At 48.0% G+C, this 127,923-nt stretch overlaps 4 protein-coding genes across 6 annotated transcripts; 3 read left to right on the top strand and 1 right to left on the bottom strand.

Annotated features, from left to right (window-relative positions):
• The first annotated feature begins 546 nt into the window (after positions 1 to 546).
• Positions 547 to 8,669, top strand: PRDM12 (PR/SET domain 12). Its single transcript, XM_030461391.1, has 5 exons — positions 547 to 760; positions 1,619 to 1,809; positions 2,754 to 2,909; positions 6,871 to 6,982; positions 8,287 to 8,669. Exons 1-5 carry the CDS (start codon positions 547 to 549, stop codon positions 8,667 to 8,669), a joined length of 1,056 nt encoding a protein of 351 aa, XP_030317251.1.
• Positions 8,670 to 11,826: 3,157 nt separating this feature from the next.
• On the top strand, positions 11,827 to 19,764 carry EXOSC2 (exosome component 2). 2 transcript variants are annotated; one of them, XR_003988265.1, is made up of 10 exons: positions 11,827 to 12,118; positions 12,202 to 12,303; positions 12,423 to 12,468; positions 12,888 to 12,977; positions 13,286 to 13,351; positions 13,508 to 13,576; positions 14,332 to 14,508; positions 14,676 to 14,804; positions 15,619 to 15,800; positions 19,574 to 19,764. XR_003988265.1 is itself a non-coding variant. In XM_030461404.1 (9 exons), the coding sequence occupies exons 1-9, from the start codon at positions 11,994 to 11,996 to the stop codon at positions 15,697 to 15,699; spliced, it is 885 nt and encodes a 294-aa protein (XP_030317264.1). In that variant the 5' UTR covers positions 11,827 to 11,993; the 3' UTR covers positions 15,700 to 16,691. The 2 variants fall into 2 exon arrangements, 1 of the variants encoding a protein (XP_030317264.1); XM_030461404.1 differs by lacking the exon at positions 19,574 to 19,764 and having other exon boundaries at positions 15,619 to 16,691.
• A 1,950-nt stretch (positions 19,765 to 21,714) lies between these two features.
• On the top strand, positions 21,715 to 97,508 carry ABL1 (ABL proto-oncogene 1, non-receptor tyrosine kinase). 2 transcript variants are annotated; one of them, XM_008491457.2, is made up of 11 exons: positions 21,715 to 23,087; positions 73,888 to 74,061; positions 74,795 to 75,090; positions 80,439 to 80,711; positions 85,158 to 85,242; positions 85,589 to 85,766; positions 87,919 to 88,103; positions 90,178 to 90,330; positions 90,972 to 91,061; positions 91,396 to 91,560; positions 93,979 to 97,508. In XM_008491457.2, exons 1-11 carry the CDS (start codon positions 22,952 to 22,954, stop codon positions 95,670 to 95,672), a joined length of 3,429 nt encoding a protein of 1,142 aa, XP_008489679.1. In that variant the 5' UTR covers positions 21,715 to 22,951; the 3' UTR covers positions 95,673 to 97,508. The 2 variants fall into 2 exon arrangements, with proteins under 2 accessions (XP_008489679.1, XP_008489680.1); XM_008491458.2 differs by lacking the exon at positions 21,715 to 23,087 and adding an exon at positions 64,989 to 65,101.
• Positions 97,509 to 105,460: 7,952 nt separating this feature from the next.
• On the bottom strand, positions 105,461 to 118,363 carry FIBCD1 (fibrinogen C domain containing 1). Its single transcript, XM_030461321.1, has 7 exons — positions 118,292 to 118,363; positions 113,211 to 113,687; positions 112,119 to 112,278; positions 111,270 to 111,406; positions 106,550 to 106,646; positions 106,003 to 106,182; positions 105,461 to 105,720 (listed from the first exon to the last, which is right to left on the bottom strand). The coding sequence occupies exons 1-7, from the start codon at positions 118,361 to 118,363 to the stop codon at positions 105,461 to 105,463; spliced, it is 1,383 nt and encodes a 460-aa protein (XP_030317181.1).
• Between the last annotated feature and the right edge of the window lie 9,560 nt (positions 118,364 to 127,923).

Below are 127,923 nucleotides of genomic sequence, written 5' to 3' on the forward strand. Positions count from 1 at the left end.
CCGAATTTTGCCCCCAAAACGAGTATAGGAGCCCGATAGGGGCTCGGGCCGGGCGGAACTGTCCCTGAGGATGCTCCCCTTTCCCAGGGCACAGGTGAGGCCATTTTGTTGGGTTTTTTGGGTTTTTTTCGCCCTACCCGGCTGCTGGCTGGGGGCAGGTGCCCGAGTCCGGGTTTGGGTTTCCTTGGGCAGGAGGTTGCGACGGGCTGAGCCCGTATGTGTGTGTGTGTATGTTTGTATGTATATGTATATGTGCGTGTGTGTGCTCGCCGTGTCCCTCCCTCCAGCCACCCCACCCCCGGGGAGGGGAGGGAAGGAGGGAAGAAAGCGGAGGGAAGGAGGGAGGGGTGAGGAGGAGGGGGGGCTCCGACGGCTCGCCTCGCTCCGGCAGCCCCAGTCTCTCTGCCAACGTCAGGGAGGTCATTAATAACCAATTAGGAGGGTCAATGAAGCTCATATATAGCCGGGCGGGAGCCGCCGAGCCGCACGGAGCCCGGCCCGCTGCCCGCGCCCCGCCGAGCCCGGCCCGCCCGCCACCTCGCCCCCATGATGGGCTCGGTGCTGCCCGCCGAGGCCCTGGTGCTCAAGCCCGGGCTGAAGCCCCAGGGGCTCTCGCTGGCCGAGGTGATCACCTCCGACATCCTGCACAGCTTCCTCTATGGCCGCTGGAGAAACGTCCTGGGCGAGCAGCTCTTCGAAGAGAAGAGCAGCCCCAAAACGGCTTTCACGGCCGAGGTCTTGGCTCAGTCCTTCTCTGGAGGTGAGTGGAGGCACCGAACCCCTACCCCTTTCCAGAACCACCCCCTTCCAAACCCTCATATGGGTCCCGGTACCGGCCCGAGGTGCCCGGCGGCGGGATGCGGTTCCCGGCGCCCCGCTCTCCCCAGGCGTGTAATAGCAGTTGACTGGGGAAGAAGGGCTTTAAATTCATTTGGTTAACTTGGGCTTGACCTGAGAAAGTTCCCACTTAAACCGTGGGCTGAGGAGGGGGGCTGGGGGGTATTCCTGGGGCCGGCCCGCATTCAGCCGCCCGGGACAATATCTTTTCTCTCGCCCCGGCATCGCTGGGGCGTCCCGGCTCCCTTTTCCCCCTTTCGGATTTCTGTTCCTCTCTTAATTTACCATGAAGGCTAATTCCATTTCCATTCACGATATGTCAACCATCTCATCTCCCCATTTTGTAAGAGGAATTCCTGGGCCTTTTTAAACAAGCCCTTGCGCCATTCAGGCACAATGTACCGCTACAGCATTCCTAAAGGACTAATGAATTTAGAATTAGCAATTTCTTTCTAGTTGAGTTTAATGAATGCAGATCACTTTAACAGCATGACAAATTGCTGGATGGGCCGAAATAGACACCATTTAACCTCTTTTCTCAGCCCCGCTCCCTCGCTCAGCCTGGGCTGCTTTTCCCAGGTATCTCCTCAATGCCCCGGGGGGAACCTTGTACCGCTTTGTAGGAGCCCGGTTGGGCGTTTTAAAAGGCTCAGACCCGGGATTTGGGCTGGAGTCGGGGAGGGGTGCCCGTTGCCCCCCCTGTCCGGTCCCCTCCTGGCCCTTATCCCCGGGGGTGGGAGCCGGTGGGTCCGTGTTCTGAGCTGTGTCCCACCTCCCGCAGAGGTGCAGAAGCTCTCCAGCCTGGTGCTGCCGTCGGAAGTCATCATTGCCCAGAGCTCCATCCCCGGCGAAGGGCTCGGCATCTTCTCCAAGACCTGGATCAAGGCTGGCACTGAGATGGGACCGTTCACGGGTCGGGTCATCTCGCCGGAGCATGTGGATCTGTGCAAGAACAACAACCTCATGTGGGAGGTAACGACCCCCCCGTCTCTGTATCAGCAGCCCGGGGAAAGGCAAGGAAGAGGTGCAGGAGTCCCGGGGGCTTTGTCTTGTGTTTGTGCCTTCTCCCCGTGCCTCAGTTTCCCTGATCGTGCAAAAATCTGGCTTCCTCCGGAGCCGGAGCAGGGCATGGCTTTCCCAGCTCTCGGAGGAGCCCCGAAATGCTTTTGCTCGTGTCCCACACCGCAGGATCACTCCCTGCCTGATCCTGTCACAGCGAAACCCTTGCCCGCAGCTGCTGCACCGGGCACGGGTACGAAACCACCTCTGCCCCGTCCTGCTTTGTCCCAGGCCTGATGTGGTTAATCCTGAGGGAAGCTGCGGGGTTTGGGGGGGATCTGAGCTGCCAGGACATCAGGCAGTAATGGTCGGCTGGTGGAGGTTTTTTTTTCCCTGAAATTTATTTTTTGTTTGTTTCGGTGTTAGACTCGTATTTAAAACCTATTATTGATCATTATTATTTTATGCCTAATTAGAAACGTGCCCCGCCCTTCCTGCCGCCTTGCAAAGCATCTTTCCCCTGGCAGGCACCATCCATCTCCACCCAAGGATGCTCCCGCGGGCATCTGCAGGGTGCTGAGCAGCCCCTTCGAGGCTGAGCTGCTGGTGGGACTCTGCCAGGAAGGGATATAGAAGCGGGGACCTGGGTTATCCGTGTGGGCATGGGCTGATGGGGCCATCTGTGCCCACCCAGGAGAGCAGGGGACCCTTCCCAGCCCCACAGCACCTCGGCGGGCAGGAAGGATTTGGTCACCTCCCACCTGCAGGCAGCAGCTCCCGGTTGTGTCAGCCCCAAAGCTGTGCTGGTTTTGAATTTGTCCTTCTGGCAGGGTCTTGATCCCCGGGGCTGGATGTGGACGGGTTTGGTCCCTCGGGGGCAGCATCGCCACCAACCCATCGCTCCCTCCCTCTCCCAGGTCTTCAACGAAGACGGCACCGTGCGGTATTTCATCGATGCCAGCCAGGAGGATCACCGCAGCTGGATGACCTACATCAAATGTGCCCGGAATGAGCAGGAGCAGAACTTAGAGGTGGTCCAGATCGGGAACAGCATCTTCTACAAGGCCATCGAGGTAAGCAGGGCTGGGAGACAGTCAGGAAGCTGCAGGATGGGAGCAGGGGTGCTCCCACCCCACAGGTGGGAGCTGTTCTTTGGGCTGTTGCTGAGGTATCGGGAGCACAGGGTGGCTTTGCTGTCCCTGATCCCCTGGGAAAGGCCATTGCAAGCGGTTCAGGGAGACCTCAAGGAGCACTGAGTGGTCTTTTCCCTCTTTGTCCTCTTCTAGAGAGCTCACGATGTGAGATGTGCTGAGCAGAGGGAGAGCGAATGCTGCCCAAACTTGTTTTGGGGTGGAAAGCATGAAAATCGTTGCAATCCTGGCTCAGCTGGGGCTTTGGGCAGGAGCAAGGTGTTGCTGCTCTCTTGAAAAATGGGATTTTGTGCTTTCCTGTAGGTGGGGAGAAGTCTGGGGGTTTTCTGTGCCATGCAGGTGGTGAGGACAGGCTGTGCCTGGCTCTGCACCGCTCTTGCCCAGGGAGTCACAAGTGGGTCCAGGTGTAAAAAGAGTAAGAGTGGGACTGCAGGACCCAGGCAGGGTGTGGGGCTGTCACAGCCATGCCCCAGGTTTACAGCAGCAGGGCCATGGGGGTGGGACTCATCCTGCCCAGCTCATCCATCTGCTCCTGTATGAAGTGCTGGTGGGTCCTGACCCAGTAGGAACTGGTGCTGGCTCCCAGTGATGTCCCAGGGCACAGGCTGCTGTGCCATGGGGGGGACTGGGGTTCATCTTACAGGGGAGATGCTGGGGTGGAGGTTGGTGTCCATCTCCCTGGTGTTATCAATGCCACACGCATCCAAGTCACACAGTGACAGCGGCGTGGTGGTAGGGACCATCCCTGCTCGGGTACAGTGTCCCCAAACCCCAGTGCTGTTGCAGGTGGGGGTAGCTTGGGGAGGTGTCTCTGTGTAGCTGCTTCAGCTTAGAGTCATGAGAAGCCATCTGCCATTCCACCCCAGCCCAGCATCCCGGGACTGTCCTTCTCCTCTATTGGGTCCAGAGGCTTGGAGCTCCAGAGTGTGCAGCTGGGAGAGGATTTTAGCTGGGAAGGAGGCTAAATAATGCCTGCTGGTTCCATGGGCAAGGGCGGATCCTGTGCTGGCTTACAGAGGGGCAGATGCTCAAATGCTCTGGGGTACAGGACCACGGCTCAACCCTGCACTGAGCCAGGGGCAGGGCTGGGTTTGGAATTGTCCCAGTGGAATGGGAAAGGTGGGTGGGTGGGAACAGGGATGTTCTGCTGCTGCAGGAGCATCCCGTGTGCTTCCCCAGGGCTTTCCCCTGCAGCTCTGCAAGAGCCCCAAGTGCTTCTGTGCTGCTCTGCCCACATCAGACACCCCTCTGTAGGCTTCAGCTCTACTCAGTTTTAAGACCTGATATTCTTATCTGCAGCAGTGCCCAGAGTGGCAGCAGCTTAATGGCTTTTTGTTACAGTTCTTAAATGAGGTAAAGAAGTGTAATCATTCCAGGTAGCTGTGGTGTAATGAGGAATTCAGCTGTGCTTCTCACACCTTGTGTGCACAGATGATGGGGTGAGTGATTAAGGTGGTGTTTGGGGAGGTGAGTTACAGCAGTGGTCAACTTGCAGGCTTGTTCTGAGGGTTGAAGCAGCAGCTTTCAGAGCAGGGATGAGTTTAATTCTCTCCCTTTAAATATGGAGAGTCCCAGAGGTGGAAGTGGGGATGCAGGGTGCTGGCTGTCACACTGCAGTGTGCTCCCTGGGCTCAGCAGGTACCTGTTGGAGCTTCTGCTCCCACTGCCTCCAGGCTGGGATGGGCCTTTCCATACTGGGAGAGGCAGAAAGGGTCAGGGCTTTCCATGGGAGAGAGCAAGCAAGGGAAGCATGGAGTCTGTGAGGAGCTGGGTCACAACTAGGAATAGCATCTTGAGGATCTGCATCTTCCAGGGACTCCTGGTTCCCATCCTTGCAGATGGGTGCACACACACACAGCTCTAACCCGATGGCCTCTGCAGGCTCACTGGGGTTTGTGTACCAAAAAAAAAAAAAAAAAAAAAACCAAGAGGGGATTTTCTTTCTGGGTTCTTCCTGCTTATTAATCCACATAAATGCAGCACCTTAGACCTGAGTGAGCTCCTTGCTTGTCACCCACCTCTCCCGCATTGTCATCTCCCTTGCCACAAACACTGGATAGAGAGGGGCTTGGAACAGCTCAGTCTGTGGCAGGATACATGAACTGACTGCAGCAGTGCCCTCTCTCACCAGCATGACCTGGTGCCCAGGCACTGTCACCCCCCAGTCCTGTGCCTGTCCCCTCCCTGCTGGGCACAGCGAGCTGCTGGTCCCTGTCACTCTGCACCCCCCTCTGCTGCACCATGGCTCCAGCACATCTTCTTAGGATATCATTCTCACCTACCCACTGCAAAATCATATTTATTGGTTTTGGTTTTTTCCCCCCCCCACTCTTCACCTTTTCTATATTTATTGTGTTTTGCCCATTTCAGCCTTTTCCTCCTCATTTGTTTTTCCCATCCTCATGGATTTCGAGTTGCTGGTGTGGGAAAACACAAGTGAGGGCAGGGATCTGAGGGCCACGAGATTTCTAGGTGGCAATTTAAATCGCTTTAATTTTTGCATGCATTGCTTTAATAATTGCATGCCCATGGGTACTCACCTGCTGCTGGTACAGGTGATCCAGCAGAATAAAACATACACGCACACACGTGTGCACATGTGCAATGTGTTTTATCCTTTCAGCAATATTTTATTCTATTTGCTTGTATTAACAAGTACTTGCTTTTTATTAAGAGAAAACGACACCAAGAAACAGCACCAATTTGGGATGCAAAATGATTTTTGGCTTCCCCTGCCTCCCAAATTCTTACTCCACAGACCTTACTCTGTCTCCATGCAGATGGATGCCTTAAACAAATGAAGTCAAATTCCCACTGCTGTCGGGTGCTTAAGATTAGGCACATTTTCAGCACTCAGCTGATCTAACTTGTGATCTGTGTTTCATGTGGCTGATGCTTTTCTTGCACTACTCTGTGTCTGGAAAGCTGTCCTCTGAAACAGGGCTCTTTCCCATTTCTAAAGCAAGTTCTTAATACTAGGGGGAAAAAAAAATAATCTGCATATATTTTTATAAAAAGTTGTTATTGTTGCCTGAAGCATCTGCTGTGAGAGCATCCATCTTCCCAGACACAGCATCCATGCTCAGGAAGGCTGGGAATTCCCTGGCTGCCTGCTCCAGCAGTGTGGGAATGTAATGGGAATGGCAGGAAGGAGAAGTGGCATCGTTTCAGGGAAATGGGAGTGTAGATGGTGGAAAAGCCTTTCCCTGCAGGTCTCCTTGGGCTGTTGCTGGCACTGGGGCTTTGGTGTGGGATGTAAGCAGCATCTGGAACCCAAGCCACGCTCCTATAGCAGCCTCTGTGCCCGTGGATGCCCGGGCTGATACGCCCTTTGCTGGCACATCTCTATTTCCAACTGATAAAATAATTCCCAGTGGGATCAGGTGGGAGATGCTGCCTGTGTCCCACAGCAGGAGGATGCTAATGGTTCCATCCAGAGCTGAAATGCTCTGCAGGGGCATGGAGTTCTGGCTCTGGGTCACAGGTTCCTGTGTTGGGCTCTGTCACTTGTGCCTCGCTGCAGTTCCTGGGTCCACAAATGGGTTATTTCCCTGTGTCTCTGTGTGCCACCGTGTCCTTGTCTCCCTGAGCAGTGAAGGGCCTCTGGGTCCTTTATTTCAGAGACCCCAGCTCTTATCTGTGTGCTTTATAGCTGCTTTATTTTTATTTTTCTTTTTGTCTGTGGCCCAACCCTGGGGCAGGTTTGTGCAGCTGGATGGTGCTGAGCTGTGCCATGGCCTCTGGTGCTGGGGACTGCTGGCAGGTCCAGCTGGCTGCAGGGGATGGGGTAGGAGCAGAGGTTCAAAGTGATCAGCTGAGGATGCCCCGGGAGTTGTTCATCACCCCTCCCAACACCCCCATCTGTATCTTTTTCTCTTTCTAGATGATTCCTCCAGACCAAGAGCTGCTGGTCTGGTATGGGAACTCCCACAACACCTTCCTGGGCATCCCAGGAGTGCCAGGGCTGGAAGAGGAGCAGAAGAAGAACAAACATGGTAGGTAGCACTGGAAAAAAACAACCAGAGGTGCAGCATTCCCATTCTCCTTTCACCCTGTCCCTTCCTCTGAGGTCGTGGGGGATGTCGGGTGCTCTCTGGGGACAAACATGGGAACAATGAGACAGATTCCTACAGCTTGAGCAGCTTCCCAGTAATTTGAGGGATTGTCTCCAGGCCAGTTTGCCCATGGCTGTTGCTGGTGGCCAGCAGCTGCTTCCCAACCCAGCCAGGCAGGGTAAGAAGGAGAAAGGCAGCCCTGAAACCTGGTGAAATGCTGTGGATGCAGATGCCTATGTCCCCACTCCACATTTATCCCAAAATCACCATCACGAGAGGCTTTTTCTCTCCCTGGGCTTTCACTCACTGCTTGTCATGGTCATTCCTCTGCAGGCAGGCAGCAGAGTTCTTGACCACTTTTGAGGGTGCTGTGTTTGGAGCCAGACCCCATCTGTGCTCCTCAGCCCTGCTCCTTGCTCTGAGCCAGGTCAGAGCCCCGCAGGGCTGGGGGAGAAGCTGGGACCAGTGCAGGGATGATGTGGTGCTGCCAGAGAGCCCAGGAATGGGGCCAGGGCTGTAGGATGGGGCTTCCTGCTTGTTCCTTCCAGCTCTGCTGGAAAAGCAGAAAAGCACTTTTTGTGCTTGTTTATAGGGGAAACGGGTTGGTTTGGGTCTTTTCCCTCACCTAAAACGGGATGAGCCCATTCCCAGCCCTGGGCCCGTCCCAAAGCACCAACCTGTGACTGGGCTCTGCTCGTGTCATTGCCAGCAAGGGGACACAGGGTGTGTGTATGAGGAGGATGAGGAGTGACCTCACCAATTTCTATAAATATAGAAGGGGTGAGTGCCAGGAGGATGGAGTCAAGCTTGTCTTGGGGGTGACTAACACAGAACAAGGGGCAACGGTTATAAACTTGGAGTTTATAGGTGCTAGTGGATTAAAGGTTGGACATGGTGATCTCAGAGGTCCTTTCCAACCCAGATGAGTCTGTATAAATACAAGATTTTTTTTCACTGTGAGGGTGACACCACCAACCCAGGCTGCTCAGAGAGGTTGGGGAGTCTCCTATCCTGGAGACCTGGATGTGTTCCTCTGTGACCTGCTCTAGGTCACCCTGCTCTGTCAGGGGGGGAATTGCACTCAACGATCTTCCAAGCTCCCTTCTAACACCTCCCTTTCCATAATTTTATATTTCGGGCACTCAGCACCTCAGAGATTTGGGGATGGGGGTGTGTGTGCGAGCTGCCACTCCAGACAGCAAACCCCTGACCTATCCCTCGTTGTTCCCCCCTTGTTATTCCAGAGGATTTCCACTCGGTGGAGCCCGGGGCCAGCACCACGGGGCGGATGCGCTGCGTTATCTGCCACCGGGGCTTTAACTCCCGCAGCAATCTGCGCTCCCACATGCGGATCCACACCCTGGACAAACCTTTCGTCTGCCGCTTCTGCAACCGCCGCTTCAGCCAGTCCTCCACCCTCCGCAACCACGTCCGCTTGCACACCGGCGAGCGGCCCTACAAGTGCCAGGTTTGCCAAAGTGCCTACTCCCAGCTCGCCGGGCTCCGAGCCCACCAGAAGAGCGCTCGGCACCGGCCGCCCAACGCCTCCCTGCAGGCTCATTCACCAGCCCTGCCCGTGCCCCATCCCGCAGCCCTGGCACATCACATCCCCACCATGGTGCTGTGAGCGTGCGGGGGGATGGCTGGGATGGGTTGTTTGGGGTTTGTTGGTTGTTTCTTTCTTCAATTTTTTTAATATATTTTTAATTTTATTTTTAAATTTTATTTTTTTTATTTTTTATTTTTAAATTTTTAAAATATTTTTTAATATTTTATTTTTATTTTATTTTTATTTTATTTTATTTTATTTTTATTTTATTTTTATTTTATTTTTATTTTATTTTTATTTTATTTTTATTTTATGGGGTTTTTTTCGTTTGGGTTTTTTTGGGTTTTTTTTTTGGGGGGGTGGCTTGGGGTTTTATGGGCATTTTTGGGGGTTTTTTTTTGCTTTTTAGAGGGGGCTGGGGTTTTCTTTTGGTTGTTTTGTTTGCTTTTTTGGGGGGTGGTTTTTGGTGGGTTTTTTTATTGGGGGGTTTGAGGGGTTTTTTTGAGGTTTATTTTTTGAGGGGATTTTTGAGTTTTAAGGGTTTTTTGAGGAGTTTTTTTTGGGAGGGGGTTGAGGGTTTTTTTGTTTTAAGGTTTTTTGGGGAGCTTTCTTGAGGGGGTTTTGAGTTGGGTTTTTTTGTTTTCTTGTGGGGCTTACGTTCTTTTGGGGGAGGGTTGGGGACATTTTGTTGTTTATTTTGTTTGTTTTATTTTGTTTTGGTTTTGTTCGTTGTTTTGTTTTGGGTTTGTTTTTTTTTTTCGGACAGCAAAGACTGACACCCAGACATCCAACAAAGTCTGTGGGGTGGGTGGGGCTGCTTTGGGAGGTTTATTTCTGCAGCAGCAGCGTTTGGGAGGGGTCTGGCAGGCTAGGGTGGGGATTTCCCACCCCCAAACTCTGCACGGGTGTGACCCTGGGCGTATGGGTGTAGGGTGGGCTGGGGTTGGGAGGCGGGAAGAAGGGATGCAGGGACACATCGGGATGTCCTGGTGCATGGCAGAGGGGGGGAGATAAAAACTCACGCCCGGGTTTTAGGGATAATTTGCAGAGAAAAATTGCTTTTCTCCCTACTCCTTTGCTCCACTGAGTGCACAGACAGACACGTGCTCTGCTAAAAGGCTGGCACAGCCACTCCGTGCCCATTTCCCCACCTCTGGCCCTGGTGGCTCTTTCCCAGGGACACATTCCCCTCCTGGGAAGCCCAGCTTTAGCAAGTGGTTCCATTTTCCCACCCCCAAGCCCTTTACTTGCTCTCCCCCAGCCCTGGGCTGGAGTTTGCCAGCAGCAGAGGGGACACCCCAGCTGGAAACACCCTTGGTTTTGTGGCAGACCCTATGCCAGCTCCCAAAGCCATGCAGGAATATCTTGGTTGTCACTTCTGCTGCCCTCTGGGGACAGAGGAAACCCAGCTGTGTCCCCAAGGACAATTCTAAGCGCCCTCTGGAGTCCTGCCACACGTGAGGGCTGTGTATCATAAAGCTTAAAAGAAGGTATTCCAATATTAATTATAAGTCTGAGATTGTATAAAGTTCTCACAAACTGTGTTTTACTTCCAGAAGAAAGAAAAGAAAAAAGTCACTTTAACTTTGTAAATATTTATGTAAACATTATTTACAAAACTTTGATATTATATATTATTTGATTGTATACGTACACAGTGTAAATACATTTGTACCTCTCGTATTCTAAATAAAAATTACTTGGAGCATTTATCATTTAGAAGATGGGCAGGATGGAGACCTTTATTTTGCCGTGTGCCAGGGGAAGGATGGATGGTTGGGAGGAGTGGATTTTCAGGCTGGCACAAGGTGAGTTAAAGAGATGTAGCCTTGTCTGTTTGACTAAATGGTGCATCTGGGAAGAGGAACAATCAGCTTTGGGAAAAACAAAGGTTTTCCAGGTCTGAGAGAGATGAGGTGGGTGAAGGAGCTGGTGGTATTCTTTGGGCTGTTACCTGCCTGTCTCCACATGTGCAGTCTGTATTTGAAGCAGGAGCTGCTGATACCCTTTGCCTTCCATGAAATTGTGGCTGTATTTCAGCGGTGATGGGCTACAGGCACCAACTCTTCCCTGAAAAAACATTATACTTTTGGAAGCAGCAATGCATTCCCTGAAGGTCATCACTGGCTTCTTCCCCCTTCTCCTTTCCTCCTTTTCCCCCTTCTCCTTTCCTCCTTTTCCCCCTTCTCCTTTCCTCCTTTTCCCCCTTCTCCTTTCCTCCTTTTCCCCCTTCTCCTTTCCTCCTTTTCCCCCTTCTCCTTTCCTCCTTTTCCCTCTCTTCTCTTCCTTTTCCCTTTCTTTCTCTTCCTTTTCCCTGGGTATTTCCTCAGCAGCTCTGACCTCTTAGAAATTAATTTTTAATTAAAGGCAGAAAACCTCCACGCATCTTACTGCTGGGACAGCTTTACCAGGGAAAGGGGGGGAATTCCTCATCCCTCGGAGATCTCTGCCCCAAGCCCGACACACCCCTACCTGCAATCCTTGGATGGGGACTTGCGGCAGGAACCACCCCTGGGCCCACCAAAGGTGGGAGGAGAGAGCCGGGGGTCACCGCACCCCTCGGAGAGGGGACAGGGAGCTGGGGCAGCCCCCTCACCCCCTGCCTGCCCTCACTAACCATGGCCCCTCCTGCCCTTTCCTTCCTCCCTCAGTGCCAGGAACCAAAATGGCCGCTTAGGAACCACCCCCGCCCTCACTCAAGATGGCGGCAGCTGCGCCTCAGGCGCCTTCTCGCCAGCAGTTAAGATGGCGGACGGAAAACGCACCTGAATGGCGCCGCTGGTATCGCACCGCCCGCTCCCAAGATGATCGCGATCACCATGCGGCCGCCGATGGCCGCAAACCCGTGGGGCCGGGGCGGCGAGAAGCACCTGGTGTCACCGGAGGACATCAGCAGCAGGGACATGGGATACATGGGGTCGGGAAAGCGGCGGAGGAATGGCTGCGGGAGAAGGGGAAAAGGGGCGGTGCGGGCCGGCCTCGGGCTCTCCATCCCTCCTCCCGTCCTCCCTCACACACTCCTTCACACCCATTCTCCTCACACTCCCTGCTCTGCTCCCCCCTCTCCTCAGAGCTTTCCCCTCCATCTCCACAGGAGCCTCCTCCTCACCGACCCCATCGTCCCGGTTGCCCCACACCGCCCCATTTCCCCCGGGGCAGGCTCCCATCACGGTGCCGGGATCGAGGCAGCCGCCGGGCCAGGCGGGAGGCGGGGGCGGTGGAGTAGGAGGGGCCGGAAAGGGATGTGCCCGCCCGATCGGGAATTCCGGGAGCTCCCTGGCCGCCTGCAGCCGCCCTCCCTCCAGTCTCTTTTCGGTGCCCCCTCCGGCAGCCTCCAGGGTACCCCTTGCCCTGCTGCTCTTCGTCCCCTCATCCTCTTCCTCTGGGCCGCCCGCTCCCAAGATGTCCGCGATCACCATGCGGCTGCCGGTGGCTCGCAAACCGGTGGGGCCGAGCGCTCCCCGGGGCGGCGAGAAGCACCTGGTGGCGCCGGGGGACACCATCACCACGGACACGGGATACATGAGGTGGGGACAGCGGCGGAGAACGGGAAAAAGGGGAGGTGTGAGGCCCGTCTCGGGCTCTCTTGAGGCCGCCGCTCTCTCCGCAGGGGCCACGGCACTTACGTGGAGGAGGAGAAGCTGATCGCCTCGGTGGCCGGCGTGGTGGAGAGGGTGAACAAGTTGGTGTGTGTCAAGGCGCTGAAGACCCGGTGAGCGCGGCCCCCGGCTCCTTGTGGGAGGCGTGAAGGGTGGCGGGGGCTTGGCGGGCGGTGTGCGGGGCACGGTGAGGCTGTAACGGGCTGCTCTGCTCTCTCTGTCCCGCTCCCAGGTACAACGGGGAAGTTGGTGACATCGTGGTCGGGAGGATCACGGAGGTAAAGTTGGGGGTTTGGAGGAGTGGGGCCCGCGGGTCAGCTGCTGTGACCCGGTTCGAGCTGGAACTGTTCGGAGGTTCCTAAAAGTGCCTCGGTGTCTGTGCATGGCAGCAGTGCGAGCAGGGGCGGGTTAAATGGATGAGGATGGAAGAGGTCAGCAGAGTTGTGTCCTCCTGCAGACTCATCTGGCTGCAGCATCTCCAGACCACTAGCACAGGCTGCCCAGGGAGGTTGTTGGGGTCTCCTTCTCTGGAGACATTAAAAACCCACCTGTTCCTATGTGACCTCCTGTAGGTGACCCTGCTCTGGTCGATGATCTTTTTGAGGTCCCTTCTGACCTTTCCTGTGACTCCCACTCTGTAGAAAAGCTTCTGTATATTTTTTTGAGTGTACATCAACAGATTATTTTTCTTCTCCAGGTTCAGCAGAAGCGATGGAAAGTGGAAACAAATTCCAGGCTGGACTCAGTCCTGTTGCTGTCATCTATGAATTTACCTGGTGGGGAACTGGTGAGTTGTTGCTCAGTGCCAGGACAGTGTCATCTGTATCCATGGCAGAAGCTGAGGACCTCTGGAGCCCTTTCCCCAGTTAGCAAAACGGCAGTGCTGGGTTTTGTGGGTGGGATGTTTCACTCCCACTGTTACTTGGACATAAACAGGGTTTATGGGTTATAAAGGGATGTGAATCTGTCTGAATTTCCTTTGGTGACCAGATTGCATTTTGCATGGCATCCTAAGGTCCCTGTACAATGTTGTTATTAACAGATGTTTTTGCATTCTGAGCTGTGTGTAACTTTTTCTTTCATTCTGCATTTCAGAGAAGGAGATCAGCAGAAGATGAGCTTGCCATGAGGGACTATCTGCAGGAAGGGGACCTCATCAGTGTATCCTTCTATTGCTTGCACTCAGGCAGGAGCACTAAGGGGAACAGGGAGAACATCCAGACCTCTGCCAGCCTGGCTGGTCCTGAGAGCTCTCAGCTAGCAGCTGGTGGCACTGGGCAGCATCAGGAATGTTGTTTCCTTAAGTGGCACTGACAGGCAGAGGTCCAGTCTGTATTTTCTGATGGAGCTGTGTCACTGCACACCCGGAGTCTGAAATACGGGAAGGTAAGTTGTTCAAAAGCACTTAGTTTCTGCCTAATTCTGCTCCAGTTGACTTCTATAAGGCTTTTTAGGAGCATTTTTAAGAAGGAAGCTCTGGAGTAGAGCAGGATGTTGTTACAACCCATTTCTGCAGGTTAGGAAGAGTCTTAGCTCCTGTGTGGGAGCACCAGTTTCCCTAAAGCAGAAGACATGCCCTTGAGTTGTTCTTTGGACTGCTGCTCTCCCTGTCCACAGGCCCATTGCCCCTGTGACTTGTGTCTCTCTCCAGGGCTCTGCTTTTACACAGTTGGCATTTATCTCTGGTTTTGTGCATTGAAATAAGCCAAGAGGCTGCTGGACTGTAGGCTGCAGTTTGGGATTACCAGACCAAGGGTATTGGCACTTAAAAGATGAAAGTAAAATGTGCTTCCTGCAAAAAAGGCTGAAAGATTGGATCCAAAGTGATTGGATTAAGAGGGAAAATGGTCTGTTAAATTGGGCCCCTAGCTTCTCCCTTTTCTGCAGGGATGGGTAGTTATGATCAAGATATTAACATTTGTGCTAGGCACTTGGACTATTCATCTCTAAAGCACTGCTGCACAGGCACTAAAGAATCCTCACAGCACTCCCAGAGGCTGCTGGGTTTTATATTCACTGTTCCACAGGAAATGGTGTTAAAATGGACTGGTTTCTAGATGAGGAGTGGCGTGCATGTTGGTGACTTAAGGTTATCTATGGTGGCTCATAACTCATGCTGAGTCTTGTGGTTTTCTCTTCAGCTTGGCCAGGGTGTGCTTGTTCAGGTCTCTCCCTCCCTTGTGAAACGTCAGAAGACACATTTCCATGATTTGCCCTGTGGTGCATCTGTGATCCTTGGCAACAATGGTTTCATCTGGATCTACCCAACTCCAGAGCAGAAAGATGAAGAGGCAGGAGGCTTCACCACCAACTTGGAGGTAAAGTTTCAGGGGAGGTGAACCATTCCCTCCAACATATTGTTAGTGTAACATAGAGATACATGAAGGCTTTCAAGATTTAGTACTGGGTTCATGGCAAAGCTTTTTTTATGGTAGGTTTGCATTTTTTTCTCTGTCTGTTCATCTCTTCCTCTCTCCTTCCTCAGCCTGTTCCCTTGTCTGACCGAGAGGTGATCTCACGGCTCCGAAACTGCATTGTGGCTCTGGTTACCCACAAACTGATGCTCTTTGACACCAGCATCCTGTATTGCTATGAAGCATCCCTTCCTCATCAGGTACACAAAGCAGTGTTGTTTATTTTACTCCACACTATGGAGAGGGGATGGAGAGGCCACGTCAGTTGCTGCTGAGGACAGGAAGGTGGCAGGGCTTCCTTTTGGCTTTCCAAAGTGTCCTCTAGTGACAATGTGACCTTCTCCCCTTCTGAAGAACATAAATTGCCTTGCATGTTTTCAGAGATAGTTTGAAGGGTTCTGACTTGGGCCAAGTCCAGCTACTCCTACAGAGAAATTGTTCAGCTTCTTGATAGAGGTGTATCCCTTGCTGGGATTATGGACCCTCTGTAATCCCTGTTGAATTTTGGGGATTGTGTGAGGTTAAGATGCAGTTCAAGAGGAAATGAGTGTCTTTGAATCCACACCCTGCATTGCTAGAAAGCTGCCTCAGTTTGATCTCCTGCTGTACAGCTTTTCTGGTGATTCCTGCCAGCACAACCCCTAGAAGTTCTCTTCTCAAAAATGGATAAAATCTGAATTGTCCTCTGCTTTAATTCACACTGGCAGCCTACTCAGTTAGATGGGATGTTGTTTTGAACTATGCTTCTGATTAAGCCATCTCTCCCTTTCCCAAATACTGGTGTCTATCCTTCAGGAATTATCAGTAGCAATTCCTTTGATTTCTGATGGTCTCTGTAAGAATTTCTAACTCTGGCAAAAGACTTTGCCTTGGCCCCTCTGCTGTGATAGCCTTGTTTGACCACAACCCTGTAAACTCACTGCTCATTGCTGTGCTGGGGGCCCTTGTCTCTACAGAGTGTGCTGTAGTAGTAGTTGATTTTTGGTGCCAATATTCCTCTTCTTTCCACTCCAGATCAAGGATGTTCTGAAACCAGAGGTGATGGAGCAGATCATTCTGGAAACCCGACAGAGGTTGCTGGAGCTGGAGGGATAAGGCATTGGGAGCTTCCAATCAGTGGAGTTTTCTTTGCCTCAAAAGACAATTTTAAAGTGAATCAGGTTGGTTGGAGCACCAGGTGGAGAGATCTCCTTCAGGTGGGTCTTCAGTGGGAGTGCTGTGAGGATTCTTTAATGCCTGTGCAGTCATCTGCATGCCATGCTTGCACCTGACCCTTGGTGATTGGACTTTGTTCTCACAGATCCAAAAATTTACCTCAAACCCTAACATTTGGCATGGTCAGCAGGATAAGAACCTGCAGACTGTAACAGGCATGTGCTAGAAGGAGTCATTTGAAGTCCCAGCATAGCAGCTTTTGATTCTCAGTATTATTTTCTGGTGTTCTAGGCCCCAACATTCATTCCACACTTCAGAAACCACCCAAATTCTTTATTTTAACTCCTAGGATAACTCCTGAGCCCTTTTGGTACAGGAGTACTAAATAGTACTTCAGTACAACAGCCTTTTAGTGCAGCAGCCTGAAAAATTGATACCTGACTTTTATGAAGATGCAGATGCAACTGGAATGTATCTCATAGCACTTGTTGCTGTGTCTGGTGCCCCTGAACTTTGTGCAGAATGATAGAGAGGAAGGGATGAATTTTGTCATGTTTCTCTCTCCCCAAAAGCTTTCTAAATTGTCTTAATTTTTCCTTTACTGTGATGTAAATCTCCCAGTCTGTCCTCTGACTCGGAGCTCTATTTTTCTGTTTAAGACTGCAAATCACAAATACAGTTTTTTAGAGGACAGGAATATCCACACCCTTGCTAACCACATTTTGGGACTGGTTGTTCATTGCTTCTGTGTCTTGAGGGTATGAGATGAGATATGGCATCTGGCCAGGAGCCATGGGCAAGCAGAGCCTTCTCTGTGCATCTTACTTGTTCCTTTTATATGCCTGATGTGGTGAGCTCCTCCTCTGAGGAGGCTCCAATATTGTTTTCTATTAAATATTTTACATCTCAATAAATTTTTTTGAAACAGATCAGTCACTCAGGATTCTGTGCAGTGCTTGTCTTTCTCCAGAATGAACTTGGTCTAGCTAGAGAGCTGTAGTTGGCTCAAGTTTTCTTGGGTCAGGACACTTGGAATGGTTTGCAGTGTCTTGTTATCTCCTCTTCAGCTGTTGCTCCTCATGCCATTCAAGCAGGACTTAACCTTCCTGTTCAGAGTATATTCTGTTCAGACTTCTGTAAGTATATCTGCTGCCATTGTTCACAGAGATTATGGGGAGCCCAGTGGTGAAGATCCTCAGGTTGTGGTTAGAACCTCAGGACAGTGGTTAGAGCCCCAGGCAAAAGGAAAAATTGATTCTATCTTTTTCCTGGGTACTGGGATTACCCTTTCAGATCTAGCCCAGCCTGCTCTGCCTGGTGTAAGCACTAGGTGGCAGCTTAGGATCGCGTTTGTAGTGTTTTATTTTCCTCAGCAGCTCTGCCAAAGAGTAAAGCTGGATGTCTGCCACCAGTGCTGCTGCCTAAAGACTCCAACATCATGGAGCTCAGTGGCTAAGGACAAGCAAGGACATGGGTAATCCATTCTGCTGCTGCACAGCTCCAACTTCTGTTGCTGCCTCTGTAAAACAGTACTTAACTTCTTGGGGATGTGGGTGAAATGCTCAACACAAGACCTGGGAATTGTTTTTTATGAGGATTATCTAGTAAGGTTTGCAGCAATCATATCAGGATGATGTGGGGAAGTTTGTAAAACTAAAGTTGGGTGGTGGCATTGATGGTGACACTTCCAGGCTGGTAGCAGCATTATTCACATCTGCCTGCACAGGCAAAAAGGATAAAAGCTTTAGCAGCCTCTGCATTTTTTAATTAGATTTTTTTTCCCCCTACCCAGTTGCTGTAGTTCAGCAGCTGTTTATCTTATTACCATATGGGGAGGGAGGTTCAGGGATTTCTGCTGTGAGGCTTCTAGGTATAAGCAGATTGGGGGATATAGAAGCAATGAGAGAAAGTATCTGATGTCCTCTCTTTTTGAAGCATTTTTGAAGGCTGATGGGGAGGTCTGTATTTAATCCAATAGATCTCTCTGAGTCTCTGCCACTTAAATACCTCTGTGTCAGTTAAAGGACAAAAGAGTGAAGAGACTGCAGCACCACCAGAGAGATCTGAGATCTGGAAATGGTTCTGCTAAATGAATGCAAAATGCTGCTCTGTCCTCAGCCAGCCTCTCTGCAGCCATCTAACAGGTCAGAAAGGGGCTGGGGGCATTAGGAAGCTCTTGAAAGTGTTGTAGGTAATGTGGTGGAAAGATACTGAGGAGGTGTGCTCTGGAGGTGGCTCATTTAGAGCTGGATCATGCTCGTGGGTACCAAGCATGAGCTGACAGACCTGCAAGGTGAGACAGTGCCAGGTTTTAATAACACAGATCTTAGGGAAAGAGTGCTGGAGTCTCTGCAGCAGGCTGTGTGGGCTGCATGGCTGAGTTGTTATATATTTGTATTTTTTCCCTTTTTTTTTACCCTTTTTTTCCTCTGCATAGCAGTCTTTACTGTGCCTTGTTTCCCAGCTTCTTATAATAGCCCTCTCCTGATTATGTACCTTTTTTTTTTGTTACTTATGTTCAATAAATGAGAATATAAACAGTGAGCCTGAGATCTGCACTGCTTGAGCTCTGAGCTTTCTGATTCCTCCTGCTCACTGTAGCATTCTCATATTTTGGCCTTGGGGATGTATTAAATGGGGGGATACCTGGCATTTTGTTTTTTAAGCCTGAGAATAAGAGCACCAGCTGCTCAGGTTTGGTTATGGATCTTTTCTGCCGTGTGAGGGGAACTGAAGGTCTCGGTATTTTCCTTCCTGGCCACGAGGGGTCATTGATGTTCACTTCAAATTCATCCAAGCCCAGACCTCAATTCTGTAAGAAGGCTTCAGCCAGGGCATTGCTGGCAGTTCCTACAATCCCATCCAGCACAGCTTTGCGAAGCAGAAGGTAACAAGAGCTGAGTGAGAAGCTTGCATGGGGAGGGGGAAACTTCCTGAGCAGTTTCAGAAGTGGATATGAAAGGGAACAGCCAACATTTCATCTTGATTTGGCTGAATCCCTGTGACTCCACTTCCTTGATGTGCACCATCAGATCACATCCATCTCAAAAGCTCTGGGATCTCTGCTGGAGGGGGGAGCCAGGGTCCTTTTTTCCATAGGTAGGTCTGCAAGGGGTATGTAAAAAATTCCTTTGAAATGGGAAGTGCTCAAGAGGTAAAGGAGGGCTCCAGCAAAAGCAGTGTCCTCTTGAATGCTTGAAACAGGCAACTTCTAAGCAGGAGGGATGAAAAGGCTTCTCTGGTTTCAGAGCAAAATCACAGTTGAAAAGGGTGGGAGAAAACTAGTAAGTGTTCCCTTTTATATGGGGAGCTAAAACACCCATGCATGCATTAAAACAGCTTTAACACCCCTCTGATTTCTTAGGTTATCAGTGTCTGGTGCTGTGGAGCCTGTTTGTAAATCACATGCAGCACCTGCCTGTGCTGCTTACTCCAGGGTTAATACAAGGCACAGATGTGCTTGAAAGTGGAGCTGGTAAATAGTTCCCTTGCTGGTGAGTGCTGCCTGCAGAAACAAGCACATAAAATCACTTGTCTGTAGAAATAATTCTCCTGTTTCTTGGTGGTGGTTTTTGATTTGTGTGCTAATATGAAGAATGGCAACCTCTCCCTGAAAGTAATAAGCACTGGGATTTTAAATTAGTGCTAATGAGTTATTAATCCAATTACTCCTGCTTATTACTTCTGTATCATCTGCATGCAGTTTTGCTGTTCATTTGAGGTGAGTGGTACAAATACAAAGCTTTGAGCAGATCCTAGAAGACACTGAAATCCCACTGAGATTATATAGGCAGTCTTGAAATGGTTGTTTCAGGTTCCTGAGGACTGCTAATTAATGTGCTCAAGTTTATTATTTGATAAAGAGATTGAAGCTTTAAGATATTGTTATGGAGGAAGCATCACTTCAGCTGTTGGATGTAACAACCCAGACTTAATGAAGGTAAACAGAAAAATTATTGACATTTCTTTTATGAAATACCTGGGATGTGCACAGGCCACACACAAGGCTTGATTGAATTAAACCTTCTGTAGATTTAAAAAAAAAATATTCTGTATTCACACAGTTGTTTTGTCTCTGTCTTCTTTAATAACTTCTGAACCCATGGGGTACCTTCAAGATTGTTACCATGAGACAATTGTGTTCACAAAAACTGTCAGCAGGGTAGGGGACAGAAAAGGCAGTACCCTTCAGGAAGGAAAAGAGGGCAGATGCCTTGCTAAGATATTTGGGAGTTACCAGCTGGCCCATCTGCCTGTGTATAGCCCCAGATTAACTACAGCATTGCTTTGGGAAAAGGGAAATGCTTTTGGAGCAACTGCTGAGAGAAAAGAGGTTGGGGACCTCTTCAACTTTGCTGCCTGTGATGGCAGAGAATCAGAAGGAGTATCTGACTGTTAACTGAGTGATAAATTCACCAAATCTGGTAAATAAAAAGTACATTTCTCTTCACAGGGAGGTGCATATTCAGCCTGTATTGTCCAGGACACAAGTCCTGCTTATTTGCAATTACCTTTGCATATTTTGGTCAAGGTCTTTTGAGTATTACAGACCTGGGGTAGTCTTCTGGATCTCCCTTCTTCAGCCCTGTCATGGCAGGAGAAATTGTCCAGGATCTTTCAGTCAGTCCTAGAAGGGAATAACTTTTTCAGTAAAGGGTGGTTGGTATTGATTTTCTGGTAACAAATTTCCAACAACATTCATTCCAACAGAGAGCCTCAGTCGGTGCAATTTGAGTCACTGATGGAGAAATGGAATGAGAAATGGTTTGAGATCAGTCTCTTGGCTACGAACTGGGGATGCAGGAGCAGCCTGGCACAGCAGAAGTTGGAGGGTCCCATAGGGCTGTATAAAGTGCTTAATTTCAGATGCTGTTGTTGGGAGATGAGAAATAAACGTCTGCCAAGGACCTTGAATGTGGCATAGGAGACATGGAGTGTGTTTGGATTTGTCACAAGGGAGGAGTCAGTATAAACAAGCCACTCTGTCCAGATGGTTACCCTGAGCAGGAGGCTCCTGCACAAAATTGCATTTGTGTGTTCTCCAGTTGATGAGTGGGAGCAACTGCAGACCTTTGACCAAAGCATCCTGACCTCAAGCTGCTGCCTCAACCATCTCCTATCCCCAAGGTGAACTGGAGAACACAGAAGAAACTAAATATGTCACTGTCTGTGCTCTTTAGGTTGGGGGATGCTCATGCTACACATCAGTGTGGGCTGCATTTGGGGGTTTAACTTACCAAATGGTGCATGGAAGCAGATCAATAAAATACCTGCTGCATTCAGCGGCTTCTGTGGCTGTGTTTGGTATCCAGCTCTGCATCCACCCCGACAGCATTAATGATGAGGAGGAGTCCTTGGTGCAATCAGGGTGACTGATAGGGGGTTGTGGAAAAGCTGCTGGCTGTGCACACAGCTGCCCTGGGACTCTGCACAGGAGGAGATCTCAGCCACCTTGAGGGCCAAGGAGCTTGGCAGGCAAAGGGGCACTGAGCTTCAGAGGAGCACTCTGGGTCCTTTGCCACATGGTGTTAAACTAGCAAATCCCTGTCACTTCCACCATCTTCCCATTCATCCCACTCCTTCCATGGCTTCCCTCCAACATCTCTCCTTGCCCTCTCCATCCACCTCATGTTCCCTTCATTTCCCTCCTGCCTTCACCCTGGAGACACCTTCATGTCCCCCAGGAGTTCCCTCACAGACTCCTTCACCCCCATTCTCCTCACGGTCCGTCCCCCCCACACTCCCTGCTCTGCTCCCCCCTCTCCTCAGAGCTTTCCCCTCCATCTCCACAGGAGCCTCCTCCTCACCGACCCCATCGTCCCGGTTGCCCCACACCGCCCCATTTCCCCCGGGGCAGGTTCCCGTCATGAGGCCGGGAGCGGGGCAGCCGCCGGGCCGGGCGGGAGGCGGGAGCGGCGGAGTAGGAGGGGCCGGAAGGGGATGTGCCCGCCCGCCCCGCCGGCTGAGGACGGGGCTGCGCCGCGCCGGGGGTTCCGGGAGCTCCCTGGCCGCCTGCAGCCGCCCCCCCTCCAGTCTCTTTTCGGTGCCCCCGCCGGCAGCCTCCAGGGTACCCCTTGCCCTGCTGCCCTTCGTCCCCTTCCTTCTGCCGGGGCCCCCTCCAGGCGTGCGGCCGCCCCCCCCCGCCCGGCCCCCTCCGCGCGTCCCGCCGCGGCCGGGCTGGGTTCGGCCCCGCAGCCGCTGCCCGCCCGGGCCTTCCCCTCCTCCGGCTTCACCCGCGGGGATGCGGCCGGTCCGATCCCCCCCGTTTGACCTCTTCTGGCTGCTCTGCAGGAACCGACCTCCTGGAGTTCAACCCCGGCTTCGCACCCCGGCCTTGGTACCCGGTTCCGTCTGAGGCGGGCAGCAGGCCGGGAGGGCGGCCACCTGCTCCGGCCCGGCGGTCCCTGCCTTGTTTCGAAGCCAGCATGGCCCCGCTGGCCCCCTTGGCCTCGGCCGCTGCTGGGGAGAGGTAGCGGCGGTGCGGGTGGCCCCAGGATGGCGATGGAAGAAGGTGAAGCGTGAGACCGGACCGGACCGGACCTTGGGTCCCCTCCTCCTGTCCTTTCCCGTCCCTTTCCTTCACCCCGAGGAGCGTGTGGAGCCGGCCAGGCCCCGAGCTGCCCCTGCTTGGCCTTGCAGCTGACATGGTTCCAGCCGAGTTGATCCTGCTAGACTTCAGCGGTACTTGAAGCCAAATACGTGGCTCTTTGGCCTTTGCTAACTCAATGCTATGCAAAAGAAAAGGAGGAGGAAAAAAAAGGAAACCTTGACACTGGTTGCAGTGGGAATGGCTTTTTCCTGCCCTGGGTGAGCCTGCATGTGGTTTCTGGGTTTGTTGAGATGAACTGATTCTCCTTCAGCTGGTGGAAGACACACTGCATATGGCAACCTGAAACTTTGGTAATGTTTGGTCATTGCTAAAAGCAGTTGGAACTTTTAATTATTTTTTTTTTCTTAATTTTTATTTTTTAAATTTTGGCATTAAGTGACCTAAAGGAGCCTTGTTTCCATCTTCAGAATCATTGAAGGAACCTGTGCTTGTCTTAATTACCGCCTCAAGTGACTTTATCACGCAGTGAGTACAACCACCTAAAGCAACCTTCTCCTTCCAAGCACCTTCCCAGCCTGGAAGATCAGGGATCACAGACTTCGAAAACTTCTCGTCCTGGGAAAGGCTGCCCATAGTTACTTTATGGGGCAGCAGCCTGGAAAAGTTCTTGGGGACCAAAGGAGGCCAAGTCTGCCTGCCCTGCACTTTATCAAAGGAGCAGGGAAGAAGGAGTCATCAAGGCATGGGGGCCCACCCTGTAATGTCTTCGTTGAACATGGTAAGAGGTTTTTATTGGTAATTCTTCTGGTTTGCTTTTTATTTGCCAAAATAGGTGCAATATGGATTTATTCAAGGGCACGGTGCAGACATATTCTGCTTTACAGAAGTGTTTTGTTTTCTGTTACTTGTTTCTTAATGCAAATCTTCTTGCTTATTAAGAAAACTTCTTGCTTATTCCTATTGTGATTGTCTATTAAGAAAATACTTGAGCCAGATTGCTTCAAGCCTGGGAGGAGGTTATTGTAAGGCTAAACATGAAATGCAAGGAAGTGACTTGTTAACTTTGTACAAGTTTCTCGTTTTTGTTTTAGGTGTGTTCTGGTTTACAGACTGGGAAAGTGTTACATTCATTTCAAGTTTTCTGTTTCCTAGGTATACACCAACCACAGCTGAAGGTGATACTGTGGTCAGGGATAAGAGTTAATTAATTATCTTTACAGAAGGGACTCTGCTGCTTGGAGAAAAAAGATATTACTTTTGGAAAGTTTGTGGATGCTGCTGTTGTAAAAACCTGTTGGGAGAAAAGTTTCTTGTTAATTTGCTTAGTGCATTTGTAGCACTTTTGGTTATTTGTTTCTCATAGCCTGTTGAGCCTTCATCTCCTGTTATGACTGATTTAGGCACTAGATGCTAACACTGGCCAAGTTTAGGGACACAGTGCCCCTGTCACTTGCTGGCCTTCTGCAAATTAAGAGGGGACTGAGAATTTCAGGAAAGAAGCCAGATGAAAAGCTCAGTAGTACTTAGTGGGAGGTTGAGTGACTGTTTCAAATGTTGCTTTTTTTCTTTTTCCTGTAAAAAAACAAATGACCAAAGAAATGGTAAACTGAAGGCATCTCTAAAAATGAGACAGGAAAATGCATTGTTTTACTGAAATGTTTTGGAGTAATTCTTGCTTTTGCACAGTGCTTTTTTAATTCTAATATTCTTTGAGAATGTTAGAACTGCTGCCTGTTGCCTATCTTAGGCTGGAGACTGAGGTTTTGTGAAAACTTCTTCAACAGTTTTGTCCTCTTGAGGAAGTTTATCTGTGAATAAAACCAAACTGCATCCCTAAGCTTTGTCTAACAAAAAAATGAAGTATTTGCTGGGTCTGAGAACACAATCTGGTTAGTGGAGAAGTTTGGGCTCAGTTTTGTTTCAACTGCTCTTTGCTTTCAGACTTGTTCTCTATTTCCAGAAGGGCCCAAGAAATCCTGTGCAGTGTTCAGCAAAACCCAGACAGGTCCTGTGTTATGTACTGCTGGGCTGAGACACTGTTTTGAGTTGCACCAGTGTTATTTATTTTCCCAATCAGTGCTTGTGCACCGAGGAAATTAAAGGTGATTAAGGGAAGATTAGAGAATGGAAGGGCTAATTTGGCCCTCTGATGATAAACCTGCTGCTGGAGTTATACAAGCCACCCTTTCAGTCCTGTTATTGACTCACTGCCTCCACCCCCAGTTTGGTTGCTGCTTTTACTACTTTGGACGAGTTTCAAGGTCAGCTGAGATACAGCAAAAGCCCCAACTGCTAGCAAGTATAGTGTTGTAACTGCCTTTGGTGGTTTGATGTAGCAGAAGAGCCAGAAACACTCCTTTTTGATCATCCAACAGGAATAGGCAGATGGTAACTTCTTGCCACTATGACCTGAGGTCAGAAGATCCTAGCACATTTGCAAAGAAAAATAGCATCTCTAATGTCCATACACCATATGTCCACAAGAGACCTCAGTGTCTTGATTTAGAAAAGAATAAACTTGAAAGGGGACATCAAGGCCAGGACATCTGTTAAGAAAACTGCAAAAGATCAGCCTCGCTTCTCCACATGAGGAAAAGTTCCTTCCTTTGGGTGTATGGAATGATTCTTCAAAGTACAGACAGCAAGGGCTGCACCACCCTTGTTTGTTGCTCAGCCTGTCCAGAAAAATGACAGCTTAAAATATCTGAAAAGATACAAAGGAAACAAAGTTCATTTTGGTGAGGTCTTAATTTCCCTCTTTTTTTTTTTTTTTTTCTTAGTTTGGTAATTTGTCTTTGAAATATATAGTCTGATATACTTTGTAATTTATGGACAGAATAGTATTTAATGTTTTCAGAGGTACTACTCAGATATGGTGCCACAGGCTGTAGCTCATAAAAACAGATTACCACTCTTTTAGGGCTTAAATTTTTGCACATTTGTCCCTCAGTACTTTCATTACACAGTTTTCTCTGAGCTGTTCCAAACACTGTGTCTGGTTTCTCTGTCACACTCTGGGACCTCATTTATCCCCGGGAGGTCATGTTTCTTTATTTCATAACTAAGAAATGCTGAAGAAATTCTAGGGTGGGCTGCTCCAGGCAAAGACCTAGAAATAGTTGAGCTCTTGGAGGTACTTGTTTGAAGTTCTTGTATATTAAAACCCATGATAAAACAGCAACAACCAGAAGAGGAGTTGGCAGTGACTCTCCTGGCATGGTTGTGTTTTTGTAAAGCTTCTTCATGACCCTGTTTCAGTGGGACCACAACCTGCTAAGTTCAGCAGACACTTAGCAGTGGTTTTTAGAGCACTGAAGATATTAATTGCTTCATTAGTGTTGAGTCTGAGCTGGAAGGGGTAGGGAATATTCCCAGCTGCTAACAGGGGAAGGCAAAGGAGCTTGGAGGGTAGTAATTCAGTTTCTTGGTCCTTGCACTTTCTGTAGCACTCAAAGCTCTGCATCCAGAGGCTTCTGAAAAGCAAGGAGGTGACTGGGCAGAAATCAGCTCTGCTGGTGAACAGTGTTCTGTGAGACGAATGCAGAAAGGCTCTAAATTTTGCTATGAGTTCACTGAGGAGTGCAATAAGGGGTGTGTGTGTGTGAAATAATTTCTGGGCAAGTTTTAGGCTTCTTTCTTTGTGTTGCTGCTGCTTCCACTGAGGGTGTTTCACAAGCTGGAGTTCCCACTGGTGTGGTTACCCTGGGCAGCAGAGGAGCCCTTGATGGGTTTTTACAGGTTTCAATTTGATGCATATCACTCCATCTTGCAAGCTTAAAATTGAGAGGAAAGTATAAAGGCAAAGTGTGCCTCTTCCCCTGTGCTTTCATCAGCTGAGAAATGAGTCTCCAGTGACTGCTTTTGGGGAATATGCAACTGGTCAGCAGGCAGGTAATGGGAAAGACTTTGTCAATGGAATTTTAAGTTTACACTCTAGTGTATCTTGTGCCTTTCCAGAACATTAATCTTGGCAAAACTCAAACTTTTGAAAAGAAAGACATATTCCCCCCAGGGCTCGACTCTGATCTCATGTTGGCTGGAGTTACCTGGAGTGAATGCCACACCTTCTCCAGCTGTCTGGGGTAGGTGTTGCTGTGCTGAATGATGAGCAGATTCCCTGAAGCATCTTGGAAATACTGTAGCTCCAAGCAACATTGTCACCTAAAAGCTTAAAAAATGAATTCCAATCATTAGACCTGTGTTGCTGTGGTGGAGAAGAGATGCTGGGGTCACTTTTTAACAAAGTGGTGGGTTTGGTCTCCAGCTTTGAATTCCATTTACTGCACTATTGACTGATGTGATCAGCAGCCAAGCAGTGTTCCCAGAGGTGAAATCCTCAGTGGTTTCTCCACTGATATGAGTCCCAAGGGTTGAGTTTTAAATGTACTCCTTGCTGTGTAAATAGTGACAGTGACTGGGGACCATCTTTCCATGGGCACGTTGGTGGGAATTTCAGTGTCTCTTTTTTGCTTTAACTGTGCAAAATTGTGGTAAATAACATCATGAAATACATACCTTTCAAACTAGTGCTACATTTCAAATTGATGCTAGTTTGGTGTACATGTTTGGTGTCATTGGTGCCAGTTTTGCTGGTGCAGTCAGACAAATGGATGATTTGGGAGGAAGAAGAACCCTTCTGAAGAGGTTTTGAGTAGGAGAATTTCTTATGTGCTGCTTCTCATTAGATGTAATGGATCAGTAGTAGATATCAACCTGGTCTTTTTCAGTGTTTTGTGTTTGAGGCATCCTGCAAAGGAATATAAAGATTTAAAGTTGGTAGAAATAGAAGGAGCTTTCTTTTTGAATCTGTTACACCTCTGTACTACCAGGGACTGGTGCTTGTTCAGCTTTGAGCTTTATTTTAACTATATTTAGAATATGATTGATAAAGCACTCACACAAGAATGTTCTTTTCTTAATCTCTTGTGGTGATAAAATGTGGTCTTCCTGATAATTTTTCTTCCAGGAGGGAAGGGATAGGGGAGCTTAAATGAGTTGTTTACCTTGCTGTAAAGACAGATGAACTCCAGGATCTGGATCCATTTTTCCTCTACATTAGTGCTGAATACAGCTGAAGTCAGCTTACTACATCCTCTTTCATATTGGTTCTGAACTAATTTTCTTACAAGAGTGCTGAAAGTTTTAGTGCTTTAATTAGGAAATAACTGTACAAAACAGACCCATAGCACAACCTTACCCCAGCTGCCCGTTGGAGATGAGCCCTATGAAATTCACTCTTGGACAAAAAACCCTAGAAGTATCTTTTCCTCTATTATTGATTAAAAGTGTATTTTTAAGAGTCTTTAGGTTTAATAACTTATCTTGTTAAATTTTGTATTTCAACTATCTAGATTGTGAAAATGGGTTAATTACTTTATAATTGGTCCCTTCCAATTAGCTGTTGACCAGTAAATATGAGTATATACTACAGTATAGACTGTTACACTGCTGCTTATTATATTCATTAAATGCAGTTCATTTTCATACCCTGTTGGAAAATGCATAATTCCAATAAGTTACTTAATTTTTGTTGGGAGTAAAATGTTATCAATACCTGTTTGGCTTTGATATATGCTTGTATTAGCTGGATGGTCCAGAGCAGGTTGTGATTGAGTAATAATGTATGATTTTGTACTCATTATCCTTTATCCTACAGGTGAACTCAATAGATCTTCTTTATATGCAATATACATTTATTAGATAGTCAGTTGCCCATGCATGAAAATTAATTTAAATGAGGTTCCTTCCACACTAGAACTCTGTTTTTTTAAACCCATGTAGTTACAAACCCCACATTTATCTCTTTCCATTGTTCCTTAGGGTATTTTTATACTCCCTCTCTGCTTCACCAACTCCAGAACCTGAGATTTGGAAGAAACTGCTTTACTAGTCCTGATTCTGGTTTAAAAGGAGTCCATTATTTGGAGCTCAGGTCTGTGTTCTAAACTGACAGAACTTTCTTCATTGTTAGCTTGAAAATTTAGCAGCTCCCAAACTTTACTTTCCATTTTTATTAAGAGAGACTCATCCCCAGCTTTTTGGGATCACTGCTTTTGAATCCAGCTTTGATGTGCTCAGGTATTGGTCTGGTTAATGCTGATATCTGCTGCACATCAAATGCAGGTTTGTTTACCACCTGACTTAAATCCCTTTTCATCATACAAAACTCTTACTAGATTTTTCTTTTCCTGCTCCAAAATACCAAACACCAGTAGGTTTTGCTAAGATGCTCTTCCACAAAACTTGATCTCAAGTTGGAATATGTTAGGAAAGAGACTTAAAAATTGTTTAAAGTGCTTTTCCATGCACCAAGGTAGAATATGATGGTGGGGAAAGGCTAATCCTGATCTGGGCAAAAGCAGCTGTGGTGGGCACTGGCTGATCTTTGGTAACTTGGTATATTTAAGCAATTCATCTTCTTCATGACAAATAGGTAGGAGTTGTTCATGTGCCAGACTTTTGTAATAGACTGTGCTTGTTCTGCATTCTTATTTATAAACTTTAATAGGCTGTGTGAGATCATCAGCACAGGGAGGGAAGAGAAAGCTGCAGGGCATAAGAATACGGAGCACTGCTTGTTAAGGATCATCTCTCCCAACAAGCTCACAGTATTTTAAATTGAAGAGTTTAAGGTCCCTTCCAATAGGCCATTCTGTGATTCTCTGAAATTATAACCTTGAAAACGGGGAAGTGACACAACCCTAATCTGGAGAGCTGGGGGAACCTGAGTTTCATCCTTGTGATGGGCCAAGTGCTGAGGGCCCAGCAAGGTGCCAATGGCCTTGGAAAGATCTTGTCCTGTTGATTGTGGTTTTAGGGTGGGGATGGTGTTGTGTTGTATCTTGGAACAATAGGGTTGTCTTTCCAGCTGGGCTTCTAGGAGCTCTGTTTAAACAGACCAGAAATAAATGGGTGAGTATTGTCAGTCCTGGGCAGTCCTGCTGGGTGTTTACCGGGTAGATGTGTCTTGGCAGGGTGTCAGAGAGGGAATGCTGTTCCCTGATACCGTCCTGGCTGAATGCCTGGTTGCAGTGGTTAGTCCAACTCCTCACATCCAGCTGGTACCAGTAGTGTTCAGTTCATCCTGTGCTGCCTTAAGCCTTGATCCCCAGTTGGGAATTTTAGCATCCCCAGCTTTCCCAGAGCTCCATCCCTGTGCTCAAGCCCCACCATACAGTTTCCAACCTGCATTGCTGCCTGGGAGTGGGTGTTTGGTACATCATAGATGTCATCTCTCTGTGTAGAATGCTCTGATTGATTCACATATGTGCAGACTGAAGGAAGCATTTTAAATATGACTGTCCTTCTGGTGTTATTGTTGCAGATGGACTTTGCTTTCCTTTTTTTCCTTTTTTTTTTTTTTTCTTTTTTTTTGGCAGGGGGAGGGGGCAGCCTTCGATCTGTAATGCCTGTTGATAGCTGTATAAAGAGTCTTAATGTCTTCAACCCAGCAGTCTTTTGTCATTTCAGATGTACTGTGCCATTCTTGTGAGAAGTCTCCTTATAAAAAGGTCTGGTGTGAAGCTCAGAATTCCATTGCTGCAGGAACAGGCAGAGCAGTTGCAGGAGAAGCAAGACTCTTGTTGCCTTGTTTTAGTGATTATTGTCAGTCAGCTCTGAGCCTGCTCTGTACTGATTGAATATGAATCTAAACAGCCTGTAGAGTATCCACTGGAGTGTCCACTTACTCAGTTTCAAGAGAAATCTTGCACAAAAAGGGTACTAAAGAGCCAGATAGTTTTAGGTAGTAAAGCTGCTTAAGGCAACATCTCTCCTTAGTTTTCAACTTTGTTGTTCAAATTTGCACATTTAGGGCCAGTTCTGCACTTAGATATTTAAGCATAATTTTTCATGAGATGGCTGGAAGTTGCTGAGCCCTGATGGCAAAATCTGATACAAATCTGCTGCAATGGTGTGTGATGCTCTGGCAGGAGTCCCTTTCCACACATCTCGTTAGGATGGAGCAGGCATGTCCTGAATACCAGCTTTATTTTTTTGCCTGAAGTACTTTCTGAAGGTACTGTTGAAATTAGACTGTTTTTTTTTATTCTTTACCCAGCATTTCATCCTTGTTACTCTCCTGAGTGAGTGCTGCTAATTTACATAGACACAAGCAAGACCATCATTCTTTCATGACTGGAGAGAATGCCTGATTTATGTTATGGTGTCTCTGCACACTGTTTTTACCTAATGAATAGAATTTCTGAATGGATTATTAATCATTAAGACCTTGGTTTCAGTGTGTGTATTAATGAATTGATATCCCAAGACATTGCCTGCACTGAGAAAGTTCTTATCCATTAGTGCTGCTTTTATAAGGCATTTTGGTGCATTCATCTCTTAGTCTGATTTCAGTTTCTACCTTATTCCTATCCTATCAACTTAGTACTTTCTCATACACCTTTCCAGTCTGCCTTTCTAGAGTCTTGTCCTTTGAAGTGCTTTGGTCCAGTCTCTCCTTACAGCTCCTAAACCAGTAAAATGCTAAATTTGATTCAGTTGTGGTTGCCACTCCACATTTGCATCAGAGAGGGACTGGGGAATACTGTTTAATGAAGAATATATTGAATTATGAATTCTACTGCCTGTTAAATGCCTGGGGTTTGGAATGTATAGGAGGAAATTTCAGTTCTTCTTACATCCAGAATCTACCAATGCAAACACATCAGCTCTGAGGTTTTTGCAGGGAGCCCAGGGAGCTGATCAGCTGCCAGCCCACACCTGGTATGTGTAATTAACTGAGTATTATTTTTTTTTTTTTGTCACTGCTTATTTTTAGGGGGATATGTGCTCCTGGAATAAACAACATTGTTTTTCCAAAGGCTGAATGTGTGAATGGACAAGGACATGGACACTTTAAATAGGAAATGGGGCTTTCAGGAAATGTTTGCTGTTTCATTTGTGCTGGAGCTGCCCAATTTCAAAGGCTGCTTTTTGCTTGCTGTCTTGTTTAATGTACTGGGGAAGGGCTGCTCCAGAGGTCTCTGTTGTCTCAGTTGCTGGCATGACCACAGAGGGTTATTAGCAGGGCTGTTATGCAGTAAACTCAGCCAGTTTTCTGGCATTTTTGTGCTACCTTTATAATGACCCTGGAGAAATTGAAACTGTCATTTGATGGGCTGGCCACCAGGTGTCTTCTCTGAAGCTTTTTAATAACTTGCTCTGCTTAAAGGAACTTCCCTGCAGGAAGAAGTGTCCTGGAAATGAGCAAAAAGCTCATGGCAGTGTCCTGGGTCAGAAGTGACAACTGTGAATTTCAGGAATAGTGACTGTCAACTCTTTTTAGTTACTTTGGGAGCCTATAATCTTCCTGAGCTTGCTTGCTGATGAACAAGAGTTTGGTAGATGATGTTTACTTGTGCTGTTAATGGGAAGATCTTGCTCCCTCACCTCCTCAGGCTCCATCCCAGCCCCTTCTTCTTTTTTTAAAACAACAGAAATAGTTCTCAGTGTTGTTTTTCTATTCTCCTATTGCTATCCTCTGCGTTTCATCTCATTCCTCTACCCTCTTCTCTTACTCCACACTGACTTTTGCAAATTATATATGTATTTTTTAATACTAAATTGTGTGGTGCTCTCTGTATAGACATTGATTCTGCAGATCCTCTTGTAGCATTGTGTCTGAGATTTCTAAATGTTTGAGCTTTTCCTGGCAGGAATGCTTAGGGAATAACTCCAAACAATATTCAACCTGTTACAGCTCTTTACCCAGTTGGTGTCATCTGAATGTCAGATTTGCTATCACAAAACTAATTGTGGAGTAAAACTTTTATGAATTCATCACAATGCTAACAAAAGCAAAGCTGTAATCTAGCAGTATTCTATTTTATTCAAATCTCTTCTGAGTGGGAGAATTTTAGAATAATGAAGATTTAGTGCATCTAGCAAAATAGTTTAAGCTATAAATATGTATGCTTGAATGGGTTTTATTATTTTTGTTAGCTCTAAGCTCTCTTCATATCCTCTGTAAATCTGACAACACATAATGTTCACTGTAAAGGTACCTTCTTGTTGAGCCAGAATTACTGGAACAGCTATTAGAGCTATTGTTGTCTGGCTATACCTGAGGTTTGCAAATAACTTAGGAAAGCTCAGATGAAAAACTCTGAATCAGTGCCAAGCTGTTATTTCTTCTTAAATATATTTAGCTTGATGGGTAAGAAGATGCATTTAAAATTCTTTGCTATCAAACCTTTACTTATTTTAAGGCTATTGATGGGTTGCACTAAATGTGTTTGCTATGTGCATTTTTTTCTATCCAAATGTGCAGCTATTTAATACAAAGTAAATGTCACTTACTGGAAATAAGCTGGAGGGAAGATGAAGCTATTCCCATCATTTGGTGCTTTGGTGCTCATACAGAAGCTGCAATTTCTTTGGGTTCTGGGGATTGTCTGCTCTGGCTAAATAGTGCTTCCCACACAGAGGTTTGTATGTCAAGCTGCCATCATGTTTTGGGTAATAAGTAATAATTATTGGTATGAGGTGATCACAGAAGACAGTGGAAGTGTTGCTCAACCCTTCACATTCCATGTCATTAGGAAAAAAATAAATCTGTAGGGGAAACCTCAATCTAATTGGGCCTCACTGGAAAAATGATGTTTTTTTACCTTGCTCTTGCTAGAGAGTAGATGAACAGCAAGGCTTTGTATAATGACAGGCACACCAGCAGATCCATGCTTTCTTTTTTATTTCTCACTAAGTGCAGCCTGCAAACATCTTCTAGGAGTTTATTCTGGAGCTGCTGCAGCAATGGAACTGGAGAGGGCCACATCCTAAAGGCTATTTCTAGTTAACAAAATGCACCCTACTAGTAGCATCTCTTTAAATAAGCAGGTAGTATTTTGAGCCAAGCAGAAGATGGAATTAGAATAATAAAAGTTGGACTGTTTTGGAGGCAAATAACAAGCTTTAAATGGTCATAGAGTCATTTTGGGTGCTGCAAAGCCGAAGTACTGCATGGTTTCGTTGATGAACTGCTGCAGTGTTGATAAGCAAACCTCCTCTGAGAGTAATTGTGAGCCTCAGTGAGCAGTAGTCTGGCTTTGTAATCGTGGGTAAAAACAGGATTTGAAGAACATTAAATGAGAATAGCAATCATTGCTGCATTAATGTCAGATAAGGATCCAAAGAACTGTGAAATGTTAACTGGAAATATTTTCCTTCTGCTCACTGGAGTAAGTAGCACAAAACCAGTGAGGTGTTTATGTTCTAATTTGATAACTTAGGTTCCTTTTCCCTAGAAAAGTGAATGTTTCAGTGTATTGGCCATGGTCACATCACTTAGTCCTGCACAACTACACAGGCATTAAAAACATGAAGGTGAAAGATGCAGACACCAATGGAGCAGATGCTCTCCAGCTCAGCCATCCCCCTCATTTGCAGCATTTCCAAACTGGGAAGTGCTGGGCTTTAACTGGACTTCAGAACCTGATGATCTGCAGCTCCTGGGAGGAGACACAGCTACCAAATAGCCTGGAGTCACCCAATATTGGGGCTGCCTCATCACCTTGGTCTTCGTGAGTCAAAGCAGTGATGCTGGGATGCTGTCTGCCCACTGAGAAAGAGAGGTTGAAATGGGAGATTGCTGGTGAGCCACATCAGGTATCACCCAGCATAGTTCTTTCAGAAGTGCTTGGTTAGGCTGAAATGTTTCAGCCCTTCCACCTTGAAATTAATTTAAACACCTCTGTGGATGTCACTGGTTTTCAGTTCCAGGCTCAGAAGGATGGCAGCTCTGCCGTGGTTTTAGGAGGCTTTCATCTGCTGAAGTTGTGTTTCAGAAAGTTGATGTGCTGCTTGTGAAATGCTCCCCTAAGGCAAAACAAGGCCTCTGGGGAGGGGGACTGAGGACTGGAGTGAATCAGACAGGCATTTTGTTTCAATTATTAATATAGTACTTTTTATGATTTCTCAAATTGGAATTGCTAGCAGCTGAATTTTAAAAATGTACTACTTGTAAAAATTTTAGAAGTAGAACTAACCCCATGCAAGTAAAGGTGCTCTCTTCTGCTTTGGAGACCTTTTTACAAGTCTTACACAATCACACTTTGATTTGAGTTCTTTTTATCCTTGTTTGATGTGTCTGTAGCCAGCTGGTGTGGAGGTACCTGTTTGTGCAGCATGATAAAGAGTGAGCTCCTGAGACCTCTGCAGCCTTCTTTAGAGAGGAAGGTCTTATTTTAAGAGAAATACATTGAGAAGGTAATTGTAGGGTGCATTCCTGACTTGCACAGAAATTCTGATTTATTTTAAATGGATACAAATATGCACTACAATAAAAAATTTTCTAAGCCCTTGTCCTCTGCAAAGTTGTGTCAAGTATCCCCTGAAATTTCACCTTTGTCTTCCAGTGTGCTAAAGCTGTTTTGTTTGTTTTCTCCTTGTATTAATTTTGTTTTGTTTTGGGTTTTTTTTTGTCTCTACCAAATGGTTGCTTTTCCTCTTGAAGAAGCTACTGCCCATCTTCAAGTTGGATGCTCATGCAGGTTGGCTGATTGCTCTGTGTTTCTCAGACTATGAATATCCTCCTGTTGAGCTGATGGAACTGAAATCCTTGTTTAGAAAAGAAAATCATAATTTCTTACTGCCTGCTCGAAAAGCTTTTGGCCTGCACTTGCAGGTGACCTGCCAAGGATTAAAAAAAAAAAAATTGCTTTTTATCCTCTTTTTTTTTTTTTTTTTATTCTGGTTTTAAGATGGTCAAAGCTGGCATGCAAAATGGTGGTTTTCTGAGAGGGGCTTTGTCTGCCCTAAGCAGCAGAAAAGATCAAACCTAATCTTGTTTTTCTTCTTGGGTCAACATTTAAGCTCTTGGATATATTAGCTTGCTATTGAAAATACTCCTCCTTTCTTCCTGCTCCTTTATAGAAAGGGAAATGGATGTCTCGCCCACTCAGGTTTGACATCATCTCTCTGAAGTTCTCTGTAGTTGTTCCTTCCTGCTGCTCTTTGGGAAGTTGATGCCTATTGGGGCAGCTCTACCTGAAACCCCAGTGGCACCTTGGGGTGGCCCAGACCTTTAACTCCTCAGCACAAGGGTTGCAATCTCAGGTTGCTGCTGCTTTGGTTAAACATGCAAGTTGGTGTAACTTGTGAGTTATCTGGATTTTTAGGCAGTGCTTTGGCAGCCTCTAATGTGCAAAATGTTGCCTGATGGAGGAGAAACCAAACCTCAAACCTGCTTTGGGGAAACTTGCTTTTCTTGAAGAGGTTGATCACAGTGTCTCTGGTGGTGGAGAGAAGACTGTTGTGGGTGGTAATGAAAAGCTTTGTGCTGAAAACCTGGGTTTTCCTTTTAGATTAGGATTAGGTGGGAAAGTTGTTTGATTTTTTTCCCTGTGTTCTCATCAGCTGTTGAGGTCTGACCTGGAGCTTGCTGGGAGGCAGGTGGTGATTGCAGCACTGACACATGATTTCCAGCTCAGACACCTTCTTTCTTGTTCAGCCTCCTGGTTTTTATTCTTTTAACAAGCAGTAGATGAAACTGAAGAAACAATGCACACGTCCACCTCTCAGCAATCTTCCTTCTTCCATCAACCCTGGCCAAAAAAGCAATGGGAAAGAGGAAACATAATTGTAGCAGGATATGTGTCTCCTTCATACTGTAAAACCTGGACTTTAGGATAAAGATTGTATTGCTGGATTCAGTACTCCAGAAGCTTTGTCCTTGTTATTTTTCCATGTTGTCCCTCTCTTGCAAATAATATTTTTGTAAGGCACTGTCTGATTTAATGTTTATATATATATATATATATGGACAGTTGTCTTTCTAGTATTGTAAAATAATCTTTCCAGCTGCGATTGAGTTCATCTCAGCATCCATGTTCAAAGAAAACACTTTAAGGATTAGAAAAAGCTAAAATCTGGGAGGAACTTGCTTTGGCTTTTGTGACCTTTTAGGTGTCGAGATTTTGGTTCAGAGCACGTGGGTTTATTTTATTTTATTTTATTTTATTTTAATTTTATTTTTTGCTTATGTCTAGGGATGTTTTATCATCCTCCTTTTCCCCATTTCAAGCAATTACCATTTATTTTATCTTCAAGCAGCAGCCTGTGGCAATAAATTTTAGGAAATTCCTCCCCGCCCTTTCTTTAGCCCTTGCTAATAGCTTCCGCTACTCACTCATACATTCATTAAGAAGAATTAAATGAGTGCTGGCAGCCATTAGCAAAGCATTTAATAACCTCTCCAAGGGAAGGTGCAGCAGATTGGAATAAATGAACAGGAGCAAAAACAAATGAAATAACTTCATTGAAGACGCTCAACTAATTTGTTCTTATCCCCCCCCCCGACTTGCTCACGTGAATGTGACACTTGAAAAATGTGCTGGTGTGAAAACCCCGGGCAGGAGAGTCCCCCAGTTGAGAAGATGGGCAGGCAGTGACAGTGAGAACTCAGCTGTCATGCCTGGTGGAAGGGCTGGGGGGTTTTTAGGGAGAGAAGGGGGGTTTCAGGGTGTCCTGCCCCTTCCCCACCTGCCCAGGTGTTCAGCAGGGCTGATGGCTGTGTTTGGAGGTGGCAGTGAGGACATCTGCTCCTAGGAACTGGGATATCACTCAGAGCTCTTCTCATCTCATCACACGCTGGTGGTGGCTGATCTCTGCCAGGAGACCTGTGACCAGTAAGCAAATTACCCCTCCCTCCATCAGCTCCTAACTTCTCTTCTAAAGAAGATTCTCTCTTGGAGCATGAGAGCCTCCAAATAGACCTAATGGGATTTTTCTGAAAGAAAATTGAGCAGGTATCATTGCAAAGCCATTTGCTGAGAAGATCTTGACTGGTAAAGCCCCAGGACAAGCTGCACAATGGAGTGGATGAAGAGTTTTGCCACCAGCTCCTGTCCTTCCCACTGCTGACAACGTTCTGACATCCAGGTGCATCCATGAGCTGTGCAGGAGGAGGAAACTCAGTGGGATTTGTGTGGATTTGCTTCCTCTTCTAACAGTTTGTGAGGATGCTTAGCTGGATGTGTGCTTCCTCACCCTTGGAAAATAAACAGAGCTGGAAGATTGCACCAGCTCCTGTCCCACCAGTCTACTCCTGTATGTAAATTGTGGTTACTGGGCACACCAGCTTGAAACAAACACTCTACACATGTCCCAGTGTCACAGTAAGTCTGTCTCAGCCTTTATGTACTGCCACTTTGTTTCAGCACACTTCAAAGGTTCAGTCTGCCTTATTGGAAAAAACAGGATAAAAAGGACAAGTAAATATGTACAGTAAGAGTTTGGCATGGTTAGCATTTCATACTGGAGATGGTGACAACCTTAATTTCATTCCACTTCTAGCTGTTTGAGAAGGAAAAATATCAGGATTCAAATGTCATTTGGGTATTGTGGATGACAGGGTTTTGTTGAGATTTTGTGTTGTTTTGTTTGGTTTTTGGGGTTTTTTTTCTGTAGTAATTTCTGGTCTTATTTGAGGAGCTCAAGGAGATGAGAACAATGAATCAATAATTGCTGCTACCGAACCGAAGGCACAGTTTAAGACTTTTACCTGGATCACTGCATTTGACTGATGTTTTAATTTGGGTTTTTGGCAGATGAAAGATAATGAGAGTCAGCTTGCAGTTGGAAATATTTGCACTGGAGAATTCACAACTCTCAAATTATTTTTCCCTTCCTCCTGGTAGATGTGCAACTTTCTCGTGTTAAATCCTTCAGTAAACATCCACAGTACATGATGCAGCAAATCTGCACAAATCATTTCAATATGTGATATGCTGCTAATAAACCCAGAATATTTTATTTTACTGTCTGTGCCAGGTAATAGCTCAGATAACAGCTTTCAGACACGTTGTAACCAACACTGGAGAGGGCTGGTACAGATATTGGTTTTTAATGTCCAAATGTATATATGAACCTGGTGATTTGCATTGCTTTTTCAATGGCCTCATCATCTTTCTGGGAGAGGGGACAGGTTTTGAACCAGCAGATTGGCTTTGAATCTCTCTCATGCTTCTGCTAAATGGACAACAAAGTGTTACTTAGAGCAGGAATGAGCCTGGAGCTTTGCAGAAGAGCAGGATGAAATACTGATGATGAGCTAATGTATTCTTAGGGGGTCACTCCCCTGCTAGTAAATAGCAGTGTTGGTAATTCTTGCTATTTTCTTGGAAATTTGGAGTATTTCACAGTTGAGCCCTGGCTTCTGAAGACAGGCAGTTACAGCATTAAACACAACCAGCAAGCATCCCTACCTCTGTCTCTATTTCTAACTTCTCCCCCCACTTCTCCTTTCCTTGTGAGGTGCATTGGTGGCACTAGAGCAGGCCTTTATTTTAATTATCCTGGAAGCTTATGGCCTGGATTTGAGCAAAGGGACAGTGTAAATTGCAAATGTTTGCCCTCATGCTAATAAAAGCTAAAAACTGGAAGAATATTGAAGCAATTCCCCCATCCTTTCCTCCTCCCAAGGCAGAAGGCATTCAGTGCTCTGACATTTGATCAGGAGGGGGGAGCAGCAGCTTTGCTAATGGATTTCTGATTGTTCTCCTGGTCCATTCTCCTCCTGATGAATGGTGCAGGGTCAGCTCTCGAGGTCTGGGGAACTGATAGAAAACACTTTGCCATCATGTCATTACATTGCTCCTGGAGAGGAAAAGAGCAGAGCCTTCCTCCACCATCCTGATGGTTTGTTCTCCTCATCAATTAGGGAGGGAGATGGAGAGGAGCACCTTCCAGAAGCTGGAAATGAGGTTGAAAAGCCTCTCTTGGAAGCTAAAATGAGTTTTACAGCAGGTGGAATCCCTGCTTTGCTCCAGGGAGGTTTTTCTGCTGCTATTTCACCTTGGGAATGTCTGAAAGCCCCCATGTTCCATGGGGAGGGGTGTGCTGGGGAGGGTGTTCCTCTGCCTCCTGGACAAAACACCTTTTTGTGCCAGACCTCTCCATTTCAGGCCAAATGGAGCCAGGGCTGCTTGGGGTCAACAGAGTCCCCCTCCCTGACCTGCCTTCAATAGGGTTATTGTTCAGGGAGCATTTAAATGGATTGTGACTGTTGGTTTAGTAACTCGGATTATTATGGGTTTGGGGAGTTCTAGGAGTTGTGGTGCTAATGGGGAAATTCAGGATGAACTTTTTATGTTACGGGACAACAAGCACCTTGTAAATAAAATAACATTGTAGAAAACCCCCTTCATCTTAGGAATGGTTCATTAAAGCCTTTTTTATCGACTTAAAAACCAGTATTTGCAGCCTCTTTACCATCCCTAACGACTTTAATCAGCTCAGTCCTTTTCCTTGAAGGATTGATTCCCTTCCCACCACTCCTGGTGAGCTGTGAAAGTGAATTTCAGGCTTTGTAATTAAGATACCTTGAGTTATTTCTGATTTGTCAACGTGACTAATGAAAGGGGTTATGCATTACAGCTCAAGTGGAGCCATTCTGGGGGCTTTGGGGGTGTAAATCAGCAGTGTGCCAGCCTGAGAACTTAGGGTTGCTGGAGTAATGGCCCAGCTTAGCCCAGTGAGGTTCCCCCAGGCTGTGCACCCTGGTTTTTTGTTTTCAGGAAAACAATAAATTTAGGCATGAGTTTTGAGGTTGCTGAAACCAAATGGTGATAAACTGTCTGGTAACAGACCTGCATGATAAACATTAATAATGCCTTGCACTTTGTTTTATTCCCATGCATCTGAGAAATACCTGCCCTGTGCTTTAGCTTGGATTTCAGTAGATACATCTTTTTCTCCCTCCTCCCAGTTTGAGAAAAAGCAACTGATGAATTGTTGCCTTAGTGTTTTGTGGCTTAAAAGTTCAGGCTGTGTGGTTTTGGTGTGTTTTTTTTTTTCCATCACAATCTCATTATATTCCACAGTTACCTCTGTTGGCCTGGTTCAGATAAACAGTATTAACTTGTATTAAACCCCATACCCTTTATACACAGGGTACTGCCTTTCCCTTGCACGGATAAGTTCTGCCAAGGTGAAGTCCTTTCCATGCAGGCAGTTGCCTCTAGGGAGAGCTGATGTACAGTAAAGGAGCACCCTGGGCTGGGTGGCTTTTTAGGAACAGTATTTATGGGATTCTTTCTTGAGAAGAGAGCATCATTTTTTCAGCACATCGTGTCTTCTGGTAGGATCTTGATAACTACCATAGTTTAAAGTTTTAAAGTGTGGTCTTCTCTAGAAAGGAGGTCAGTTCATCTTTTCTTACTGGTAACTGACTTCTTTGGACTGGTCTTCTTGCCATTCCCATCTGGTCGTGATCTTCCTGTGTCTTTGAATCTCAAGTCACTTGAGAAAATGCAAGCTGGCATGATGCCCTGCAAACCTAACACTGCTCATGGATCAGTTTCAAAGTCATCAAATCTGAGGGTGTCATGTTGCCCAGGCCAGTCCCTGCTGAGATACGCAGCTGGAGCTCTCCTTTCTGCTCCTTTGTTTGACTCCATGCTAAAAGCAAGTTGATTATTTTACCTTGTAATAGTTATCCCACTCTCCTGTGCTATCCCATCCTCCAGGCTAATTCCAGATATCTGCACAGACTGCCATTATCTCTTCATTCATAGCACAGAAAATGTGAGGAAATGTGCTTTGTTTTCCTGGGGATCCATAATGTTTGCTTTAGTCACTGGTTTGGGGCCTTGTTTGCTGTTTGAACTACAGCCATTTGGGGTTTTTTTTTCAGTTTTTGAAAGGATTCCAGGAAAACGGCATAGTGGGATGTTTCCAAACTTTCCCCATTACGTAGGAAATAATCACTGGGCCAGAACCACCAGGAATCTTTCTTATCATACGTGTTGGGTTTTGTTTTTTCTTTGATTCCAGTCTTGCTGAAAGGCAGTGTTGAGGCAAACATTCCTCTTGGTGTTCCCTGGGATGGGCTGTCAGTTTGTTAGACTTCCAGCAGCCCTGTTTATTCACATGTGCCTTTGGAAGAGCTGGGACCCAGCAGGTCGTTTTCTGCCTTTGTTGACTGCTAAGCAATTAGCAAATAATTTATGGCTTTGTTTCTGCTTTCCAATCCCTTAAGAAAACCATGGCATCCTCTTAACCCCACAACTGCAGCACTGATTCCTCAGCTGCCTTAACACAGCGCTGGGGCACTCTGCTGCTGATTGGGCCCTTTGGCTGTTACAGCTTAAAATTAAATGAATAATGAATTTTCCCATTCAAGCAGAACTGAGGAAGTGGTAGAAAAGATGTACGTGCTAGATCCCTGCCTGGGAGCAGCAATGTGACTGAAAAATTGAATGCAGTTCAAGCTGATCTGCACGAGTACCTGGGAGTACGTGGCATCATTAGTGCTTTAGGGTTCATCTGCCTCCCCCTTCTCCCCCAGTAGGTAGCTGCTGCATCTAACAAGCCATTGAGGTTTTATCCTAACCCAGTAAAACATTTGTGTTGTGATTATGGAATTACTGCCTGGTTTTGTATTGATTACCTAATAGCCTGGTCTTGAGCTGACAAACCTGTTGAAGGTTAATTAAAAAAAGGAGCGGCCAGCGGAGTGACTGTGTTGTTAATCTGAGTATGGCTGAGCAGAAGAAGTGCTTTGTGTGCTGAAATTGGGTTTATAAGCCTTTTCTAGATTGCTTTCCCTCTGCCCTCTGCTCTGTGCCTGGCATTTTTTTCCTAGCTTGACATAAATATTTGGCTAAGGCTAAAAGGATGAAGGGAATTACATATGATCAGCAGAATTAGAGGGAGGGGGGAAGAGAAAAAAGTTGTTCTGCCAATCACATCATGCACTGGGTAGAGCAAAGACTTGATTTAATGCATCTGATTGTATTTGGCATATGCTAAGCAGGATGAAGATGCAGTGGGTGCAGGTCATCGCCCACTGAGCATTTCCCAGGCTTTGGGAGAGCCCTCCAAGCAGGAGTTTCAGCAAGCAGGAGGCTGGAAGGAGCAGCATGTGTTGGTACCAGCTCTGCAATGTGACCTCTGCTGCATTCCCCAGGCTCATTCCTGGCATAACTTGGCCTCTCCATCCCCACCCCCTGTCCTGCCTGGTTCATGGTCAGGCTGGAGAACCGTGGTAACCCCAGAAGCTTCATGGTAGAGCCAGAAGTGAGGCACAATTCAGTGTTTACTTGAAGGCTATAGACTGGCTGTGGGTCTGAGCCTCCCATGGCACACCAGGAATGATGTGACAGGAGGGGCTGGCACCCAGGAGAGTCTCTGGTCCTGTGCCTGCTGTGTCCCAGGTGTGCTAAACCTGGCAGCCAGCATTGCTGTCCCAGCAACATAGAGCTCATGGAGCAGGAGAGGTGGAAAACCACCTGGCTGAAGCATCAAATGGTATTTATGGGATAGAAAACAGCTACTATACCTTTGTTGGCTTGCCAAGCTTTAGACCTGGGCAGACTCACCATGTGAAGATGTTTATCCTTGTTAGGGGTAGAGGAACCTTTTCCAAAGGTTTCTGGTTACCAGAAAAAAGCCATAATGCAGGACAGAGTGTCAGATAATGGCTCATGTGACTTTTGGATTATAGTAAAATATCTAACAGGAGAAACTTTGGGTTTTCTTCTAAGGTGTGTTGGTCAGCCTGAGAACACCTGTTGGTAGGAGACATCATTAAGGTTTAATTGGAGATTAAAGAAGGGTAGAGTGAGTAACACTGGGAGGAAATAAAGCAAATAAAACGTGAAAACATAAAAGAAGAGGAAAGTTTAAAGAAGCATAAACTGAGAAATAAAAGCTGATGCCATATTAGTGCAATGGAGAAGCAAATAAAAAGGGCTGAGGAGCAACACTGGAGGCAAAAGGTGTTGGAAGAGCTGAGCTGGCAGATCAGATCTCAGAATTAAAATTGTTTGAATTACTCTGGGAGGGAAAAGGAGCTGAGGAACACGAAGGCATGAATTTGAAGAGCTTGGAAGTGAAAAGGAGTGGGTTTTTGCATGACAGAAGTAGAGAAGGGCAGGAGGCCTGCTGGGGTGACAAGTGGGACAGCAGTTTGCTGGAGGGCCCTGTGGTTCTTGGAGGATGTATGGAAGTGCTTGTGCCCCAACAAATGGGAGTGGGTGTTGAATTGCTAGCAGAAAACTGCCTTTTCTCCAAAATATCACTGTTAATCTCTCATACTGTCAGTGCTGTGTTTAAATGGAAGTTTACAGCCCTTGCTTTTGTCATGTTGAAGTTCCAAAGGGTTTTGCTTCTGTCAAGCATATTTGCAGTGGCACAGGGGAGGTAAATCCAAGTGGTACCAATGTCCCCTGTGCTGCTCTGGGAAAACACAAATCACAAGTCCTGCAGTCAAGCTGAAAAATAGGGCTCCTGAGCCTTGTTTAGCAGAGCAGTTTGTCCTGGTGGAATGATTGGGGTGGGAAGACCTGAGGGAACATTCCTTATCTTCTTTGGAGCTCTGCAAAAACTGTGGCATTGGGAAGTGCATTGGATTGTCCTTGGCCATGGGGGAAGTCCAGATTGGATTAATTGAAGCCTGACAGCCCTTGTGGATTGCCTGGGATGTTTTACCCTATAAATTCTAGCCAAAATGAAAATAGTTCCCTGAAACAAAATATTTAGGCAGACTCTATTTAAACATCCCCTTAAGTTTCCTTTCTTTTACACTGCCTGCCGAAATACCTTTGAAAATTCCTCCATGGAAAAGGAAAACCTGCATGTTTAGCAGTTCCCAGTTCATTTCCTAACTGGGAGCACTTCCCTAACTGGGAGCCTTCAGATTTTCACCGTGCCCTTTAGCAGAGTAGCTTCAAACTCCTGATGGAGGGAAGTGCCTTTTCCTAAGACACTGGGAATGTCTGAAATGTTGAGAACAGATTTAGTGTTTTCTGAGGAGAAGGTTAGCTTGGTGCTTAGAGCAAAGTCCTGGGAGCTATAAAAGTGCAGCGTGATTATGCTGGAGGAGCCAAGTGACTTTCCTCTCTGTGTGACCTCCAGCAAGTCCTCAGACCTCTTTGCATATCCTTCAGCCCAGCTGGAAAACCCTAAGTAAACAGCAGGAACCTTGCTGGAAGCCAGAAGCCTCGACTGACTGAGTTGTTCTGGGGAAATTAAAGAAGTCATGAATTAGAATCAGGTAAACAACATGGAGATTGGATTGTTTTAAAGAGAAAGGAATTCTGTAGATAGCCAAAACTGCTTTAATTTGGCTTAGTGTGAATGGGTGAAGTGATTGCTCTGTCCTACTTGACAGCAAAGGGAAAAAAAAATGATTCTTGCAGTTTCCTTACTCATCAGACTGTTTACAGAGTCTGTAGAAATTGAGTTAATCAATATTTCTATTAGACACATACTTGGGCCCTGTGCCACAGGCACTCATTTTTAAACCCTTCAATCTTGTATCATTTATGGAGATTGTATTGTCAGAAATAGTGCTGTAAATAATTTATTTTGCTGCCAGTGCTTTTCTAAAGGTCTCAGAGCGTGATGCAAGACTTCCTTCAGGAGCTGTAAAGCTTCCAGTTTGCTATGGTAAAGAAATTTTATTTTTGAGAGACAAGTAGGATGGTGGAAATGATTGGTTATTTCAGGGAGTGGCTGATGGCTGTTTCTTTTGCATTATTATTATAATTTAGACTGGAGCAGCAAGTAAGTGAAATTACTGCCATCTCATTGCTGTTTGAGTCAAACAACTCAGCTTTCCCAGTGCACACAACCTCCCAGAACCACAGATGTCCCTGTCCTAGCTGGTACCCCTGGTTTGGTGTGTCCAGGCACAGCCAGGACACTGTGTACCCTTTGGATGTGCCAGGACCTGAGTCACCCTGAGCTCATCCCAGCTGGGGGGGAAGGTGTGTTGGGGCATAGCAGGTTGTATTTTCCAAACTTGTGAAGCTACAGCAGAAGTGTGGAGTCTCTGCTTGATGTTTTCCTCTCCCAAATGATGCTGTCTCTCCCTGGGTTGTCACTTGCAGAAGTTTGGCACCCATCTTCTCTTTCTATTCCTTGCTGTGCTGCCTGGGTCCCCTCTCCTCTTGGCACTAAGGAACACTCATCCTCAGTCATCCAGACCCATTGGAGCTGGGGGGTTCATCCAGCCTGCAACACAAGTTTTCAGCTCTGTCCAGTTGCTGTAAATTCTCAGAGCCTACAAACTTTGATTGAAGAGAAAAGCCTATAGTGGGCCTAAATAAACATCAGCTGTGTTCTGGGAGGCTTGCAAGTCAGTATTTCCAACTTGCTCTTGAAAATCTTCCCAGATCTTTAACAGTGTTATGGATTTCTGGGTAAGGAGAGAGAGTGCAAAGAAAGTTCCATGTAAACTAGCTTGGTTTATTCCCCAAACAAATTAGAAGGCAAATATCTACCAGGAATGCAGGAACAGGTAGCCTAATTATTTTCACAAGCTTCATTTGCTGAAAGTTAAGACTCAGAGAGCTGAGTGAGCTTCAGGGATGGTAAAGCAAAGCTCTTGATAAAGTATTGACAGCCAGTTGTCCAGAGGATGCTTGGGTGTCACTTGCTCCATCAGGGTGCTCTTATCCAGCAGAAACCACAAAGATTGGGTGTCAAATGTAAATTTTAACAATTCCTAGAAACACCTTTACTTGTCCCTACCTTCAGTTACATGTAGAGAACTCAACAGCTTCAAATGAATTCAGACTAGAAGCAGCTTAAGAGAGAAAACTCTGGGTTTTTTTTGCTTGGAGGAATAACAGAAGAGCAGAGCCTGGCTCCTGTTGGGCTGCAGGTGGTGACGTGCAGGGTATCAGATGAAACCCACTGATCCTGCACTTCCAACCTGGATCAGGATGTGTCCTATGCAGCTGAGGAGACCCTGACCCTCTGGGTATGATGTTTGTGCTGTTTGCTAACAGCTCAACCAGCCAGGCTCCAGCTTGATTAATCAATGAATCCTCAAATGCTTATTTTGTGGAGATGTCTGTATTCTTAAAAAAAAACCAAAACACCTTTTTTAGTGCTTTGGGAACACACAGAGTGTAATAGTTAAAAATAATTGCTATCACTTTATGTCAGGTGTCAAACATTTCATTTTCACTCAAGTTACAGATGAAAGTAGGAGGCTGCCTTTCCTTGGTTTTGTGTTGAGAAAGCCTCATCCTTTGTTGGACTCTTCTGGGTGCCTCTGTTTAGCCCCCAAGGTGGCTGTTTCCTACGAAACAGTATTGTTAGACTTTGTTGTCAATGATTTTTGTGCTTCAAAGGAAAGGATCAGAAACTGAATTGAGCATTTTTATTTTTTTTATCCTGAAAGAACAAACCTCTCAGTATTTGAAGTTTCCTTCGGAGGTAATTTTTTTTTTTTTCCATGGCTTACTTGGGTTTTGTTGCATGATCTGTCCTGACATTTCCATCCGTGTCCTCAGATGCATGGAAGGGTCTTGGGATTTTTTGGTTGTGTCCCTGGAGGTGATGGTGGATTTGTGGCTCTGCTTTTCCAAACCCCACAGTGTGGTCCGGTGACCCCGGAGCAGCGGTTCATAGCTCTGCCACTTGGTGACAGTCTTTCAAAATAAAACCATCACCCGTGAAATGAGGGTTTGAATTTAAGGACTGGCGTGTGCTTCTCCCCTGCACATCTCAGTGTGGTTAAGTACAGATGGATAATCATTTACTTGTAGGTGAGGAGGAGAAATCAGGGTGTTTTGTTTTTTTTTTTAAAGCCATGGGAGCATTCCCTTTAGCTTTCCATCATGCTCAGTTCCAGACAGAAGGTCATTCCCAACAATAACTCTTGGGTTTTTTTGGGATGCACCAGCCTCTCCTTGCAGTCTGCTGGTCTCTGACCTTGGAGGACAGGAGTCTCTTGGAGCTGTCTGTCTGTCTCTAGCAGCAGAATATCCACTGCCTGGGCAAAGGATATTGTCTGCAGTGCTGCTTCAGCCACCATCAGCACTCAGGTTCTGATTCTTAATGATTTGGAGAGGACAGAAGCAGGAAGAGAGGCAGAAATCATCCATGTTCCTGATTTTGGCAGAGCATCAGTGATGTAGGTTGTTGGTTGTCAGTGATGTAGGTTGGTTGTTAGGCCATATGTTTAAAGAAGGGCATAGTTCCCTCCTGTAAATCTTCTGATGCAGAGCATAATAGTCAGAAAACAGATCTTTATTACTGAAGGTGTGGGGTGCTTTAGATTTATTCTAGTAAGCTCAGAGTTTCCAACACAATAAAGTGTATTTCTGAGAGCTGTGGATTAGCAGCACCAAGGGCACAGTCTGGCCCTTGGTCAGTAGGCTGATCTGACTTTCAGTGGTGGAACTAACTAGTTTGGGACACTTGGCATGTGACCACAGTCAGAGGACAATATATTGGATTATTTAAATGGCTTGATGTGCCAGAGAGCTGAATTTTGACACCATCCTTTACAGTCTTGCTCGAGCTGCTACACTGGAGGAGCAGGAGAGCAGCTCCTTCAGCTCACAGCTGACCCGAAAGAACACTCGGGCATGTCAACACTGGAGACTCAACCCACTTGGAACCCAGGTCATGAAGGATAACACCAGGCTGTTGTTTCTGTCTTCTTCCTCTTGCCTGTGTTTCCTGAAATATTCATAAGCTGTTCTGAAGCAATTGCCATCAGTTTCTAATCAGCAGCGGCCGCTCCGTCCCGAGTCCCGGTGACGTTGTTTGGCACCAGCAGCTGCCAGGTGAGTGAAAGTCAATCTGGAGTTGTGGAGTGAGTGGAAATAATGTGGCCCGGGACATGTGTATGTAATTTGTTCAGATGATTCAAGTGAGAGCCATGGCAACTGAGATAAACAGAGGAAAAGATACTGGAAAACCAGCAGCGGCTTCATTTTAATCGCACAGCCTTGCTTCCAGACAGCTCAGATGTTTACTATAAGAGCTCTCCATCTTCCTGCCTGTCTCTTCCTCCCCACCACCCCCATCGCTTTGCATGCACTTAGTCATGAGATGGGATGGCTGCTTGGGTAAAGCACTGCAGGCCAAATTCCACGGTTTCTGCTGGAGCAAAAAGCCATCAGCTGCCTTCAAACCCGGGCTGCAGAATTTCTCGCGCTGTTTGCACCCCCGTGATTCAAAGGACCCTACCAGAAAGCCCATCTTCTGTGAGCTTCCTCTGGCTCAAAATACATTTTCTGAAAGTGTTACGGATTATTTGGCTAAGTGTGGTGTCTGAGCTTGGGATGTGCTGTTGCTGGAGGCCAAGCTATTGGGCGAGCATAAAGCCTGTGCTTGTACAAAGATAATTTCTGAACTGGAAAGAGTGGAGAAGAGCAGCATGCCACGGCTGCTCGTCCCCTGTGAAGCTGGAGTAAAGCTGGCTGAGCTGGGGCTGTTGAATAACAAACAGCTCTTGAGAAGATTGAGTAGGACTTCCATGCCAGGGCTCTATCACATGCTTGGCAGCAGGGCTGTGCTGGTGTGTGGGCTTCTGGGCAACTGAAACCTCAAACTGCAAGTGGAAAGAACCCAGCGAGAGCAGCAGACGCCTTGTGCTGCGCCGTGGAGAGAGGTTTGGGAAGGAGGACCTGAGTGCTGTCTCCAAGTAAACCATCCCCGTGGCTGGGCTTGCTGACCAGGGTTGTGTAATCTTCTACAGGGCCACAGTTGGGTTTGCTTATCCCAAATCCCACCCCGCAGGGGAGCTGCTGGTGATTCACCTCTCTGAATCATAATTCCTGACACTTTCCTAATCGCTGTCCTTAACTGCATCCTGGATTCATGGGCTTCAAATCCACTCTGATTGGAAGAAATAAGCTTTCCAGGGGTTTAAAAGCTGGCCTGTTTTCCTACACCAATACATCAACCCTGCATCAGAGTTCTATCTTTGGGGCTCATTTCTTCTCCCTGTTGCTTTAAGAGTGAACTGGGGGACTCAAAAATTTAGAAAGAGAAGTTTAGTTAGCTGGAGAAATGTGATAAATAGCCAGTAATTGGATTGTGAGAAAAAGCATCCCATGTGTACAGTCTCCCATTCACAGTTTAAAACTATGTTTTTCTGTTTAGCAAATCTGCTCATTTTGTCATCATGACTTGGCAGGATCCCGAGTTCTGTCATTTCAAGATCCTGCAAATACCAATTAAAGAAAATCTACATAAATTTGTTTCAGTATTTACATCCTAGAAGACCTTTTTAACGTGGTTCAATAGAAAACTCCCAATATCCATCCAGAAAAGCCCCTCTGGATATCAGGACTGGAGCAGGGATGTGCTCTCCCTGCTTGCTGCCTGCTCTTCTGGTGGCTCCAAGCTACCTGCCTGTTCCATGTTCTTAATCCCAGGTACTGGGATGTCTGTAACAACACAGTTACCCTGCAGCATGAGAAAATGAACGTTCAGTGCTTCCTGTACATCCCTTGCCAAGGGCACAGGTCCTGTGATGCTGCCTTGAGCCTGCAAGTTGATAGTCAAAAGATTTCCCAGTGTGCTGCATCCCGTGGAGAAAGAAGTGAATGAAGTGTCAACAGGTTTGTCTTCAACATCTACCTGAAACTGAAGAGGATAAGCATGCTCTTTAGCAAGGATGCTTTTTGCCTTAAAATGTGTGGTATGGATGCTAGGGTAGATGATCAATCAAGACTCTCTCATCTGTCTTTCTGATTTTTTTCTCTGCTTTATTATTTTTCATTTTTACATTGCTCCCAGTTCTCTTGTCACAGTGAAATCTTACAGACTGAATAATAGCTGAAAGCTAGAAAACCAAGATTTTTCAGCTGCCTTTGCTATCAAGCAGCAAATGTAAGTCAGAAGCCCAGTGTTTGTTTTGCATTTGTTACCATTCCTGTATGAAAAAAATGTACTTAAAAGGTCTGTCTGCTGACTTGCAATGATTGGGGCAGCAGGAAGAGCTAAGTGAAGGGATTCAGAAGGAAGAGATACAGAGTTCAGTCTTGTGTCATGGGAGATGCTTTCCCCAGTCCCATTTTTTTTTTTGCATACATCTGTCCCTGTGGTGGCTTCAGGTCTCTTCACAGAGTCCATCCACAGCCACAAGTGCTCAGTCTGTTCATGTGTCCCCTAAACGTTCCCTCCTGGTACAGATTTTCTCTTTCTTTGCCTGCCCACCCTTGCTGGGAGGTAAAACTGAGAAACTGAAAACCAAGGTTGGAACTTGAGAGCCATTTTATTATTTGTGAGAGCTTTGAAAGCATTGAGAGCAGAGGAATTTGCATGAACACTCAACAGCAGGACAGGGACCCCCAGCTGATGGGTAGAAGGGGTTGAGATGGATGGGTCAGAGGAAGTAGGTGCTCAGTCAGGAGCAAACTATTTTCCACAAGCTTTCAGAATGGAAACTTGAGCTTTCCTAGAAGTATTCCCGAGGAGCAGAAGTGCCAGTGATGAATACATTTCCAATAAGGAGAAGAACTGAAGCTTTGCTCCTGGCTTCGTGGGGGTGATGCTTGCTCAGGAAGAGCACCCTTTTTTATAGGGTTCTTTGGTGGGCAGTTTCTGACTGGAAATGCTTGGAGCCTGTTTTGAAGTTGTGCAGAAGAGCCTGCTTGCGTCATCCCAAAAATGCAGTGAGTCAGTGGAGTCCTGAGGGAGCTGTAACAGCTCAAACAGAAACTTGGAAAATGAAAATGGGATTTAAAGATACAGCATTTGTGGTCGCTGGAGTCGAGATGCTCCAGGTCCATGGAAGGCATTGGTGATGAAGGGGTTCAGTGAGGACTTTGCTGCTGTAAATACAAGTGGAGCTTTAGAAAAGTGATCCACCCGGGGCAGGGTGTGGAACTGGAAGAGGGTGTTAAGCTCCTTCTGCTTGCCATTATACTCAGTATTTTGGTATTCAGGGAATCTCCACGAATTCTTCATTGATATGTGTGTTTTGGTATGTTAATGGAAAACTTATTGGGAGGGACAGGAAGGAGGGGGGGGGCACAATCTCTCTGTTTGGCCCCTGCTCATCCTTTTCCTCAACATTTTCAACCACCCTCAGGTTTGGGATGGATTACAAACTGGGCTACTGCTGCAGTGGGATCACCCTTGGGCCATTTTGTCTGCCCTGGTCATGGTCCTGCTAAGGAACCATCATGTGGTTTCTAAAAAATATATCCAGAGCTCAACTGGATCCCAGGGGCTGTTTGGAGCTGGTTCCATCACCACAGGGAGCTTTGCTGTTGATGAGTGCTGCTCTTTCTCTTCACATCCATCCACAGACAGACGAAAAGGGGATGCAGAATGACTCCTTCAAACCAAATCTTGATTTATGGGAGGTGGTTTCAGGGATTAGTTGTGGTTTTATTCCTATTGCAGGTGCAATAGGCACAGCCTCGTGTGATGCACTGCTTGCTTGGTTAGAAAATCTTCTGTGCTGCTAAACACTGGTTTTTTGGACACCTCAAACCCACAGATTAATTAATCTTTATGATGTAACTCTGAAGGGAAAAGCATCCGTACAGTGGCATAACTGTGAAGTTAATGTCTTGTGCTTCACATATTGAGTTTGTATTGAGTTTGGTTCAGAACTGAGAGCCCCTTTACCTTATTTATGAGGCCAACAGACAGAGGCTGTTCCTCCTAGCAGAGGTAGTAGAACATAGCAAAAAAATGATGAATCTCCCCTCCAGCTGGGCTTCTCCCCTGCTGGGACAGAGCATTTGTAACACAGCTTCAGGTGCTGAACTTGGTTGATTTTTATCTGGGCAGAGTAAGATGCATCAAAGCTGCCCATCCCCTGCAGGTAAAGTGATGCTCCAGAGTAACTTCTGAAAATAACCAGTTTCTGGAGAGCCAGGAATTCCTTTTTCTTTGGCTTTTTGAGCAAGGGAGCTCAGGTTCCTGCCAGGGTGACTCCATACCTCACTTAACAGGGTGCTGAAGAATTCTGAATCAATGTCCCTGTCTGTCCCACCAGCCTGGCCTCATCCTGCTCTGGAAAGCTGAATAAAAAAAATTTTTTTTGGCTCCCAGGGGCTGCTGTTTCCCTGGGGTTAAACTCATTTCAAGCTGCAGATTGTTCAAACAAATGCAATGGGGTTTCTTGCCAGGCCTTGGCTTGGATACTGACAATATTTCTATTTTCTTACGTGTACAGGTTATTCTGACACTTTATCTTCAGAGATGTAAAAATGGTTTGTGACTGTAATGTGCATGCACTTCAGGGTTCCAGTTCAGCTTTAACTCTCTTGCTGTAGCTTCTTTATTCAGAGCATGAAAACTTCATTAGTTCATTTTGATTGAAGAGTGATATGGTCCTCAACAAAACTGATGCAAATTGATGACTCGTTTATATCTTTAGAGTTGAATTTAAATATCTGTAAAATTTTCGGATTAGCCAAGTAATTGCATTACAGTTTTGCAAGTTCTGTGAAAGAATATTATATTTTTTACACCTAAAGCCATATTTCAAACCTGTGACCTCATTCCCATCAAGCAGAGTTAGTTCATTACACCATAGCTGTGCAATTTGACTTTTGATAGCTGACATTTGCATTTATGTTGGATCCATTAAATATCTGTCTGCTTAAAAAGCTGCAAGGCATTTACATGTTTGCCTGTAAATGTTAATTAAAAAAAAGAAACAATTAAAAATTGGTATTCTCTTAGCCTTCTTGCTGGCAGTTTTGCTGAAAAGAAATGAATTGTAGTTTTCCCTTTCATCATCACCCTCTGCTTGCTTTCCAGAAAAAAAAAAAAAAAAATTAATGACTTTTTTGCCTTTGCAGCTGCAATAAGTGATTGCAGTCTGACTTCACCAGTGATAACATATGGAAATATTTCTGCTCTTAATTGGATATTACCAAATCCCTGGGAGGTGACTAAGCCCATACTCAGATGTAGCTGTTCTCCCAGTGTTCCAGTGATCAGGATCTCTGAGGGCATCTTCCTTTTGGTGGCACTTTCCCTCTTAGCTTAGTGGTAGGAGTTCACAATTTACATTGTCCAAATAAATACCTGAAGAGCTTAATGCCCAACATCTTCTGCCATTCCTTCTCCTCTGGGGCACTGTGCTCCCATTAAAATCAGATTTCTGGTAAGTGGGATGGGACTTATTTGAGATGTGAGAGGATCAAGAGCACAATCATGGGATGGGTTGAGTTGGGAGGGACCTTAAAGCTAATCCATTTCCAACCCCCCTGCCATGCCCAGGGACACCTCCCACAGCCCAGGTTGCTCCAAGCCCCATCCAACCTGACCTGAGACACTGCCAGGCATGGGGCAGCCACAGCTTCCCTGGGAAACCTGTTCCAGACTCTCACCATCCTCACATCAAAGAATTTCCTCCTAATGCTTAACCTAAATCTCTCCTCTTCAAGTTTGAAACCATTTCCCCTTTTCCTCTGACTCACACAATGGTGTTGCACAAGGTGCCTGTCTGCAGACTTCATAGAAACATTGAATATTTTAGCTTAATATTTATTATCTTTAGCAAGGGCAGAACATCTTTGAACCCTACTGATCTCCAGCCCTAACTTCCCCAACTGATATGGGTTAAAACCCATCCTTGATGCCTCTGTAACTTTAAATTGCCTTTTTTTTTCCCCTTTTGTCCCTTTCCTTGAACCTCTTTGGGCACCTAGCTTTTGCCAGCAAGTCTTGTGAAAGCAGCATCCCTTGGGATTCAGACCAAGTGGTTGCCTGGCAGCAGGGTCTGGGGATGATTGCCTAACCCAGGGCTGGCTGGTGGGATGCTCAGTGAATGAGACTGAGAAAAGCTTCCTCTGAGCAGGCAGGAGAGGGTAGCACCAAGATAAATGTAATATTTTTGTGGCTCTGGAGCTGCTGAGTTCAACTCCTGTCCCTTGCTAACACCTTGGGTGCCACTGGTTATCCAGATAAAACCCAAACCCAACAAATGGCTAATTGGCCAAATTCTGGAAAACAACAATTTTTGCACATTCAGCCTCAGATGGTGTTTGACCCTTTATACAGATGGTTTCACTTAATGTATTTTGTTTAAACAATCCCTGTTCCTGGAAGTGGTTTCAGGATAGGCTGTTCCTCACTGCTGCTCGTGTTTGCTTTTGCTCAGGATATTCTGAACAGCTTCAGCAGAGGGCAGGGAGCAGTGTTAAGAGGCAGTTGTGGAAACCTTTTTATTTTCCAATTAAGGTTTCCACGACTTGGTGGACTCCTTGCAGCTTTCAAGACTGAAGTGGTTTGGAGCACTTTTGTCCTTAAGCTGTAGAGCTCCCTGCATTTCTGTTATTCTTCTGTCTGGCTTAAAGACCTCAGGGAGTCCCAGCACATTTCTGTCCCAGCTTGTCACCCCAGACAGCCCCTTTCCCTTGGGTTTCCCCCATGGAATAAGCATCTTGGTGCTCTGACACACAAAACCCCCTCTCTTTTTTTCTCTTGGATATAAACGAAACATTTTGGTGGGAGGGGGAGAAAAAACAATTATTATCCTTGGATTGAATTCCTTTTCATGTCTGCTTGGATTCCTGCATCTGCAGACTTTTCCCAGGTCGTGCAGGATGGGTTGTTGATATTGAACACACCCTGGGCAAGCTGTGAAAAGCCTGGAAGATCAAGAGCAGAGTTCAAGGTCAGGAGGAGTCTTTAGATCCTGCCCTCTGCCATAGCCAGGCTGATGCCAGCAGCTCCACACGATGGGAAGACTGGGAATGCCCTCCAAGTATGTGCGAAATGGGTTTGAGAAACTGGAAGTTGGCACAGCTGGTGTGGTACTGAATGTTTCACACTCCCAGCAGTGGATCTCAAGGCTGGGACCTGATTTGTAATTAGCTTGTGCAGAAGCCAGGTGGCAAGAAAACCTTCCATATTTACAAAGCCAGGTAATTGGTTTATGTACAACTATAGGAGAAATCTAGAGAAGAGTTGGGAATAAACCCATGGCATGATTATTCCTAGAGCATGTGATTAAGCTGGATGGTTAACTTTCTCCTTAAATTTTCCCCCCTTAGTTTTCCCCCCTTAGCTTCCCCCCCTTAGCTTCCCCCCCTTAGCTTCCCCCCCTTAGTTTCCCCCCCTTAGTTTCCCCCCCTTAGTTTCCCCCCCTTAATTTCCCCCCCTTAATTTCCCCCCCTTAATTTCCCCCCCTTAATTCTCCCCCTTAATTTCTCCCCCCTTAATTTCTCCCCCCTTAATTTCTCCCCCCTTAGTTCTTCCCCCCTTAGTTTTTTTTGCCTTGATTTCTTTCCTCTTGACTTTTTCCCCCTCGATTTATCTCCCCTCAATTTCTTCCCCCTCTATTTCTTCCCCTAACTTTTTTTCCCCTAAAATTATTTCCATCTTCAAATCCAGACCCCATTAGAGGAGTTGGCAGTGTTAGCAAAAGTGAACCAAACTATTAGCAGCTCTTTCCAAAACAAGAACCTGCTAATCCTCCCAGTGGCGTTCTGACATCCTTTATACAAGTACAACTAAAAAATGAGGATCACATAATCTGTGGGGTTTTTTTGCTCTGTGCTTTTTCTTGATCTTATAAATGATGTTGCATGGCTTAAAATCCTTGTGCATTACCTCTTTGGGATCTTCTGTGACTCCTCCAACATGCAGTGATGGATTGGCTTCATCCCCCCTTGGATTCCAGAGCTGCTGGAGCTTTCTAGTCCTCTGTCTTTCTCTAAACCTTCCTCTGCTTTCAGATTAATTTTAAAATAGGTTTTCCTGGCACCCTAAAGGCAGTGTGTGTTGGAGGGAGGGATTAGGGGAACACAGCAGCTCTTTCACCCCTGTGAAAACCTTCCCTGGCCCCATGCCAGGTGTGAGGCTGGCAAAGGCAGAGCTGGACCAAGGAAATTGGGACGTGTGGCCTAACAAAAACCACTTGGCTTTTACTTTGGGTTTTTTTTCTACCACATGTTGCTTGAAGCCAGAGCCTTCCTTCTCCTTTAGTGGCACATTTGCTTGGCTGCTTTTGTCTGTTCACTTATCTTGTAGGCTTTTGTCTTTATTCTTGCAATAACTTGATAGAATGTTATTATATATATATAATGATATGCATTATATTATGTATTATATATGATATGCATTATATATGTACAAAGTATTATATATAAAATGATATAATGTGTCTAACAAGGAAGCTTGAATCCACCATGAACTAGTGAAGTGCTTTCTGCACTCCATTTCAGGGCTCATCCAGTGAAACCCAAGTTTTTATATCAGATACCATCTGATTAAATCAAATCAAGAAATTAAAACAAGAATATTCTACCTGAGCAGTATGTGGTGTTTTCCATTCCCCTTGTAACGTGTAGTTGTGAGAGAGATGCAATTTCAGAAAACTTAGGAGATCATTTATTTTCTCTGGGAGTGCTGCATGACTTTTCCTTCATGGAAAAAGCAGGAATAAGGTAACACCAGAAGAGCTTGTATTAAAGGCTGACCATTTTCAGGAGTCACAAGGAGTGTTCTGAACTTAGGAATCACTGACATGAGACCTTGGGGTGGACAGGAGCTCCATCAGATATGGGAAAATCTGAATTTAATTCTGGGATGGTTTTATTCTACCTGGAACTTCATGGAACATGCTCAGAATCAGGAGAGACTTGCAGAGGAGCTACAGCTGAACATCTTACTCCAGAAAGAGCTTCTCACAAAGCTGTGTTTCCAGAGAGCTTTTTATCTATTGCAGCACTTGCATATCTGGGGATCTGGCAGCTCTCTAGGAATTTCAGGCATTGCTTTCCTTAGATCCATCCTGGAGCATGGCCAGTTCCTGGGGGCTGCCTGAAGTATTCCCAGTTCAGGTGGAAGGAGATCTCCCAGAGCTGGGGGACTCTGGGGTCTGTTTGATGCTCTCTGAATGATTAATGGAATGCAGCTATATCTGCTCCACTCCTACATTCACAGCTATTATTGTTGGGTTTCTTTAGAGATACTTTTCTTTTTTTCCTTCTTTGTTTCCTTCTTTGTTTCCTTCTTTGCTTCCTTCTTTGTTTCCTTCTTTGTTTCCTTCTTTGTTTCCTTCTTTGTTTCCTTCTTTGTTTCCTTCTTTGTTTCCTTCTTTGTTTCCTTCTTTGTTTCCTTCTTTGTTTCCTTCTTTGTTTCCTTCTTTGTTTCCTTCTTTGTTTCCTTCTTTGTTTCCTTCTTTGTTTCCTTCTTTGTTTCCTTCTTTTTTCCCTCCTTTCTTTCCTTCTTTTTTCCCTCCTTTCTTCCTCCCCTTTTCCTCCCCTTTTCCTCCCTTTTCCTCCCCTTTTCCTCCCCTTTTCCTCCCCTTTTCCTCCCCTTTTCCTCCCCTTTTCCTCCCCTTTTCCTCCCCTTTTCCTCCCCTTTTCCTCCCCTTTTCCTCCCCTTTTCCTCCCCTTTTCCTCCCCTTTTCCTCCCCTTTTCCTCCCCTTTTCCTCCCCTTATTTTTTTTTTAATCCCTTGTGCAGCTTTTCAGCATCAGCTTCTGTCCCTGTGAGCACTGCAGGGACCCAGCTGGACCCACAGCTCCAGATGTGGCAGCTCAGAGGGTTCTGCCTGGTGCCATTCAGTTCTCCCTCCTCACTTCCCTTTCTCTTCCCTCTGGGATGCAGGCAGACAAAATCCACAATCTTTTATTCAGCCCAGCAGCTGAAAACCTCAGAGCACATGTAATGTATCTGCTCTGTGAATAGTTCTGATTAGTGATGGACAGGTAAAGGGGAAGAGGGAATGAAAAGAAAGGAACTTTGGATTTCTCAAAATATGCAGAGAAGCAGAGTTGCTGCTGATTTCTCTTTTATGCTTTTCTTCTTTATTTTCTTGCCTCTTTTGCCTGGAAAGGCAGAAAATGTGAAGGTAATCCACAGCCTCATGCCATTTTCTAAATCTAAATGCAAATATGACAAGGATTGTGCTCTGTGCATACTGGGAAACTCATTCTGAAAAGATTTAAGAAACCTTGCCCTGGTGAATTTACATCAGGCTTCTGCTTTGCCTTGATGCTACAACCTAGAGAGACTGTTATCTAGCTTAAAAAAAAAATAATCAAATTAAAATGCTTCTTTCAGTGTGCTGTTACATTTGGTAATTGAAAAACAATCTTTTAAACCCTTGTGGAAGTTTAGCACTTGAACTGCATCTGTCTGTGCTGGGCACTGTGGGAGTGACATGGATACATCTTGGTTTTCTGCATCTTTGCTTCAGCTGGACCAGGATGGAGTTGTACAGAGATTTTTTTACACTCCCCTTTCTTCACAGGGAAATCACTTGTTTCTCTCTGAAGTTTGTGCCTTTTGTCCCCAGAGAAAATACTGGACCTGCCTTTATGCCACAGTACCAGCAGGGCTCTTAAAACTTCTGATGTAGCATCCTGACACCAGAATAAAATGCTCAACTGGTTGGGGGAACCATTGCTGCAGGCAGTTCCAATTAAGTGGAAGCTTTTCTGTTCTGAGAGTGGGTATTTAATTTCTTGTGCTGGGAATAATAAGCAATTCATGCTGTGGAGCACCAGGCACTTCACCTGCATATCTGAGGAAGGCTGAGAGTAGATACTGAGGATGGGTAAATACTGTATTTCAAAATAAATGACTGTAGATTCTTTTATAGAGCATCTTTTATATTTATCTAGATGTTTATATAGTTTAAAAGGGTTTCTGCTTTCTTAAAATAATAGGAGTTATGGGTGAATTAGTGAAGTCTTGAATTCATGATTGGAAGGCAGTGGTTTTTTTAGGGGTTTGTTGTTGCTTTGTGTTTAAAAAAAAAAAAAAGTGGATGCTGTGATCCTGTATCAGTTTCTGTTCCCTGGTCCTGATGGTGTTCAAAAGCAGAGTTTAGGATTAGATCCCTGGAGAAAAGTGATCCTTGCAGCTGAATTTCTCCTCCTCTCCTGTTGCTGTGTGTGTTCCTTGACATTTTCTGCATTTCAGAAAATGATCTCAATTTTGGCTGAATTCGGTATGAAACAGCTTAGGTGGCTCAGGAGTAGAGGAGAGGGGAAGCTTTTCCCTGCCCTGAAATAACTCTGGAGATGTTAATATTGCTGTGAGTCCTTTGCATCCTCAACCTGAGCTAAATTTCTACCAGATTCGATGGATTATTGGTTTATTGGTGGATTATTATTTTCTCAGCAAGAGCTGAACACATTCCCAGAGCTGTGCCCAGAGTGAAGCCCTCCCTTTGGGAGAGAAAATTCAGCAGAAAATTGGGTGCAGAGAGGAAGGACCAAGGTTCAATTCTTCCAGTCACATCAATTCCACAGCACAAAAAGGGATTTTCACATTGGCCAGAGGGGAAGGAGCTTGGTACAGGTTGATATTCCTGAAATAGGAATGCCAAGGTGTGGGTGACAACCAAGGTGTGGGTGACAACCGAGGTGTGGGTGACAACCAGGGGTGTTTGGAGGCAGAGCTGGGGAAACCTCCCTGTTCTCCAGTCCCTGCTGGGTCTCCTTTAGCAGTGGCTCAGTAATTCTTGTTTTCTTTTCTTCCTCTCCCCTTCCACCCCCTCCTCATGTGTAATTTGATCTCTTAGGCCTGGTCTTCTGCTTTGGCAGATTTTTCAGCTCTTAAATGGAAGAAATTAACCACTTAGTGACTGTGGGGACTGAAACAGGTTTTATGGCTCCTCCTGGCTCTTCCTGCAGAAGTGCTCAGAATTGCCCAAGATATCCCCAGCAGTCACCAGCTTTTTTTTTTTTTTTTTTTTTTAACCTCTGGTTTTAACTTTACTTGTTCATCTTCATTTCCTTGCCTTTCCACTCAGACGAAATACGGAAATGCTCCCACTCAAGATCTGAGTCAGTATTTGGCAAAGAAATGGCTCTAAAATTTATTTTCTGCTGCTTTCCAAGTATGTATCTTTCCTGATTGTGTCCTGGCTGCCTGTGAGCCCTCTCTGCTTTGGCAGAAAATCCTGACCTTAAGTAGGATCCCTAAACTGAAGTGACTTCTATGGCACAGAAACTCCACGACCCTAATAAAATGCCCAGACAGTGGAAGTGAATCCAGTGAGTAGGATTTCGTGTGACTTTTTTTATTTTTAGAAAATTTTTACTTTTTTGTGTGTGTTTCTTTAAGGTAAGCTGCTGGTTTTTTCAGATGTGAAAAGTGCAAGATGCCTCTTTCTTTCTTTCTTTTTTTTTTTTTTTTTTCTTCCCCTGCAGATGTTTCAAAAAGCTTTTAAGGGAAGAGGCCCAAAACTTTTTCAGTGATTTTGAGGAGAGCCCCTTTGGACTTGAATTTAACCTTTCAGGCTTCAAATGCTAATACCCCAGGTAGTTCCCTGGGGAGCTCCTTTGTTTGTTTTTTTTTTTTTTACCAGTATGGTAAAACCCACCAAAGTAGGAATTTAGTAGTACCCTCTGTCTTGTTACTACCTCTAAAAGAAGGACTCTACCCTCTTGCTTCAGAAGAATTTGGAACTGTTGGACATCCCCTATGGGGTATCCCCCCACTTTTCAGCCACTCATATATAGATATATATACACACATACATATATATAATATATATACACACACACACACATATATATATATATTACACATTTATACACACCACTATCTTCCCAAACGTTTGGCAATCTGTATCTAAGACTGCATGGAGTCCTTTAATTGATTTGAATTGATCTGAAAACCCAAACTGGGATCTGTCAGACAAAGCTGGGCCAGCCCCCAGGAACAGGGAATGCTTCATTTGCTGTTGGATCAAAGCTCAGCTTTGTTACAGCTGTGGCTGGAGCACATCCTGGGGTCATTCATGGATTTCAATCTCTGTTTCTCTGATTCTTTTCATAGAAACATCTATTTTTTTAAGCAGGTAATAGTGTTAGAATGTGTTGTATCACTATGGGAAAGGTGTCATCAGCAGAGCTGTGTAGTATGGCAGTGCTCCAGGGCATGGACTGATTTTTAATTATAAAGGCAGTGATGTGTGAATGCCCTAAATCACCTGTGACCTTATCACTTGCTAAGGAAAAGGTATCTTAAAAATTATGTCCAGAGGTAGCAGTGCTTTACAGCCTGCACTGAGTTAGTCTTCAGCTTCCATGGGGAACTCTCAGCTGCATTTACAGAAGGGCAGGATAAGGCAGAGGTAAAATCACAGCTGTAAAGAGGAATCTGCTCTTTTTCTTAGTCCTTTGCTTTAACCACTGCTTTGTGCTGCTTCTCTTTCAATGACATTTACCAGCCTGAAACAGCTGAACATGCCTATCAAAAAAAAAAAAAAAATGCCTAGTTCAGGGCCTTCAAACTTTGTTACCTTCCCATGTTTTCAGGAGAGGTTTTGAAACCAAAAAACCAAAATTAAGCTCTGCTTTTAAATGGGTGAGGAGCACTCAAGCTGATTTTATTGGGATCTCAACAAAAGGAGCTCCAGCTGCTGGTGTTGGGGGGGATCATGCCAAAACTCACTTTCTGCTCGTGAGGTCCTTTTGCTGCCACTGTCATGGGTGTGTGTGATGGGTTTTTTTTTTTTTTGGAAGCATCCACCCTCCCATTTTAGATAGCTTAAAGAAGGTGAGGAGCACAGAGCTGGCTGCTAGAAGGCAGTTGGCTACACAGGTTTCTGCTCTTGGATGAGCACAAGCAATAAAGGCTGATGGATACTGGATTGCATTAGCAAGAGAGGAGCCAGCAGGTCGAAGGAAGTGATTATTTCCTTCTTTTTGGCACTTGTGAGGCCACATCTGGAGCACAGTGTCCAGCTCCCTCCTTCCCCCATAGCAGATGATGAGAAACTGGAAGGAATCTGGGGGGAGCTGAACAAGGTGATGCTCCTGGGGCCAAGAGAGCTGCAGGTTGGGAAGAGGAGGCTGAAGGGGTCCCAGTGCTCTGGTAACCACCCCACAGGTGGGTGAGAGAGATTTCTTAGAGGTTCCCAGCAAAAGGAGGAGAAGCAACACCTTGCAGCAAGGCAAATCTGCAGAGATGTAAGAGGATAAAAAGTGTTTTCACGGGGCCCAGCAGTCTCTGTTAAAGTTTAGAGGCAAAATACCTGTAACAACCTCATCTTAGATAGCTCTGAGCAGCTGGTTGAACTGCAGAGCTTCTGAGGATTGCTCCCACCCAAAACTGTTTTGTCTTCTGCACCAGAGCCTGAGTTGGAGGTTGCAGCAGAGCCCCCAAATCTGCATGCTTTTCATGACTGATTTTATCTTAAGATGCCTGTGACAAAAAAGCATGAAAGAGATGAATAGATGTCAGCCCTAAGAGTAGCAGAATTGGTGTGACACTACCAACATGGCTTTTCTGGCCATATCACCACTTAATTTCATGGCATGTGGGACAGGCAGGGAGGGTATTTTGCTCCAAAGTATTTACAACCTAGTTTGCCATCACACACAAGAGGAGACATTGAGGGATCAAGTTTGTAGCAGGGGGACCACACAAGTTCTTCTGGGTGGAAACATAAAGAGAATTAATTTGTTTATCTACAGAGGAAGTTCTGGCTCTTTGTGTGGAACTCCCTGAGTGGCTGTGTTTCTCCTGGGGTGAAGTTCTTCTCCAAGCTGGCTAATTTCATTGGAGATGAGGCATTCTTCTGCTGGATTCAGAACCCCAGGAGTTCATCAGGGATGTAATCCTCTTTAATTCTGCCCATGCTCATTGTGTGGACCTCAATTGTAACGGCTGGGTGGTGGGGATGGGGACAGGCTTTGTGCTCCTGGGATTCTCTATTCCTGCAGCTGAAGGAGAAGAGGGGTAGGGATGCTCCTCACATGAAAAAGGAGATGAATACAAGATGACTGGTGTGCTCTGACAGTGTTAATTCACCCCAACTCCCTAAATACATGATGGGGGAGCTCCTCCTGTCATTGAAGTTTGCTCCTCCAAATCTGCTCTTAACTATTTTTATTTTTTTTTTCCCCAGTACAATTCTGCACAAGTTCTCTGTTCCAGTCACATCTAAAGCAAGGCGAGTGGGGATCAAGTAGAGAGGTGTTGGTTTCTCTTGAAACTCTCCTGTTGCCATAAAACAGAAATCCTGCTCCAGAAGTAGAGGGAGGAAGGAAGGGAGAGTATGGGGGGAACTGCATCCTTGTCTTCCTAATGCTTGTATGGGCTGCCAGAGGTTGGGGACTAGGTCTGAACCACCTATCTAAGTTCTCTTGCTGTTTCCTGGATTATTAAATATCCACATTATTTGTTTTTTACTGAGGAAAAGCTTGGAACCACTTTGAACACCACACTGCCCTTGCTGTGATCATTTCTCTGCTAAAAGTTACGTGGTTTGTGGTGTTAAAAAAAAAAAAAAAAAAAAAAAAAGGCAAAAAAGCAAGCAGATGCTGTTATTACAGTTCAGTATGGGTTGAGAAAGACCAAGAATTTCTTTCCAAGCTCTCTTTCACAAGCACACCCCCTGGATCAGAACTCTGAAGCAAAGTAATGCTGTAAAATAATGTTTAAAAGAGTCTGAGCACTGTTTGCTGCTTTGGAGGCATGGTCCTCAGATGCTGGAAGCATGCAGAGTTTCCCCTGAAGTATTAAATGTTTGAAAATGTTGGAGGGCAAAAGAGTGCTAGCTAGTCAGTAACCATGCCAAAACCAACTGTCAGATGTGAAGGGAGGAGGGAGAAAAATGAAGATTTGCTGCTTTGTTGATCCTCTGTGGGACACACCAAGTAATCCACACATGGTTTGTGGTGGGGTCTCCGTTTCCCCAGCCTCTCCCTTCTGCACCCTTGATGAACTCTGCACCCTTGAGCACCCCTTGCTCCAAGCAGCAACAGCACCTGAAGATTTGGGAAGTGAAAGGGGATTTTTTTGAGTGGGAATTGAATACACCCCCCTGATTTTCTATCTCATTTATAAAGATATATCTATGGAATATATACATATATATATAATGTATAGAGTAGAAATATATGTGACAGAAGGGATGGTTATTTTAGGAAGGAGATGCATAATGAAAGGAATGTATCAAAACTATCTCAAAACTGAAGAGAAGTAATTAATTAACACGTAGCCTTTAGAGAAATGCACAGTTTGTAGGGGGGAAAGAATAGGAGGTAAGGGAAGAAGGACAACTTTGGATCCCTTGTGTGGGAGCAGTAGTATCTTGTGATCATTGCCTGAGCTGAGATTTCCTTCTCTTTGCCTGCAGTGATCCCAGGGATGCTCTGACTGCATCTCCTGGGCAGGACCTCCGGCTCCGTGGCAGTTTCTCTGCTGCTTTATGGTTGGCTTCCCTCAGTTACAAGACTCATTACTGAAACAATTCCCTTCCCACGCCGTGACGTGCTGTGCTTTTAAGACTTGGATTCCCTGCCTTTAACAGAGCCACTCACAAAACCACCCCAAAACCCCCCCAGAAAGCAGCGTTATCCCCTCACCCTGCGTTTGCCCCCCTCCCGAACCCCACAGGGCTCTCCCAACGGAGGGAAAACTTGTTGATTTTGCCCTTCTTCTTCTCCAGTGTTGGGAGAGGAGGCAGGCAGGAGGAGGGTTAAGGACTGAGGGCGTTTCTTGCCTGCCTGATGTCATGGAGGGAGGCAGGGGCTGAAGGGGGCCCTTTGTTGGCAGCCCAGACCCTGCCTGCACCCAGCACCCCCCGGCATGCGGGCAGCTGCCCCCAACCACTGCCAGGAGTGACCGACTTGGTTGGCTTGGCTTATTTTTTTTCTTCTTCTTTATTATTTTCCTTTCCCTCCCAACCTCCCCCTTCCCTCCCTTCCCTCTCTCCCGCCAAAAGAGTTGGGAAAGAGGGAAGATGGCTGGAGTTAACTCCCCGGGAGAGGAGATGCGGGGCCCCAGGATTTTCCGCCTTTTGGGCTCGCCCTTGTAATGGTTTTCAGAGCGTTGGATTTCTTTGACTTTTTCCCTGGATATTTTGTTTTCGACTTTTCCTGGATCTTCCGGTTCTGACTTTTCCTGGATTTTTTCTTTTTTTTCTTAAGAGTCTTCCCAGATTTTATTTTTTCAACTTTTTTTTTTTCTTGTTAACCGGATAATTCACCAAACGCAAGAAGAAGCTGAAAGGGAAAGGAGGGGGGGGGGAAGGGGGAAAACCAGACAGCTGAAGCCAAACTCTAACAAATGAAAATGTTGGAGATTTGCTTGAAATTGGTGGGTTGCAAATCCAAGAAAGGGCTTTCCTCCTCCTCCAGCTGCTACCTGGAAGGTGAGTACCCAAAATGGGGCTGGGGGCGAGCAGTGGCCCCCGGATTCCCAGCTCCTTGGCTCCTGGGGGGAACTGCTCAACCCCACTGCTATCCCAAACACCAATTTTATCTCTTGCTTTCAAGTTGGAACCAGGCTTGTGGAGGGCACTGGGTCCTGGCCAGGTTGGGCATTTTGCATGCCAGGGCCAAGGGAACTGAGGGGTGTTTGGGGCATCCAGCCCCCAGGTGACTTTCATTAGCTGCAAGGATACAAAGGGAGGGCAGCTCTACCATTTATGGTTGTAAAATGTCAAGTGATCTTATTGCTGAGCCCATAAACAAAGCTGTGGCTTTATCTTTGGGCCTCAACTTTATTTTTTAATTTTTTTTTTTAATACCCTTATTTTGGAATGGGAGGAGGATGGGCAAACCACCTCCAGGCTCAGGAAGAAAATTCAGATGAGGACATCAGTAAAATATTTTCACCGTGTGTTAATCCCTTTGGTTCACTTTGGTTACCCCCTTTGTAACTTTGCTTTCCCCAGGCACTGATGAACTGAATTTTTTTGCATATTTGCCTTTTTTTTTAAATTATTTTTTTCCTTTGAGCCAAACCTGTGGTTATTTGCAGACACTGAAATGTTAAACACAGACTTGACCAGTCCAGATTGAAAGCCTGGGTGATAGAATCACTGTGCTGGGGGATTTTGGGCTGAGCTCTTGCTTGGTGTGACCTCAAGCAAGTTTTTCACCCTGAGGACTTTACACCCCACCTGCAGAACACCCCTAAGGGTCACCCCATACACCCTGAACCTTCTTCACTGCTGGAGCAGGGCTGTGTCCATCCTGCCAGGGCAGCCTGAGCTTCTTCAACTTCTTTTGTGTTGCTGGTTGTTGCTTGAGTAAAAATAATCTGCATGCCAGGAGGACGGTTCTGGCTCATCAAATCACAGGCAGGAAAGGCAGCAGCTGATTTCCCAGGGCCTATCACAAGTCCCTCTTGCTCAACTCTCGAATATTCAGTGGAGAAATGGTCCTCGGAAATTCATAGGTTAGGAATCTCAAAACCTACAAATGGCTTCTCGTGGCAAGAAAAAAAAAAAAAAGAAAGAAAAAAGAAAGAAAAGAAAGAAAAGAAGGGAAAGAAGGAAAAGAAAGAAAAAATTTGGCTTAAAGAGTCAGTGTTCATCAGCTGCATTTAGTGGGTCTGAAGAATTTTCTGTTGTCTGAACAGTTTCCAGAGGGCTTTATTTATTTCAAGTTTCAGCAACTTAACAGGAGGAGGATGTGTCTGAATAGTTCATCTTGGTTTTTTTCTTTTTTAATGGAAATGAATTATTCTGCACTCTTTGGGGTCTCTAAACCCTCAGTCTGTGTCCCTGGCATTGCTCAGGCAGAGTCAGGCTCTGTGTCTGGGCCTCTCCTTTCTCTGCACTTGGATCTTTCAACACCACCCTGGGAGAACAGACAAAGCATTTGGGGCCTCTCTTCCCTGCAGAGGTGGATGCTGAAGGATGATGTTACAGGGGGGTACTCTGACTGTTTCTGAAAGTTTTCTCTTTTGTGCCTGGGCTACAACCATTCACCCCTCCCCAGTTTCCAGTATATTAAGGTTAGAGCATGGTTTGGCTTGTGCCAGTTCCCAACATGATCCTGGACAACCTGTTGTAATATTTCTGCCTTCAGCTGCCCTGGGAGTGGCTGTGTATTTATTTTTTTTTTTTCCTGATGAGATGGGAAATGAGCACTGAAACAACTTTTAAATGAACTTCTTTCAAAGTAGCTTCCTTCTCAACTCAGCCTGGGGCAAACCTTGAAACCAGCACCCAGGTGGCATCTTAAAGGTGAACAAAAGGCAGCCAAGAACCCACCATTCCCAACTGTAAGTCTCTTGGAAAGCCAGGGGAGAAATGAGAATCTTGTGAGGGAATGGGGGGGACAGTAAAAAAAAAAGAGAAAAAAAAAAAGAAAAAGGAAAAAAAACCCCTTTCTATTATTCATTTCCAAAGCTTGAAGGTCCCCACATGAACAAGTAAAAGGGAACAAGTAAAAATACACTTAAATTATTACCCTTCAGAAGATAGCAAGGTTTTCTATATTATATTTAATTATATTTGGTATGTTAATTGATAGCTACCACCTAAGTCCTACAAAGGGCAAACTGACTGATGGTTGGAAGGGGACAAGCTTGTATCCAGAGCCCCAAACCAGGGTCCTGGATCCCTGGAAAAAGGATGTAATGGTCAGTCCATTCCATGTGTGTCCCACAGCCTCACTGAGGCTTCTGAGAGGATTAAGGAGATGATGCTGATCCCATTGGAGGCTTTAACTCTGCTCTTGTTATCTTAGCTGTCTGGGAAGCTGTTGAGGACACAGGGGAAAAGCTGAAACTTTCTTTACTGTAGTAGACTATGAAACTTTAAGCATAAAAGCTTAGAGGATTAAAGGTCCATTAGTTGCAGTGGGGAGAATAGATTTCAATTTACCTAACTCAGTTTTTTATTTTGGTTTTCATGGGTTAACAAAAACTTGAGAGTGTTTCTTGGAATAGTAGCAAAAATCATAATTCTTTGTTGCCTTTTTAACCACACTTCTTGAAAATATTGTATCCAGGTTGGGTTTGATGGAAGGCTGATTGAGAGTGTGGGTGTAGATAGGTGTTTTTTGACCAGATAATTAGAAATGTTTGGTTTTTTGTTGACTTTTTTTTCCCCATGGTGGTCTTCTGAAAGGTTTTTATGCTCTGTTAGCTTGCAGGAATGAGGATTGTTTGGAGTGTCCTCTGTGGAGGGGTGGCAGGTGGTGCACCCCATGCCTGGATGTTTTGCTGTGGATGGCTGGGCTTCCCTGCTTGCTGAAAAAGTTGAGACCTATTCTTAAATTTGATCTAAAATCAGTTTAAACTGGTTCTAACAACGACTGAGATTTCATGTTGCTGTTTGACCTGGCTGGCCCTTTTTTTGCTGTCTTTTCTACTCCCAGGAGTAAACATTATTCTAAAACGTGAGAGATGGGAATTTCTGTCTTCTGCTTTCTCCTTTCTGCCTTTGCCAAACTGAATAATTCCTCACCCACTTCACACCAAGAAAGGGTAAAGAGGAGAAGGGAAGAGGCACAGCACGTACTGCTGCCAATCTGATCTGGAAAACAGAACGTGTCCATGTCCCAAATAGGGGCTGAAACAGTCTTGCTGCCTTTTTGGGCTTGCTCTGCCAAGGAAAGGCAGAAGCCTTGTTTAAAATCTGTCAGGGTTCTCAGGAAAGTTTAAAATCTGCTGGGGGGGCATTAGTTAAAGTCCTTTGTTTTTAACTGAAATATATTTTCTCCTGCCAGCTGTCAGATTCTCTCTCTTTTTTTTTTTTTTTTTTTTTTTTTTTTCCTAAGTGTGTCTTGTTATAGAATAGAGGAGCCTGGAGCCATTGCCCTGTTCCTGGAGAGTTTCTTTTTTTTTTTTATGAATTGGGCACCTATTAAGCCAATCCCAAATCTTCAATGCCAGCAACTTTTCCTGCCCTGGTGTTGCTGGAATCAGGGGGCAACCTGATAGAAAGAGTTCATGAAGTTCCCTCCCTTCTCTTTGTTTGCTCTCTTCCTTCACTCTTTTCTGTTCCTCACCTCTCATTTACCATCACTCAGTAGAATTCTTACTTTTAAATATGTTTCTGGCTTTGGAAGGGCTTCTTAGTTATATGGTTTTTTTCCAGCAGTTCTCACCTGTCCCATCATTAATTAAAAATTCTGGCTGATGCTGCTTGCTCCCATTTCCCATGGGAAGGTTTACACTTTCCTAAGAAGAGTTGTGGTTGTCTCCAGAGCTCACAGTGATCATCCACGGACGTTTTTGTCCTTCCCAGAGCAGTCTGGGGATGCTTAGTAAAACAGAGCAATATAATAGTAAATCTGCTTTAGTCCAGCTTGGTGCTTTGTGTCCCCAGGGCTCAGAAATGGAAGAACTTCCCTGATTCTGCTCTGTAAATAAGGAAACTGAAGCAAAAATTGAAGAGGTCAAGTTTTCAGAAGTAGGCAGTGTTACTGAAATTCACCTGGATCTTATTTTCCTCTTCCTCTCCCAGAAGTTATAACCTGAAGTCAGGCAGCAGTTTGCTGGCAGATGGGGGGGGGAATAAAATCCAAATTTCTGCCATACTCACAGCTCCATTCCAAACATCTACAGCTGGCTGGAGAAAACAGTATTTACCATGTCACAAATGGGATAAACTCAGCGAATGAACTGGAGTGGAATCTGCAGGCTAATACAAGAATCACATCTAAAACCCCCAACCAAACAAACCAATCAATCAAACAAACAAAAAAACCAATGCAAGCCCCAAGATTATTATATAATCTCTTGGAAGAGTGGGAAAAATCTACTTCATTGGGGTGCTTAGCCTTAGAGAGGATAAAACCCTGCAGCTGACTGTCAGGGCCTGAGCCTGAATTAAAATATGAAACCTTCCTTCTATTTGGAAAGGTCTGATTTAAGATATATATATTTTTAAAGAATCTGTTTTCCATCAGGGACAGAGAATCTTTGAGGGTCACTAAGGAAATACTGGACGAGAGAGGCTCCATCATATGTGCTCAGATTTAGGGACGTTTGGATGTATTAAATCTACAGAATTAAATCTTCTGCCATTTATCATCGTTTTTTTTCCCAGGGAAAGGAGAGCAGGGGTAATGTAGGGAAAGGAGAAGCTTTAGACAGCAAATGCTGTACCTGTGGAGAGGTTACTGGATGTGTTCTGTGCTCCCTTGCTCTACAAACCTGGTGGAAAAAGTGCCAGCAGAGTTTGTAAGATGACAGGATGTTTGGTTTGCAGGGAGAGAGGAGGTCTCTGCCTTCCCTGGGGACAGTCAGCTCTGGAGGAGCTGAGAGTAAATTTGTACTTCTGCCTCTTTGCCAGCCCTTCCCTTACATTATGAAGGAAATTTGCTCCCCATTGGGCTGGACCAGAGTGGTTCATATCAGAGAATGGTTCTTACACAGTTCCTACCAGTGATTCATGGCTGCGTATAAACAGTAATTAGCAGGAAATAGTTACACTTATGAAACCTTTTTATGTGAAAATGTAAATAGCTCCTTGTAAAAGCTTAATTTAAAGGGGAAATGAAGGCATTCTTATGGCTAATGCCTCAAAATGAAAGCTGCTGTTGTCTTACTTTGGAGGCTGCTCCACTTTTTCAGTGAAGAGTCATCATTTCGTTGGCGTTGGTGAAGGACTGAATTACAGAATTGCCTCTGGACTCCTCCCAGGAATCCAGGTGTCATCTGGAGAATGCAGTGATCAAAGTAATAAATTACAGTCTTGCTGGGATGCAGCAGAAGACAAAGTGGAAGGAATCACAGCACAGAGATAATAGATTGAATTATGCTTGCTTCCTGCCCCATCACCACACCAGGATACCCTCCTGTAGGGACAGCAACCAGGCTGATTTATTAGGAGGAATCTGGCTCATTGAAGAGCTCAACAGGGCTGTAAAATTAGAGATAAAACCAGTAATATAATGAAGAAACTGTGTTGTGTTGAAAAAGTTCTTTTTTATATATGAACAACAATGTCTAATTCCTGCTCTGATGGACTGTAATATCTGAGTGGGTTTACCAGGGATAAATACTGCTGACAGCTGCCTGTATGTGGCTCCCAGATGGATACGTCCTGTCTGCTTCTCTTCTTTCATGCTTTTGTGTCCTGAGTCTGTTGGCAGCTTCCTCTTGGGACCTAGACCTTTAAAAGTAGATTTTGTCATGGTCCATCAAGCTTCTGCTACACTCAGGTCACCACAACTCTTGCTCTTTCCTTTACGCTCTTCGTGTTGGCTCAGGACCTCATCCTTTCTTTCTGCTCTTCAAGCTTCATCACCTTCCCCACCCCAATTCTTAACCTGAGGTTTCCACCAGCCCAAACCCATCCCAAGGGTTGGGTGATGAATCTCCCCATGGTTCTCTCCCACGTGGCAGTGTTGTGTTCCTCTGGTGGGGTCAGCACGTGGGAGTTATCTTGGAGAGGACACCAGCCTGTGAGCAGCATCCTAGAGGTTCACTTAGGGGGGGGATTTGTGTGGTTTTCCAGCTTAGCAAATCCTCATCCGTTTATTTAACAGCTGATCCTTGGCTTTGCAGACAATTATCACTGAGTCAGTGTTTGGAGGAGTGTCACTGAACAAAACCAACCTTCCTTGACTTCCCCACCGCTGCTCGTGGGTGTTCTCAGGGGTTGACACTCTGTTGTCTCATGGTCTGGGCTGAAGCTCATGCCTTGGCATCCCTGTTTAATGAGTCAGGCCCAGCATTGCCATGGCCTGGGCAGGAGGAAGGGATTTTTATGGAGCTCTTGGCTTTCCTCCTGCAGCCCCATCCCTGGCCGTGCATCAGCCGTCCTACTCTGGAGCTGGAGAGGAGCCTGCCTTGGATTTCCTGCCTTCCTCTCCAAGAAGTCCCCTGGGGAGGGAGGCATTTTCCTGCCTAATGGAGGTGATGGTTCATCCCACCACACACCATGTGCTGGTTTGTTCATGTTTGGGAGGAGAGCATCCCAGCCTTGCTCCTTGCTGGGGTTGTGTGTCTGCTGCTGTCTGTCTGTCCCAGGTGTTTTCTGATGCTGGAACTCTTGGAGTACCTCCAGTCACTGCAGCACCCTGGGTTTGATAAGGGAGCTTAATGGGCTTGAGAGGATCAAAGTGTTTTCATGGTAAAATTATTATAGCTTAATTTTCTGAAAGTGGATTTGCTGTTTCTTTTCTCACTGAAGCAAACCCAGGCTATTAAAATGTGTTCTGCAGGCAGCAGGAGGGGGAAGCAAGGACATCAAGGTGCTTTAAAAACCACCCAGCACATCATCACCTTTTCTGACTATGGAATTGTTTAGAGAGCAGAATTTCTTGACTCCTCTAACTCACCATAAAAACATATTTCCCTGCAGATAGGGTTTGGCTGGGAAAACAGGCCCAGCAGTACCTGTACTTTGCTGTTTTGCTCTCTGCCCACCTCACTGTTGCCTTTTCCAAAGAATACACAAGTCATAGAATCATACAATTGCTCAGACTGGAAAAGAGCTCCAAGATCATTGAGTCCAGCCTTGTCCTGACCCTATTACCTTATTCCTGATGACCCACCACTAAACCATGTCCCCAAGCACCACATCCAGGTGATTTTTAAACACGTTCAGGGAATTAAGTGTCTGTAAATAATCACTCACTGAGCTTTTACCAGTGGTGATCTGAGCAACACATCCTGGATGCCAGGATAAGCTTAGAAAATCATGGGATTAGTTATTGCTTCTTGGGTTTGTGTGTTTTCCTTGTTGTTTGGTTTGGTTGGTTTTGGTTTGGTTTTTTTAGAATTTCCATGCTGGAAAATGTAGTTTGGACCTGTCCCAATCCACTTCTGACTTCCATACATTTTCTGGTGTCAATCCTGTCAGTTCTTCACTGGTGTAGATTATACTGGATTTCCAGACCAGACAAGCAGTAGTGTTAAAACCAGATTTTTATGCCATTTCATCTGCTCAGCAGCCCTTTGCTTGTTGGTGTCACCAGTGTACAGTGGGACCTGTGCTCCCGGGTGACCTGATCACGTAGAAGACACTTGGCCTGGGATTTCTCCCTCCAAAGTCCTGTGGTGTGGGCAGAAGAGGGATTCAGGGGAGCAGGGAGGGCTGGTGCTGAGTAATGAAGAACAATTTAATGTGGCAAGGGGCCAGGTGTGACAATGACAGTGCTGTGTTTCCTGTCCCCATGGCTGCAGTGACGTGCTGGGTTGTGTGTGGTGCTGTGACCTCGCCTGGTGAACTTAAGCCAGATGGAAAACAACCTTTCAAACCCAAAGATTTTCAAAACTTCTTCTTGTGGGTTTCTGCCAGCACAGAGTCACCCACCAGGCTGTCAGCACAGCTTTGGTTTGGGGGACAGAACTTCAGAGTTAGGGGACACAACTGGGAGCATCGCTGCTCCTGAATCGTGGTCTGGAGGGGAGGGTTTGCAGGACCAACTGCAATAAAATTCCCTGAGGTCCTTGGGCTTGCTTGGGATTTGGTGAATATTACACTCCTGATGTGCTGCATTGCACAGACACCTATGGTGATTGGTTTTTTACTCACCTGTGGAGCTCAGTTTTTAGGAATCTTTCTGGAGGTGGCTCAGGGTTCCTAAAAATATTGAAAACTGTGTGAAGTGTTCTTGCAGTGGTGCTCTGCTTACAAGAGTGGCAGGCAGGAGAGAGCGAGCAATAAAAAAAGACACAGCTTTGTTCTCAAATAAGAAGAGAAAAGCTTGAAAACACTGTGAAAAACAGAAGTATGCATCTCGTTCTTAAATACCACGGCTGATAAAATCCTGCCCTGCCTGGCTCTTGGTGCTGCGTGTTCTGGCCGTTTCATTTATAGCATAATTAAGGGATTTACCTTTTAAAGGTCTTGAGTTTGTTTTCAAATCTAACCATTCCTGCAGTTAAGCATGAGCCAAAGGATTTAGTAGCAGCAAACAGTCTACGTGAGCAGCATTTAGTGGAAGGAAGGAAGGAGGTAGGTAGGGAGAGGAGCTTTCCCCCTCCTGCCAGCAGTGGGAGGCAGGAGCTGGGGGCCTGGGACAGGCTTGGGGGGACAGCTCTGGAGCAAGGGTGTCCTGCCTGTGTGGCAGGAGAGCTGCATTGAAGAACTGTCTGTATCTATGTAAAGAACATGTCCTCTGAAGCACGAGGAGCACACATGTCAAGATACAGTGCAGATCAGAAAATCAGAGTGCGCGGGTCAACCAGATGGCTTCTATCAGCAAAGATGAACCTGTTTTTTCCTCTCTTTTCCTCCTCCAGAAGCCCTCCAGAGACCAGTAGTATCAGACTTTGAGCCCCAGGGTCTGAGTGAAGCAGCTCGCTGGAACTCCAAGGAAAACCTTCTGTCCTGTCCTAGTGAAAATGACCCCCACCTCTTTGTTGCACTGTACGATTTTGTGGCAAGTGGGGACAACACTCTCAGCATCACTAAAGGTAAGGTAGCTGGGCAAAAGGGTACTGGGAGAGTGTGAGAAGGCATAGAAAGAAAAGTCACTATGGAATAACTGAGTTACACACTAAACCCTATGGAATTTTTTTACTGTGGGAATTCTTCTTAAACAAATACAAACATTTCACAGAGTCATAACCTTTTAAAAGGTTAAAACTGTCTGAAGCTTTTGCATTTGGGCAAGAAACTGTTTGCAAAAACCAAGGTCTCCATTAAGAGCAAAAATTTGAACTGATAAATTAAACTAAGCTGACTTTAGAGGCTGGCCTCTGTCATTTTCATAGCTCTCCAAAACAGAGTCAGTGTATGAAAAGTGACTGTTACAGATCTAGTGTTTTCTTACTTGGTCCTTATGTGTACTCCAAGTTGCATCTGCTTACCTTGCTAATTGAAAATATTTTTTAATTGTTTATCTATTGCTTGTCTAGCCCCATCAAGCTAGCTCTGTTTAAGTAATATTTGATGGATTCATTTTTTAAATTCAAGCCATAGCAGGGCTGCTGCAGAACTGCACGGGAGCCTAACGAAGTCCTGAAGCATGTGTGTGACCTAATTTGTCTTTGAGGAGTCCACTGAAGCTTAAAGAAAAACACATGCTCCCTGCTCAGGCAGATACCTATTCTTGTTGTAGATGAGTTAAAGATCTGTCAGCCAGAAAAACCCCATCTTTCCAGCTCCCAGGTTTGCCATGTCTTAAGTGTTTTTTCTTGTGCTAAGGTGAAAAGCTCCGTGTCCTGGGCTACAATCACAACGGGGAATGGTGCGAGGCTCAAACGAAGAACGGACAAGGCTGGGTGCCCAGCAACTACATCACTCCAGTGAATAGTTTGGAAAAACATTCCTGGTATCATGGACCAGTGTCTCGGAATGCTGCTGAGTACCTGCTGAGCAGTGGGATCAATGGCAGCTTTCTTGTACGAGAGAGTGAGAGCAGCCCAGGACAGAGATCTATTTCCCTGCGATACGAAGGAAGGGTGTACCACTACAGAATAAACACTGCATCTGATGGAAAGGTAGGCTTGCAGGCTACCCAAACCATGAAATCAAACTTGATCAGAAGACTTGGTCCACTAACTGCACGAGGGCAATGAGCAGGGGTTGAACTGAGCAGTTCTGAGCCCTGATCGTGATGTTCATGGTCTGTGCTTACAGTAAAGTCCTGCCTGTCACCTCTGTGACAAAACAGGTTGATCCTTTTAGCAAACGTCTGGTGAGGTATAAAGCAGCTCAGTAGTCCAACAGTTTAAGAAGATACTAGAGTTACACCAGAGCTGAATGTAATAGATAGCATTAATAAGAGATTCTGTGGGTGAATTCATGTCCCAGATGTTCAAAAGATAATCTCTGCAAGTGCCAAACAGAGAAGTCAGTGCCTGTTGTTGGGAATCCTGGAAATATTAGGGACCCTGAGCTATGCTGCAGTATTTTTAACTACTGTTTTGATTTCTCTACAGTATTTCAGCGTGATCATTGGAGACGGGTAGGCAATTTCACTTTTATATGAGCCCAGTCTCTAGTTTCTTCATTTTTTTTTTCCCTAGACCCTTGTGTGCTGTAGCAGTGTTGCAATGCCATGCTTAGTGGATGCTGCAGAGAAATGTTAGCATAAAAGTGTAGTTTTCTACAGATTTTTGTTTGTTTGTTTGAATTTCATGGAAACATTTCTGCTGGCATTGGGTTTTCAAAAATCTTGGGTTTAATGAATCTATTTTAAACAGTGTCTTGATATCCTGTGCAGAAGTTGAAGTGTGGGTCTGGAGCATGGCTGCTGAGGCTCTTCTTGCCAGCATCTGGTAGATGACAGATTCTGTGCCATTAAAGTACTTCAAAAGAAAAGAATAAAACCCAAAACCAAGTATAGTAGTGACCAAATTTCCTTTGTCCTGCAAGAGCTTTGCTCTTCTTACAGCATTTTTTGACAGCAAATTCTTTAAGATGAAAACTTAGGAAGAATCAGATTGTTTCCTATTTATCAGACTTGCCACCCTAAAACCTTTAAGATAAACAGTTTTGTTTTTTACAAGGATAAAAAAGACAATCTTTTTGGTGAGATGTTTTTTTAAAAGATAAAATTTAAAAAGATAAACTTTTTGTTTACTTCAGTAAAGAGATTGCAACTGATACAATTCTGACCATGTTATTTAATGCAGCCTATTTCCAAGTTACAGTGCTTTGATTCTTCCTTTTTCCTCCCATGCAGACACACTCTGTGGTCAGAATCAGCACTGGGAAATGCTGACATGCAGCATACTTGGAGGAGGGCTGCATGGCAGTCTGGAATATTGTTCTTCCTCCTGTTTCTGTAGTGGATATTCCTTCAATTCACATTGATGCTGGCAGATGAGCAATGTTCATGTGTGAACAGTTTGAACCCAAGCCTCCTTCAGTTGATGTAAATAAGCATGTGTCCATGATGTGACAGCACATGGTCTCCATTTTAGCTGGAAAAGGGGTTATGGAAAAGGGGATATGCAGGCTTTTATCTCAGCAGAGCTGATTTTTTAATATATAGCACCAAAAAAAAAAAAAAAAAAAAAATTCTGCAGAGCTACAATCATCCATTCAGGTCTCCATTAGCCAGGTTAACTGTTCATTTTCCACAAAGTTTAAAATTGATGTTTTTGAGAAATGGTGAAGGTCAGCACCATGCACTGAAGCAGAGCTGCAGCTGATGGGAATAACAGCATCAAAATGTGGCAGTGACCAAGCCCTGTGGCTCCTGGGCTTTGGCTGCTCATGATGACAGAAGTAGAGCCAGAGCACTCCCTGGTGCCAGTGTCCCTGCACAAGAGACAGCTCAGTGAAAACCCCATCAGTTTCAGTTTGTGTTAATGAGCTGGGCAGTGAATTGCAACAGCTTAGCAGCAGATGTGCTGCCTGCTCTGCTGCTGGGCTTGGAGGACACTGTGCTCTTCCAGCACCCTGTCCCCAGCTGTCAAAACTGAAGAGCTAGGAAGAGAAACAGCTAATATCCTTGCTTTTCCCTCTGCAAAATGGAGCTTGCTGGAGCAAGTCCCCTGCTCTGAGCAGCTTGTGTCTCACTCTATTACCTGCTTTGCAGCAGAGCATGGCTTTGCTGATGGAAAGCACTTCCCTTCGACTCCCTGAGCACCTGGGGCCCTCCCAGCCTGCTGGATCATTAGTCAGACTGTCCAGGGAATTTAATATCTGGAAGTGCTGCAATGAGGATGAATGGCTTTGGGGGGATCATATCCTGTGGCTGAGAGAAGACACTGCCAGGAGAAAAGAGGTATTAGAGAAATGTGTGGAGCCACTGCTGCGTGGTGCTGGGCATCATACAGCATTGCCAGGCTTATCCTGGGAAAAATGGAAGAGTTTAGGAAGAAGATCAGAGGTGTGCATGACTTAATTTTAACACAGTTCATACTCAGTGCATTAGAGTTCAAAAATCTTGGAAGAAGAAAAAGATTTGCTCAGGGAAATTTTTCTTTATTTCCCAGTTGAGTGGCTCGTGTTCTTCTGGACCACCTCTGAATGTTTTGGGTTTTGTTTTTTTATAAGGAAGGCATTAAAAGTGACCTTTCTTGATTTGACTGGCACTGTGCAGCTCGTCATCTGGTAAACCACTTCCGTGGTACAGAGGACTTGGTTTTCCTGACTTGATAGTACTTGAGGCAAAGCTCCTGTTGAGTGACCCAACTGAATAAACAGCTCTGCCCAGCCAGTTCTTCAGATCCTGCTGTCCTCAGCATTAAGAACTTGGGACTCGTGTCCTGCTTAAGTTTCTCAGAGCCTCCAGTGGCTGAACTGAATGCAGACCCATTCCTTTATCATGGCCCTTTATGGATTTTTGGTTTGGATGATCAGTTTTGTCCACTGACTTGGGAGGGGGAATGAGGTTGAAGATGAGTTGGAGGTTAGTGTGGGCCAGTTTAACCACCTTTATAAAATAGACTGACCAGGAAAAAAAGATGTGAGCTGGTGGCAGAAGCTGCAGGTGTGTGGCTCACCAGTACAACCCTTGGACCAATATTAGTTTGTAGGAACAAATACACCAATTGCCCCAGGAACATGTCAGCAGCATAGCCAGGAGGCAAACTCTGTGAGTCCCTACAGAACCAGAAACCCTGATCCTGTTCCCTCTGGATGTGTGCAGTTAGCAGCCCCAGGACCTTTTCTTGGGGGCCGATAGCCAGAAAGCAGCTGGAGTTCAGGCTTGGCACTTCACCAGGGTCAGCAGAGCAGGGGGATTGGAGTGAAAAATCAGAATAATCTGTGTACAGGCTGCCTGGGCACTGTGCTGCTCCTGGCTGCATCATCTCCTTGTGCTCCACATTCCTGTAACTCTGATTTGCAGTTGGGAAGTCCAGCCCTTAGGAGTCAGTGTTGAGATGTAATCACTGAAAGGTCAGAAAAACTCTGCCTACAGAAGGAGCACATTTAGTGGGTGGAAGTGGCTTTTGAATGGAAATGGAAAGCTTCCATGTGTGTTAAGGCATGGAATGGTGTTGTCCTGGGCAGGGTGATCCTGTTGTGTACTCCACCCTGCTACAGGTTTGACACCTTTGGCTATTTATTTAACCTCTTTCTCCATCTGTAACAAGATCACCTCACCTGTCACACAAAATCTCTAGTTTCCCTGAGATTTCAAGATTGTGAGATAATCATAAAAGCACGGGCAGCATCCTTCTCCATATCCCTCTAATACTTCCAAGGGATCCTGGAGTTCAGCATAATTTTCCTCATCCATACTTCTATATTTTAATCTTCAGTCTACCATATAAACTGCTCATACCACAGCTAGTACTGGAAGTTGTTCTCAAACAGGTATGGCTTGTTTTAATTTGTGGTTGTACTGGCTAATGCTTGGTGGCCCAAGCCATGCAGCTGCCAAAGCCTCTCATGTTATCACTCCTCTATTCTCAGACCTGTTTTTAAGGTGATGACCATGAAAGGTCATTTGATTTGTTTTTTTAATCAGTGTTGAAATGAGATTTGGTCTGGTTATTTTACTGAAAGAATATCTGACTCATTTTGGTAGAGGGCTGAGAACATTCTCCCCTGGAGCATCTGTACAGAAATTGAGTCTCCAGTACAAAGGCTCTAATCAAGTCTGAGGGTTTATTCCCCTTCCCCACAGATAGTTTTTTTAATTCTATTGCAAATACATCTCCCTTTTCTATTTGCCTTACCACTGGAGCTTCACAGATGCATTTGCTTTTGGCATCCAAAAATTCTGCCTAGGTGGAAGCAGCAGATTTTGACCTGAAGTCTGGGATTTCTGGATGCCTGGCAGCCCTGTCAGCTCCTGAAATCCCAGACAGATGGGCACTGCTCAAGCACAGACAGACTGTTGAGAGCATATCCAGTGAGTCAGAAGCATTTGGGAAGCTTGATCATAGCTATCAGGATGTAATGTGCACAGCAGGACCAGTGCATCACACTCATTTCATAGTGGGAGAACTGGGCAGAATTCTGGAAGACTTAGCACAGGGCTGCTCTTCTGCATGGTTCTCCCTTATCAGACCTTGGTTCTTCTTGAGCAGTGGAGCTCTGCCCTCTTCCATCTGCTGTGTCCAGTGTAGGCTTTGATACAAAGATGCCTTCCTCTCCTTCAGGTGTTACCTGCATATTAAAAAAAAAACTAAATTTCTAGCATTTGTCCCTTTGCCTAACAGAAGGCTGGGCCTGAGTGTGAAAAGTGGAAATGCCAAGCTCTGGTGGTAAGGAGTCACTTGGCCATTATCTTTAGAAGGTTTTTAGGCTTAAAATGGATCTTTTCTATAAATGCCAAAAAAAAGGTAACAAATAAAGGTTAACCTACAGGGTTTCTTTCAGTGGTAATGATTTTACTTCTTAATGATTTACTTCTGTGCCCATCACAGGAGTGGAGCAGAGCAGCTGTCCAGCTTCATGCAAAATCCATGCAGCAGCTTAGGCCAAGAGCAGGGAAGCCACCAGTTTGCTAGTGACACTTCAGAGAGAATTTAGACAGCTGAAAATGTAACCCAAATTCTGTAATAATAATGGAATCAGGACCCTGAGGTTCACAAGCTCTTACTCTCCAGGTGATATCTCACAATCTTTACTGATTTGAACCTTTTGAAAAAAAGGCATTTCAAGCAACAGCATGCCAGTCTCATGCTATTGGCAGTCATTCCTTCCATGGTTTCTGTCAAATGCATGTATTTTTCTCCTGAATCCATGTATTTCCCATGTTGTGAGTGTTGATTGCTCTCAGCTCTGATGTTCTGAGAGTTACTTAGGGCTCTGTGAAGCTCCCACCTACTGCAGGTCGAGTCGGATTGATGGAACCTTTTGCTTTCTCCATTTTGCAAGGTGATTTCTACATCTGCCAGGGGTTGTGTGCCTGAGCTTTCTCTTTCTCCTTGGTCCTTAGCTGTATGTTTCTTCAGAGAGCCGTTTCAACACCTTGGCAGAGCTGGTCCATCACCATTCCACAGTTGCAGATGGACTCATCACCACCTTGCACTACCCGGCCCCCAAACGCAACAAACCCACCATCTATGGAGTCTCCCCCAACTATGACAAATGGGAAATAGAGAGAACTGACATCACCATGAAACACAAACTTGGTGGAGGGCAGTATGGAGAGGTGTATGAAGGGGTCTGGAAGAAGTACAACCTCACAGTGGCTGTGAAGACACTAAAGGTAGGACTCCAATCCCATTCCTCTCCGTTGCCCTCGGATATGCTCACAGTTTGGGTTGGGGATGGCTCTTCCTTTGTGTGCTGTAGGTTTAGAGTAGAGGGTTTCTGATCCTACTACGCTTCTAGGTGATACCTGAAACACTTGTATCTAAAGAAAGGAGAACAGCAGCAGTGCAATTTTTACTTCAAAATGGGTGAAACCTTAGAAAAGTAAATAGGGCTGTGATGTCTCACACTTGGGGTGTGGCAGAGGTGAGCTGCTGATGGATGAAAGGACTGTCAGAGGCTGGTGATTTAAGGAAAACTGTGGATTGTGAGTCAGTCAACATAAAATTCAAAGGCTGTGCTTCAGGGGAGGCTTTACATGTTTTCATTCTGTCTTATGTGGTGTCTTTCCCAAAAGACAAGCTCCCTGGGTACCTGGAAGTCTGAGGCAATTGTTCACAGCTGTTCCTTATCAAAAAATACAAGAAGAGGAAAAAGTATATCCAAGCTAAAATATATTAAAATATATTAAAATTTGTAAGTGACTTTAATGAGGAACTGTATAATCAGTTCTGTTGCTGGCTCTGCTCCCTGATTTCTGTATCTTCGTTTCCTTGCCTCTTGAAATGCAAATAATGCTCTGTGAGTTCATAAGGTCACTGTTTAATTCATTTATGTTTATAAAAGTGTCTCGAGATCTTCTGGCACCATCCACACAGATTGCATTTGATTGCTTAATAAGAGTTTATGCAAACTTGACACCATGTTCTCTCTCCTCCAATGGGGATATGGTGTAGAAACAAACAAACCAGAGCTTTTGGTTTGGTTCTCTTTTTTTTTGGTTTGGGCTTTTTTTAATTTTTTTTCAGTGGAAATTTTGAAGTGCAGAGAACCGTGTAGACGCTTTAGTGTCAGGGGAAAAAAAACATTTCCTTGATTTGAGGAAAATATTTCTTCTTTACTGTCTGAGCAGCAGCTACCTCGGTATTTCTGGGTTGCTATGGTTGCAGAAAGTATTTTCGTTTTGGCAGGTTTTGTACTCTGGAGATTCCTGATTCCTGGTGCTGCTCCCCAGTGGAGCTGAGTCCCAGTGCCCGCTTGTACAGGCAGCGGGTGACACCTAGTGTTGTCCCTGCTTGGATCCAGGGCTGGGGACCTGCTGTCCCTGCTTGGATCCATGGCTGGAGACCTGTTGTCCCTGCTTGATCCAGGGCTGGAGACCTGTTGTTTCTGCTTGGATCCAGGGCTGGGGACTTGTTGTCCTTGCTTGGATCCAGGGCTGGAGACCTGTTGTCCCTGCTTGGATCCAGGGCTGGGGACTTGTCCCTGCTTGGATCCAGGGCTGGGGACTTGTTGTCCCTGCTTGGATTCAGGGCTGGGGACCTGTTGTTTCTGTTTGGATAGAGGGTTGGGGACTTGTTGTCCCTGCTTGGATCCAGGGCTAGGGACCTGTTGTTTCTGCTTGGATCCAGGGTTGGGGACTTGTTGTCCCTGCTTGGATGCAGTGCTGGGGACCTCAGGGCATTGCAATGCAGCTGGAGCTGGGCTGAGACCAGATTGAACTTTTTGTCATGCACAGGAGAGACCAGTTCTTCCCAGAAATCATGGGCTAACATCACTCTGAGCTCCTCTCCTGCTACTCTTGCAGCATGAGGAGACTCAAATGTCTTCAGGTTTCTCGTTTTACTCCCAACTGCAGTTGTTGCTTTCATTCTCTTCTCTCTAAAAGCCATCAGCAAAGGCAGATTGTGTGTTATCCCTGCAAATCTCTTTGAGCACAAGGTGAAGCTTTCATACAGACCATGGCTGTTTCAAATATATCAAATAAATATTTGATGAAACATGACTAGAAGTGATTCATAATGTAGTATGAAGCAGCACGTTCCTCTGGGGAATATAAGAATAACCAAGAAGAGAGTTGAGAAACACTTTAACCTGCAATTATGCACACTAAACCCATCCTTAAAAGCAAATTTATAATCCACCTTCCCTAAATCCATCAGTCTACTGCCTGACAGATGGGATTATAGCTTTCTTCAAAGTTTTGGGAAACATTTTAAAATCACATTTATATGCCAGTTCTGCTGGGGAAAACAGGCCCTCCACAGCTTCTGCACAAACATTTAAATGACTCATTTTATTTTCCTCTGAGAGAATATTTTTCAAAACTTTATATGGCTCTTCTTGTTCCTTCCCTGTCAACTCCAGATATCTCTGTGAGAAAGATAAAGGGGAAGGAAAAGTAAAAGAGATTTAAAAAAAAAAAAAAAAAATCATTCTAACTTCTTTTTGAGCATTGATGCTTCTGAACACCCATTTGTTGTTCAGCTTTTTATCAAGTGTCTAAACATAGCTCATAGCTGGTGCAAAACACTGGATCAGACAAGAAGGCAGACAGAGCAGCACACGCTGTTCCTGGGTTGCATTTAACTGGGAAATGCTGAGCAGTGTCCTGATGCTTAGGTGTTTCCCATTAAAACAGATCATTGGAAGCTCAGTGGGATGCATGGGCAGGTCAGTATTTATAAGGATCTGTTATTATAACATGGTATGCTCTGAGTTTGTGGGGTTTTTTCACTTGATGGAAAGGGGCAGGAGGTGAGCAGTGACCTGCACAGAGTTACTTGGGTGATGCTGGCTATGACTCTGGCCAAAGCTGGTCCTTTGAGGGCCATTTAATGGCAGAACTGGTGTGAGCAGCTGATAGAATCATAGAATTTTCAGGGTTGGAAGGGATCTTTAAGATCATTCAGTTCCAACCCACCTCTCACCAGATCGGGTTGCTTGGAGCCCTGTCTAGCCAGTGATGGGGCTTCCACCTCCTCTCTGGTTCCTGTCCCAGTATCCTCATGGTGAAGAATTTCCTCCTAATATCTAATCTAAATCTCCCCTCCTCTAGTTTGAAACCATTCCCCCTAGTCCTGTCACTACCTGCCATCCTAAGAAGTCCATCATCTTGGCACACTTCTTACTGCACACCTTGAATCTGCCTCCAGGAGGAATGCCTCATTTTTTTTTCCTGTTTTCCTTGTTTTTATTTCCCCCCCCCCATTGGAAAGCCTGTTTTAAAATTGGCAAAGTGCTACCCTGGTGTCCCTTAACACCATTGTGTGGGGCTGTGCTCTGCTTGAGAAATCCCCAGAACTGGTTTATTTCTTCCATTGTTTGGTACAGTGGAAGCTGGAAGCTGCTTGGACTTGGTCCTTTGCATGAGATGAGGTTTTCAGAGAGATCATTTTTAGAGCAGTTCTCTGTCTGTGTCCTTCCTATTAATTTGGTCACTGAGAGGTGAGAGCTTTTAAATCAGGGGAGCAGCTCTGCAGAGGAGCAGCCTTTCGTGCATAAGACAAGTGCTTATTTAGGGTAATTTTACAGCTTGGATTTTTAACCCAGTTTCCTTTGCCAAAGCAAGCAGGTTAAGGTTCTGCTCACAAAGACCTTTGGGCTATTAATTTTGACAGAGTGCATTCAGCAAATCACAGCTGCCAGTCAAGCTAATTGTCAAGGAAGGGTAAATGATTGAATGAAATTGTTTGAGAAAGGTTCTCCTTCCTAGCAGCAAAACAGAAAGCTGGCTGGATCTTACAGTGCCAGCCCACTGTTATCATTCTCACCAGCAGCAGTAAATCCTTTCCAATCCTTCCTTAAAACACTTCGTCCATGTAGCCTGTCAACATTAATCCACCAGTGGAAAAAAAAAAAATGGATATAGAAAGAAACATTGCTTTGGAAGAGATCTGTGGTTTTACACCACTTTGAAATGACCTTCTGGCCATTTGGGGCATATTTGCTTCAGAAAAATCTGTCTTTTGAGTAAGATTGTATCTTCCTTGGTTTTGTGTTGTGCCAAGCAACTTTAGAGTGTTCAACAAATAGGTAGTGACACATCTGTCCAGAGCTGTTACGTCATGGGTCAGGCTCTAAATGCCAGAATTAAAACCTCTGGAACCTCAAGCTTTCAGTTCCAGAGTGGCTGCCATCATCCTGCCTCCCCATCTGAAGGGGGGAGCATTTCTTGCACCTCCCCAGTGAAACTGGGGGCTCACATTTTGGTAGCTTCTCAAGCATTGATTGTGGCATATCCTTCCTTTTATGTTCATTCTTCTTTCTTTTCAGTACTTTTTCTTTCATCTTTTTTTTTTTTTTCTGTTTGGAAGAAGCACATTTTTCCTTTTCAGCTCCTGAGTGGTCCTGTGAGAGGCCCTTCACAAAAGAGATATGGATTTTCTTGCCCCAAAAAGCTCTGTTAGAATAAGACTGATTAAAATATATATTTTTAAAATTCTACAGAAACCCCAATGTTCCTAACTCCCTGGCATTGTGACGTGGCTACAGGGGAAAATTACCTTGAAAGAACTCTAGCTTATGTTGTCAGTTTGCAGTTCTTTTTGTGTCCTCATACAAAGATCTGTTCCTCCTTTGTACATGCTGTCCTTGCCAAAGCTTTGCCATTGTTCTGCAGGAGGATACCATGGAAGTGGAAGAGTTCTTGAAAGAAGCTGCAGTAATGAAGGAGATCAAGCATCCCAACTTGGTGCAATTATTAGGTAAGTGATAAATACCAAGCAGAGGGATTTGAACTAAACCCTCGTGTGGTGATAGGGATGTTAAGGAGCAGATAAGCTGCTTACCATACCAAGGCTTTAAACACAGACACATTGTCTGGCAAAATTTGCAATTTGTACCACTAATACATGATTTTTAATGATCTCGTCTCCCTAATGTTTAAGTTGCCAGAGCCTGAAGCAGGAAATTAAAACCTTTTATTAACCAATTCCAGGCAGAATTCATTCCGCCTCTCAGCCCTCTATTTCTGCCTTTTAAGGGTACAAACAGGAAAGGGCAAAACCTGAAGGCTTCACTGCTATTCTCAAACATAACTTTGGTCCTTAGGGGTGTGCACACGGGAGCCTCCTTTCTACATCATCACGGAATTCATGACCTATGGGAATTTGTTGGATTATCTCCGGGAATGCAACCGCCAGGAGGTGAATGCTGTGGTGCTGCTCTACATGGCAACTCAGATCTCCTCAGCCATGGAGTACCTGGAGAAGAAAAACTTCATTCACAGGTAGGAAGGACACCAGGCACCCACAACACTCCTTGGTTTCTTTGCCTGCCTGCTGGTCAGATTTTCACAGCACTGACTTGAGATGCAGTTGGTGTCCTGTATTTACCACACTGGCACGTTGTATTCTGCTACAGCACATTAACCTGTCTATAGGATGGTTTCCTAATGGCTTTTCTCTCCCTGTTTTCCTCTTACCTTTGAAGCAGATGCAGCTGAAAGACATACCAGTGCTTTTATAGTTTGGACAAGGGCCTTAGATGTAAATGCTCCCCAAAGTAACAGGCTCTTAATGGACCAGATAAGCTACTGCTCTTCCTTGGTTCCAGCAGCCATTAAAAACTGCTGCAGTTGATGTTGGTGGATGTGTGCTGGTGCTCACAGCAAAGCCACCCTCTTGGTGCCTTCTTATCCCATATTCTTGTTTGTTCCTCTTTTTTTTTTTTTTTTTATACTCTTTAGGGATTGTTTCCCACTACTGTCCAGATTGGGTGTTCACTTTAATAAGCATCTGTGCAGTCTTAAAAGAACTCAGAGGCTCTGACCTTTAAGTGTGCTGCAATTATGGCCAGAGCTTTGCATTCTTCATCTGTAGAAATGGCCTCCTAGCAGGGTAATGACACAGCCTGTGCAAAAGTTTGAGTTGCTGAGCTCTATACAAGGTGTTCTCTGTGCCATGGTGTGACCTTTCCTGCCCAATTAATTGGAATATGAAATTAGCACGTGTTTTTTCATAGAGACAAACATGAATATGGTGTGTAAAGTTCTAGGTGCTCCTCTAAGTCGTGCATTGCCTTTGCTGCATGAAAGGCCTATTTAAATGCTTCTGTCAGGCAACAAAGCAAACAGTGATGCTGCAAATTAAAATTTCCAGCTTTTGATTTTTTTCTTTTGAAAGCTCTTCATCCCTTCAGCCTGTAGGAAGTGAACTTTAAAAACTGCTTTGTGTGGCTCCCATTTGTCTGCTCTTCCATTCATTTCATTTCCTCTTATTTCTAATGACCCAGTTATCTAAAATAAATAGTAGCATTTTCCCTTATCAGCCACCCCCATACCCACCTACCCAATTATTTTAAGAGTGTTGTCACAGTTCCCATCCATGGATTCAGATGCTGGGCTGTGACCTCATTTAACGAATCAGGAAGGAGGAGGAATTTGATTATGAAGAGGAGCTTTTATTTAGACACACATTGTAGTAATCAGCATTGATAAGGTATATTCAAAAACACTGTGAAAATGTAATGGGCTTCTAGTAAGACATACTTTTAAAATTTATTCTGACTGAGAACAATCACAAAAGCAGTGTCTGCCTCATATCTAAACATCTCACTCAAGCTTTCTGGTAGAATCAATTTTTAGTTCAACTTGACATAATCTGGAAATGTGTTTATAAGGAAACCTAATATTAGGAGGAACATATTTCTGTGCTTTTTATTTTTATTATCATGATGCATTTTTGAGGCTGTTAACAATGAGCCAGGGAAATGGCAAATGCAGTGTGCACATCTCTCACCTGTCAAGGTGGAGGCAGGTGAAAAAATATTAAGGAAAAGCTTAATTCATTTGTTGTCCTTTAAAAATGCAGGTACTAATTACAGAGGCTACAACAGGTCTGAAAAAGACCAAAATGGGATAGGAAAAAGTGTTGTAAAATGTGGGGAGGCAGAAGAGCATAGCTGGGAGTTAAACCTGGTGCTTGAGCAAGGACTGGAAAAGGAGTTCTGGGGAGTCAGTGGTGTTGGCTGGGGTGACCCAAGTTCTAGAGAAGTGGGCAAGAAGTGAGGCATTTCCACTTCTTTTATTCAGAGCTCATCCTCAGCTATCGATAACTTGAGCACTGACATTTCTTTAAATTATTTTTATCCTGAGGGTGGCAGCTTTTATTGAAAGTGAGGGGGCTTCTTGAAGCTTTCGCTTTACATTTAAAAAAAAAAAAGAAAAGAGAAAAGTTTGGATGGCAGTCTTACAAAGCTGGAATGGAAAATAACTTTCCCTCTTACATGTATGCGCATAACTACATAATATATGTGGAATACTCTGATCAAAATAATCACAGCCAGGCCCAGGTTTCTTCAGGAACAGCAGGTTTCCTTGCTATAGCTGAAAGAGAGATGGTAAAGGCTTCTCATCACCTATTTTTGTTCTTGTTTTTCAGGGACCTCGCTGCCAGAAACTGCCTTGTAGGGGAGAACCACTTGGTGAAGGTGGCAGACTTTGGCCTCAGCAGGCTGATGACAGGTGACACATACACTGCCCATGCTGGAGCTAAATTCCCCATCAAGTGGACTGCACCAGAGAGCCTGGCCTACAACAAGTTCTCCATTAAATCTGATGTCTGGGGTAAGAATTTCCATCTACTCATTAAAGCATTAAAGTCTTCTTCTTCCAGGGCTGTGAAATGAGGACATTGTGAAGCATTTCAGGAGTGAGCACGTTCCCTGGTTTGAGCTGTATTGTTCTAGGAGCTTGTCAGAGTTCAGAAACTGATCTCTGCTAAGTCAGACTTTGAGTGGAGCACTGAGGATGCCAGCCTGACTTTACACATTTGAGTTGTTGGCAAGTTTGAAAATAAAGGAGACTGTAGTGTTTGTGGGGCTGGAGGACACTGATGCTACTGACTTGACAGAGTGCTGTCACAGAGCTCTGAGGTGTTAGGTTGTTATGTACCCAGGAACTTTCTAACTGCTTCAAGGAGGAAAGTGAGAATCTGGTTCATTTTATGTTAAAAAAATTAATTATGTGTGTATCTGTCTCAGAGATAGCTCCAAGCTTGTCTTTCTGCATTTAAAAAGAATAATCTTTGGAATGAGATGAGGAGAAACAGAGGGAAAATTTGATGACAAATGGTTATTGAAGAGCCCTGAGGTGTTGGTGATAAGGGTAGGCTTAACTAAATGAAACTTCATTCCATCAAATCTGACCACAGAAAATCTCATTGTACTTTTTATCAGCCTTTCTTTGGGTTTTATATCTCTGCTGTAGCTGTTGGTCTCAAAAGTGCCCAGTGACATAAGATAGAAGTTGGTGGGATGTGGACCCAAAGGCACTTGGAAAATGTTATCCTGAGCATCTTCTGTATAGAAAAAAAAAAAAAAAAAGATAGTAGTGAAGCAGCTTGATGAAGTTCTCTGGAGTTTAAGAAGACTATGCAGAGAAAGGCTTTATTTTGAAGAAACTTTTAGGTAGGTGGCTGATGCAAAATGTTTTATAGATGGTGGAAGAAAACCTGAAACATCCTCCCAGGTAGATTGAGGTGTTTTTTCTGCTTTGGACTTATGTAGGTGGTGGTGTTGGCTGCTGCTGTATCTCTGTGGTGGCTGCAGGATCCCTGTTGCATTGAAGTGGTAGAGTACTCAGGCAGGAAAGATCCAAGAGGAGTATTGGGTATTTTTAATTAGACTTCACATAACCTTTGCATAGTTAAGAGTCAGGGCAGTGGACTTTGGGAGCTGATTAGAGCAAGTTGGCCATTCCCTGAGGCCATGCCTGCTGCTGGGCACACCAGAGTTTTAGATTCTTTCACCTCACTGCCTCAAGACAGCAATCAAAGAAAATTGTGCACAGAAATGTCTAATGTAAATTGCCCTTGGTGGTGTTAGCATGTAATGTGATGTGATTTCCTTACTTATGCAGGCTTGTAATCGCTTTCTCTTCATGTTAAGAACAGAATAGGGTGACTGAACTAATTACATGCAGGTTCTTGAACTGGTGTTGAGTCTATTCTGCAGGTCAGCAGCAGCTGCCTGACCCTGCTCCTGACCTACATCCCCTCCCAATTCCTGAGGCTGGAAAGCCTTGCCTGCTTCAAGATGCTTTTTGTCCTCTCCCTTTTCCTCTTCAGCTTTCCCTGTGACCAGAACATCCCAACCCTTACCCTGGTTTGTTCAACTGCTGAAACATTCCTCTCAGCACTGCCTCCCAAGTTTCTGCTCCTCACCCAAGCTCCAGCTAAACAAGGGCACCCCAAACCCACTGAGCTATTCAAATGTGTGAGTCCTCTAGGGAGAGGCTGCAGATTAAGTGGAGCTGTCAGATTTGGGGAGAGACTGCAGTGCAGCACTGAACTGGTTTCAGCTAATCCACTGTGAAGTCTCTTAATTGTGCCTTTAATAGGACTTGAAGGATCTCAAGGCGTTCAGGTTGGAGACAACTGATACATTGAAAATTAGTCTAATTCTACTCTGTCATATCACAGGAGCCTTGGCTGTGCTGACAGAGAGGCTTGTTATGCTTTTTTAACATTTAAGCTGCTGCTGAGCTTGGGATCTGAGCCACCCAGAGCTGGTTTTAAGAGTGCAGCACTATATTCACTGACTACTCCCACTAAACATCATCTCAAATTTAAGATGAAAACAAAGCTATTGATTTTTTTTTTCTCTTCCCCTTCTTTTTTTCCTTTCTTTCTCCACTGCAGCCTTTGGTGTTCTGCTGTGGGAAATTGCAACCTATGGCATGTCCCCTTACCCTGGGATTGACCTGTCTCAAGTCTATGAGCTGCTGGAGAAAGACTACCGCATGGAGCGCCCCGAAGGCTGTCCTGAGAAAGTTTATGAGCTCATGAGAGCCTGTAAGTGTTCCTCAATCCTCTAAATGCTGCTTTTCAGCTCTGCAGAGATGCAATGAACGTGTCAGGGTATGGCCATCTGCAGCAAACCCCCTGCCAGTTCCAGTGGAGGTGTGATGCTGTATAGAAGTGTTTGCTTAAAACTGCTTTTTGCAGAGGATGAACACCAGCCATTCATCTCTACTGGGAGGACACAGGCTTGGGGGAGAGATTTGTTGTGCATTTCAGTGTTTTCTTTGTCTGCTTTTTATTGTCAGCTTAAAGAAAAGCTTGTGCTCTAAGGATGAAGCAGGAGCTTCATTAGGCTTCTTATGGGACTGAGTGTTACTCTTCCACTGTGGCCTTCTGGTACATGACTTAGTGTGCTACACTTTTTTTCCAGTGGTGCTCAGCACCTGCTATTAAACACTGAAATGGAAACCTGATTTAAAGGGTGCTGGGTGTCTGCAACCATCAGAGCCAAAGTGGTTGCAGATGCCCAGCACCTTATAAATCAGATGTCTGGGTACAGTATTTTATCTCTCTCATTTTACAAAAAGGGAACTGCAATAGCTGGCTGCTCCTGCTGCTGTGTATGGAATGTCTAATGCTGGTGGGAGATTTTGAGTGGTGGTGTGGTTTTTGTTTGGTTTTGTTTTTTCCAGGCTGGCAGTGGAGCCCTTCTGATAGACCCTCCTTTGCTGAGATCCACCAAGCCTTTGAAACCATGTTTCAGGAATCCAGCATTTCAGATGGTAGGTCTGGGCTTCCCACTTGGACCAGCAATTCCAGGGCTTGGGAAAAGGGCCAACTGGATCCTTAACTCTGCATGTTGAGGCTCATAGGCTGCTTTGTGGTGAAACTCAGTCCTGAGTTACACTGCCTGGTGGAAGCAGTGTAGAAAGCAGAGGTGTGTTTACATCTGGGTTTACATCTGATTTCAAAGGGCCAAATGTCTGAACAGCCTCAAGGAACCCCTGCCCTGTGCTTTTTGCTTTTCTTTTTTGGGCTATTAACTCAGAACCGTGCAAAAGGTTTTTTTTACCTTCTGTTGACTTGTAGTGCTTATTTTTCTTCTGTGTGTTGCAGAGGTGGAGAAGGAATTGGGAAAGAAAGGCATGAGGAGTGTAGTGAGCAATTTCCTCCAGGCCCCAGAGTTACCAACCAAAACACGAACATCAAGGAGAACTGCTGAAAGCAAAGATGCCAACGAGAGCTTGGAGACTGCACATGCTCGAGGCCAGGGGGAATGTGGTAGGTTTTAATTAAAGTCATTATTCCTTCAGGAAATCCAGGGGAAAACAAAATGCACGTCCAGCTCCAGGTCTTCACAGGGGCAAAGCTATATATAATAACAAGTGCCATCTTTCTGTCCTGGTATTGTGTTTCTGTGTGACAGGCTGCTGGGCTTGCTTTCCTGGGTTGAGAATGCCTTTTATTATTTTTTCCAAAGGTAGGTTGTTAATTCTGGGACCCAGATACACACAGCAGCTGAGAGTGTGAATCCTTAACTGGCTGAGGGATTTGTGCTCTACCTGCTGTTGCTTAGAGAAGCCTGAGGAGTTCGCTTAACTTAATGGCTGTTGCCTGCAGCTCCCTACAGACCAGAGCCTGAGCACAGAGCTCTCTGTTCATATCCTCTTCCCATTCCCTGGGAGAAGCTATCAGTGGGTTCTCCCTCTGCATCTGAGGGCTGGGTAATCTGCTGTGTTCAAGCCACTTTATTCTACCATGCTGCATAATTTAAAGCAGGACAATTGCTTGGGTTTAGCAAGCCCCATAAGGGAGACTCCTTCACTCTTCCATCCTACCAGACTTGTGCTTGCAGCACTAAAGAATATTACTCTTGGCAGGTACCAAATGTAATTTCAGCAAGGGACAAAGTGGTAGTTACAAAATCTCTCATGAAGTTAAGCTCTCTTTCAATCAGTTTCTTCAACAACTTACCTTCCATTCCGAGGTAATAAAAGCAGTGCTAAAATGCTGAATGTGTACAGTAGGTTTTTACCTAGATCATTTGAAAAATAAGACAAAGAAAAATGTGTTTTCTTCCTGCTCCTGTTGAGGGTGCCTTCTCTGACCATTCATGTGACCAACCTTTTCTGTGTAAAGTCAAATTCACCAAGTAGGATGTGTTCTGGTAGCAGATGGATGTACATCTAGACAAAGAGGTGAAAAAAGAATGGATGTAAAATGCTGGAAAAAGAAAGTATCAGTGAGTTAGAAAGGAGGGTTATTTGCTATATATAGGAAATAAAACTGTCTACTAGACAAGCTTTGAAGTAAAATAACTTCATTTAAATACTCAAGGGCTTTGAGAGATTCAAGTGCAGCAGGAATAATGATTTTAACATTATGCTGGGAATCATTTCACTCCTTATTGTGAAAGAAAATATTTCACATTAAAGTTCTTTTGCAGTTTCCCTTCAATTGTCAGTGTTTCCATGGCAAGTCCAGCAGTTGGAAGTCAATCCTCAGTGCAAGCTGCTTGTTTTCACTGGATCTCCACAGCTCTGCTGTGTCTAGACACAGTGAGCCCATGGCCTCTCCAAATGCTGTGAGAGCTCTTCTGGTTGTCTGGGTCCCCAGAAGTTGTGTGGGAACAGTTGAACTGCACGTGGCCCTGGGAATGGGTGCTGTCTTCCCAAAGTGTGGAACTCTTTCTCTTCAAATTCTTCCTCCTCAACCAAAACCCCTTCCTTATCCAAAGTCCTGCCCTTAGCATGGTGATCACGGATGCATAACTAAGAAGCATCCTCCTTTCTCCCCATGCCTCTGCTTCACCTCCCTTCTTTCTGCCTGGTGGAGCTGTAAATGTATCTGCTGCCCTGAAGGCATTGCTCCTTTGAATTAGGATGGCATCCCTGTGCCTGGCCTGGGAATGAGACCCCCTGTCAGGCAAGTACAGAGCCCTTCAGAACACTGTATAAATTTATTATAAACCAGTATTCATTTTTAAATACCTCTTGTAAGGGGAGAGCAGGTCACCCCATCAGTTCCTTCTGGGGCAATGCTGCTGAAGGACATTTCTGCCACTTCTCCCCCATTTTTGTAGAGAGGTGGTCATCTTCATGGTGGTGCCATCCCAAGTGTTCAGCTGTTGAAGGGCATCTTGATTTCTGTTTGTGAAAAACTTATTTCCACTTCCCACAAAGAGGTCAGGAGAGTCAGAATCTACTCAAACCAGGAGACTGGGATAGAGATGTCTTACTAGTTCAGAGGTTTGGCTATTCAAAAGACAACAACAGCACAGGGACTAAAGCTTCTTAATATTTAACTTCTTTGCAGTGTGAAGTTTAGACAAGTCTCCAGATGTAAGAGAGGAATCTGAATGTAAACATTTCATGTTTGTATGTTGCTGTTTAAGTGAGAAGCCCACAGGGAAAGGAGTTTGGCAGCTGAGCTCTGTAGAGGCCACCTCAGAAATAAATGTCTGCAGGATTAGGGATCACGTTCAGTCCAGGTTTGTGTATGGCTGCATTTTACTTCTGGTCTGAAGTTGTCTGATTTTACTTAGCATCCACCTTTTGGAGGGGTCTGATCCTGAAAGAAAAATATTATTATTACTATTACTACTATTATTATTATTTATTTATTTTTATTATTATTTTTATTATTATTATGACTGTTGAAGCAACTTTGGCTCAGAAAATTCTTTCCTTTCCCTCGCAGACCCTCTGGATCATGAACCTGCTGTCTCTCCCTTGCTCCCACGGAAGGAGAGGGTGGCCCTGGAAAGCAGTTTGAACGAAGATGAGAGGCTGCTTCCAAAAGACAAGAAGCACAACCTCTTCAGTGCCCTGATAAAGAAGAAGAAGAAGACTGCCCCTACCCCTCCAAAACGGAGCAGCTCCTTCAGAGAGATGGATGGGCACTCGGACCGCAGGGCGGGTGGGGAGGAGGAGTCCAGGGATGCTGGCAATGGAGCTTTCATTGCACCCCCAGCAGATGGAGTTGACCCCTCCAAGTTTCAGAGCCCAAGCAACGGGGCTGGTGTCACCAACGGGGTTGTCACTGGGAACTCTGGGTTTTTATCTCCCCACTTACGGAAGAAATCCAGCACGATGAGCAGCAGCCGGGGGGTGGCGGGTGAGGAGGAGAACAGCTCCAACTCCAGCAAACGTTTCTTGAGATCCTGCTCAGCCTCCTGTGTGCCCCACGGAGCAAAGGACACGGAGTGGAAATCTGTGACTCTGCCTCGGGATTTGCAGTCCACAGGACGCCAGTTTGATTCCTCCACTTTTGGGGGACACAAAAGTGAAAAGCCAGCACTGCCTCGGAAACGGGCAAACGAGGCCAAGAGTGACATTGCTGTCAAGGGAACAGTGACCCCTCCTCCACGGCTGCTTAAGAAAAATGAAGAGACCACTGATGAAGTGTTCAAAGATGCAGAGTCGAGCCCTGGCTCCAGCCCTCCCACTCTGACCCCAAAACTTGGCCGTAGGCAACCTGCTGCCCCTCCTTCCTCCAGCGTGCTCCACAAGGACGATGGGGTCAAATCCAGTGCCTTAGGTACCCCTGTGACAATGGACCAAGGGTCCACTGTCAAACCTGCTGGGTTTGTGGGTGCCAGCAAGGCTGCTTCTGAGGAGCCACGACTGAGGAGGCTCAAGCAGACCTCGGAGTTGGCAGGGAAGGACAAAGGGAAGTTATCAAAGCTGAAACCAGCCCCTCCACTTCCACTGTCATCCTCCTCCATTGGCAAATCTGGGAAAGTGTCCCACAGTCCCAGCCATGAAGCAGCAGCAGATGTGGTGTCTGGGCCGAAATCCAAACAGTTGACTCAGGTTGGAGATGCTGCGAGCAGTGATGCTGTCAAGCCAAACCAGTCAGGGGAAGGTGTGAAAAAGCTGGGGATCCCTTCTGTACCAAAGCCACAGTCCTCTGCAAAGCTGCTGATGAGCACAGCAACCCCAGCTGCCACCTCCTCAGCTCTCCCCTCTGCCCCAGGTGGGGAACAACCATCATCTACAGCCTTCATCCCTCTCATTTCCACCAGAGTCTCCCTACGGAAGACCAGGCAGCCCCCGGAGAGGATTGCCAGTGGCACCATCACCAAAGGGGTGGTGTTGGAAAGCACTGAGGCTCTGCGTCTTGCCATCAGCAAGAACTCTGAACAAATGGCAAGCCACAGTGCTGTCTTGGAGGCTGGCAAGAACCTCTACACCTTCTGCGTGAGCTACGTGGACTCCATCCAGCAGATGAGGAACAAATTTGCTTTTCGGGAGGCCATCAATAAGCTGGAGAACAACCTCCGGGAGCTTCAGATCTGCCCAGCAACAGCTGGCAGTGGTCCTGCAGCCACCCAGGACTTTAGCAAACTTCTCAGTTCAGTGAAAGAAATCAGTGACATTGTTCAGAGGTAGCAGGGAGCCAGGTGAAAAAGAAATTAAAAAAAAAAAAAAAAAAAAAAACGGAAAAACAACACCACAAAAGAGGAAAAAAAAAAAAAACCACAATAAAAAAACAGCAACAAAAGAAAAACCCAATGGGCCAAAGCCAGCTGTGGAGAGGGTAATGTGTGTGGACTGACAAAAGGAACAGGGTGGTGAGGTGAGGTGAGGGCTGTGCAGAAGACACAGACTGTGAATGGCTGCCCCAGCTCCAGAGGGCAGAACTGTCTTCAAGAGGCACTTCCCATCCTCTTAACTCAGCTTCCCTGTGTTCCATGTGCTCACAATCGTCCTTATCTGTGGAGTTCTTGCCTTGTGGACTACAAGTCTAAGTGCTGATGTCACACCATGCCTTTTTATTAATATTTTATTTGTTCTGGACAGAGCATTAAGACTGAAGCCAGACTGATGGACACTGAGATGCCATCCTCCTCAGGAGGACTTTCTACTGCAATTTTGTTCCCTCCCTCTGCCCCCCTGTACACAAGGATGAGTGTTTGAATAGCAATATACCCACTGCATGTCTTGGGAGAGCTGCAGCACCTATCCCTGGCTTGAGCCTGACAGTGACCTGGCATGAATCCAACAGATTGAGCTTTTGGGAGGGAAGGGGGGAAAAGTGTTAATGTAAGAGGGCGTTTTGGTCTGTTTTGTTGTTTTTTTGTTTTTTTGTTTTTTCCTTTAATGACAGAATGCTACAAGTGATGTTTACCCAAATTCTTCCTCCAGTTCCACTCGGTGCCCTTCATTTCTGTGTTCTCAGCAGTTTCTGAAGTCTTGCTGAGCCCAAATGAGTTGCTTTGGGTTGAAAATGTTGCAGCCAGTGCCTGCTAACATCCTGGCACAGGAGCCTCTTTGCAGATCTCCCTTGGTAGTGGAGAAGGACTTGGGGAAGGTCTTAAAAAGGACATTGCTATCTCACTCTTGAGCTCTCTAACATTCATCAGGCTGGTGGTTGGGGTGCAGAGCAGGGCAGGGAGCAGTTGGCTGGTGACTGCTCCCTAAAGGGTCACAGGCTGGGGGGGAAACAGCTTAGGATGGAGCCCCCTGTGCCTCCAGCAGTCGTTTCATCTGAGCTTACACATTGCAGGTGGATGAGAATGGCTCTTGCTGCAGTTGAATTTCCAGACTTGCTTTGTTGGGTGAGCAGAGGTGGGACCTGGCTTCTCTGCTGCCCTGGGGGACCTCCCTCTCCTTGCCAGTGCTGACTCCTCATGAAGAACTCAAATGCCAGTAACTTGGGGTTAAAACCATCACTACCTTCATGTGCTTCCATCCAGCATCACAAAAGGATCTGTGAAGACTGCAGACACTTTTCTCTTGGGTGCAGCTCTCAAGGGAAGTGCCACAAAATGCTGACAGCAGGACTCCTGGGCTTCTTTTCCAAGGTCCTGTGACCTTCCCAACTAACACAACACGACTGGGAACTAACTGTGACTTGTGACAATAGTGAAAGAACAAGGTTTAGGGCTATTAACTGTGCAATTTAACTCAACTCTTAACAGTTCCAAACAAGAGCAAAAAGCATTTTCTGTGTCCCATTCCCCTGTAACTCTTGTGACCCCTCTTGTGTATCTTAAACACTTAATTGCCTTCCATTGTATTTTATTCTGTTCTCTTTGGAACTGTTTGTTTTGTATATGATTTCTAGTAATTCACTCGTGTATGTTCACACCACTTCTCTCCCTCACAAACAGCCATGACTTAACACATGACAAAAGTTCAAAAGGAAATACACACTTCTGCTAGAGGCTGCCTTTAAAAATGTAAGAAAAAACAAAAACAAACAAAAAAAAATTACCCAGCCAACCCTTGGACTGTCTCTTTCCTGGAGGTACTGTTTTTACTTTGATAACATATTGTGCCACTATATTATACATTTGTATCTTGTTATTACACACTTTTGTAGACTTGTCTTTTTTACAGTGTGTAAATAGCTCTGTCCTTCATCTCTGTGATACTTAAGGGGGTTGTTTCCCCTTTCATTTGGTCCAGTACAGATTGTTTCTGTACATGACTTTCAATTCTTCCTCCTCTCTTTCTCTATTTTTCTTTTTTTTTTCTTTTTTTTCTTTTTTTTTTTTTTTTTTTGTTTTGATTTATTTTTTATTCCAGTCTCTCTTGTGTAGTATATTTAAAAATAAATCAATGTTGAGGAAAACTTGTGTTTGTCTGATAGCAAAGCTTTTCAAGCCCAGTTACCTTCCCTTAGACTCTGCATCCAAGAAAAAGAGGGGTTCCCTTTTTGGGTGGTCTCCTGGGACCCTTTCCCACAGCAGTGTCTGGCAGCAGCACCTTTCCATCTCCTTGTGATTTGGCTCTCAAAACTCAGGAGAAGACAAAAAAGATGCAGAGAACAGACTGTGCCATCCCCTCTTGTGGAGCAAAGGCTTTGCTTCTGTCTTCAGTGAGACTTAGATTAAAACTTCCCCTTCATGATTTGCATTCTGCAGTTCATTTGCTCTTGGTTTCTCCTCCTTCTCTGCTGTGATCTGTGATTTTTTATTTTTTTTTTCTCCTCAGATGGTTCTGGCTGCTCCCTCCCTTTTTTCCAGTTGTGGGCTGCCTGGGGCACACCAGGAGTGATGCTCTGAGCACAGACCTGAAGTTTGAAGAGTCTCCCACTGGAGAGGGTGGCACCCTGTACTGCCACAGAGTTCCCTGGCTAAAAATTGGAAATAATGTTTTTGTTTGAGGTTTTTTTTTTCCCAAAAGAAATTGGCTTATTTTCTGGCACATCCTGAGGGAAGGGTGTATCCAGGGACTAAGCAGCCTCTAAAACAAGGCCCTGCCTTGAGGAGTGAAGATGCTGAAAAACAAAAAAAGGATGAGGAGAAAACAAGGACAGATGAAAGGGAGTGGTGTGCCCGAGGTGCTGCAGTTGCTTGGTGGTGTTTTAGGGTTATAACCCAGCTCCCTAAATTTCTAATGGTGAAATCTGTCAGTCCTGGCTTGGGGAACTGCTCATTCCTGGCCATGGGGAAAAGGCTCAGTGCAGACCTTGTCTTGCTGTGACAGTGAGTGCATCAGGCTGGTTCTGAATGAGCCTGAGAGGGGAGGATGCTGTGGGCAGGTATAAATGGAATTTATGGCAAGGCTCAGGCTACTTCTCAGCAAGGCTTCAAGGGGTTCCTGGTTGTTTTGTTGGCAAAAATCAATGTCCAGGCTGCTCTTTGTGTCCAGCAAATAGTGGATAGCTGTGGGCTGAGGGATGGTGAAGAAGCTGAACCTCCTCCTAAACACCCTCAGTCCTGGTGATCTCCATCTCTGCTCTCTTAGGGAGCAGTCTGTGGTGTGGGGCTGGCTGGGGAAAGCCCTGGGATCTGCAGTGTTGGGAGTGAAAGAGAAAGGGATTAAAGGCTAAATTTAGCTGAGTACAGTAGGAGTTGATTTAACAGATCGATGCATTTAACAGTTTGATTGCTCCAATTTTCAAGGCTATTGAGCTTGAAAGTGAGAGTGCTCTGGGGGAAAAAATAGCTCTGTGTTTGTGTTTTTGTTTTGGTTTTCCTGTCTTGGAAAACACAATCTTCACTCTTCCAAGTTTTCCTTTCATGTCATTCCTGCCTTCTGTTGGGAAGGTGCTTGTTGCAAGTTGTAAAATGTGGTCAGTGTTTTATACGTGGTGGGGTTTTTTTTTGAAATCAAGGGTTTAAGGATAGGCTAAAGTGTCACCTGTCCTGTAGAGATGCTGCTGGAGCAGCTGTGCTCTTGGCAGTGCTGCTGGTGATTAGGGGCCACTCAACAGCCTCTTCCTTGTTTGCCATTAATCCCTTCATGAAAAGAAGAAAACAGACTTGTGTCACCTCTGAAGAGAGAGTTCCTGACATCGTATGTGTCTAAAACCAGGCTGGCAGCAGAGAGGGATGGGCTCCTGGTCTGAGGGTGAGCCCCAGGATCCTCCTGGATTGTTTTGCTTCTCCATTCAGTCCTGATGCCTTGGCAGGAATGTTGGTGGCCCTGAAGCCATGGGGTTGGAAACAAGTCACTGAACCTTTAGGCTGGGCTCCAAGCTGTCCTCCCTGGGAGCCAGGTGCTGCTCTGTGGTGTTTTGGTGGTTGATGAAGCTGCTCTGGGTGTGCCCACTCTGCCAGGACCCCTTTCCACCCTGCTGGTGAGGAGGAGGAGGATGGCATCACCCCCATGGCACCAAGCTGCCCATCCAGGAGCCCTGGGGCTGAGCCCAGCTCTGTCCCCCCTGCCAGGTAAGCACTGTGGGAAGCATTGGCTTTTACTTTAAAATAAGTTACACAGAGGGTTATTGCACTTCAATCAAAGCCTCATTATGTGTGTATTTTTTATCCTGCTGCTCTGACCCTGTTCCTCTCATGGACTTGAGAGCAGAAGCCCAGTCACCCTCCCAGCCCCCCCTCAACAGGTTTTCTTTCCCTTCCCACAGCAGACAGGGCCACTTTTCCCTGCACCAATCCATCACAGCAAAGCCAGGGATTTACCAGCCCCGTGTTGCTCCACAGCTCTTCCCCCTTCCTCCCTCCCAACCCTTCCTCCTCCCCCCTTCCCACTCCCAACTCCAGCACAGGGTAAAATTGATCACTGCATATTTATTGATGATTTAAAGACTGAAAAGAAAGGAAAAGGGGAGAAAAAAAAAAAAAAGGTGTTGCCATAGAAACATCAATAAAGCTCCTGACTGCTGCGTGATGCGAGTGCTGCACCTGCATCCCCCAAACCTCTGGCTTTGGGGTGGGATGGGAGCCAAGAGGGATTGGAGGTGGGTTTGGGGATACTCAGGGTGGGGTTGCTGTCACTCCAAGTGCCTTTGGGTTTCCTGGTCCCTGGCCTGGTCCCCACAGAGCGAGGTGATCACCTTTTGAGGACCAAATCCCAGCATTGTCTGTATCCCTGCCCCATACCTGGCTGCCTGGAGGAGCCTCCTGGTGCTCCTCCATCATTCCCCCAGCTCTGCCCTCCCCATGGCTGGGGTTTTCCACTGTGTTCCAGCTCACCCCCATTCAGCCTTCACTTACACACAGCTCCTGCTGGGAGAACAGCTCACACCAGCCCTGCCAGTGCTCTATTAAGTGCTCTGTCTGTTTGATGGATATTACAATGCACCTCTTGGAGCCTGATGATATTTTTTTTTTTTTTTTTAGGAGGGTTGGGGGTTTTTTTTGGTTGGTTTTGGGTTTTGTTTTGTTTTGTTTTTTCCACCCCCCCCAGCCAAGTCCTGCCACGGTCTTTGATTCTGAGGGTGCAATTTAGCACTTGCAAATAATTGCCCTGCTTCGTTTCTGTGCCTGCAATGAAATATTAGCAGTCGTTAGGTGTCTAACTTGCCTTTGGTGCCTGCAAGCCAGGTAGTTAGACTCTGATTACTGATATCTCTGCCTGCAGGGGCAGCCACAAAAGCCAATGTCAGGGTTGGCATCGGCAGAGCTAAATCTGCCCAAAGGGGGAGAAGGCAGTGAGAAGGCTGAAGAGAAGAGGGGTTTGTCCTTCACAGCCTGGGCTGGATTTTGGTGCTTGCCATTCCCAAGCTGCCCCATTAGGGGGGTGAAGAGCAGAACCCTGAAGCACTGGTGGTGGCCCTGGGTAGGTGCAGGGGTCTTTGTTTCCCTGCACCCAGGTTTCTGCAGCAGCTGGAGCTGGGAATAGGTGGTGATGAGGCCAGGAGAGGGTTGGGAAGGGCCAGGCAGTCCGTGGAGCTCTTGGGGTGATGTGACAAGGACACTGAAGGTCAGAAATCATCATCTCACCCCTGCAGGGGCTCGGGTGGCATTTGAGGATGGGTGTTGGGGTGGGAGTGTGAAGCAGGGGGGTGGGACTGCAGCAGGATGGGGAATGCCAGGGCTGGGTTTTCCTACCAGGGATTTCTGAGGAGGAGATTTTCCCAACCCACGCTGCTCATGCCGGGTGGCACACAGGAGTCAGCTCTGGTGAGTGGCATCTTGACAGAATTTGCTTTTTTGTCGTGGGCAGGAGAGCTCTGGGGAACCTGCTCCTCCCCAACAGCCCTGTCCTGGCTGGCAGCTACAGGCAGTCCCCAGGGGACTGTCACCACCAGACTGTCACCACCAGGATTCCCCTGCTGTAACCCTTCAGCCCATCCACCTCCAGCCTTCACCCTGCTCCCTGCCTGTCCCAGGCTGCGTACCCGGTGTCCCAGCAAAGGCTGCGTGTGACCAGGGAAGGGACACGGTGGCTTCTTTCTAAGGCTCCTTCCTCTTCTCCCATAGCGCCGGCTGGGAACAAGGATGTGAGATGTGGGGCAGGGCTGTAAGTGGAGCACAAGTGATGTGTCCCGTCCCCCCATCCCCAGGGCAATCCCAGCAGCAAACTCCCCCTAAATCCCTTTTTGTCCAAGCAAACCCAGGGGAGATAGAAGCGAAGGATGGGATGAGGTGACCCGCGGGAAGGGAAGGGAAGGGAAGGGAAGGGAAGGGAAGGGAAGGGAAGGGAAGGGAAGGGAAGGAAGGGAAGGAAAGGAAAGGAAAGGAAAGGAAAGGAAAGGAAAGGAAAGGAAAGGAAAGGAAAGGAAAGGAAAGGAAAGGAAAGGAAAGGAAAGGAAAGGAAAGGAAGGAGAGGAGAGGAGAGGAGAGGAGAGGAGAGGAGAGGAGAGGAGAGGAGAGGAGAGGAGAGGAGAGGAGAGGAGAGGAGAGGAGAGGAAAGGAAAGGAAAGGAAAGGAAAGGAAAGGAAAGGAAAGGAAAGGAAAGGAAAGGAAAGGAAAGGAAAGGAAAGGAAAGGAAAGGAAAGGAAAGGAAAGGAAAGGAAAAGGAGAGGATGACGAGCCCAGTCCTTCATCTCCTGAAGCAGGAGATGAATCCTCCTTTTTTCCTGTTGTAGCCATTGAGTTCCTCAGCCCGGTTCCCAGCGTGCCGCTGCGCTTCTCCCCTCCCACCGGCGTCACTTTGGAGCTGCTGGGACACCCTGGTGAAGGAGGGATCCTGCTCCAACCCCAGCCATCCCCTCCTGGCTCCATCCTGGCCCAGGACAGGAGGTGGGCAGCACCCTCTGTTCAGGGGGAAGGGGCTGTGGGATTCACTCAGTGTTCTGCCCACCAACACAGGATGTGGAGAGCTGCCACCCTGAGGTCCCACAGCACCTGGGTTTGGGCTGGAGGTGCCAGGAAATTTTTTCTGTCCTGTCCCTACCCCACTGAGTCCCCCTCGATGTCCCCAGAATTTCTGCAGAAGGTTTGCTCTGGTTCCCAGAGATGTCTTGGCACGAGTTTGTCAGGGTGACAAGGAGCCAGGACAGCAGGACCCTGTGGTAACCCAGGACCATCCTCACCACAGGTCATCCCCCAGGCATGTCCCCCGCCACCAAACACCCCCGCTAAGGATGAATCCTGTTTTTTATTTCAGGAGTTTAGAAAGTCCACATCAACAGCTTTGGACACCACGCACACACGACCAAGACATCACGGAACCGCTACACACCACGGCCCGGCCCGGGGCTCCTGTCGGGAAGGTAAATGCCAGGTCCCAGTCCCCTCCCAGACCCTATCCCTTCCCACACCTCCTCTCCAGGGAGGTGGCACCGAGGGGTTGGGTTTAGACTAATCCAAGGCTGCGGAACGATGCGTGCGCTGCCGGGAATAATCCTGGGAAATCCCACGTCTCGTCGTAGATTAAATGCCATCTCGTGCAAATCAGAAGGTGATTAGGGAGCCCTGGGTGACACGGGTGGCTACACAAGGGTGTGCTACCCACAAACTGCACAATGTCCCCTCCCTGGCAGGGAAAAACAGGGAAAATCCCTATAGGGCTTCAGGGAGGGGGCAGGTGGCTCCGTGGGCCGCCTTGTCCTGAAAGCAAGGGCTAGAGACCCCGGCTACAGCTAATCCACTGAAAACAAGGAATAAAAAGTAAAACTGGGCGTTGTGCTCCTCATTACCACAGGACTCTTTCTGAAGGGGTCTGGCAGGGCTTTGGGAAGCCCCTCAGGAGCTGCCAGGGGTTCCTCTGGTGCTGCCTGGGCAATGCCACCCCCAAATCCCATGGCTTGGATGCTTCAGGCAGTGGATAGAGGCAGTGGCTGTGCTTGGAGCTTGTCCTCACCCCAGGGATCTGAGGACTGTGTCTGGCAGTGGGGAAAGCTCCAGGGATCCCCAGTGTTTGTCCCTGTTTCCCTGGCAGGACAGACAGACAGGGACTTGTCCAGCAGGTGAAGGGACTCATCCAGCAAAGGATCCACGGAGGAGAAGGCTGGGGGGAAAAAAAAAATAAATAAAAAGCAGCAGCACGCAGGGAAGTTCAAATCTGCCACAGCCTGCAGGATGAGCCTTTGATCTCCCAGTGCCTTAAGCCCTCATAGAAAAGGGGAGAGCAGGATCTTTCCTCCCCTCCTTGGGCAGTCTGTCCATCCAACGGGGTTTCTTGAAGCCAGGGCCTGGTGTGGGGACTCTGCTCCCCATTGCTGCTGTAGCACAGGCAGAAAATCATGTAAAGAATGGTGGAGTCCCAGCTGTCCCCATCCCTGTTCCTATGCAGCCTCCTCAGTCTTGGTTTTATTGTTTTGTGTTGGTTTTTTTGGTGGGTTTCTTGCTTGTCTGTTTAGGGTGGGGATTTTTGTTTTTTTGTGGGTTTGGTTTTTGGGTTTTTTTAGACAAAATTCCCCATTTGAGTCATTCCAGGGAACCAGAGGAGTCCCACAGCCCATGGAAGCTCCTCCTCGGGTCGGCCGTTGTGAGGCATCTCCTGTCACCCCTTATCAGGGCCCTGCAGATGTTAAGCCCCATCCGGGGCTTCTTCTTCTTTTTTTTTTTTTATTTTTTTATTTTTTTGCAAAACCTTAATGGGATTTGAAGCAATGAAAGGCTTTGAATATCTGCAGGTGCCAAACCAGAGCGTGGCTCATCAGGGGGGTGGGGAAATGGGGTCCCTGGGCCGGGAGCGAGGGGAGGGGGCTGGCTGGGGGCAGGCAGATGTACCATCAAAAGGGAAGGGTTTGAGGGGACAGTCACAGCTTTTGGGTGGCAGAAGTCTGATGGGAGTCTCTGTGGAGGGAGGAGCAGTGAAACGCAGGCAGAGCCATGCTGGGAAGTGATCCTTCCTCACCTCCCCCTCCTCCTCCTCCTCCTCGCTGTGCTCCTCGTTTCCCCAGCACCACCCAAAAAAAGCTTCGAGCCGTGCTCTGCTCTGGGGCTGTGTCCTTGCAGCACCCTGCCAGCTTCCTTTGGGATGTGCTGATCCACCAGGAGGCTCCAGGATAACAGGGACAGAGGAATTTGTGTGGTTGTCCCTCTCCGGCTGCATTGCCCTGGGAAGGGCAGAGGTGAGGGTTTACAGACAGGAGAAGCTGCTCTGGGGTCTGCAGGGGCTGCAAACCAGCCCAGCCCTCCCCGATCCCAGTAGCACCATGGGGTGAGCTGGGACAGCAGAGCAGCAGCCTCCCCGGAGTCCTTAGGGGGGGGTCTGTAGGTTTGGGGGCTCCCCATGGCAAGCGTCCTTGAGTCCCTCAGCAGAACTGTGTCCAAAAGGGAAATGAGTGGAGGTGCCTTGGACTGCTGCATCCCTCCTGTTGGCTCATTCCTTCCTTGTCACACACCGTTGGGCACCATTCCCCAGATTCCTGCATCCTGCTCCCTTCTCTGCAGATCCCACTCTGACCAGGAGACCACAGCAGCAGAGAGCAAAAGTCCAGTGGTGGCTGAAGCAGCAAAAAAGCCACCCTTCCTAGGAACCCCTCAAAGATGGGCCAGCCCTCGGGGAGGATGGAAAATGGGGGTAGGGATGGGAGGGATGGGGCTGTGGGACAGTGGGGAAGGGCAGGGGGTTGGGGGGCTCATGCCATCCAGCTAATTCTCCTCCCGGACAGGTCGGATCTTCATCTCAGTGAACTTGAGGGAGTACTGCCAGCCGGTCCAGGAGGACCACTCGATGCCATCGGCGTAGGAGCTGTGGTGGCCCTTGAGGTACTGCCCGTTGAGGTTGGAGGTGTGGCAGTTACGGTACCACCAGGCCCCGTGGTAGAAAGCTGCACAGTTGTTCTCCGAGTGGTCGTTGTCCAGGTCCTTGGTGGTGAATTTCATCCCGTTGTGCTTCAGGAAGGAGTCTCCTGCCATGGGGTAGGAGAAAAGAACCATAATGAGCCTTTCCTGCCCCTCACCCTGCCTTTGGGCTCTCTCCCATCCCAAGGAAGGCTCGTGTGGGCACCCCGGTGACACACAGAGCAATTGGGGTCACACACCCCACAAACACCCAGCCCCAGCAGAGGGACACAGGGACGCAGCCAACGCTGCTGCTGCTGACACCTAATGCTCCAGAAAAAAGGTTTGGTGGGCGTGGGCTCCCCTTGTCCCTACAGATCTACGTGCATCCCTGTGTCCCACCACCCTACCTGCTGTCCCTGAGTAGTCAGAGATGGAGATGGGGTACCCATCCTCCTCGGGGTCGACAGAGAAGAGCCCCACACCAAAGCTGCCGTAGTGGGCGAAGGCGGTGCCGTTGTCAAAGTCCTCCAGGTCGATGCGGAGCTCGTAGCTGCCCTGCACTGTCAGCACGTGGATCCGAGACAGCCCTGAGGCCAAGGGAGGGGGTGAGTGTGAGATCTTGATGGGGACGGGGTGGCCGGGGGTCCCCAGGGAGGAGGGGGTGTGGGGTGGGATGGAGGAGAGGTTCCCACCTCCAGCCCTGGCTCTGTTCCTGCTGCACGGCATAGGATGGGGAGAGGTTCCCACATCCAGCCCTGGCTCTGTCCTTGCTGCATGGCCAAGGGCAGGTGCTCAGCTCATGGGCAAAACAGCCCCATCACTTCCCTGTCCCTCTGTGGTCCCCTCCCAGCTGCCTGGGATGTGACTCCTGGGAGGTGAGACTTGGCCAAGGGAGTGTTGGGGTCTTTTTCCCCCCCCCCCTCTTTACCCAGAAGCTCCCCCAGCCCCATGTACCTAACCAGTGCTCTCCTGTCAGCTTCCCAAAACCATCCCTGTAGGCTTCCCAGCCACGGAAAAAGTTCACGGAGCCGTCCTCCCGCCTCTGGAACACCTGGGGAGGGAGATGTGGGGGTGTCAGTCATGGGGTGTGCACCCTCAGCAGCCCCTCTGCCCCCCACTGGGCTGCCCATCTGATTAGACAGGGGCACAAACTAAACCTTGTCACCCCTGCAATTACACAGGGATGGGGGTGAGCAGGTCCCCTGGGAAATGCCAGACCAGGCTACTGGGAATGGGAGAGTTGGTTGAGATAAAACACTTCCCCCTGCACAGAGAGGGGAGAAAGGCTCAGGAAAACCCATGGTGTGCTCCTGGGAGTTGGTGTCCAGTGCTCTAGGAAGGGCTGGCAGCACCCAGGTCCAGGGTGGGAAACAAGGAAGGAAATGAAGGAAGGGAAGAAGGGAGGAAGGAAGGAAAAGAAGGGAAAAAGGAAAGGAAAGGGAAAGGAAAGGGAAAGGAAAGGAAAGGAAAGGAAAGGAAAGGAAAGGAAAGGAAAGGAAAGGAAAGGAAAGGAAAGGAAAGGAAAGGAAAGGAAAGGAAAGGAAAGGAAAGGAAAGGAAAGGAAAGGAAAGGAAAGGAAAGGAGGATGGACAGACCCCAAGGGGCACCAACTGCTCCAACTCCTGCAGTGCCCCCCGGATCCCTGGAGCTCAGTTCAGTTTTTTTTTCTCTGAACCTTTCCCTTTCCTTCTCCCATCTGCTCTTTGGTGTGTTATGTTGTGCCCTGCCTGTTTCATCCCCTTTTGTCCATCCTTTCAGGTTGGGTTTATTGACAATGATCCCAAACATGCTGCTCCACGCCAGACCACTTGAACTTAATTAAGCAGCCCTGGATTAACTGTGTTAAACTTGGCTGAGCCCATGGCCACCAAGTGCCACATTCCTGTGGCTGTGGCCAGGGCAGGAGAGGGCACTTTGTGCCAGGAAACATGTGCAGGGATGTGGAGAAGTGGCTTGTGAGCTTCACACTGGTTTGCCCTGCACCAGATGAGTATTTTTTTGGGCTGTAGGTGCCTGGTGCAGGTTCCAGCACCTTCCTCAGTATGGAGCAGCTCTGATCCTGCTGTACTTACCTTCTAGAATTAGAGCCTTAATTTTGATCCTGGCATTGAGCACTTGAGAAGCTGTGGCTAAGCCTGTTTAGGGGGACTTGCTGGGAGAGGGGGATGACATGGCTGGACAGGGGCCCGAAGCTGATTTTCCCCAGCCAGTGTTGGCCCAGGGAAGGTGGTGGAAGCAGCAGTGATGCTCCTCTTAATCGGCTTTGATCCATGGGTGTAAATAGGCCAATTGCCTGAGCAGTGCCCAGGGAGGGGTGTGTGGGACATGTCCTTGTTGGCTGAGCCTCAGCACAACTCAGGGGTTCCTCTGGGTGCTGGAAGAGCCCCCTCAGTCCCTGTTGCCCACCAGGTTTGGCCCCAGGGGGTTGGGTGCTGGGTTGAAAGTGCTGGTGGGTGCTGGAGGTGCTGCATCCTCCTGGGTCTCCTGCTCCATCCTCAGCATCTCTCATGTACTGTCCCTCCTTCTGCTTCCCTGGGGTGTGCAGGAGGGGATGTGGGAGCCTCCTCCTTGCTTGGTGCACAGGGATGCTGTGTGCACAGGGATGCTGTGTGCACAGGGATGCTGTGTGCACAGGGATGCTGTGTGCTCGGGTGACCCACAGGCTCACAGCCTGTTTCCCAGCCCTGCTCCTTTCCTCCTCATCAAATATGCATCACCCCCTCTTAAGCAAAAAGGATTTCCTTCCCTTCTTTAAAGCCAAGGCTGAAATATTCATCTCCCCCGCTCTCTGCCTCCCCCGGTCACGCTGAGCTCACAGGGCAGGAACAGTCTCCTGCAAAGGTGCTAATCCAGAAAAATGGGTTAAAACCAGAGAAAAATGGGAGCCCAGCCTGTGCCTGCTGGGGCATTGGCAGCAAGGGAAGGATCTGCAGGCCTGGACACACAGAGTTCCTCTGAGCCCCAGCACAGACCATCTTTGGGTTCATCCATGGAGAAGATGAAGTCGGATCACTGCGGGAGCTGGACAGCACCAGTCCCATGTGTTCACCAGCAAACACCAGGGCTGGCACCACTGCCCATCCTGGGGACCAGGCCTCTCCCTCCTGTCCCTGCCAGCAGAAGCCTCTTGTCTTCATTCATGGCAGCACACAAATCACATCTTTTGGAACCAGCACAGATTTCCCCCAGCTCATCTCACCCGCTGCCTTCAGCTTGTCTCAGCTCATGTGTAAATCCATCAGTGGCTGTTCAAACCCCCCCAGCCCTGCTGGGACCCCTCTGGTGGGTGACAAGCAGGCTGGGTGAAGCCATCCCTGCCAGTGTTCTCAGCAGGGCAGGTGTCTGTCAAGCTGGAAGCTGTCACTTAACGTCACCATGGCCCTCGTCCTGCTTGTAGAGGCTTTATTTCTGCAGCCTTCATCTTTCCTATTGCTTCCCAGCTGGAGCTGAGCACTGAAAATGATGCTGAGGCAGCTGGGGCAGTTGTGGCACCGTTGCTTAGGGGGCTGAGATGCTGATCCCGGGGGTGAATTTGCCCTGGCTGGGCAGTGATGGAGGCTCCGAGGCACCAGGAGGAGTGTGAGGTGGTTGCAAATAAAAAAAAATTCCCAAGACCAGAGGATGTGAAGAAGCAACAACGTTTTCAGGCCTCCGTGGATACTGAGCCTTCTCTGGCCTCTGTCCCCTCATTGCTTAAATGAAGTGCCAGGGGTGGGGGGCAGAAAGGGCAGGGGAGGTCAGGCTGGACAATCACACGAATGCAGCATGGGGCTGCCACAAGCCCGGGTTCTGCTCTAGGGAATCCCTGCAATTAAAGTTGGGGCTGACTGGAGGATGCTCCCTATGGCTCCAGCCTGGATTCAACATCACAGATGGTGGCAAAAGTGACCTCACTGCGAGCAGGCAGGAACAGGGGGTTAAACGAGCCAGGGGTATCCTAATCTGGACTGGATACAACCGTGGTAGGAAGCGGAAGAACTGGCCCAGTAAGATCCATACTTTGCCCAGTATTCCCCAAGAAGATTGGGAATGATCAGGACCTGCCTCTGGGATAGGGATAGGGGTGATGCTGGGTTTGTCCCTGACGGGGTGGTTCCTCTCCCCGGGCTCTCGGAGCCGTCCCTGCAGGCTTGAGCCTCAGCTCAGCAGCTCCCAAGCTCCCGAAACAAAATTGATTCAGCTGCTGCCACCGCTTCCGCCCACATGCAAATAAGCTCAAATGTCAGCAGCAATCTCTCCAGAGGAGGAGGAGGAAGAGGAAGAAGAAAAGAAGGAAAACTTCCCAGGCTCTGCACCAGGGCGCTCAGCCCTGCCATGGCTGAACAGGAACCCAGGTGAGTCGGTACCCCAGGGATCTCCCCCTTGTCCCCACCCTCACCGGAGTTGCCTGAGACCCCCAAACCCACCACCCTGGGGGACTAAAGGTGCAGCCCCATAAAATGGGAGGTGGAGGGGAGCATCCTGATCCCACTCTGGCTGTGCCCACCCCGGGAGTGCCGGGACCTGGCTCCTCAGCCAGGGATGCTGGGATGATGCTTGACCCTGGCTGCAGGCAGCATCCTGCCAGCCCCGGAGCCCACCGGGCTGCTGGATGTAAAATCATCCCCCTCACCCCCTCGCCTGCCCAGCCGGGGCTCTCCCGCCTGCAGCAGCTTTAAATAAGCCTCTGAGTGGCTCTCTAATCACCTTGGGCTGCTCTTCAGGCAGGGCTGGGGTTGGTGGAGGCTGTGCAGGGGGTTTGCAGGGACCCTCCCCACCCTGAGAAGCAAGTAGGGGCCCCCGTCTCCCCCCTGTAAGCCCCGCAGGAGCTGGGGTCCTGATGGCTGCAATGTGCCTCAGTTTCCCCACTGGAGCTGCTGGCACTATCCTGTACATGACAGTTTGCTCCTGCCTGGGGTGGGCAGCCCTGTGTTGAAGACTCAGCAGCCCCCCGAGGGCAGGGGGGGATAAGCTCCCTCCTGGCACTGCTCCAAGCTGCTTAGGGGAATCAGATCGTGGGGATTTGTTCCTTGGAGGGGTGCTGGCCAGCTTGGCTCACCCAGTGTGTCCTCAGGGGAGAGGCTGCAACCCCCCTGCCCCCGTGAGCCCTCAGCCACCACCCCAGGGACCCCCTGACTGCTCCACCAGCCCCCCAGACCACATCCTCCATGTAGGGGCCGCTCACACTCCAGGGGCCAAGGGGGGTTCCCAGGTTTGGGGCTGCCAGGCATGGGTCCCTCTGCCTTCCCCACTCCCTGCCCCTCTGCTGTGATTCTGGGGCTTCTGCAGCCCCCACAGCAAAACCAATCAGATGGGGTGGCCAGGGAGAGAGAGTGAATCAGAACCCCTGTTTTAGCTGAGGCAAAAAGTGCTGGGTTTGGGGTCTGCCTTGAGTCCTAGGACCACCAGGATGAGGTGAAGCACAGCCATTCACCCCATAGCACCACCACAGCTACCCCATACCCCAGCTGGGCACCAGCCCTGCAGAGAGGGATGAATTCTGACCATGGCACCCAACTCCTGGCCTGGTCAGGATGATATGAATGAGCCTGTTTGCTTGCACTGGGCACCCTGTGCACAGCCAGACCCCATCAACACATCCAAATGCCCAGAGTGATGCCTCCCACCCTTCCAGCATGGGGACAGCCCCGTGGCTGGTGGTGGTGGCATCACCCCCAGCATGGTGGCAGCTCACCGTCCAGCCTCCCCCGTCGGTCGTCATGTCACAGTAGACCTGGAAGCCAGAGGGATGGTGGGTGGGGAAGATGGAGTAAATCCCATCCTCTTGCTGTCCACTCAGATAGATGTCAAAGCAGTCTCGGGGCCGGGAGCCTGCAGGGTGGCATCGGGATGGGGTGGGACAGTTAATTAATGAGCTAATTTAATGTCTTGCCATTTCTTTCAGGCACTCAACCTTGCTGCTAGCTCTGGTTGGCAGCTCGGTCCTGCCTTGCTCTTTCCCTTCTCTCTTCTCCAAAGCTAAGCCATGCCCGGGGGGACGAGGCCATCCTGGGGAACCCCCCAGCAGCCAGCAGGGACTGACCCCGTGTGACAGCAAGGTCAGGCTGGGACCCAGCTGGGGAGGAGGGAGCTGATGCCCAGAGGCAGCTGCAGGCAGAGCGTGGGCACGTGCCTGCAGCCTTGGGACAGCTTTGCTCAGCTTCATCTTCTCCAAAGGATGAGGACTGTGAGAGTTCACCCTGAGCCCCACTGCCCTCTGCACCCAAAGGAATGGGTGCTCCTTGCTCTGCTTTTTGCCCCAGCTACGTCTGCATGGGGAATGGGTGGGTCCAGAGGGGTGTGAAGTGGGTTTTGTGCTGGTTTATGGACAACTGGGGGGGCTGCAGGGTGAGAAACACCCCTTCCAGGACACAGCTTTGCATCTCCCTCATGCTCCATCTCCCTGCCAGCCCCCCTACTGTATTAACTCCCTTCTCCAGGCTGGTTCCCCACACCTCAGGTTGTTTTCTCTCCCTTCTTTTTTAGGCAAGGACCAGCCTAGAGCAGTCCCAGGTGTCTCCCTCTCCCTGGGGACACATCTCACCATTGGAGCAGCCCCGTGGCCGGGCTCCCCTGCCTGGTGCTCGTTGCAGATCAGCCTTGAGCCGGGGCCGGGCACCTCCACGCTCCTTCTGCAGGGTGTCCAGGACATCACTGACAGAGCTCACCAGCCGAGCCATGTTGGTCTGGCTCTCTGAGAGCAGCTGTGAGGAGGGACAAGAAATGTAGTTAAATCCTTCCCATACCCCCAACACCTTCACCACCCCCTCCGGGAGGATGCTCTGCCCGCTCCCCTACCCATCTGCCAGCAGTAACACTCCCTGCCTGGCTATAGATCAGCCTGATATAGGCTGAGGGGACATAAAAGCCACAGCAGAGCCCATAAAGGCATCTCTGGTGGGTTTTGGGTCCAGGTAGCTCCTATTGCCAACTGGGCTGAGAAATCCCCCAACGTGGGTGCGTGGGTGCAGCCTCCACCCCCTTGGATGAGGAGCATCTCTGGGCCAGGGAGGGGATGGCACAGAGGTGGGAGGAGGTGGCAGAAATAGCTGTGTCCTGAGACAGCCGACAGCTCTCTGCCATCCCCTGAGGTGACCTGGGCTGGGTGAGTGTCACGGGATGGCCATGGCAGAGCAGCAGGACAGGGAGCAAAGTGAAGCAGCAGAACCAAGCAGCTCGGACCGAAGAGAGATGAGCACCAGGAGGGACAGGCAAGGAGCTGAGCATGCAAACTGTGCCCTGGGTCTTGCTAGGACACCCAGCAGATCCCCAGCGTGCCCAGGTAAGCATTTCAACATGGCTCATCAGCTGGGAAAATTTTGGCACTGCAAGAAAGAAGGGGGGTGATTGCTGTGTGAGCTGCCACTGGGATGATCCTGGGCTGTGCTCAGCTCTGCTGGGAGCCCCCATACTGGACCCAGAGGCAGGAGACCCACAGGGAGGAAGGCTGCATGCCAGGGTGGTTTGGCAGTGAGATGCAGGTAGTTGATGAGCTGGAGATGGAGTTCTGCTTCCCAACTTCCAATACTCAAGCACCCCCCTTAACCTTCAGCTCCTTTAGGTGAAGATCTGCCCTTGGACACCATGGGCAGCCATGTCCTTGGGACCGTGGGGAGCACCCAGAGCTGTGCCTCACCTGGATGAGCCTGCCCTGCTCTCCCTGCAGGGTGCTGAGCTCCTGCCCCATGGCACTGTGCCCCTTCTTGAGGCCGTCGCAGTCAGCCCGCAGCTGCACGGCGTGAGTCAAGAGCTTGGCCACCTCATCTGCCACTGTCACCAGCAGGGCCTTTTGCTGGCTCTTGGTGGCCTTGACCTCGGCGTCGTGGTCAGTGACAGCGTGCAGCAGGGAGGTCTGCAGCCCCTCCAGGCGCCCCAGGGTGCCCGCCCCGTCAGGGCAGTTGGGGTCGATGAAGATGTTGATGCGGGAGCTGTCGGCTTTCTCGATGGTCACCAGAGCGTTGGCTTCCTCAGGGTTGGTGCTGATGACCGGGGGGGACTCGGTGACAGGGGTGTGGTAGTGGTTCATGAAGAGGATGGCCCCTGTCACTGTCACAGCCAGGAGGACGGCCACAGAGAGCAGGACAGTGCACAGGATGTACCCACAGCTCATCCTCTGAGGACAGAGAGAGAGACACGGACACCGTCGGGACCCATCCCCTTCATTTGAGAGGTGGGTTCAAACCCCCCACAAGCTTTTTGGGGAGGGGGGGGGTGTCCAGTGACAGTGGGAGGTGATGTTGGGTGTGCGGGTGGTGGCACAGGGGACCCCAGGGGGCTCTGCCAGGGACAGAGGAGGCCACGAGTGAGCTCTTGGCGAGCAAAGCAGCGAAACCCACCTGGGAGGCAGAGGTATGAAATAATAAAGAGAGTGAACGCCTGGTGGCTGCTGGCGTCTTTAATTTAAGGTGGTTGTACTCAGGCAGAACAGCCCTGGTTCCACAGGAGGTGTTCGGGGGGCTGCCTGAGCACAAATATGGGCAGAAAAAAGGAAAACACTCCCTCTCCCTCCCACCACCCCACCCCAGAGCATGGACTGCAGGGGAAGCAAGGGAAGGGAGGGGCTGTCCCCAGCAGCAAGGGGAGGCTGAGGGTCGATGCTGGGACCACCCTGAGCATCTTGGGGACAACTCTGCACCAGGCATCACCTCTCACTGCCTCCCCACCCTTGCTGGCAGCTGGAGGGGAGCAGAGCTGCTCCCAAAACCCTCAGACCTGTCCCAGAGCCTCCCGGTGAGGGGGAATGGCTGTAGGAAAGGTCTCTGACACCCCCACCCCCTCCCTCGGCCCCTCTGGCAGCTCTGCTGCTGCAGGGACCCAGGGGAGCTGCTCTGTGGGCACCAAAAGCCTTTTCTCCTTGCAAAGCTCAAAGTGCCAACACTGCCAGTGTAGAGGGAGGGAAATTCCATCGAGTCCCATCAGCAAACCCCCCCCCAGGCCACCTCCCTTTCTCATTACACCTGCAGGGCAGAGGATGTGATTTTCCCCTGACCTCGGCCATGGCTGTCAGAAGGAATTGCAAGGCTGCCAGAAAACTGCAGATTCGGAGAGACAAAGACTATTTTCCCCCGAAACGAGGGGAAAATTGCTGCATCTGCAAAGATTTTCCCAGGCTCTGTCCCCTCCTGTGCACATCTATCTGGAGTGACACCTTCCTTCAAGCACCCTTCCTTGCATTCACGTTCCTGCAACCATTTGCATTAAGGTGACCCGGGCTGTGGTGGGACTGACCAGCCAAGGGCTGGGGGGCCCTGGGTGCCCCATCAGCCATGAGGATGCTCCAAGTTTTCTTCCCCCTGCCCACAGAGTGATGCCGGAGGTGGAAATGGCACTGGGATGAATGGGAAGATACCCAGCAGGGACCTCCATCATGAGGCAGCCCCAGGCTCAGCCCCTCAGGGTGCATGAAATGGGATGTCAGAGGCAGCAAGGGAAGCTCTGGCAAGCAGAGGATGGAGGAGCTGTGTTTGTAGACACTGAGCCCCAGCTTGAGGGCACCCAGGAGCAGCAGGGAAGTGGCAGACAGAAGTGGAAGATGCCCATTGCTGACAAGCTCATCTGAACACCCTGGACTTGGGCTCAACCCAATCCCTCAGCATCCTGTGAGTGCAGAAGTGGCAGGAGGGATGGGTGCTGGCTGGAGGCTTGGGATCCGTGGGGGCAGCAGGGACAATCCCAGTTATTGCAGCACCTTCAGCTCCACAGCTCTGCACTGTCCCGCCCCACACATAGCTGCTTCTCTCTGCCCTGATGTCCTCAGCTCAAAACGTGCCTGCTGGGACATGCAGAGAGGCTGTGACAGCCCAGGGACCCATCTGAGCATTAAGGGTTTCAGGAGCAGAGCCGTGCATGACCCACGCTCTGGTTCTGCAGCCGCACAAATCCCAAGTGGGCTTTAAAACACCAAAACCCTGCAGCTCCACCTGAGAGCTGCATCCAGCTGTTTTCCAGCCTTCAAGTCCCTGCATCACTGCCCTCCTGCTGGCACCAGGAACCTGGGGGCTGATCCCCTTCACGAGTGACCCCATCTGCTTGTGACCATGAGATGAGGAGCAGCTTTATGAGTCCCCCAGCATTTTGCTGGCAGGTTGTGTTACCTGGCAACCTGCCGTGGGGAGAGGAGGAAACCACCGAGCCAGCAGCACCAGCAACACTCCAAACTGGGGGGTGGGACCCCCCCAAAACTCTTCCCAGCACAGCAGCCCTGCAGCTGCATGCCCAGCTACCAGCACAGGGTCCTGCAGATGCTCCTGCCCCACCATGGCCACAGCCCTTTTGGCTCCAGGTGTTTCTGCTCCTCCAGTGCACAGCCTTGGGCTCCTGGATCTTCTTGCCAAGGTTTTAACCACAGGACATCTCCCTGCTGAGCATGTGGCAGCTGCCCCGGTTCTTGATGTCTCCCTGTGAACATCCATCAAGCTGGAGCTCCCAGAGCCTCCCAAACATTCCTTCCTAAGGAGAGCAGAAGCTGCATGGCTGGGAGGTGCTGGTGGGGACGAGCAGAGCTTCAGTTGCAAACCTACTCTGGAGCTGGGACTGGAGCTCCGGAGGAAGCTCCAGGCAGGAACTGAGGCACTGCAGCTTTCCCAGTGCACAGCTGAGCTGGGATCTTCATGCCCTGCACTGACTCTGTCTTTGGCCACTCTGCCCCATGAGGGACGGGGTCCTTGGTGCCCCAGCACGGATGGAGATGCTGAGCTTTGCCGTGGGAGATGCTATTTGATGAGAAGATGCCCTTAGCTCCTGCCGAAGCTGCTGCTCTCTGCCAGCTCCCCAGGCAAGCTCTGCGGGATGGCAGCAGCCCTGGGTGCTCTATCCCTGAGCCCTGCCCTCAGCCAGACACAAACCAAGCCCCTGGTTGTGCTTCTGAAGGAGGTGGATGCTGTGCTTTGCATCACTCAGGCTCAGCTGCTGGGGCAAACGTTAGTCCAGGTATCCCCACTTTACTGCCGGGGTCCACCCAGCCCTGAGGGACCCCCAGGGCAGCAGGGGCCAGTCCTGTGTCCCCCCCTCTCCAAGCCATTTTTTACTCAGGCAGCTCAGTTTGCATCCCAAGGGCTCTGCTCCTGTCCCTCTCCCCTTTCCCTGCCTCTCCAGCTCTGCCCCTGCTCAGTTTTGTGCGGGGCTGCATCCCTGCTCGCCCTGGGGCAGGGGCTGTACCCCAACTCCCCCCCCCCTCCACTCCCCCCCGCACCTCTCTGCTCCCCGCAGCCTCACGCCGCGCTTTGCTCTCTCCCCGCAGAAGTGGTGAACAGAATCCCCTCTCCTGTTACCTTCTCTCCTCCGTCATCCAAAGCCTGCCTGGTACCGCTGCTGCAGCACGGCTCGGGGAGAGGAGAGAGCACCGGGGAGCATCGGAACCGGCTCCGTGGGTGAGCACACAGGCGGGCTGGGCTGGACTGGGTTTCCATTGGAGCTCACTGGGAGCCCGGTACCGGCTCCACGGCACCTTCCGTGCCTCCTTTGCAACCTCCACCCCCCCCCCCCCCGGAACCACCGGCTCCAGGTTGTGCTGTTCAGCCCCTCTCTGCTGGACCCATCCTGCCCGGCTCATCCCTGGGGACATGGGGGGGATTAAGCCACCCGGAGGCTGTAGCCCCCCCTCCAGCTGGACATCGCTGCTCAGCCCCCGGCGTGGAGGGGCTGTGTGGCAGCTCTGCCGGGAAGGGGTGAGGAGAATCAGGTTTATTTCTCGGGGGGGAGAGGGGGGGGTGTTTGGTCTGGGGCCTCCCGCGCATCTCGGGGTGCACAGCCCCCCTCAAGTGAGGTGAGGGGGCTGTTGGGCACGGGGGAAGAGGGTCGGGAGAAGGAAGGGCAGAAATCCCTTTCAGGGACTAAGAAGCGACAGAACTGGGAGGGCGAGTGGGTCCCATGGTTAGTGGGGCTTCCAACTGGGGCCAGCGCTGGGGTGCAGAGGGAGGGCAGGCACTGCTGGCTCTTGGCTTTTCCCCTTGACTCTCAGGCTCTAAGGCTTTCCCCCCCCACACTCGTCTCAGGCACTCCGCACCCCTTCCCTTCCCTTCCCACCCAGAGTGCTGGCAGGGCAACCACATGCCCCGGCTATGTAGCCACGTCTTCTCCAGCACTCTCGGTGTCCCTTGTCTGGGCAGGTGGCCATTACCTGTGTGCTGGGCACACGGAGGAGGTGGCACACGTGTGGCGGGTTCTGCAAACAGGCTCCGGCACGTGCCGGTCACCAACGCGTCGCAGCATCCTCTGCCACCCGCAGCACCCCACCGCAACGGCCCCCCCAAAAAACAAGGAGGGGTATGGGAGGGGTTGGTCCTGGAGGTTAAGAGAGCGCCAGGCAGTGTGTGTCGTGTCCCCCCCCTCTGCAAGAGGGGTGGATGCTGTGGCTGCATCAGGGAGCCGAGGTGCACGATCCCCCGTCCAGGGTTATTTAAGCGATTTAAAACGTGCAACGCTTCCTCAGAGAGGTTTGGGACAACCCCCGAGCATCGCGGGGTGCCCGGCCGAGGGGCAGCCCCGGGGACACTGGCTGCAAGTAAATTATCTTAATAATTGGGGGTAGGGGGGCAGGGGTGATGGGAGGCAGCCCGGGGGGCTCCGCACGAGGAGGAATCGGGGACAGGGAGGGAGAGCAGCTCACCCCGCGGGGCTGCACCGAGGGAAAAGCTTTTTTGGCAGGAAGGACGCGGGGTTTTCGGTGGGACCCCTGGGATGGCCCCTGCCCCGCCGCCCCCCCCCCCCTCCCGGTACCTGCGATTTCTCCTGCTGCCCGTCCTCAAGTTGCGAGACTCCTCCCATGGTTTTCCAGCGCTCGTTCCCCATCGCGCCTCAACTTCCAGCACAAGTGCCCAGACCTCCCCCCGGTAACACCCCAAACCCCCTCCCCGGCAGCGCAGCCCCCGGCCTGCCCGGTTGGCCGCGGCGGGAGGACGGGCGGCGGCGGCGGCAGAGGAGGAGGAGGAGGAGGAGGAAGAGAAGGGAGGGAGGACACGGGCACGGACACGGGGGTGGATCTTCCCTCCTGCCCGCCCGCCCGGCTTCCCCCTCCCTCTCCCCCCTGCCCGGGGGGCCCATCCCTCTGCTCCCCCCGCCCCCGCCCCCGGCCGTGCCCGCCCCCCCGGGGGTCCCCCCGCCCTGCTCTTGGGACACGACCCGGCGATGCCCCGGGGACTCTCCCACCACTGATCTGCGCCCCCCCATGGCAGCCCTAGCTGCTCCGGAGTCACTCCGGATCCAAGGTTGCCCCCCTCTCCTGCCCCACAACTGCCCAGATGTGGCAGCACATCTGGAGAAGCGGCAGTAGATAAGGCAGGAGTTGGTGTCAGCGGGTTCAGGGGTGTCCCGGGGACCCTATCCCCTCTTTTCCAAAGCTCCGGTCCCCAGTGTAGCCCCCCCGCACTGAGGATGCTCAGTTCTACCAGTGGACAGGGATTGGGATGGGTGGGGGGGAGAAGGGGGGTATTGGCATCAGCCCCCCAAACCTTTGTGCCCAAGGGTAGCAAAAAGGCTGGGGGGCTCTCAGCAGCACCCAGCACATGGTGGGGAACTGGTGCTGACTGGGGGAGAGGCAGCAGCCAGAACCCTCCCTGGCACACGGGGTGACACCGATACCCTCTGGAGCATCACTTCCCTAAATCCCAGCGTTCCCAGCTCAAAGTGCAGAGACCCTGCGTGCCACCAGCCCCCCCCCCCCCGTGCAGGAATCCCTCCCCAGCTTTATTTACCGCCCCCTCCCCGGGTCTGGTTGTGGGGTTTCTTTAACGTGGATGTGTTTTTTTCTTTACCGAACCTTTGCGGCACCTCCCTTCAATCTTTTCTGTGCCGGGTGTCTGACCTGCGGGCAGGAGCGTTGCTAAGAGGTTCAGAGGCAAATCGTGAGAGCAGCGATGGCTCAACCCTGCCTTAATCTGGCTTGGGGGGGGAGGGGTTGGTTTACCTCTCAGTGCCTCAAAGACCCCCCCGGGAAACCCCCTGCAGTCTGTCCCTGGGGTTCAGTCCTGGTTGGGACACCCCAGCCGCTCCCCACTTTTCTGGGGTGGGGGCTGCTCTAGGGGGGGAGGCCCAGGGGTCTGCGTGGGTCCTCATCAGGACAGACAGACTGTGACAACTCATCAGCTGTGATGAGCTGGGTGTGTGATGGGCTGGAAACGGTGCTGTAGTGAGGGAGGGGAAGGAAATACAAGCAGAGGCACCAGCTTGAGTGGTTGGTACCCGTGTGTGTCTGTGTTTGTCTCCTGGCCAGGTACAAATCCTGCCTTTGGCTTCGGTGATGCTGTGTGGATTTACTGGGTGATGCTGATGGCGGGCAGCCCAGATCCTTCCCCATGGATGGTTTTCAAGGACTTTCCTTTACAGCTGAGACCATGCAACTCGTTTCACAGGTGAGGTGTGAGATGTGTCTGAGCCAGCTGGGCTCAGCCCCTGAGCTGCTCGGTTGCCCTGGTAGCAGGAAAGAGTCTGTGGGTGCCCGGGAGGCTGTTTTAGCTGAACTCCAAATAATAAAAACTTATCATTAAAAAGAAATGTATCTTGGCTTCGTGTGGCCTGGCAGGGCGGGGAGGAGTGATTCAGTGGCTTGTCATCCTGGGGTGTTAGGCACGCTGAGCTGCACACTGGACACCCTCCAAGTCCAGCAACTCGTTTTCTGCAGATGGAGCAGGGACTGTTTAACCTGCAATCCAACACACCTTGGTGTAACCTGCAGCCCAGTCACCTGAGGCTGCTGTGGGACAGGGTGCTTGGGGGTGTGTGAGCACAGGGCTGGGATTCCCCTGCACCCTGGCACAGGGGTCCCAGTGATGTCCAGGCTGGTGTGTGGCTCCCCAAGCTTTGGTGGTGAGAAAGGACAGAAGGTGCCTGCCTGGCGAGGGGGAGCATGTTTCTGGGAGCCCAAGGGATGCTCAGGGTGAGCCCTGCCCATCCCCAGCAGGGATGTTGGCCTGGCCCTCATCACTGATTCACACCCAGAAGTGTCACCTCGTGTTACCCATCACGGGGTGTGCCTGGAGCTGGGGACACGTGAAGGGGTGTCCCCAGGGTTACAGCTCTGCCACCCCTGCTGACCTCATGGCCACAGATCCGTCCCCACGGCCTGTGCTGGGGGGGGCTGGGGTGCTCAGGGTGCACCCAAGGGTGGGGGTACACTCTGCAGGCACGGGATCCCCGGGGGGTGACAGCAGTTTGCCGGGGTGGGGAGGGGGTTGCTGCCAGCATCCTGTCCAGGATCGATGGGCAGAGGGAGGGAATGATTCATGGCTCAGGCTGTGGCCGGAGGGCAAAAGCGGGAGAGCTGTTTGATGTGAGGATGCTGGCAGGCTGCTGCGGCAGCGAGGTCCTGCCGGGAGCTGTGGCTCCTGGCAGAGTTTCCCCTCCCCAAGCCGTTCTATCCACGCTGCTTGGGGGTCCTGGCTTGGTCTGGGGGCAGAAAATGCTTGAAACAACATAGGATCAGATCATGCACAAAAATGTCACTCTTTTTTTTTAAAAAATTGAATGCTATCTTCTATTCTGTGGCCCAGGAGGGGAAGCAGAGTTGCAGCAGTGGTGGTGGGCAGAGGCTGGGCTGAGGCTGGCACCATGGCCCCTGTGGGATGGGACTCTCTGGGCAGCAGGACACCATGCAGCGGGGTTTGGTGGCCCTTTACCTTCCTCGTTGTGTTCCATCCAGCACGTGCTCTGCATCCCCAGAACATCACAGAGCCGTGGAGGGGACAGATGTCCTGTAGTTCCAACCCTGCAAGTTTCCAGCACCACCCTGCAAGGGACTTTACAAGGCAGAACCACTCTGTTATTTATGGTCCAAGACACAGAACTGGGCTGGGGATGGGGGGAAAAGCTGACAGGGACACATATACACACACACACACACCCAGCCTCTCCTGGAGGAGCAGCTTGTGCTTTTCTTGGCAGGGTGCCACAGGAGGCAGAGAGCCGTCGCTGCGCACACCCGGCGTCAGACATCATCATCATATTAATAATGAAAGGGCAGCTCCTTCAAAGCTCTTCGCCCCTGCGCCGGGGAGAGCACAGAATGCAGAAGAGATGCGTGAGCCTCATCCCAAGCAGCCCTGGAGAGAGAGAGAGAGAGAGAGAGAGCACTGCCACCTCCAGCCCATCCTCTGCTGGACCGTTGACCTGAGGTGACAAAAAAACCCCAAACATGCCAGGTCTTCCCCTTGTGTGTGCTTCTTGCTGTGAGTTTGGCTGGCAGAATTCCCTCCATGGGTTTGATGTCCCCCCCTCCAGCTCCTGTCACTGTCCTGTGCAGGGTCCCCCATCCCACAGGGAAAAGCTGATTTGGCTGCTGGGAAAAGAGCCTCTCTTGTAAGGGCAGGGCTCTCTGTCCATCATCTAGAGACACTGCTTGCTGTGCCAGGGCTGTTTCTTCCCACAGAAGGGATCAATAGCTCAGACAATGAGACAAACTACCAGCACAGAGGGTTTGGGCTGCAGCCAAAAGTGGGTCCCTGGCAGCAGCTCCCGGGAAGGTGGGGAGGGTGGAGGCATCTCTTCTGCTCATCCCTGTGCAGCACCTTTGGGTTTCAAAAATAATCCCTTCTGTAACTCCTCTCTTTTTTTCTAGAGCATCCCCCAAGCCTGGTTGTTCTTCGTGAGGGTCTCAGCAAGACCAGACCAGGTGGTGACCATCTCTCCCATCTCTCCCTTCTCAATCTTTCACCCCACAAAGGTGGCAGGAGCCAGGATGGTTTTGCCATGCCATGCCCCAACCCAGGCTGAAGGAGTCAACTCCCCTGTGCTGCATGGACACGGAACACCCCGTGTCCCTCTCTGTCCCCACCCCATTCCCCTGTGCTTTCCCTGGCACCACACATGTTCTGGAGGGTCTCACCCTGCAGCAGTGCCTCTGATTTCCCCCCCCTACCCTTCCTGCCCAGCCCTTTCTCAGGCTCTTTTTTTTTTTTTTCTTTCTTTTCTTTTTTTCCTTCCTCCAAACACAACAAAACCCCCTAAATCCTCCACAACGGAGAAACCTCTTTTTGTTCCTCTTTTCCCTTTGCTTTTTGCCATGGCAGAGTATTGATTGGAGCTGATGCACTGTAATCCGCTGTTTCTCTGAAAAGTTGGCATCCCAGGGTCCCTGGAGGGGCCAGATCCTGCCTCCATGCAGCTCTCATTCCTCTGCTGGGCTTGGGGTGCAGTGAGAAGGCTGCATTCCCCCCATCCCATCCCATCCCATCCCATCCCATCCCATCCCATCCCATCCCATCCCTGCAAAGCCAGAGGCTAAAAGCTCAAAGGAGGGGATGGTGCCAGGTGGGAAAAGTCTCTGCTTTGGAGCAGAGCCAGGTCAGATCCTGCTGGGATGGGGGTCCAAAGCACTGGGCATCTGAGGGAGTCCTTTTGCCCCTCCAGTGGGGAGGGGACATTGGCACAGGGGACATTGGAGCTGATGAGAGGGGCTGGCTCTGGGGCTGTGGGGAGCTGGGGCTGACCCTGTGCATAAAGGGGCTTATTGTGGGGTGCTTGGCCACCTCTGTAGGGCAGGACCCCCGCTGCAGACCCCCAGCCAAGCCCCATTTGGAGCCTGCAGACCTTTCCCCCCCCTCACCTTCCCACCCAGCCTCCCTGTGCTGCTGCTCCATCTATAGTTAATGATGGCAAATGGGCTGCAGCTCCAGAAAGCAAGGGGAAAAGAAAGAAAGAAAAAAAAAAAAAAAAAAAGCATCGAAAAAAGCCAAAAAACCTCCAAAAAAAACACAGACAAGATTTTAATTTAAAAGCTTTTCCCCATGAAGAGCATCAGCCCAGGCCATCTGGAGGAGCATATGCAGGTGAGCAGAAAGTGGCAGTGCCTCCCCCAGCTCCCTTGCTCTCAGCAGCTCCCCAAAAAGCTTTTGGCTGCTAAAAACTATCCCTGGAAGGCAGCCGGGCACCCTGATCCCAGCCACAGCCTGGGAGATCCCTGGCTTTCCCTCCTAAGCTCCCAAGACCTCTCTGTTTAATTGTTACATTTTCAGGAAAAGCCATTCTGGATCCCAAAGCAAACTGTGCTCGCTGCAGAGTTTATTGCAAGAGATTAATTCAGTGGTTTAATTGAAACTGCAGGAGGGGAAAGCATCCCTATGGGACTGGGAAGAGGAGGGTCAGCCTTCCTGAGCTCTACCCACAGCCACCCCTAACCCCAGGCAATCAGGGAAACCCAGATTAGAGATTTTCTCATCCCCAGCAGCCTGAAGCCCCCAGTCTCCTAGCAACTCCCCAGTGCTGCCTCTGCCCACCCATTAACCCCTTCCCTGGAGTCCCCCAGTGCCATAGGACATCCCAGTGCTTCAGTGGCATCAGTGGGAACAAGCAGGGATTTTTATCCAGCAAGGAAATCCACAGGAATACCCGGAGGATGCTGAGCTGCTCAGCCAGGCTGGGGTGTCAAGGTGGGGTGGGTAGTTAAGACTCCAGAGTTGTTTGGTTTTTATTTAGGGTGGCACAGAAAAATCCTCAGGTTTATGTATTGATGGCAGAGGTTTGGGTTCTAAATGTCATGATAGTTTGGAAGGTTTCACCCTCTGACTTTCTGGGAAAAGGTCAGGGAAAGCCCAAATCGGCCTCAGGAGAGGCAGAGCACCAGGCAGCCACTTCTTCCCATTTCAATATTAAATCAATTATAGAGTTTCTTTGGGGAGCAGATGAAGGCACTGAAGTCATTCTCCTTCCCACAAATGAAAATGCCCTTAAAAGTGTAAAATTACAGCAGGACATGATGTGGTGCCCAGGCCTGGCCTGGAGGGAGTGAAGCTGCTCTGTGATTGCTGTTTTTGAGTTCAGCTTTCCAAAACTTCCCTGGTTTTTGCCTTTAGAGATCAGAAGGCTGGAAAAAAAAGGGTTGGAAAAAAATAGTGGTTTGTTGGTTGAAAAATAACAGTTGACATGGAAAAAAAAAAAACCAACCACAAAAAACGTGTAAAAAAAAAAAAGTCTTTTTTTTTTTTTTTGCTTTTCTTTGCTTTAACTGTCTTAATATTTATGGGCTGGGAAATATGTCCAAAGATCATGTGCCACAGAAGAGGATAAATCGCTTCTGTTACTTTAACGTGCTTTGTTGGGCTTTATCTGAGACATAAAATTACCAAATTGAAATTTTAAATGGGGGGGGGGGGAGGGAGACAGAGAGGGAGGGGGAAATATCTGGAGGGTTTGTCACTGCTTCTCTTTTCTTATTGGCAAATAAAATACAATTAAAGCAACATTTTATATGCCAGCCAGCACAGCTAATGTTGGTTTTCTGATGGCTCTTTTTTTTTTTTTCTGTCAGCCAATGAAAATAAATGAGGCAGGATTACCATCGAACATCCAGCCTCCGTGGCTGGAGGGGGATTCAGAGCAGCAGGCATTTGAGGAGGAAACAGAGGGATTTTTAGTCCTGCTGGAAGTGGAACTCTCCAGGGATGGTTACCCGCAGAGCTCTGCTGCCTCCTGCAGCGACTTTTTGCCTTTGCTGCCCTCCCAGTGCTTCCAGTCCTCACCAGTTTAACCCAGTCCTTGGCACAACGCTTGTTTGGGAGGGGTGAAATATTAATTATTTTTTTTTAATGCTGGCCAGTGTGGATTTGGTCCCCTGTGGGGCTCAGTTCTGTGCCAGCACTCCTGACTGCACCGAAATCCCCGTGGTAATTGGATGAGGGCAGTGGCTTCCAGGAGAATATTAAATCAGATCCCGGGTGACAGGTTTGGGAATATAAAGACACGGTAGAGACACATTTACTGGGAGTGGGGTTTAATTTCTCCTGCTTTAAAGTCAGAGGTGTTCACAACAACTCCGTGTTTGTCACACAGTCCATGGGACCATTTCTTAGGAGGGAGAGGAAGGGGAGGAGGTTGTGGAGGGGCTGAGCACTCGCAGCTCATCACAGGGATGGGTTCTCTTGGAAAAGCAGCATCCCTGTGACGAGCTCTTCCAAAGATCCCGGAGTCTTTGCAGGCAAAAGGACTTTGGTGCCACCATCCCGAGCTTCCTCCTGTGGGACCCTCTAGGGGGGGCTCCAGCACCTTCCTGGTTATCCTGGTTATCCAGGAGCTAACCGGCTCCTGGTTTAGCCGGGTCCCCCGTTGGGGTGACCATCTGGTGGCATCTGCTGCTGCTCAGCTGTCACCAAACCCCCCCCTCCCCCCCGGTGAAGGGGATGCTCAGGATGTTTCGCCGATGGGGTACCCTGGGGACATGTTCTGTGGGGACAGATGGATGGATGGATGGACGGATGGATGAACTTCTCCCCACCCACAGGAGGGATGCAGGGGAGGACAGACAGAGGGATGAGCCAATGAGGTGGCCTCAGGTGATGCTAACAAGCCCATTAAAGGGGTTGATCGAGGGGCTGGTGGGAGGGCTGCCAGTTTCCTCTGCGATGCTGCTTTTTGGGGCTGGGAGAGCCTAAGCTCCTGCTCATTAATTAGAAAGGCTTTGAGGAGTTTTGGACAGGTTGGCCTCACTTGTGAGCAGCCATAATATGATGAGTGATTAGGGACTCTGAAGCGTTTTAGCTGGTGTCATTAAGCTCCTGATGAGCTCAGGCAGGGAAAGGGCCTTTTTGGCTGTGCCTGAAACTGCTGGTCCTGTGCTGACCCAGTTCTTCCTCTTCTCATGGTCCTTGACCTCCGGAGCCCTAAGGAAGGTGAAGTGTGTGTCCTGGGGACAATAATGGTTCAGCTGTCACCCCCTGGGCTGGATCAGCTCTGGTGTCCTTCAGCTCACCTGTGAGATGAGGAGCTTGTAGTCGTGCAAGAGTGAAGCTGGGATGTCCCTGTTTTCACTGCCAGGTATGGAGAAAATCTGGGGATGATTAGCTCTAAAAAGGTGGCTTCCAGACTCCTTGTGTACCAGGAAGAGGACAGTGATGGGTGTCCTGAATGAGCTCATTCCCTGGTTCTGGGGTTCCTCACTTCTCTGGGCACTGATGGTGAAGTCCTCTTGCTCACGGGGTGTCACCTTGAGGGCCAATGTCCTTGTCCCATCCTCTTCTCACCCTTCTGAAGCACCCAAGGGCTGGGACAAAGCAGGGAGTAAAATCTGCTGCAGTTTTCTCTGCTTTCCCTCATGGTCTCCTGTCTGCCTTGGCAAAACTTGACAGAGCTCAGCAGCATCCTGCCCCGACGTGGTCTGGTTGGCATCACTAGTGCTGTATTTACAGCACTGTTAATTAAATCCTTTCTGCAATCAGTGCTGCACATGACCCCGTTCCCCGAGCCAGGCTTGGGCTGTAACAAGTGAGAGAACATGACTGCAGTGGTCCTGGGGAATTCCTAATAGAGATTTACTCATCCCACACCTCCCGTTTCTCTGTTTCGTGACATTTTGCAAAGTTCAGGTTTACAAAATAAGCTGATGCAGAGAGGAGATGCTCCAGACCTTATTGATGTTGCATGTGCTCTTTCCCACTCCATGGGCCCCTCATCCCATGTTGAGAAGAACTGAAGTGTGTGTGTGGGGGGGTTGTCACCAGTTCCCCCCTCGTTTCTGGTCCCTTCTGCCCAAGGGGCTGCAGGTATTGGGGAAGACCACCCCACCACTCTGCCATAAAGCTCTGGAGATCTCTGCTCCTCTCCCAGGTGCTGGGAGAAGGGCTATGGGCTGTGGTTGTGCCCATGGAAATGCTCATGGCATCACCTGGCTGCAGCTCCCCCTTCCAGCCCTAGGGGGAGGGATGGGGGTGGGAGCAGGTAAGGTTTAAAGGCAGGGCAGGCAGGATACAAAGGGCTGTTGTGGTCTGGGGGGAGTCATTTAGGATGCTCAGCTGCTCTGCTTTTAAAAATAAGCCTAAGGTAAAAGCTGGGGGGGAAGGGGAGCATGAGAGTGGAGGCAGCATACTGCCAGCAGAATCCCCTTAGTGTGCAAAAGCCTCCCAGGTTGGGCAGCAAACCCCATTTTGGCAAATCACTGGGATCCAACTCCTGTGGGCTTGGGACCTGGGGCAGAGAGCCAAGGTTGGTGACCAAACTTCCTTCTCCTCCTGAGGATGGAGCTGGCCAAGAGAGACATTGTCTTACCCAGCACCACAGCAGGGGCAGCTCATCCATCCTGGAGAAGGTTCTGATGGGAACCAAGCTTGTGCCCATCTCACGGTGCCAACCTGGGGTGCAGCTGGGGCCAGGGCACTGGTGGAGCTTCCAACCCCAGGAGAGGTGGAGGCTGGGCAGAGGGTGGTGGCACCTGGTCCCCTGCCCTCTCAAAACCCAACTGTGCTGCTGGCTTGGACTTGGGCTCTTGGCCCTGGCACACCTCACTCCAGCCCCAAGCCTGCCTTGCCAGGTCTGATCAGAAGGAGGATCAGTCCTCCCTTCTCTCTCTCTCTCTCTCTCTAGATTTAATTAACAGGGCCTTTCATCTCTACCCTGAAGGAATCTGCTATCTTCTGTCTTCTTAATTAACG

The sequence above is a fragment of the Calypte anna genome, chromosome 17, assembly GCF_003957555.1.
Source record: "Calypte anna isolate BGI_N300 chromosome 17, bCalAnn1_v1.p, whole genome shotgun sequence".
NCBI lineage: Eukaryota > Metazoa > Chordata > Aves > Apodiformes > Trochilidae > Calypte > Calypte anna.

Bases quoted from the DNA above. Each gene is read 5' to 3' on its own strand.
- PRDM12 (XM_030461391.1), top strand. From the start codon at position 547: ATGATGGGCTCGGTGCTGCCCGCCGAGGCCCTGGTGCTCAAGCCCGGG. The intron at 761-1,618 runs GTGAGTGGAGGC...CACCTCCCGCAG, and splicing joins GGCTCAGTCCTTCTCTGGAG to AGGTGCAGAAGCTCTCCAGC. The intron at 2,910-6,870 runs GTAAGCAGGGCT...TTCTCTTTCTAG, and splicing joins TCTTCTACAAGGCCATCGAG to ATGATTCCTCCAGACCAAGA.
- EXOSC2 (XM_030461404.1), top strand. From the start codon at position 11,994: ATGTCCGCGATCACCATGCGGCTGCCGGTGGCTCGCAAACCGGTGGGG. The intron at 12,469-12,887 runs GTAAAGTTGGGG...TTTCTTCTCCAG, and splicing joins TGGTCGGGAGGATCACGGAG to GTTCAGCAGAAGCGATGGAA. The intron at 13,577-14,331 runs GTAAGTTGTTCA...TTTTCTCTTCAG, and splicing joins GGAGTCTGAAATACGGGAAG to CTTGGCCAGGGTGTGCTTGT.
- ABL1 (XM_008491457.2), top strand. From the start codon at position 22,952: ATGGGGCAGCAGCCTGGAAAAGTTCTTGGGGACCAAAGGAGGCCAAGT. The intron at 85,767-87,918 runs GTAGGAAGGACA...CTTGTTTTTCAG, and splicing joins AAGAAAAACTTCATTCACAG to GGACCTCGCTGCCAGAAACT. The intron at 91,561-93,978 runs GTAGGTTTTAAT...TTTCCCTCGCAG, and splicing joins TCGAGGCCAGGGGGAATGTG to ACCCTCTGGATCATGAACCT.
- FIBCD1 (XM_030461321.1), bottom strand. From the start codon at position 118,363: ATGGGGAACGAGCGCTGGAAAACCATGGGAGGAGTCTCGCAACTTGAG. The intron at 113,688-118,291 runs GTACCGGGAGGG...CTCTGTCCTCAG, and splicing joins GGCAGCAGGAGAAATCGCAG to AGGATGAGCTGTGGGTACAT. The intron at 106,183-106,549 runs GTACATGGGGCT...CCTTGGCCTCAG, and splicing joins GACAGGAGAGCACTGGTTAG to GGCTGTCTCGGATCCACGTG.